Consider the following 135,177-nt stretch of genomic DNA (forward strand, 5'->3'; position numbering starts at 1 on the left):
ACCGAAATTCCTGGCAGTAATCCAGCGACGAACCTATTTCAACCTCGACGTTCTGTCACTTTCCATGACCATATTTTCTGCCATCAGTTTGCTTGACCCACTTTCCATTTGATCCTTCGATGCTTGGCTTAAAGGTCATGGGTTTGAAATTTCGCCCAACTTGCTTGGTTTCGCTCAGCTTCACCATGGGGCGCTTAGGATCAGGATATCCACTGGGATCGAAAAACCTTTTTTGCTTACCCACTTGATGATTGTGGATGGATTTATGTCCATCTTGGCGATTTACTCTCCTAACTCCTTCCAAATTCTGAGCTGCCTTTTTGTCGAAGACAACACTGCACCTGGGGCATAACATAACTTCCGACTTCTTTTTCTGACACCTTAGGAGGAAGTCCGACAGTGTTTCTTCCTCCTGAGGGAAGGCAACCTTGTTATACTCATCTTGTCGACATTCATCGTCGACCTCCATGGAGATTTCTCAAGATAACTCCACCATATTAACCTCCATGTGGATATCCTCAATAATATCCAACCTTTGGAATTGTTTTTTAAGGTCGTCAGTGGCCTTGTCCATCTGAATGAAATTATCAGCAGTTTCTTTAGTGATCATCATTAACTTTGAGCTTCCAGCACCCTCGACATCTGAGACTTCAACATTTTCTTTGTTGACATCCTTTGTATCCTTTTGGGCGAAATCACCAAAAGGCGCTTGCTCGAAGTACTCATGAACTCTAGCCATGATAGGCCCATTGACGAAATCTTCAGTGACTTTGGTTATGAAGAAATTATCAGCGACTTTAATGAGGTTCACTTCCTCTGGCTCAGTATAATAAGCCTCAGCTATCTGTAGAGGATCAGAGTCGATTTTCATCTGGCTCTGTGTCTTGTCATCGAACTTGAGTCTTCCTTCCTGGATGGCACTTTGCACAAGATCCCTGAAAAGAAAACATTGAGACGTTTTATGACCCCAAAAACTATGGTATTTATAAAACCCTCGTTTCTTTCTTTGTTCTAAAGGGGGTACTTTAGCACCCGGAGGTACTATCATCTGACTATCTTTGACTAGTAAGTCAAAAATTTCGTCACATTTTGTAACGTCGAACGTATATGTTTTCTTAGGAAACCTATCATTCTTTTCAGGTTTGACAGGGTTCTTTCCGTTCGAATGATCTAAAACTTTGCACGCATATGGTGGCCCTTGTGTCAATTCAGCAAGGTCGATCTCATTGTCGTTGAAGTCTGAAACTTCATGACATGAACCTTCATCATCTTTCCTAAAATCGACATAGGCTACCCTTTTACCCTTGTTCGTACTAGCCTTTTCTTCCTTTAAACGTTCTACTTGTCGAACTTTGTCAGCCAACTGGGCCATATCCCTTAGGTATTGAGTATCCAGTTTCTTCCTAATCGAATAATCAAGACCCCCAGCGGCCATTTCAACCAGTTCATGCTCTGGTACTTGCGTAAAACACCTGGCTTTGAGTAGTCGAAATCTGTTAAGATAGTCATCGATTGGCTCAGTGAGTTTTCGTCTAACACTAACCACTCTTTCAAACTTATCTTTGTTTTCCCCATGTAGAACTATTCATGGAACATTCTTTCCAGTTAGTTCCATGTGTGGATCGAATTTTAGGGCAAGGTTGTGAACCATGTGAAAGCATTCTCCGTAAGAGAACTTGGAAAAAAATTCATCCTAAGGCTCTCGTTATTTGACATATCTCCAGCCTCGATTAAATATCTCGCCACATGTTCAATTGTAGACTCAGTAGTATCCCTAGCAAACTTGGTGAATTTGGGGATTTTGGTCCTCAGGGATGCTTCCGTTTGTAAGATATATTCTGCTAAAGGTGACGTATAATTTGGTCTTCTAAGGCCAAAACTTATCCCATTTCGAACCATAATTCTCTCGACTATAGCTGCTAGGTTATTATCTACTGCCACATCATCATGTCGAACTTGACGTATGATATCATCAACATTTTGATTCCTATTTACCATTAACACCCTTGGTTCCCTGGGTACATGTGGTTCAATCCTAAGGGGTGCTACTACTCCCCCTTGGTTTTGTGGGATCTGGTTAATGGTGAGGTCTTCCTCAAACGTGGGATCTGAGGTATACCAAGAAACTCAGACATTATAGCCACTTGTGTTGTCATCTGTTGATTCGACTGAGTCGTATCCTGAATCAGAGGATTTAGCACAGTGGTCAAAGTCTGAGTTAACATTTGGACCATTTCATGATTGCTTTCGTCCATCTGTTGCCTCCATGTCGCTGCAGAATTATTAGTAATAGTAGGTAGTTGTGTTGGGTGTCTCAGACCTAACGATTGATTGGTTCGACCCACGTTTATGCCAGACCCTTGCACTAGTGAATTTATGTTAACCACCGGTTCTGAAAAAGTAGAACCCACATTCTGTAGATTAGCCATCACTGAATTTGGCATTCCATACGGCTGCTCTCGACCACTAAATGGTATTGAGAAACCAGGGGGTACCAACGACCTATTTGAAATATCTCTAATTAGTGAAGGAGTGTGAGGAGGTCCCATAGGCCCAATGTAAGTTAAAATTAGTTCAGAATGGGAGATCGAATGCGTAGGCATCAAACTCACCATAGACGAAACTACTTCGGACGCATGCGATGTGGCCGTGTTTGCCCCTATCAAAGAAGAAGGGGGCGCCATGTTGCTAGTTGATGGATTTTGAGAATTTTGAGTGTCTGGTGAATTCATAATCGCCATCCTCGTATGGGATTCTCTCCCTGTTTGTCGTCCATCGTTTATGGCTATTTTACCACTTCTTAAAAGCATACAATGAATATTTTCCCAAATAAAATTTAGCAACCAAAACTACACAGGATACGTAACGTTAGCACCGGTCCCACCGGGCGTGCCAATTTGTTTACCTTGAAAATTGGTAAACAACTGTTGATCTTCCAAATTTCTAAATTTGGTTGATCGTAGGATCGATCAGATTGATCCTAGGGACATGTGCTAAGTGTTTTGGAAATATGGTAGTAACAAATAATCAAGACTAAACGTCAGATCAGAATTTGAAAGAAAATTAAAAACAAAGGGTGAGTTGAACGAAAAGGATCTTAAGTCGGTGTTTAAAACTAATAAAAAAATGAAGTAAACAAAAAGAATTATAAAGGATTTAAAATGATAAAGTAAAGGTTGAAAGTACCGGAATCTTAAAACTGTAAAGTAAATGGTAAATGTAGGGAAAAGAACGAAATGATCTTAAAATTGCAAATGACAAAGTAAAAATAAGGTGTTTGAAAGGAAGAAGTAAGGAAGTATGTTTCTGGAAAGAAAGTAAAGACAAATTTATATTGCTTTGAAATAACTAACAATGGTGTAGACAACGTACATTCTGCGTTTTACAATTCTTCTTCACACGAATACTTAGTAAATTTGTAGGTTTTGTACACAATTTGACACACACTTTTCTAATACTAAGACCATATATTTATACTGGATCGAAATAACCGCTTTGATGGTCCCTCAATCACGTCAATACACGTGGCGCCCTGCTTGTGCGCATTCATTCACCCTGCTCCACGTGTGCTCTTACGGTTTCCGGCGAAGGTGAAATTCCCTCCTTTATTTAAATTTTGAATCTTTGATCGAAAACCGTTTTTAACCGCTTCTCTAAAAAACTGCTCTGAAGTTTCAGCTGTAAGATTGATCTTAATCCAATTAGCCAAGTCGACTCACCTCCAGCTGGTCGAATACTACTTCTTGGTCGAAACCAACTATGCATATTTTCGAATTTTGATAATTCAAGGTGGACGTCGAAAATATGAGCTAACAATTCGATGGCTCTCTTTCAGACGTGGGAAATAGCTAGGGATATAATATCTGAAAATGCCACCTAATTATCATGTATGAGTCTTCCAAAATATAGAATACAAGCATCTCGATCTTTTGCGGACAAGACATAGTTTAGGTCCTCAACATTCATATGATCAACCCGCTCTCCACTAATTAGAAGCCCAACATAAATGACTTTTTTAAAAATAGTTTTGTTTTCATGTACCCTAACTGTCAAGACTCGTCCGAAAAGGTATCGCTCCATATCCAATCCACATCTAACACACAAATATTTCTCATGTTTTGGAGTATACAATAAGACACAAATATTTCTCATGTTTTGGAGTATACAAACTTCATATGTCACTAAATTTAAACGTTGAAAAATGTTAACCCCACACTATGAATCAGTACGTGCATGGCTACCCCCTATAGACCACTTGAAGACAAAACCGATAGAACCTTTAAAACCCATGTGCTATTTTCCCTATATATGATCCCTCATTATTTATGCCAGAAGTCAGTGAAAACATAATATCTTAAGGGTGTGAGGAGTTAACATCAAACCTGTCCTTGTCGAACTTCCAAAAAAAGAACATAAAACCAGAAATTTCTCTTCCTTTACGTTCACTTTTTTCGACCTTATATGGTGCTAATGATGCCGACTTCCATTATTTGACCTAGTCAATGTCAATTAGTTGGACACCATAGGCCCATAGTTCAAATTTCCAGGTAATTTCCTAGTACATGTTGAAAGATATGAAGTCAGAAGCATGTTATCTACACTCAAAATCGACAAGCATATAAAATAATTCTCCAAAGTTAAGGTGATTAAGCAAAGATTTATAAATAATTTTTTTTGATGGAATCGAATACTCTCTTTGCATAATGGCAAATTGACGAAAATTATAATAAACAACAAAACTTTCATTTAAGAGAATTTAAATCTACTTCATGTTCATGTTCGAATCCAAAATTGATTAAGAGATTTATAAATAGATTTGTATTTAACATGTTTTTTCATCTAATTATTTAAGAATATAGTTAACTACTTTTTTCATGTTAGAACTCAGCCTTGTGGCGTTATCTCTCTCAAGAAAAAAAAACATATTGAATGGAGATTTTGTAAAACAATGTTGAGAATCAAGGTTATATTGAATGTTCCTCATTTTCATTTAAAAGAGATATAAGAATATACATATTTGTAGTGACAGACAAAACAAAATTAGATTGGGCCTAAGGAAAATACAAGGGAAACATATAAGTCAATCCCTATAAGTTGATTCAATTTATTGGGAAATTCTAATCTCATTCTAAGAGATATAAAAGTACCTTATAGAAATTCGAAATTTTTTCTAAAATTATGAAGATGTATTTTCGAACGCATCTTTTATATCACTCAATGATACACTAAAAGAGTGTCATCCCATTTTAAAATAAACTTTTATTTCGGAGATGCATCTCCAGACATATAAATTCAATTTATTATTTATTGAACATCCGAATGGAGTTTTCGAAAATGAATTTTCGGAATTCTGAAGCAGTCATTTGAAAATCAGTCACCTTTGCATATCAGTCATTTCTAGAGATGCATTTTTGAAAATATCAAACGTCATTTTAATAAAACAGTCATCTGCATGATCAGACATAATACTCATTTTTTTCTAAAAACCCTTCCATTATCAATCACGATTTTCACTCAAAAACTTCATTCTTGTGTTTCATCACATCAAAAGAAGCTAAAATTCAAGGTAAATATCATTTATTCCAGTCATCATTGCTCACATTAATCTTGTTTTTTAGATGAAAACTTACGTTGAATTCAAAAATGTATTTCCGGAGTCTATATGAACTCCCCCTAAAATGCATTTTCAGAGTCTGCCAGTTTTCATATTCCCGCTGTCTGTTTTCAATTTTAGTTGTTTTTTAATATTTTATGTTATTGTTTTCATTAGATATGGTACACCGTGATGTTTTTCTCAAACCTATTGTGTCTCTGGATACCAAACGTGTTGTTGTGAAAGAGGTAGAAGTTGAAAACCATTTTAAAAACGAACAAGAATTTGAATTTTGTGAACACGTGTTTCAATGGATTCGTAGAGAGGCATCCAAACTGGGTTTGGTGTTATAACTGAAAGGTTTGATAATGGTTCAGATATAAGATGTGCATTTGTGACAATGGCATACGAAAGAAGTGAGAAGAATATAACTCCTCACTGGATTTTCAAACGAGGTGGATGTAACAATTTCGAGATCGAACGAAGATATTATGAAGATGTTGAAATGTCCACCTGGATATTGAAATGTAATATTTGATTTATGTTAACATCACATATGTAATGTTAAGTTTATGTTATCAATGCTAATTTTATTTTTTCAAACTGCAACTTTCTGATTTTCTGTATGCTTTCTGCTTCAGTATGATACAGAAATACACCTTTGTAAGGTTTACAGAGATGCATTTCCAGAATCAAAATAGACACAAACCTGGGGTGTGACTCAAAGTCAGCATTAATTGTATGTGTTTGGGGTGTACCCAGAGATGCATCTCCAGAATCTGAGGTATTATTGTATCTTCACGGGATGTGCTAATAATCCATAGGGTGCATTAAGAAATTCTTAATTTATCTATCTCTTATTATAAATTTAGGGAAATGTTCTTTCCATCCTTTGTGGTGCCTTTCACACCCTTACAAATTTGAAAATGTCTTTCATGTGTTCGTAGATGCATCTACGGACGCACCTAAAGCATATTAAAATGCTCCTTTCTGAAATTCATCCCATTTTGCAAAAAACATGATCCGAAGATGTATCTCTGTATCATATTTGGATGTATCGGAGATGCATCCTCGCAATAACCCTTGCACTCAACTATTGTGTTTTTAATTTACTTAGTTAGTTAAATTAATGACTAAGTGATATTTTTGGAGATGCATATCTGGAAATGACCAGTGGAAAATTATAAAACACCACATTGCATGATCTTATTCTCTATACTCAAACAACACTCCATTTTAAAAACACTTAAAAAAATATTTCATTCTCAATCACCTCTTCAACACCAAAACATCATTTTTGTATTTTATCACATCAACGGGAGTAAAACAAGCTGGAATTGGAGGTAAATTTCATGCATTTCATCCCTTATTCCTTGCATTAATCTTATTTATGAGATGAAAAATGGACGTTGAATTCGGATATACATCTCTGGATAAAGTTTGGTGTGGTCTGGATGTGCATATCTAGATGGTCGTGTTACTTTGATTTTTAACATTGTTTTTCTATTATTAGTGGTATTAGATGTGTTGCACCCGGATATGTTTCCCAAAGTTATTGTGAGAGTGGATGTTAAATCGGTCGAAGTGAAACATGATTTTAAATTGGATGAAGTGAATGAGGATGTTCAACCGGATGAAATGAGTGATGGTGTTAAACCGGGTGCTCAATTGGTTGTTGTCAAGGTAGGTGCTCATACATAATTTACAAATAAAGAATTGTTTATTGTTCATGAACATATGTTACAATGGGTTTGTAAGGAGATCAGAAAATTGGGGTTTAGCGTTGTAATATGAAGGTATGACAATGGTTCTGATAGAAGACAAGCATTTGTGACAATGGTATGCAAAAGAAGTGACGTGTACCAACCAAGGATTAGGAAGTTAAAACGAGATGACACTAGATGAAAGAAATGTGAGTGTACATTTAAATTGCACGGATACTGCATGGCAGATGAGACATGGAAATTTAATGTGATTTCTGGTATACGTAATCATGCATTGACTGACAAACTAGTCAGTCATCCCATTGGGTGCCGCCTTATTCCAGAGGAGAGAGAACTTGTTTCAGATATGATATTAAAAATGGTGGCGCCGAAAAATATACTCGTATCTTTGAAACGAAAAAACATCTAAATGTTTCAAATATCAAACAAATATACAACATGTGTGTCGGAGACAAAAAGGGGGCAAGAGGACCAGGATTTGAGATGCAACAACTCTTGAAGCTTTGGAAGATGATGACTATGTTTCGAGGTACAAATTTTGTGAGGATAAAGTCACCGTTCGAGATATATTTTTGAGTCATCCTAATTCTGTCAAGTTGTCCATCACCTTTCTCTTCATGCTCATAATTGACTCAACATACAAAATAAACAAGTATAAACTTTCACTCCTATAACTTGTTGGTGTTACTTCTACGGAGCTGACTTATTCAGTCGATTTTTCATTTTTGGAACCCATAAAAGAGGACAATGTTAGACAGGCATTAGAAATGTGCAAGACTATGTTGAAGGACCAAGAAAACGTGCCACGGGGTTAATATCACTGATCGCGATACCACACTGATGAATTCAGTTGTAACTGTGTTTCCTACATCATCTGCATTACTTTTTAAGTATCACATAGTGAGAAGTCGAGTAAAATATGCGGTTGAAACGAAACAACTCAAACGTGAAGATTGAAAACTTATCAAACCTAGTGTGATGGTGGAAAATATAATGGATGCATGGAATTTATAATAAACTATTCCACTAAATAATTATATTCCGAATTTGTTCTACATTTCAGGAGTGTGTGTGCGATATAACTAGATTTGCTTAAATATGTTGAGGGCACTATTTTGGATTAAGTTAAAGAGAAGATTGTTTGTGCATGGACCAATCAGGATCAACACTTTGGCAATACAACAACTAATAAAGTTGAATGTGCACATGCTAGACTGAAGAAGTTGTTGGAAAATAGTAAAGGTGATTTTTGTCGAGATTGGAATGCCATGAACAAAATTCTCTGAAACTAACATAATGAGATACAAACATCTTTTGGTCGGAGCATTACTGTGTTAGAACGCCGATTCAAATACAACGTCCTTTATTCATAGTTGGTTAGCAACGTATCTCGGGCGACATTGCATTTTATTTTTCGCGAAGCCAAACGAGTGGATAAAACAAGTTCAGATAGCTCAAAGTGTGGATGTACACTTAGAAAGACTTACAGTCTTCCATGTGATTGTTTAATTTCAAAGAAGATGATGCTTGAAAACCAATACATATGGATGAAGTTTGCACTTATTGGAAAATGCTATGTTTTAATGATGATGGTGTGATGAAGGATGATGAATCAAAGATATCTCTCATGACCGAGTGAGAAGTGATCCAAGAGAGATTCATGAAATCTGGTGACATGGTGATTTTGCACATCAATGAGCAACTGAGGAAGATTCCTATCCATAAATAACGGATTTGAAACCACCGTCAGAACCGGTTAAGACAAAGGGTGCCCCTAAAAAGGTTAAATCGACACAAAGTTACAACTCCACGAGATGGTCTCCTTCATACTTTGAACATGTTGACTTGCACTTTCCGAATTCTCCGACTCTAAAATACCAAAAGAATTTTTTTAAGGGTGCTAGCATTAGCAAACTATCTCCCTCACCACCATTACCAAAAATCATCCATATTAAAGAGATCACTTTTTACGCACAAATACATTGAGCAGATTATAAATGTCGAAGATGATAGAAACTGTGGTTTTCGATCTGTTTCGAGTTTTCTCGGTAAGGGAGAGAATGACTACAATTTTTTCATCGTCATCTTATAAAAAATATGAAGACTCATAGGGAATCATGCACAAAACTATATGGGAACAAAGCAAATTACGATGCAATTCTCAATGTTCTAGTTCCTTATCTTACGGGTCCGGCTCCGTTTGAAAAATGGATGTGCTTTTCAGAAATGGGACACCTTATAACAAGTTCTTATGATAGAGTGTGTAATGCCTTAATATCATATGGTTTCTCAATATCATTCTTTCCACTTAGGAGTAACCCACCTCAAAGTCCATTTGAACGCATCATGTGTATTGGTTGACTATAAAAAAACATTTTGTTCAGGTTTATTTAAAACTGAGATGTCTTATACCAAAGACATCACTGGAGTGCACGACACATTTCACACAAGATATTGAAACTTGGATGAATCACTTTTTAGAAAGGTTGGAAGAGTTTACTAAGTTGAGTGACATTGAAAGAGAAGCAACTAAAGAAAAATTGAAGAATGAACCACCAATAGATTTAGGCACTGATATATGTTTTGATGCATTTTAGTTGTAATCTAACAATATAACACGTTTTTTGCATGTAACACGCTGCATAATGTTATAAAATTGGGTGGTATTTTTTGAATAATTTTTTTGTTTTAAAATTCTGCTATGCATAATACCTTGGTTCTGTTCTATATAAATTTTTGGTGGTTTTGGAGATGCATCTTTGGAAACACCTTATAACAAGTTCTAATTATTTTTAAAAACAATAGAGGGGATCATCTAGAGATTCATTTTTGGACATACTTTCTAATTATTAAAAACACAACACATGGGATCATCTAGAGATGCATCTCCGGATAGACTCTTATTTTTTTAAAAAAATAGTGGATCCGAAGATGCATCTCTGAATTTTGTCCTGATTATATGATAGTTTTTGTGAGGTCCGTATTGATCTATAATTTCTATAAATAAGATCTCTCATTCCATTTTCTTTACAAAAATCTGAATGAATCTTTATCCTCATCTTACATTTGTGTATTTCAATGGTGCAAATCTCCCACTTCAATTTAAGATCTTAGAGGACATACTTCTCGTTGATCTGAAATCTAAAGTGAATACTCTTCTGCGATATCCAGGAAATCGAAGAGTTTTCAAGCTCGAGTACCGTTCATCCTCGGTTAACAACGAGGGGAAGATACAGTTCAACATGTTTGGACTGAAGACGAATGATGATTTGAAGGTTATGTAGAGTATCTTTTATTGTTACTTAACAAAGCCTCAGATTGAAATGGATGTGACGATTCAAAGATAAGTCGGAGATATTATAAGGATGTTGGAACGTCCCGAACCACCTATTTTTAATGATTGTATTGTTAAATTTATAATATTTATCTATGTAATGTTTATTTTGTTGTTAATTTATGTTGATTTTTCATTCTGCCATTGTTTCTACTTGTTCCCGTTTTGAGCATATTCCTGAGATGCATATTCCAAAAGCTTACAGACTAAAGAACTAAGGGAGATTACAGAGATGCATCTCTGAAGTAATATTTTGTGCATACAGAGATGCATATTCGAATCAAATTTAAACATAATAGGGGTTTCTCACCATTTTTGTCTCAATTGTGTATTAAAAAGATGCATCTCTAGATGCTGGAAACATTTGAATCTTTTCACGGTGGTGAAGGAAAACCCCTAAGGATGAAAAGAACACTCCCCTAAATTTAAGGTTGTAATAATATCAATTATAACCTCAAACTCTAATATTATGTTGACGTGTCAAATTGATATTAATATAGACTCAACTTCATTTCTATTATAACCAATTAATTCTAACAAAATGATTTTTTTTTTATATTTTAAAATCAATTATTTCCTTGAGTTATGTTATTTATAAATTCTGTGCATCTAAATATAATTTACAATTTTCTATGCCTTTAAATATAATAATATAACTTTTTTTAAAGAAAATTCATTAAGTTTTATAAAATTCATAGATATTTAATTCCTTTTTTTCTCTTTTTTTGTGTACGTAGAATAATTATTAAATTTTTTATAAGTCCTCCATATTATTCTTAAAATTTAATTTATTTTCAAATAGATTTACAAACTCATATATAATAATTATTTTAAAAAATTATGATCAAAACCTAAAAGAATTTTTTTAAGTATTCTATAAATAAAATCAATAATTTATATATTTATAATTTCACATATAATAATATTAATATATGAAAAAATTATTATTATTTTGTAAAATTTATTATTTATTTATATTTGGAACATAGAATATCCTCCACATTATTTCTAGAATTCAATTTATTTTCAAATTGATTTACAAACTCATATATAGTAGTTACTTAAAAAAGTATTTACATTAATAATTATTTAAAATCCGTTTATAAATGCTCCATATTATTCTTAAAATTCAATTTATTTTCAAATGGATTTACAAACTCAAATATAATAATTCTTAAAAAATAACTAAAAAATATTTAATAATTTATATTTTTGTTGAATTTTTATAATTTCACATGTAATAATATTAATATATTAATATATTAATTTTTTTTGAATAAAGCAATTTATTACTAAACCAAAACACGATACAACCACAGCGATCAAATCGAACCAGCCACAGAGCAACAACATACCCACAACCTCTCTAAGGCATCATCAGAACACTAACATGCTGCCTAAGATGAGGTTTCATCTAAGTTTTATACATAAATTTTTCCACAATGCTATGTCCTATAGCACTACTACCTACATGATGCCCACCAGGATTGTTGCACACCATCTTTTATCCTTGTTGTGCTTTACCACCCACTTTAGCTCCTCATCCCAGCTTTGTGCCTTGTGGTTCACCTGCAACCGGGATAGAATAAACTCCCAAATAATCTTAGTTCCCTCACAGGCAAATAGAATATGTTGAATTGTTTCTTTCTCCATGCAAAAACAACAACAATCCTCTTTTAAGATTCCAATCCTACACAATCTTTCCTTGGTTTCTAGCCTATTATGGCAGGCTAACCAAAGCGTGCATGTTTCCTTCGATCTCGTTGGGATTAACAGAAAACCAAGTGGAACTAGTGAAACCCTTGAAAGCATGCATCATCAATTCAATGGACATTGTGTCCCCTCTAGAAAAAAATAAGTAAGTCATCAGCAAAACTCATATTGATTAGGTCCAACTTCTCACATTTATAGTGGAAGTTGAAGTTTGGATTTCTATGAAGATACTCCATCACAATAAAAAATAACAAGGGGGAGAGGGGGTCCCCTTATCTAAGACCTCTCTTAACTTTCATATTTCTAGTGGTCTCTCCATTAACTTTGAATCTATAAGACATAATGGACACTGTTAATTGATTTTGAACCTCTTTAAGATTGTCTCTATCTGCCACAATTTGCTCCTTATTGCCTTTAAAGACCCTGCTCTTCTCCCGGACAATAGCCTTTAAATTGTGGAGTTTCTTTCATGCCACTCACCTTTAGGTCCCAATTTATTATTATTATTATTATTATTATTATTATTATTATAATTATTATTATTATTATTATTATTATATTTGGCTCTTTAAAAGCAATGATATTTACTCCAAAACCAAAATAAGATAATTGAATCTTAATGGTCTGATTCATTACTCATTACTTCGTTCTCTGATTCTTAATTTCTTTTACTTTATTACTCATTTATTATTTTTCCAAGAATTACGTTTAAATTTATTATACATAAATGCTAGTTAATGACTCATTGTTTTATGACTCCTAATTCTCGAATTTATTTACTAATAACACTTGTTTACATTCAATCGTGTTGTGAACATGAATTTAATATTACTTCTTTCAATTTTTGTGTACATTTTTTAATTGTCTACAATAACATACGAATCTTTTAATATTTCTTATTAACCTTTTCTATTGAATGCAAAAAGGCATTTTATTATAAAAATATATATTATACTAATGTATACACTTCTTCAATATATTATTATAGTTTATTTCTTCTTTTTTTGTTATTACATTTTTTATAATAATATTTACAAAATTATTGCTTGTCTTTTTTTTTTATCAAATATTTTAATGATTGACATTCACTTTTTAAAAATGAACAAGTAAAATATTGTGGATTTGAATTCACGGTCTTGATGCTCATGTACGGTCATTAAGTGCTCATGTATTGCCATAAGTTGACTTAACATTCATTATTATTAAACATGTATATATCCAAAACAAAATCAATTCTTATTAAATAAAATATAATTGCGTGCATTAAAAATTGACTAAAATATTCTCAAATATCTTATATTATATACAAATATAATATACAAAATTAAAAAAAATTAAAGTGTTATTTTTTAAAATCACTTTCACTCTTTATAAACACTACTCAAACATCCACTTTTCACTCATTTGTATATTTGTATAAATGCATACAAATAAAATACTTTTCTACACTTTTGTTTGTAAAAATATAAAATTTTAGTTTCGATCATTCTCCAACTAAATTTTTGAGAATTAATAATTTTCCAACCACGTTTTTGGTCCTTCCTGCTAACATCTTAGTCTGCCATCAAATTTTATGTGATATTGTTTATATTAAAAACCAACCACAACCTAAGAAATTGTGATAAACTCAACAACACCAATTTCAAAATGTACTAAAAAATTATTATTCAAAAAAATTGATCGAACGATCGATGAAATCGACAATAATGCAAACTGAAAATAAGAGAGAGAGAGGGGGAGGGGAGTATACAAGGATTTGTTTAGACAATTCCGCAATCGACCTCGCAATTAGTACGTCTGCTCTCAATTCGAATTCGAGTTGATATAGTGTAATATATCTTACTTTGCAAATGTATAAATATAAGACAGATGTAGCAATCCAACCCTATAAATCATAAGTTTGATGTTGATTCTGACACCTTCTTTTCCCTTTATCAAAGCTTTATTAAGTAACCAATAATGCCACTTCAATTCACTATCTCACACTACTTCTTTGAAAGAAACCATTTGTTCTTCAAAGTTTTCATTCGATCAAATCTCAAACGTGCACTTGTTGAAACCCAAGATTTACCAATGTGATCCACCATCTCACGTTACTCCTTTGCAAGAACCTTATATTCTTCAAAGACTTCACTCGATTGGATCCGGATTGCATAATCATGTCCAAAACCTTCAAACCCTACAAGATCTTGAAGAAAAACCTCAGCTCGGTTTTTTGATTTGAAACCCTCAAAGTTCTCAACTCAATTTACAATACAACAAACCTAAATTGGACGTTATCAACCTTAATCTAGATGGAACCCAATCAAAAATGATTATGTGTAGTTTGATTGTGTGTATGCATAAAAAAGGGTTGAAGATGATGAGAAAACTTTGAAATCCTGATTTCATATAGGTTTTACGCTCTAGAAACCTTACTAGAAAATGATACATGTATCAAGTATATATATATATATATATATATATATATATATATATATATATATATATATATATATATATATATATATATATATATATATATATATATATATATATATATATATATATATATATACTTGATACATGTATCATTTTCTAGTAAGGTTTCTAGAGCGTAAAACCTATATGAAATCAGGATTTCAAAGTTTTCTCATCATCTTCAACCCTTTTTTATGCATACACACAATCAAACTACACATAATCATTTTTGATTGATGAGAAAACTTTGAAATCCTGATTTCATATAGGTTTTACGCTCTAGAAACCTTACTAGAAAATGATACATGTATCAAGTATATATATATATATATATATATATATATATATATATATATATATATATGTGTGTGTGTGTGTGTGTGTGTGTGTGTGTGTGTGTGTGTATGTAAATAAGTGAGAAGCAAAAGAAGTGCAAAAGGAATAGAAAGCAATGTAATTTTTAAAGATTTTTTATCTATAGGTTGACCTATACAAGTCATGTGTCGACCTGTACATGTTATGTGCCGACCTATAGAGGCGACACATGGAACATAGTTTACAGGCTTTAAAACTGTAACACGTGAGTCGACTTGTATATCGTATGTGTCAACCTATAGAAAAACCTTTCTTCTATAAGTCGACCTATGATGCGTATGTGTCGACCTATAGACAGTTTTTCACATAAAAATGGATTTTTTGATGCATAAAATCCTTTCTTGATGCATGAATCTTTTCTAAACCATTTCCAAACATGTTGTCATGCTTTCTAATGCTAAAAATGCTGCTTAATACTAAAATGCACAACTAGACTCAGATGATATCGTCCAATGTACATAAACGCTAAAGTATCCTAGTTTTGACATCATACAAAACATATCTAATGGAAAGTTGCACTCACATACTCCCCCCTTTTGATAATGACAAAAATTGAGACGATGTGTTTCGTGTCCATGAAGGATCCCCTTGAATGTATGCATCATAACTTCATATACTTCTCCCCCTTTAACAACATCAAAAAGAGACAAAACAAGTTATTAGCAGTATCATGTAGATACAACAAACCACATATACAATATACGACGTAGAGGTAATTGCAAAGATAAGAATATGCACACACATATACTCAACATACATGAAGATACATAAAATTAATAAATACAACAACATTACACATTTATCATATAAAGAAATAAACATAGTACAACCATTGTCTCATATCCAAGCAAAATAATAATATTGTCAATACATAACAAGCAGCAAAGCAAATCAATCAAAAGAACAATGCATGAAGACTCAAAGAATGACTCTAAGAAATGCACGACAAAACATGAGACTCAAAAGACACAACACGAACACAATATCACAACACTTCATCCAACAACACTTCGCCTTCTTCCACTGCCTCTAGGCATTGGTCTTACACCCCTATACCATCCTTGTCCATCATTACCATAATGATGATCCAAGAAGTCACATATTTCCCGGTAAAACCTAGCATAATTATGATGGTTTTCATTATGGGCCGAGATTATATGGTTGATCCTAGCAATCGTGGCAACATGATTTGCATCCATTTCATTCCTTATTGACACAATAATTTATGTCACGTAAAAAGCAAAAGCATTAAAATTAGCATCTTGAGTAGTCATGTGTTCGTGCACCAGACGAAACCTCTCCATTTGAGAAGCTTCAAAGGAATCTTGCCTTTGACAATCTTCTATATACCGCTCGTGTTGCCTCAATTGCATGTTCTGAAGCATTGTCATGATGAAGGATGTATCACTAAAACTAGTACCAAAAGAACTACCATGAGCATCTCCATGAGTAGCATCTTGCATAACAATATCACCCTCAGGAACATCATGAGGGGCAACCATTGGTTTCTCATTATCCATATGAGCCTCAGCAGCAGCAACACCGAATTTTGCAGGATCATCAAAATTGGAAACCATCCTACCATTCTTACATGTACGGAAGTAGTATGCTCGATGACGTACGTCCCAAAACTACCCCATGTTGATCAGGGTGCTTTGAGAAAACTCTTGAGATTGGCCTGGAGATTTGTAGGTAAGATTAGGCATGTCAATGTTGAAGTAGTTCAAAACTTTGGTAATCATATAAACATAGCAAAATGACATCCATTTGTTGCACTCCTTAATAGAAAACATTATGATACAAAGTAATGTGCCCAGTTAATTTTGATCTTGTTCAAAAAAATATACACTAGATAAATCTCAGCAAAATCAATTCTTGAGAACCCGTCATTCACATGAATGTTCCACTTAAAGTGAATATGCGTGTTGGTATCCATCACCAACAAATCGACTTCATCATCGTCGGCAACATCAACAACAGTTATACCAAATAAGGATTTTCAAAGTTCATTAGTGAATTCATAAACGATGTTACCTATGTTAAATTTGAAGCATGAACCTCTCCTATCATGCAACCCGAGGTAGAAAACACATATGAGTTCTTCATTAAAATCATGAGCAAGCTGCAAAAAATAATTAATTTGTTGATGAACAACAAGACTAGCCACTTCAGGAACATCCAAACCACCTACCATAATTGCCTTTTAAACATATTGCTTTACCACTAGTGATGTTGATGTTTTTCCTCAAATTCCTTAACACGCTTAGTAGAAACCAAAGAAAATTAAGTTTCCACAATAGCAGAAGATGTACTTGTTCTGCCTTTGCCTTTAGTATCACCTTTGGTCTTTAAAAGCTTGGGAGTCATTGAAAAATGTTCAAACACAGTTTGTACACCAACAGTTTGATGAAATGTGTGAATCGTGGGTGGACGAGTATGAGAGATAAAAGATTACACAGACACACTCAAATAAGACATACAATCACATAAATACACAAAGAGATGAAGATGAACCACAAACAAGTGCAACTTCAGAGTTTTTGTGAGTTTGATTGAAAAAGGGTTTTTGAAGTTGAAATGAGGGAAATTGATGAACAAGCAAATGATTTGTTGGAAATATGAATATTGATGATATGTAGTTGTTGGTGTAAGCCCTAGAGGCCAATACTTTTGGTACTTGTATCGAATTATTTATTAATAATAAAAGGCATTTTCTTTATTATGGTTGATTAATAAAGTCCCTAGAATAGATAGTCCGTTTAATGTATTAAGTGTGACTTAATCATGAGAACACATTAAACATAAGGACACTATTCTTAAAGTATCCGTAGTCGAGCTTTAATGTGAAGTGGGATAACATTAAAGCATTAAGACTATTATGTTTGTAGATTGATGATCACATCTCATGGATCATGGATAAAGAGTTATCAAGTCTTAAACATAGATATGAATATTAGGAGTAATATTTATACCGGATTGACCCGCTATGAGAATACTATATAGAAAGTTATGCAAAGTGTCATAAGTTATTCTCATGGTGATAATAGTGTATACCACTCTTCGACCTGAAACCACTATGGATCTTAGATGTAGAGTCGAGTGCTTTATTGCTGATCCAACGTTGTCCGTAACTGGATAACCATAAAGACAGTTGATGGGTACTCCACGAAGCATGCTGAGGGACATGAGTGTCCTAGATGGAATTTGCCAATCCTGCGTAATAGGATAAATGTCTATGGGCCCAATATTGAACTGGACGAGGATGACACGGTTTATACCTTGTGTTCAATATAGACATAAGGGCAAAGGGGTAATTATACACATAATTATTATCACAGGAGGTTTTGTCAGATCACATGACATTTTCGTGACTTGGGTAGCAGTGATGTGTTGCTAGATACCGCTCACTGTTTATTATGTTAAATGCATGATTTAATATAATTGCCAACGCCGCGAAAACCTATAGGGTCACACACAAAGGACGGATTGATGAGAGATAGAATAATTAAGGAACATCGTAAGGTACGGTGTACTTAAGAAGAATACGAAATATGGTAAAGTACCAAATACTTAAGTGATTTTGGCATATTCTGAGATATGGGCCAAAATGCACTTAAGTGGGCTTTTTGGCTTGAAGCCCACACAAGTGGTTCTATAAATAGAACCCCTTGGGTAGAAGCATACACACTCCAGACAACACAACTGAAGAGTTGGAATTTCGTATCTCTCTCTCTCTCACTCAAAGCCTTCACTCACAAACAGCTAGCACTGCGATTGAAGGAATCCGTTCGTGTGGACTGAGTAGAGACGTTGTCATCGTTCAACGTTCGTGATCGCCCCGTGGATTTGTATCAAAGGTTTTGATCATTATCAGAGATCTGCACCAAAAGGTTTGAATCGCCACAAGAGGTAACGATTCTATCACTGATCATGCCCATTCGTAAGGATCACTAAATGGAGAAATTTTTAAATTCCGCTGCGCCTTGGATGGCAATTCTCCTTCAGTAGTGAATGAATCTAATAAGCTTATCTTCCAATTAAATATGCACAATTTAAGATGAAGTGATGAGTGATAGATTTTGATGCATGTATGAGGACACAAGAGAAATGAAGTGAATTTGCCCAAAAAGACACTTATGAGTCGACTCTTGAACGCATGTGCCGACCTATGAAGGTCATGAGTAGAGAGAGAGAGTACACAATGATTTGTTTAGGAAATTTCGTAATCGATCTTGCTATGGGTACATCTGCTCTCAATTCGAATTCGAATTGAGATAGTGTAATATATCTTACTTTGCAAATGTATGAATACAAGATATGTGTAGAAATTCAACCCCATAAACCATAAGTTTGATGTTGATTCAGAGACCTTCTCTTTCCTTGATCAAAGTTTGATCGAGTAACCAACAATGTCGCTTCAATTCACCATCTCGGGCTACTTCTTTACAAGAAACCCCTTGTTCTTCAAAGTTTTCACTCGATCGAATCCCAAACACGCACTTGTTGAAACACAAGATTTGTCAATGTGATCCACCATCCCACGCTACTCCTTTGTAAGAACCTTCTATTCTTCAAAGACTTCACTCGATTAAATCCAGATTGCGTAATCTTGGCCAAAACCTTCAAACCCCAAAAGATCTTGAAGGAAAACCCCAACTCGATTTTCTTATTTGAAATCCTAAAAGTTCTCAACCCAATTTACAATACAACAAACCTAAATTGGACATTATCAATCCTGATCTAGATGTCACCCAATCAAAAAATGATTATGTATAATTTGATTGTGTGTATGCATAGAAAAATGTTAAAGATGATGAAAATGCTTTGAAACCTTACTCGAAAATGATACGTGTATCAATATATATGTAAACAAGTGAGAAGCAAAAGGAATGCAAAAGGAATAGAAAGCAATGCAATTTTTCAAGATTTTTGATCTATAGGTCGACCTATACCAATCATGTGTCGATCTGCACATGTTATGTGCCGACTTGTAGAAGCGGCACATGGAACAGAGCTTATAGGTTTTAAAGCTGCAGCACGTGAGTCGACTTGTAAAAACAGTTTCTTCTATAGATCGACCTATGATGTGTATGTGTCCATCTGTAGACAGTTTTTCACACAAAAATGAAATTTTTTATGCATAAAATCTTTTCTTGATGCATGAATCTTTTTCAAACCATTTCCAAACATGTTGTCATGCTTCCTAATGCTAAAAATGTTTCTTAATGCTAAAATATACAACTAGACTCGGATGATACCGTCCATTGTACATAAATATTAAAATATCTTAGTTTTAACATCATATAATACACATATAATAAAAAGTTACACTCACAATTCTACGGTGTATAAAGTTGTTTTATATATATATATATATATATATATATATATATATATATATATATATATATATATATATATATATATATATATATATATATGTATGATTATAAAGTTCACAATGACGTGTCACAATTTAGCAAGATTGTAGACTTGTAGTTTTCATTCTAGATGTATTGCCTTATGCTCATGCTACTCTCGAAAGAGACCAGAATGTTTGCCTTTTTTTAATATTTTAATATTTTAATAGCGGTTTTAAACCATCACAAAATTATAGTATTTATTTTATAGAGATTTAAAATAAAAAAAGATACACTAAAATTTATAAAAAATAAAACCGCAGCTAAAGATTTAAAATTTAAAAACAAACTGTGATCTTTAAGTGAGAGATCTTAATAATGTCTCCCACGGGAGACAGCGCCACAATAACGATATAGTAATGTTTAGTTTTGTTTTTGTCCTTGATTTGGAAAGTAATTTAAACTAATAGACAGTAATGACGTGTGATGACGAGGATTCAGTTGTTTTGTTCTTTCACACTCCCCATTATTTTCTCTTCAAAAAATAAATAAATAAACAAAAAAATAAATAGTAGTACTATTCATTTCATTAACAAAGAAAGCAACACATCACCCTCACGCAGCACCAATGAGTTACAACCAACAACAACCACCGATCGGAGTTCCACCGCCGCAAGGTTTCTTTTCTCTTTCTGCATGCATGCGATTCCTACATTTTCATTACTCATTTCTCATTTCTCATTCTCATTTTCGTTTAGGTTATCCGCCGGAGGGATACGGAAAGGAAGGAGGAGGATATCCACAACCAGGATACCCACCGCAAGGATACCCACCACAAGGATACCCACCACCTGGTTATCCACCGCAGGGATATCCACCACAGGGGTATCCACCACAGGGGTATCCACCACAGGGATATCCTCCGCCACCGTACCCAGCCCAGGGCTATCCTCCACAATACGCTCCTCAATACGCTCAACAACCTCCTCATCAACACAATAATAATAATTCATCTGGTTGCTTACAAGGCTGGTACGTAACGTTTCTCTTTCTCTTTCTCACCCATGCATTCCTTTTATTTGAATCCTTCACTCAGATCCGCTTGATTTACTTACGAGTCAACTCGCGCGCCATTGTATGCTATAGTGCGCATCATGCGTGTTGAGTAATTTCCCCACGCAAGCCATGCAGAATGACTACACTTCTTTAAGATTTTGTTAATATATTTTTTTCCCTAAAAAATATTGATGTGTATATTCTCTTTTAAATGATAACTCACCTTGTAAATTTTTTCACTTTTTTAATTGAATTCCATCTTAAAGTGATCTAGATAATCACGTAGGTATTTTTTTTCTAACTGAATTGGAAACTGAAACCCTTAATACCCTTTCAAGGAAGCTTTGTTTGTTTTCAATGTGATATTTTAGGGACATTCAAACCGGTTCGGATAAACTTTATATGAGATTTTGGAGGTTACTTGGAATGTGAAAGTGAAAGAAAAAAGCTGGCAGAAGAGATTGAAGGATGTCCTTTTTTACAATACTTTTTCTCTTTCAAAACTTGTCTCTTTTCAATGTTGTTTTGTTTTGCTGCTTTATATGATATAGATTTTTCATTGCGAATATTAACTTGTCTGCATATGTATATTGGTGCAGTTGTGCTGCTCTCTGTTGTTGCTGCCTATTGGATGCCTGCTTCTAAGAAACTTTTCTCTGCACAAATTTTATTGAAGTGCGTTTAGCATTGAGCTCAATGAAAATTGTCTCTAGTTTCTTTTCTGTGATGTGTTGTTGACTGTTTCTTTTTATAAATAAAGTATTTGAACTATATATTGCTTCCACTGCTCATAGGTTTTGTATAGTTAACAAGTTCAATTCCTAGTTCTGCAGTCCACTGCTCTCTATCACACTCCCTTGTGAAATGGATCCAATTGCAAAGATGTTGGAATGGTGGAGTTTGTGCTTGCTTCTTGCAACCCGGTTACAATATATACCCTTACGCTTCTACTCTTATAAAGGCACACAGCAAATAAATATATTTGGATTTCAATTTTCGGACATATCTCTCCATACATTAAAATGACAAATCAGTCTATCCTTCCCCATTCTATTACATTTAATTTGAAATCAAATCTAAAAACTCAAAATGATGTCTCAAAAATCTGGATTCTATCAATTTCCACTAATGTTCGTTCAAACTAAACACTTACACTCTTTTTCATTCAAACTAAGCATTTATATTCCTTTTTATTTAAACTAAACACTTTCATCTTTCACATTTAATAAATTTCTCATCCTTGTTTTTTCTATTTTTTTATGCATGCAATTTCTTAATAGAATAGTTAAGATATATTATATAAATAATACTTAAATCTAATTTTAATCTCCATAGTTTGATAGTTTTTAACTTTTTAGTCCCCATTTTAAAAATCATTTTTTTTCCATGAACTTCACATCACAAAGTAAGTGGTCCAATGAAGTTCCTTGTGTTTGGAATACTATTTAGTTTTATAGTTTTTAACTTTTTAGTCCCCCTTGTGTTTGGAATACTAACTGGAACCGTCGTAACCTACAAAAGAGATAGTTTTCAAGGAACCGTCACAACCTATGTGCCGTAAAACCTTATTTCTTTCTTATAGTGAATCATCACCGCCACGTCTGTAAAATTGGAGGGGAACCAACTAACTCCCAAGTGAAGTAAAGTTCACGGCTTTGGTTTTTAAAATGAAGAGACTAAAAGTTATAAATCATCAAACTAGGGGGACCAAAAGTGTATTTAAGCCTATAAATAATTAAGCTACATTTTTCATCTAATCTCTTATGCACAAAAAATATGATGTTAAAATCCAAACATTTAATTAAGATAAAAATGAGTTTAAGATTCTTTGAGTATGTTTGTTAGATTATTTGTTAATATTTTAAGTGCTCCTAATTGTGATTATTAAAGTTGCATTGTCCCTATCTTTTGGGTTTATGATTTGATTACTTTTCTTTTAGTTTTTGGTTTTGTTTATATCGTTGTTGAGTCTCCTCGTTCATTACACATCTTAGGATTGAGTTTTAAATCTGTTTTTTATGCATGCATAAATCAAAGTGTTTGGTAATAGTTTAAGCAATATGCTTCAAATAAATTTGTTGAGTTTTTGATTAAGATCTATATATGAGAACAATTCAAGTTATGACAATGTTAGAATCTCAAAAACACTTTACATTTTCCAAAAATTGAGAATTTGGAAGTGTGATTTGAATCATACTATTGCTTGACTCAAATCAGGAATACAAAATATCCATAGATTGCTTTCATGTTGCCATGATTTGAATCACAACATCCATGATTTGAATCACATCACTTTGATTCAAATCACAAACTGCGTAATTCAAATTTGATAGGACTGCATTTCCATGATTTTGCTTCTATAACTCTGATTTGAATCACATGTTTTCATGACTCGAATCATGTGATTCAAATCACATAATGCATAACTAGAATCACATAAATGAGTTCTCATATGTTATTTGCTCTTAATTCAAATCACTTGATCCTTTTACTTGAATCATACTCTTTGTTTATGACTCGAATCAAACATCATTTTCACTCATTTTTGTGCTAGCTCTAACACATATAAAAGGATTTTCACTCAAAAACTTTCACAATATTGGAAAATACACACTTCCATTATTGATTTGAAAATTCACAACACATTTGTTCTCTCATTTTCAAAAGAGTTTTGAATATGTTTTCAAGGGTTTTTGCAAATGAGTTCTTTCAACTTCTACCTTATTTTGTTTCCATTTTTTATGTGGATCTAAATCTCATCTTTTTAGGAGATTTTATTATCGTGACAAACATTTTTTTAAAGATTTCTTGATATTTCTGAGGTTTGTAAATTGCGTGTGTGGTTGTGGCTGGTTTTGTCAAGTCTAGCGGAAAAGAATAAGGTTCTTCAAGTCAAAGACGAAACATTTTTAAGAAAAACCCTCATTGTGCTAGAAGAGATATGAAGAATATTTCATCTAAAGCAACATGTCATTATTGTGGTAATAAATGTCACATTAGGTCTCTTTTCCAGGTTAGAAATGTCAAAGTTCCTAATGGTACAATGGATCAGATGCCTAAGTGTTCTTTAACTAACCCTCGAGGATCCAGTAACTGAGTACCTAAATTACTTATTTGATATTGCAGATTACATGCATTATATATGTGTGAATGGATTTGTTTGTGTTGTGATTTCTTATTATCAAATATGATATTTGTTTAAATTTTTGTTATTTTTTAGTGATGAATAAGAATGTTCTCAAAGACCGCTTTAGGAAGAACAGAGTCTCGTCGCTTGCCTCAACTATGTAAGAGCATTAGTAGAAGAACACGGTAGATGTAATTAAACCATCTGAGCCACAACCTAATGAGCCTAAGGTGCATGAGCATGAGGTGTATATAAGTCATATTCAAGATGCTCATGCACATTGTTGGTATTGAAACTTTATGGGGATCACATGGTGAGACATATATGAAAAGGATATATTATATACATATGTCAATTTAATATATTTTTTTACATTTTATTCTTATTTATTTTATTATATATTCTTTCTTTTTCATTTCCATGGTAGGCCATTTTAAATGTGTTGGTAACGAGTAACAGCAAGAAGGTCATTTTTTGACTAGTTCAAACAAAATATGGTTCATTGATGCCTTAAGAGATAATGAAGTGACTAAGCTTGCTATCACAAGTTATATTGTGGTTGATCGTGGCATGCTAACAATTTTTTTAAAAAGTTGCACGAGAAAACAAACAACTTAAATCTATATGTTGAGGAGATGGTAATGAAACTAGGTAATGGGCCATATATGCTACATCTACCCATCTATGATTGTTTTCTCAACCATACCATATTGACCAACCATAAAGTAATGTACATGATGGTTGAGCTGATTGGGTCAGACCCAGAGGACAATGGAAGAGAAGTTGAAAAAAATTAAAGGAATCTTGTACGTTTCAAATTCCTAAAAGATGTATTTCATATACATTTTGCAGTTGCAGAAGCACGCGACATAATTGATGACAATGTTGGTAGACATCTGCAAAAGAAGTACATCATAATAATGTATGTACTTTATTTGGTGAGCTCGGGCCTATTTTTAGAAAGAATGTCACCAACACTCATGAGATGTACTTTCAGTGTTTAGACGACCTTAATATAGTTGACGACTTTGCATGTGCATTACTGTTCTATCGTACTTAATTAAGGGGCTTAATGTTATCACAAAGTTTAAGGAGAAATAACTGGAAATATATATGACACTAATTTAAGTAACACATTAACATAATCGTTTAATTAATTGTTAAAAATACTAAATTCAATTTTTTTACTGATTAATATTGTTTATGCAAACATGAATCATTATACATTTTTATATTATTGAAAGGTATGATATGACCATGTCGTTCACCGGTGTTTTTGATAAATAATCACTTAGTTTTAAATTTATTTTTTAAAAGACCAAACTAGTAAATCATGGGACAAGTTGTCCTAAATTTCTAGGAAAATGAAATGTACATTTATGTTATCAGAATGCTTGCATCAAATGCTGACTACTTTAGAAAAAATTATTGAGTTTGAAAGTAAAAGTATATAAGATTTCGACTAAGTCGAAACTAGTAACTTGAATAGAAAATGAAAACAAGTAAACATATATTAAATGAAAAAGAACTTTATTTGCAAAAGTAAGAAAATGGTAGGCAAGTATATTTTCTTCAGAGACTCGTTTCTCGCTTGCAAATGGGTACTTTGAGTTTGTATTAAAGTTTTACAATGATTTTGCCACCCGAGTCCTAACAATGGAATCCCTATTTATAATACTACAAAACTAACTTTCTTCAACGTTCAATTCCCTTCCATACGACATGTAACCTCTGCATGTTTGGCTTGCCTTCTATTTGTCTCCACATGTCTTAGATGTTTTGGATAATACCAAAAGACAATTATCTAGTTCGAATTTGAATCTGCTTTAGTCAAACCTCGTTTGATCTGTTGGATTAGTGAATACCCAAAACATCTTGGAAAGTTCCCTAAGTACCAGACCAAATCCCTTATGCGTCGAATGTTGATATTTTCCTCCAAAGTATCTGGTAGAAAGGCATGTAACCTTGTCTTATTTTTGTGCAGAAGTTCCAGCTAATTCCCTTGTTGAATTTTCATATTGGTATTTCTTGGCTAACAAATTGCCCCCAAAAAATGTCATTTCCGATTCATTTTTGAGAGACAAATGGCATTTTTGAAACTTCACCATTATTTAAAGTTGTGTGCTGACGTTACTATCATCATAGTTATTACCTATAACGTCTCTCTGATACGTGCAAGTTCAGAAAGTCATCATGGCTCCGAGTTCCTAGGAGAAACGTGGGCCACACACAAATCCAACTTACCACTTTCTCATCTTTCGTAGGACACTTGTCAAAAAAATTTCTGATTTTATTTTCTTTTTAAAGAAAAAAATAAAGAAATTGAATTGTTTTCTCCCCAAAGCTACATATAGCTCTTTTCTCCTTTTCTTCTACTTTCTTCCAATTTTCTGTAGGAACTTTGTAGCTTGAAGCAACTTAAGCTAAGTCATTTGCCTCTTGAGTTTTTAACCTGGGCACAACTTTAATTTCAATTGAGTCAAACTTTTCTAAGAACGATCGTTCTATATTGGAATAAAATACCAAATTTTCTTTGGTACACTTGTATTCTTTGGTTTGTTATTTTAATAATAGTTCTGAGTCACCTCTAATCACAACTTTATTTTCCCCCAAGTAAAGTAGAATTTCAAGGCATGCTATCAATGTTTCCTATTCAGCCTCGTTGTTAGGACAGTGATCCCCAATTCTAAACTTGAACTTGATCAGGATTCCTTTGGTTGAGACTATTAAGACTCTTATCCCAATTCACTCTCTATGACTTGAACCATCGGAATATAATTCCCAAGGCTTTAAGTCTATGTAATTATGCATTGTTTCGACAACTGTGTGATCGACTATAAAGTCAACCACAATTTGTCCTTTCACGTCCCATAGAGGTGCATATGTTAGGGAATATTCAGTCAGGGCTAAAGCCCGCTTCCCAATTCGACTATGCAAGATTTGTTTAGGAATCATGTGCTTTATGATGTCTAAATGTGAACAAACATAAACATCATCTGGCTTTATATAATGCTTCAATTTGGTACAAGAAAAGTACAAGCACACACATAGCTTTTTTATTTCACTATATCTAGTTTCTGCATCATTTAGGACCCTACTAAGATAGTAAATGACCCTTTCGATGCCATTTTCGTCCTCTTGAGTAAACATGCTACCCATTGTTAATTTTGATACAAAGATGTATAGTTTCAAAGGCTTCCCTTCATATGAGGTATTAGGATTTGAGGTCTTATTAAGTAGGCCTTTATCTCGTCAAATAACCTTTGATGCTCCAACTCCCATCGAACTTCTCTTCACCTTTTAGATGGAGTAGTGCAGAGATCGCTTGAGTTTTGCCACTTAAGTAGGAAATAAACCTTCTTAGGAAATTTATTTTTCCTAGTAATGACTGCAACTACTTTTTGGTTGAGGGAAGCCTCATTTCCATTATTTCCTTTGTCTTGTTTTGATTTATTTCAATCCCTTTGTTATGGACTACGAATCAAAGATAGTCTCATGCACTAACGAAAACAGGAATATTTCAGAGGGTTCATTTTAAAATCATATTTCCTTATCCTTTCAAAGGATTGCAAAAGGTGGTCGATGTGACCATCTTTGATGAGTACTTGATGACAATGTCATCTATATAAACATGCATGAAGGTTTCTATACAGTCATAGAAAATTAAGTTCACGGCCATTTGATATGTCGCGCCAACATTTTTAAATAAGAATGGGCATTACCACTCATTTGTAAGTTCCCAAGGTGCCTGGGCACATAAACATTATCTTTAGTACATTATCATCAGCAATGAATATTTGGTTATATCCATAATAGCCATCTATCATAATTAGATATTCACGGCATGTTGCCGAGTCGACAAGCATTTTTGTGACATGCATGTGATATTCATCTTTAAGGGTAACTTAATCTCTAAAATCTATGCATACCCGCAATGTCCCATTCTTTTTAATAACAGGAGCTATATTAGCAAGTCATTTGACATACCTGGATATTCTAAAAAATTTACTTCTTAGTAGTCTTTCAATTTCTTCTTTTATCTTTGATATGACTGTTGGAGCAAACCTCTTTGGTAATTGCTTCACAGGTTTCTTTCCCGACGAAATGGGTAACTTCAACTCCACCAGTTCTAGACTGAGGCCTGGCATCTCATCATAGTCCCATGAGAAGCAATGTTTGTAGTTCTTCAACAGTTATATCACATGTTTCTTTAAGCTTGGATCTATCTTGGTGATGATATAAGTAGGCTTCTTGATTGATTCATCCCCTAAGTCGATTTCTTCTAATGAATCCTTAGCTTGGATTTTTTATTCGAAGTCATTAGGTATTTTTTCAAATTCCAAAGGCTCATCATCATAGATGTAGTCGAGCCTCTATTCGAGCGTGTAATCAACAACTATCACCAAATTGGTTTTACCAGCCAATTATTGGTGTAAATTAGCATCTTAGGCCATATTTTCTCTTTTGTCGGCCATGTAGGCTATAATTTGAGTCCATGCATTCGACTTACTTATACTTTTGGCCTTATTGGCCATTTCAATTTCTAACTTGGCCTTTTGAGCCATTTTTGTCTGATTCTCGGCTACATATGCTGTAATCTTGGTCCAAGCGCTCGATTCAGACATAATAAACATCTTCATCACCCCACCCTGCTGGGGTTATTTCCTCATCCTCTAATGGTTATTCCCCCAAGATTTCTCGTTTCCACATGAAACCATGAGTTGAGCGAAGCCTCACTGAATGAAATACATTATCCAATGGCCTAAATCCTTGGTCCTTTGGTGGGCATGAGGCAATGTTGGTTGGGTTCCTGTTAAAAGTTCTTCTATTAACATGGTTCACTTATGTCATGTAGTAGCTTTGATCTGCTTCCTCGTTCGCGATGTTGTCGTCTTCCCTCCATATTGATATTTTTTAATGGAGAGATGAAGGGGCAGCGCTGACACCATGTATTTATTCCCTCTATAGTAATAAGTTATAATTTGCCTTCAAAGGAATGACCATGAACAAGGTTGGCCAAATTGTGGTTCCAACAACCAAATCCACCTGGATTTCCCCCAGAGAGTGGCCAGTCTTGCCTTCATAATCGAAAAGTACCATGTTATGAAGCCTTAGATCGGTGTTGAATTTCCCTATCTTTATAAATAAGGAATGTGTAATTAGGTTAACTATTACGCCACTACGACTAGGACTTTGTTGACACCATGATTGTCAACCTTTGCTTTGATGAAAAGGGGTTTTAGATTTCTCTTCATACCTACATTTGGTTTCTCAAAGACATCATTATGTTATTCGACACAACCATTATTCATCATGTAATAACAATCTGGCATGTGCTCAACCATCTCCTCTACAAAATATTCCTTTTATGCATCAGTTACTTTAGTCACCACATTGTATTTGACAAGAAACACTGACGCCACGTTGCATATAAGGTCAAAATCATATTCTGACTCAGAAATTATCTCTTATCATTTCCCAATCTTCGTTTTTACACTATTCTTTATCTTGGTTTTGATTGCTACTAGAATCTATCATCTCTCAAAACACCTTCTTCTAGCGTTGATACCTTCCCCATTGTGTTCGAGTCATTGGGGGTTTCCCCTTGTAATTTGGACTATAAGCATGGTTCTTGTTGGCCTGAGGGTTGCTCACGTGTTTCCAAGATATGTTTAGAGTCATCCATTATCCATTATTTTGGATGGTGTCAACTCTATTATAGGGGTGTATCCACTTCCCAACTAACGCCTTTAATTGAGGTACATAGGTCTTGCGTCGGCCTTCTTTATAGCATGTTTCCACATTCTATGTCTTATAGAGGATACCTCTTTTGTTGAAAGCATAATTTGGCCTCGACTAGGACCATCCCCCCTAGAAGGTTGGGGCTTAGTTTTTTAAAGGACTTCAGTAGCCTTTATATCAAATATAACGATGCATCTAAGGCATAACATCACTTTCAAATTTTCAATTTCCATCTATTGAGGAAGTCCACAAGTTCATCCTCAACGTTAGGGTAAATCGCCTTGACTTTCTCAGAATATTCTGACTCATAAATTTCCATAGCCACGTCGAGGATCTCAGTAGCCTCGACCATTAAACGTTTGAGTGTTTAATCATAATTTGCGCCTTTGATTTACAGAGGATCATAATCCACCTGTATGGGGCTTTAGCCTTATCATCAAACTGTAACCTTCCATCGTTCATCGCTCCTTGCACCAAATCCATAAAAACGACACAATGAGAAGTATTATGACCTAGAAAATTATGAAACTTAAAAATTCCTCTTTACTTCTGTTGCTCCAAGGGTTGCGTCTTTAACCCCTTAAGGACTATGCTTTGGCCATCATCAACTAAGAGGTCAAAAATATCGTCGCACTTAGTTATGTCAAAGGTGTAAGTTTTGGTGACAAATTTTTCATTTTTTGGCTCGACCAGATTCTTTCCGTCTGGCGATTTTAACTGTTTACAAACATAGGGAGGTTCTGACTTAAATTTTGCCATGTTTACATCATTCTCTTCGACCTATTCGTATCCTACATCATATTATTGGTATCTCTCATTTGCCTCTCTCTCTCTATAGGAAACTTTCTCTTTTTATGGAATTTGCTTGTTCTAGCCTCAGTCTTCATGCGTTCGACCTATCGAACCCTATTAGCCAACCGAGTCATATCTCCCAAGTATTGGGTATCTATTTTCTTTATAGTAGAATAGTCTAGACAACTAGCAGTCATTTTGACCAATTCATGCTCAGGAACATAGGTAAAACATCTTGCCTTCAACAACCTGAACCTATTTAGTTAATCATCATTTGACTTAGGCGTTTTGCACCTTACACTAGCCAATTCTTTGAGACTAATCTTCAGCTGCCCCATATAAAAAATTTCATGAAACACTCTCTCCGATTAGTTCCAATTATGTATGAAGTGAGGAGGAATTATTGTGAACCATGTAAAGGAGTTTTTTGTTAGAGAATTTGGGGAAAATATCATTTTCAAATTCTCATTATTTGATATACCGCGTGCTTTAGTTTGGTATCGAGTAATATGTCTCATAGTCAACTCATTCGTGTCTTCTGCAAACTTGGTGAATTTAGGCATTTTCCATCCCCTAAGGATTTCTGCTTGCAACACCTATTTAGACAGAGGAGACATGAAATTTGTCATATGTGGTCCTACATTAAGACCATTATAAGCTAGGATGTTTTCAACTATATGGGCTAAATTATTTCCCCCCTTAGGCTGTCTTGTCAAACATTTATGACTACCTCCTTAGCATCTTGATTCCTACTCACCATAATTATTCTTGGGTTAACTCGACCTATATGCTCTTCTCCTATCCCAAGCACAGAGGGCCCGACAGGCCGAAGCCCCTCTTGTTGTTGTTGCCCTTGATTAACAAGGGTAAACCCATTGTCAAGTATTCCTATTGGCATAACTAACACAATTTGAGGAATTGGTTGTGCCTGGGCCCGAGGGGCACCGAAAAAATTAGCAATTTGACCCATTTGATTAACCGATAATTGGCAACTTTGGTTAGTGCTCTGAATTAAGAGATTGAGCATTGTACCAATTTGTTGAATAAGCATGTTAACCATCTCATGGTTACTTTCATCCATTTGTTATCTTATAGACAACATGGAATTCATTGTCAGGGATGATGTATTTGGAAGGGCAAGTCCAATCCCTCAATGTTGTATTATTCGACCACGGTTGCTAATGCAGACCCTGACACCACATATTGATTTAAAAGATACACTATTGTTGCATTATTATTTTCATACATTTACGCGTTGCTCTGTAATCCTGCCATCATTGCAGTTGGCATACCATAAGGGAAATCCCTAGAAACTAGTGGCATCATAAAACCTGGCATATAAGAAGGCTTAGGATCTCCTATAGCAACGTGTGTGGGCCTTGGAGTAGTTGAAATGCTTGTTGCCACATGCAATGAAACCATTACCCCTAGCATCGAGGTTGCACTCGTTACTGGGGTAAAGATAAGTTCATTGGTCCTTACGGGATTTGTGTTCTTTGTCATTCCAATTGTTCATGCGACATGTTATTCAGTACCAGGAGCATTATTTTTGGGAAATGACGTATTCTTAGGGAGAATCATTTCGACTAAAGTTCTACCACTCCTCAAGCGCATAAAAGTCCAGATGCATAAAACATTATTCGATGTAAGAAAAATTCATAACAAAGAAACAAAATACAACACTTTTTAAAGGAAATAATTCAAAAATTTGCACAATTTATTCATCAACGTTTTTGGTAAACAATCACTTAGTTTTATATTTATTGCTTAAAAGACCAAACTAGTAAATCATAGGGCATATTGTGCTAAATTTCGGGGGAAATAAATTGTGCATTAATATTGTCGGAATGCTTGCGTCGAATGCTGCTACTTTAGAAAAAAAATGATTGAGTTTGAAAGTAAATGTATCTAAGATTTCAACCAAGTCGAAACTAGTAACTTGAATAGAAAATGAAAACAAGTAAACGTAGATTAAATGAAAAAGAACTTTATTTGCAAAAGTAAGAAAATGGTAGGCAAATACATTTTCTTCAGAGACTCGTTTCTCGCTTGCGTATGGGTACTTTGAGATTGTATTGAAGTTTTACAATGATTTTTCCATTCCGAATTCTAACACTAGAATCCTTATTTATAGTACTACAAAACTAATTGTCTTCAATGTTCAATTGTATTCCATATGACACGTCACCTCTGCATGCTTGACTTGTCTTTGATTTGTCTCCATGTGTCTTTGGTGTTTTGGATAAGACAAAATACAGTTATCTAGTTTGAATTTGAATTTGCTTTAGTTGAACCTCGTTTGATTTGTCGGATTAGCGAATACCTAAAACATCTTGGAAATTTCCCTAAGTACCATACAAAATCCCTCGTGCGTCAAACGCTAATATTTTCCTCCGAAGTCTCTGGTCGAAAGGCATGTAACTTTGCCTTGTGTCTGTTTAGAAATTTCAGCTAATTCCTCTGTCGAATTTGCATGTTGGAATGTCTTGGCTAACACATACATACGCAGAGATCGAGTTGTGTGCTAACTACTTCTCTTTATTTAAATGAAATCATATGCCATGATCGTATAAAGAGTACTTTGATAAATTATTATTAGTACTACTACAACTACAAGAAGATGTGTTCTTATATTTCTATGTTGATCATAACATCATACACCCGTTAGATAAGTTATGCTTATATCTAAATTAGATTAGATGTGAAGTGTGTCTGGTCTGACACTTGTTTGAGTAGGTCTTGCGTCAACTAAGGTATGTACAAACTAGTCCAAGACATCCAATTGCATATAATGAGCATGTCGAGATGTATGTATCCTACACGATTGAGAGTCTTTGATGAGATACATGATGTGATAATTTTAAATACCACACCCTTAATTGATAATAAAGATTGTTAAACGAATCTGATTTGTCTGTTCTTTCTTGTATAACTTGTTATTTTTAATTGGCAAAATCAAGGTTTTAAACCATACCCTATAATTAATCAGCCCTACCTAATTTGTCTACCGACTTGCGAGTCAGAAATAATGTAAATAATAAAAAAATTTGCAGTATGGCATAAATTATTTTTATTTTTATTTTATTATGGAATCTTATTATAATATCTTTGTATAAATAAAAATAAAAATAAAAATGAAAAAAAGTTGCATGAAAATGCGTAATATGCAACACTTGTCGAACCGTGACGTGATCACAACCTTCAATTCACGGTACCATGACAAAATCATTCGCGAAACTTCGTTCCACCGTAACTTCCATGATCTCTTTTATTTCTAGTTTATATATATATATATATATATATATATATATATATATATATATATATATATATATATATATATATATATATATATATATATATAAGGTTTAACTTATTTCAAGAGTAAATTTAACTACTCCAAATCACAACCTTTAATTTGAATCTAATTAAATGATTAATATTTGTATTTAATAATAATTAGGATTTTTAGGCAATTAACCATTCGATTAAATTTAAAATAAAAATTATGATTTGAAGTAAATTAAAAAAACTTACTCTTGAAATAAGTTGAATATATATATATATATATATATATATATATAATTATTAATGATAAAAACTTATGTCTAAATAAAATTTGAGAGAATAAATTATTTTATTCAAAAGAGATATATTTTATCTTTAAAATTATATTTTACTTAAATTTTTTGACTTATTCAAATTGTGAAAGAGTTTTTAGGTATTAAATAATATTTGTTTTAAAAATTAAATCTCAAAATTTTATATTTTTTTATTGTTTATGTAAAGTAAATGTGTTAATTAAATTGATATTTTATTTAAAATTTAAAATTTTATATTTTGTGAATGACCCGTAAACACAACTCAATCGATTGATGAACAAGTTGAATACTCAATCCAAATCTAATCCTATTGAGTTTAATATTAAATTTGATCAAATTCGATCGAATTCCAATCCAACCTATGAACATCCCAATCAATTGCTACAAGAATACGTGTTCTTATATTCCTACGTCCATTGTGTCATACGCTCGCGAAATGAATATGTTTATACTAAAGTTGGATGAAATGTACAATATGGTCTGACACTATAAAGTTGGATTAAATGTAAATTGTGTATGGTCTGAGACTTGCATAAGCTGGTAATGTGCGCCAATTAGATTACGTGGAGACTAGTCCAAAATATCAAATCGTCTCTAATTTGTCAAAGACATATGTATCATACGTGATTGAGAGACTTTGATGAAATACATAATAGGATACATTTAGATGTCATACCCTTATATGAAGATAAGAATTATTAAACGGATATGACAATCCGACTCTTATTTAACTCATTATTTTTAACACAAAAAAAAAATTAAGATTTTATATAACACAAAATAATTGACCATGTATCTAAGTGGTTGACTCACTTGCAAGTTAAAAATAAAGTAAATTTTTTTTTCAATATAGCTCTAAGTATTTTTATTTTTATTTTGTTGTGGAATCTTATTAACATGAATAAAAAAAAACAAATTTTGTAGTTATTACACACCTGGGCTTGGATGACTTTTCAGCCGGATGTTTTATTAGAAAATTGAAAAAAATAAAAACAAAAAGAAGCTGCGCGAAAATGCGTAATAGTGCATCATCTTGTCGAATCGTGGCGTAGTCCCTTGGATTTTTACCATTTTCCACGCAAACCCTTTTCACGATAAACGGTATCTTCGTCGTTTCTTTCCATTGTTTTTGGTTTTTCTTTTTCCAATTCCACCAACCAAATCTTCAGGTGCATCCAATTTTCGTTTTGCTTTTCCATTTTCCGTTTTATTGATCATAATTAAGCTTTAAACCCCCTTTCATAATTATTGCTTTGATCCTTTTTGTTGTTGTTGTTGTTGTTGTTGTTGTTGATATATCGAATTTCCAGAATGGCTGAGGGTATCAATGATGAATCTTTGCTGGCTCGAATTCGAGTACTGGAACATGGTATATACCTTTCTTTAAACCTTCCATTGTTAAATGAACTCTCTTACTATGCATGCTACTATGTTTGGTTTGGTTTGTCAGAATCCCAATGGTGAATCCATTCACAATTTTGTATGTTGTTCATTTACAAATTTCTTTGACAATTTTGAGTTGAATTGCAAGTTCAAATTTATAATGTACTATACTTCAATAATGTATATTTCTGTTACTGGATTTTTAAATTAGTCTTTTAATTTATGAAGAAAGAGTTTAAATCTATTTTTCAAAGCTGAAACAAAAAGCCCCTAAAATAAGTTGTAATCTGAACTTCTGGTTTTAAGTACCATGTGTCTGAGTTTAGGTTATAATCTTTCATTTGGCTTTTAAGATTTATTATGAATATTAAACTTTTAGAGTATATGATTTGTAGAACGTGATGAATTACGCAAAGATATTGAACAGCTATGCATGCAGCAAGCTGGGCCTGCCTATCTTGCTATCGCTACCCGAATGCATTTTCAAAGGTATCTATTGATTTTCCTTTGGCTATCAGGAAATCTATGTAAAATGAGTAAGTGTTTGTTGTATATCAAGCTCAACAGAATGTATTGACTGCGTTGAAATTCATGCCCAATTAGGACAGCTGGCTTGGAACAGGAGATTGAGAGCTTGAAAAATAAGTTGGCTTCATGCACAAGAGACAGTCTAAATCTACAAGAGGAGCTTTCTGAGGCTTACAGAATTAAAGTGAGCAATTAAGCTTTTTATGTCTTTTGTTTTAAGAATTCTTTCTTTCTGTTTATCTTCGTACTGTATTGTATGCAGAGTCAACTGGCAGATCTACACAGTGCCGAGGTGTCGAAGGTATGTCCTCCCCTTTTCTTTCACTCCGCACTACTGTACTTTATTTTGCTTTACACTCTATTGTGGACACTGCATTGTGAATCTGTTATCCAGCTTTAGCAACTTGTGGAAAATTGTTGAATACAAAATTACTAGGAAGTAGCGCTTCCAATATTTATTTTTCTGAAATAGTTCAACCTTGGGTCTAGCTTGAAAATTTTGCAATGGTTATGACAAGGATATTATGGGAAGAATTCTTCCAGTTTATAAATCGATTTAGTGCAAGTGCTAGAGTTTGTTGAAAGAATTAACATTTTGTTGTGTCGTACCTTCTGAGGTTTATAGTCTTGGTATGTGCCCTGACATTATTGTACACAATTAAATGACTTGCTTTAAACCCATTTGTCAAGAATATGGAAGCCGAGAAGCAAGTTAAATTTTTCCAGGGCTGTGTAGGTGCTGCATTTGCTGAAAGGGATCATGCAATAATTGAGGTGACTATACTTGTTGCTTTTCATTAAAATAATATTTTCTTCTATATACTTTGTACTTTTTAGTTTAATGGTGGTTGATATTCTGAAGTCTAAGCGTTTTTCATGAACTAACAGGCTGAAAAGGCCAAGGAAAAGGAGGAGGCGATGTCACAACAGATAGATGGTTTCCTCAAAAGGTATACCCAATTTTTCCATCATATTAGTGCATATATATCAACTAAATACCAAAGAAATATGAAAGATAACAGTAGATGACTTGGGAGGTACCAGAAACAAATCTTGTTTTTATTTCATCTAATTAGATGCTGATGCCAGGATACAATTGTTTCCTTTTTATATTTGGCGCAAAGAAACTATGGGACAAAAATATGAAGATTCGCTCAATAATTAAAGCAACTGTCTATTGCCAATTGACGACGTGTTAGACCTTTCCTCAGAAATGATATCCCATTTGAAGTGCTTAATTTATCTTACACAGCCAATTGACAATGCTTTGCTGTGTTTTCATAGTCTGTTTTACATTTGTTTCTGTAAGAATTGATTTCCAAAACATTAACAGCTGTGTTTGTGCTCCGCTTCATAATATGAAGGACCATGCTGACTTTCTATTATAGAATTTCTTACTCTTTTGCATGGTAACTTATTAAACAAGGTTGTCCCTTATACGTATATTTTAGTACTGCTTAGAACATTGTTGCATTTTTTTCCCATTACACATGGGACATGTTTTTCCTAGAAAGTCTTTTGATTTCACTTGCAATCTAATCTATCTCTGACTCTAACATAGGATAGAAGAACTCACCTCAGTCTGTCTTAAGCAAAAGGAATTTCATGATGCTCTGCAGAGTGATCAAGCAATGTATACAGAGCAAAATGAAAAATTTAAGAAGGTAATGTTTGTCACTTTTTCCTCCATTTCCTACTCTCTTTATCACTTTCTCCCCCATTATCCTTTGTTGTTCAATTCAGAGCTTATCCTACAGTTTCTTAGAGTTAGGATACATAAAAGTAATAATCTAAAATCCACACTGTTCTACACATTTCTTATCAAGCTCTTCGATATACATTAGAGAACAGAGTGTTTGTTGTTACAACTATTCATGCATTTGAGTATACATGATATGACTTTATACTTTACTGGTCAGTAATGCTTTTTGAAAACAAGAGTATAACATTTTAGATCTGTTAAAATCTTTATTTGTATAAACCATGCCATATTTTGGAAGGTGCAGCTGGAGGCATATTTGTGCTACTCTTAGAAGGTGTATTTATTTCCATTTAAGTAGTACATCATATATATGTTTGCTGCATCTGACTGTCTGCAAAATAAAAATGTTTCCTTCTAAAATTCAAGCTTGACAACCAGAAACTTGATTTTGCAAAAAAAAAACATTTAGGGGCCCGTTTACTTTCCATGTTTCCTGTTTTCATCTTCACTTTAGCTAAGAAACATGAGAGAATATTGATAAAATATTTCCCTTACCATTCTTTTTCAGAAATTTTGAAAATGCCAAAACACCGTGTTCATTGTTTCTAAAAGTGCATTCTTTCTAGCTTGTCATCCATCTTCTCTCTATCATTTTTTTTTACTACACGAGTCTTCCATTTCCTTGTTAATAATTTAAAACGAACACAGATTTTAAAAGCTGAAAACTGAATACTTTTAGAAAGTAAATAGTCTCTTAGTTGTTTTAAATTTGAAGGGTTCAACAATGGATTAGGTCTATTATAGGCAGCCTTACCTTGAGTTTGCAAAACAATTTCAATAGGCTCATTCTAAGACTTGAATTTCTGGCCTAGTCACACAACAACTCAAACCGTTGCTTCAAGGCACTCCTTGACAAGTTGGATTTAAAGTGAAAAATTATTGTGATGTAGATTAGTTAATAATTAGTTTTACAAATCATTAGGGTTTTCAATTTGGGATTATTTTATTGTACTTTGCTATTTAGGGATTTTATGGAAGGAGAGCCTTGGCGTAACGGTTGGAGTTCTTGCCATGTCATCGGAGACAATTGTTCAAGATGTGGATTCAGCCTCTTGCAATGCAAGGTAAGGCTGTCTAAATAGATACACAGTGAGTTTGATCCTTTCCTGGATCCTGCAATGATAGGAGCTCCTTAGCATCAGGCTGCCTTTTTTAGTACCAAGGGATTTTATTCTAATTTCAAATTATCTTAGTCCAGGTTTGGATAGGAATAGTTATTAGGTTGCTTGGCATCACCGTGTTTATAAAAGATATTCGGTATAAACATTTAGAGGCCTTTGATAATTAGTTGATGATCAATTTTCTATTCGAATTGTGTCCGAGTTTGAGTCAAAAGCATGCTCCACACCTGAAGGTGTATCATAAAATATTGGTCTGGACTTAAAATTTGGGTTTTTAGATCTAACTCAACCTTGAAAACTAGTTAAAGGGATGAGGATTGGCTAAATCTTACAAGGATTAAACTTTGCCATACCTCTAGTCAATGTGAATGTGGGATCTAAACACACCATGTCCAAGACCAGACACATGGTGCGTGGACAAAAACAAATGACTCTAGTCAATAACAGATATTTTGTGGAACGCCAGAAATAACGCATATAAACACGTCTTTGCGGCCTATAGCTGGCATCCCTTCACAAATTGTCTATGGCGGTTGTCAAAAAGTCTTCCATGGCGGCCATTTAACAACATTTGATACCATCTTAGAATTTGGACTAAGACTTAACTCAACCCTAAAGCCTAGCTTAATGGGTAAGGATTGCCCAAGCTTTATAAGAACTAATTTGGCCATATCTCTAATCGGTGTAGCCTTGTAGGATCTTATCAGTTTACTCTGGGTTTATCAAGGAAGTACATGCCAAAATGGCGGCGCTCGGGTTACTTATCGTCATGCAGTTTTTGCATACAGTTGAAAATTCCGTACTCTTAATTATGAAAAAACTTGTTTTTGAACAGAAAGTTTCCAAATATTGATTACTTCACTACAAGCTCGCAATTAGCCAAATAAAGTTTGCAAAATAAAAAAAGTCTAAAATTTGCCAATGCTCACCCAGACACACTTTACAATCATATGCTAAAAGCATTTGCATTTAGGCGTGCTTATGATTTTTGTTCTCATTATTTGATAGTGTGTAATGGGCTTTGGTTTTATTTTGTCCTTTCTCTTTATACTTCTTCTTATGAATTTACAGGTAATTAATAAGTTCTTTCAGATCAGGCAATATTCCCAGAAAGAATGTGATGATACAAGTTGGGATGTTAAATGTAGATGTCTTTTGGATGACTCTGAGGAATTATGGAGTTTCAATGATGCTTCCACTTCTAAATACATTGTAAGGTTTTAGGATCCTGATATTATGTCTTTTGTGATTGTTAGACAAGGTGTTCCTTATTCTGGTTACCCAGTTTAGTGCCCGGTAAAGTACTTGCTAAAATTCTTTACAACCAAGTTTGATTAGGTATGCTCTTAACTGTTGCAATGGTAGATCAATGTCGTATGTACTTGGGAAATTATTGTGTTGAGATTCTTTATTCTGTTGCCTGTACATATTTTGAATAACAATTCCTCAGACAGAGTGCATTAGAAGAGCAGCTGGACAAAGTAAACAATTCGGTGGAATATCTTCAAAGTAAACTTAGGGTGGTACGTTTTAGACTTGTAGTTTACCTCTGTTGTTGAATGTTGACTCATCTTCATTGTTGCCTTTGCCTTGTTAACCTTAGTTTTTAATCATTTTTTATTCTTTTTTCATTTTGGATGCTTTAGGGCTTGGAAATTGAAAACCATCTAAAGAAGAGAGTCAATTTAATGGAAAAGAAGCAAGTGAGTGTTCATTTAATGTTAAAAAAAAGTCATTTTAATCCATTAGCAAATTCTGAATTCTGATGTCTCATTTTCAGATTTATATGAACAAAGTGATTGAGAATGGCATAGAAGACTTAAAACACCATCATTTTAACTATAAGGATCATATTATGAATTTACTTAAAGATGGGGAATCCACTATTAAATCCATAATCAATGAGATTGATGAAAGGATCAGGAAGTTCAATAAGAATATTGAGCCAAATTTGGTCCCTCAAAGAGACACAGAAGTAGAACAGAATGAATGTGGGGATGCAGACATAAGCCCACAAGATGAAACTGTTTCACAGTCCAAGGTTTGAAATTGCTCACTAATACTGCATTTATTTCTCAAAGAAACATCTCATGTTGTTAATAGCAATAGGGCACTTATCGATTGGTGGCTTGTGGAGCTATAATTAATAGTGCATAGTGAACTCGAAGAATATGATTTACTTTAATGTTATTTAAAATTACATAACTTACTTATCTTGAAGGTTTACACTTTACACAATTGAGAATTGAAAGTATTATGGAGTTATAAATAAATTCACGGAAGCTGAAAAGAAGATCAGTATAGGAAAAAATAACAAAAGAACATCACACGGAAATGAGTTTTTCTTGGGATATCCTAATCTTTTTCTAACTGAAATTAAGCTTGCTACTTTGACTTGGGGCCAACCCAATCATCTATATATAAGTGAATTTTGCCCAGCTTGATTACTTTCATATCCACCTGATTACTTCCAGGCTAAAATTCGGCCAGCCCGATGATGAAGAATGCAACAAGTAGTCATTGAGTCTGAGAAAAAAAAATCTCTGCAGTATTCACACTATTGATCAATACATTTGAGAAGTTTAAATTAACTTTTTTTATTTTTTTATTTTATTTTAGATATGTTAACCCTGTTGGCATAAGAATGGCATTGCTCTTCTTAATAGAAAATGTTGTGATAACTTTAAGATGCAATTAAATGTCCTAACTTGGTCTAGATTAGAGTCTGCTTTATTTCACTGATATTTGTTGTTTAGATGCAATGCTTGGAATTCATTTAAGTTTTTCCATTACTTCTTATAGAGTAGTGGCCTTGGCTCACTGGCAGTAAAAACTGATGGACAAGGTGATTCATCTGATGCTTTAGCAATGGCGTTGCAACAAAAGGTAGTTACACAATCGGTCATATTATTTTAGTGTCCATGTATTTAGTTTTTTTTTTCTTTTCCGCTCATCAAAATATATTTTGGGTTTAAATATGCTTTTTTTAGTCCTGCAAATATACTATTTTTTGGATTTTGTCCTAGTATAAAAAAATGATTTGTTTTTAGTTCTTGCAAATATACCTCTTTTTGCTCTTGGTCCTTGGTGTTTTGTTTTAGTCCCTAAAAAATATATTCATATTGAAATTGGTCCTTGTAATATTCATTTTAGTCCTTATATTGAGTGATTACAATCAGATATTTTACATATTACATGAACTATTTTCAACAAAAATAAATTTTGCAAGGGCTAAAATAAAACATTAGAGATCAAAAACAAAAGGTGGTATATTTGCAAGGACTAAAATATTTTTACAACTAAAACTAAAACTTCTAATATTTGCAGGGACTGTTTGCATATTTAAGCCATTGTGTCTCAGGTATGTAAATCTAGCTTTCTGATGCCTACCATGCTTTATATTTCAGGTTGATACATTATTGCTGTTATCACAGCAAGACGAAAGACATCTATTGGAGAGAAATGTGAATTCAGCCCTTCAAATAAAGAATGAAGAACTTAAAAGGAACTTGTTACAGGTAAAATTGTCTGTCATGTCTTTGCTTCAGACACTTGGAACATTTAGATGCTAATAGCTCTGTGGTGGTTAGAGTTTAGAAAATTGCTTATGTTATGGCTGTGTTATGTATACTATACTATGCTATACTATATAGACTATACTGGTCAGAGAAGAAACTAGGTTTTATGTTTGCAGCTTCTTGGTTTTTAGTTATCCTGTTCTTTTATTTTCGTTTTGCATTTTTTATATTCATATCCTTCAGAAGCTATGCTAAGAGTCCTCTTCGAAATATCCAAAGCAGTATGTATGTGCCTCTGATTTGTGGACTAGGAGAACCTTATTTTATACCACTCGTGCTAGGATTTTGATATCATCCAATGCTCGTGTAAATAGTATTTTAACTTGAGAGTTGTTGTGTTTTACTTCAGGTTACTAATGAAAAGGTGAAAGCTCTAATGGATTTGGCACAATTAAAGCAGGAACATCAATTACTTCTAGAGTATGATTACTTTTCTAAAGATGGTTACATATTCAATATTTTTGTATGACTGGATATTTTTATTTTTACTAGGTTCTGTGGTTTTGTAGCTAATTGTTCCTAAGCATCTAATTTTATCTATTGTTGTATAAAGGTTTAATTATGTCTAGTTGGCCTTGATTCTCTTGCCAACACCGCTACTTTTTCCTTCGGGCATTTTGTTCGTATGTCTTTTATAAAATCTTCACAAGGTTTGATAAAATCCAATCTGAAAGTATAACTTGTATTGCTTGGTAAACCAAGTAATATAGTACACTTGTGCAACAAATGAGAAGACATTTTTTCTCTTCCTGTAATCTTATGTTTTTATACTTAATTATTAATCAATAGTTAGTTTCATTTCATTTTTCTGCTTTGTGCTTTTTACTCTTGCTGGCTCAAAAGTTAACTTTCATTGATCTCAAAAGTCATTTTGATTAATAAAATATTTCATTTTATGCATGTGCAGAAAATTAGCTCATGAGAGTAAACAAGGAGTTGACGGTGGAGAAAGAAAACTTGTTATCCGTGAAAGTGATGGAACTCTAAAAAACTTGCTGAAGAAATCATATTTGAGACGATGGATTGACCCACTGGACGCTAGAGGAAAAGAGGTTGTCAGTAATTCAAATAATGAAGGGAGGTTCATCAGATCCAACAGTGTGGATTTTGCAAGGCATGTATTAATTTTTGGAGTCTGTTTCTTTTGATTTTATTATATCAATCAATGTATGCAGGATTGTTTAATCTGTCAGATTTATTTGGCCTTTTTGAAGACACCTATGACAAGCAATGTTTCTTTTCATTCTTCTTGTTTACTTAAATAGTTTTCGTATCGTTTATCAGAATGAAGATTGAAAATGCAACACTTCAAGAAAGCATGGATAGCATGGAGCGTTTAACTTCGTCAATTCATAGGCTTCGCCTCTCTCTTTGGAAGGTATCATACTTTTTTTGTTCCAAAACTATGAAATTTTGTATTTGAAAGAGTTGGGGGGAGGCCTCCTGATGATGGGATTTCATGTTTTTGGAGTAATAACTGTTCAAAATCAAGCATCTAGCATTGAAATTAAATGGAATCTTATCGTGTTTTAGATTTTGAAATTTGTAAGCTTAAATTGTTTTCTTACACGGTTGCCTGCTTGATGTGGTTCTTAGGTGAAGGAGTCTGTGACTTCCGAAGGTACAGTTTCTGGTGTTTCAGAAGCCCTAAACGGTGTTCTCAACGAGGCAAAACTTTTAAGGACTGCTCTTGGCAGCTCCTTACCAATTAGTTCGTCAGTTAAGACAGAAGTTAGTTACATTAGACATAGTGAGGGCGTCCATCAGGAATGCAGTGACGAGAAGATAGACACTGTTTCTGCTGCCGGGCTTGAAATGGTGGAGCTTTTGATTTTTGCCGCTCAGATGCTGAGGGACATGTAAACCACTCTGGTTGCTGATATAGAAGTCTCTGAAGAGCTGCTCATTATTATGGTGACTGGTGCATGTGCTGTTCTCTTTAATGGGTTTGATGCTTGTATTTTCAGATCTTCTTTTAAGGCCCGCGGTCCACACTAATCAGGCAGGGTGATGATGAAAATTCAAAGGATACGGTCATATTATATGCACATGATACTGTAAATTTATAACCCTCATCGCTAAGTTATAGAATACCACAATACACGCACTATTATCACATTCTTGGAGGCGAATACATTATTGAGATTTAACCGTGCATGTCCACAAGCATAAGAAAAATGTTTCAAGTCTTCAGGATTTAAGCTGAAGAACCCATAAACGGTTCTATTTATCTATAAATAAACGCGTACAACATAGCTGTGCGGAAATGGATATTTACGGTGTGGGAGTGGGTTATGGAAGTTAAAATTACACATCCTTATCAAAATAAAAGGGGATTGCTCTCAGGTAGTTTGGATTGATGATATGAGATGAAATGAATCGAAACGATAACTAATGAGATTCTATTGTTTGAATTTGCAAATAACAGAGGGAATTGAATGTAACATAATGGAATCCATTCCATCAAATTTCATTCGAATCTTTATTTTTTGTTCCATCCAATTTGGGATGTATGTGATGGAATTAGATATTTTAAATAAAATAATCAAACAATGAAGTGAAATTTATTTTCATTCTATGCCGTTCCACTTCGACATGTTCAATTTCGTTCTACTCCGTTATGTTCCATCAATTCAACCATAGCATAAGAGTTGCTTCTAATCCTAATGAAAAATCAAAACAATTCTTGGAATTCAAAAATGTACTTAGGTGCGCATCCAAATTCAAACACAATCCATTCATAAGTGAATTATACTCTAATTTATGACAAAAATTGATATGGAACTGCATCATAAGTGAACTATACTCTAATTTATGACAAAAATTGATATGGAACTGCATTTGCATAATTTTCAGAAGTGTATTTTTGAAAACTAATGAATTAGAAAAAATGCAGAAATGAAACAAATGCATAAACAGAAATATATTAATATCAATAATTGTTATGTCATGCATAAAAAAATAAAACATTACAAAGATAATCGTTACTGTAAATCGAATAATATATTTTATCATCAAATAAGACGTTTTAACATTTTTAAAATATCTTCGGTCTCGCAATCTTCGCATCCAGTGTGGTCAAACTTTTTGTTTCATAATAATGAAATGTACTCCACATAACATTTAAATCTTTATGCGTCTTTAGCTCAAACTCGTTGGCGATATCTTCACATCGCTTTTAATTAAGGGGGACGATAATAGAGCTTCATAACTCTTGATTGCAAATTCTCTAAATTTTTTATTTTAGATCGATGAGAGAAATGATCTCTTAGAATCTAAATTGAAGAGAGACTTCTCGCCGTTGAATTAGACAAAAGCGAGATATGCATGCTAAGACATTTTGTATGTTCTTGGTGTGTTTGTGTTAACGACAAGTTTAGCGACATCTATTTTTATACAAGTTTTAGATCAATATTGACCTTAAGACATCTTATAGTGATAAATGTGGACATATAACTTAACATAAAGACATTCAGTAGTAAAAATGTGGATCAAATGACTTAAGATCAAGACATCCGGTAATACAAAATATTTACATGGACCAGATAACTTATTTTGTAAATGTCTGTTGATAACTTTCTTCTAAGATTTCTAGTACGAAAGATATCCTCAAACGCTCTCTAGTGACATAAATTGTTTGATAGAGAAATGAGAGAAAAATGATTTTTTTTCAATTTTGACTATTTATTCATGAGTATAATGGTCAATTAAGATATATTATAGGGGTGAATGGATAATTGTTGGGATATAGGGTAATATTTAGAGGTTTCTACTTGCGACCCCACAACTTTTACTTGACACCCCCACACCCCATATGCTTTTACTATAACACCCTTTGTGATTTTGTATGCTTTTTGAAAACTTATGTGTTTTTCGGATTTTTGAAAATTTTCGAGTTTTTATCGGATATTTGAAGAATTTCACAAGCTTTTATCAGATTTGAACTACTGAATTTTTCAAAAAAAAAATGAGTTTTTACTAGTTTTTTAAAAAGTCTGGGTTTTTACCGGATTTTTTAATAAATTTTGAGTTTCTCCCAATTTTTTCGAGTTATACTACCAATTTTTGCCCTCTCTTTTTAGTTAAATTTTGAGAAGATATATTTGTCATTATGAACATATGTGGGGTGTTCGGTCAAACTTGGGGTTCGCATGGAAGAAACGTCTAAAATTTCTAGGAAGAGAGTAGTTGGGTTGGGTAGAAATTTGTTGGGCTTAACGAGGAAGAAGGAAGAAAGCATTTAACTTAACACTCCTCCAATTAAACCCGACACCCTCTAATTTCATATTGTCAAAATTGTCCTTGATTGAAATTTGAATGAAATTTACGTTTGAAATTTCCGGTACGAATAAAATTTCCGGTAGTGTATTGTAAATTTCCGATAGACAGAAAATTTTAAAATTTCCGGTATGTTCCAAATAATTTCGAAAATTTGAAATTTACTAGTTGATACCAAAAATTTCAACCAAAGTGAAATTTCAGGTAGCGTTATTTATTTGAAATTTTAAACGCTCAGGATTTTGTCTCAACATCCACCTCATCAACAACCACCCCAACAACCTCTCCAACAACCTCTCTAGCAACCTCCTCAACAACCTCTCCAGCAACCTTATCTGTCACCTCATTCGCCACCTTATCTCTGAGCTACTCAATTGATCGTACCTATCAACATCGAGTGCTACGAGGTGCGCGAAACTAACCATGCCCATCCAACCGTTTCCAGTGTGAATCGGTTGGAACCACTCGTCCAATCCGTATCTAGAAAGACTCAGTCTCAACAACCCTAATCTGGTCTGTCGCTCTATTGATAGCTCTGCCCGCAAATAATGTCGTTTTTGCCTCTATATTTCACTTCAACATAAAGAATTTTAAAATAAATAAATTAGCAATTATCGGAAATTTCAGAAAATTTTCTAAAAAATAAAGTTTTTATCCATACTGTAAATTTCAGAATTTTCGATAAAAAAGAAGGTGATTATAACTACCGAAATTCTGATATTTTTGAGAAATCCAATTATATCTTGTATTAGAAAGACTCAGTCTCAACAACCCTAATCTGGTCTGTCGCTCTATTGATAGCTCTGCCCGCAAATAATGTCGTTTTTGCCTCTATATTTCACTTCAACATAAAGAATTTTAAAATAAATAAATTAGCAATTATCGGAAATTTCAGAAAATTTTCTAAAAAATAAAGTTTTTATCCATACTGTAAATTTCAGAATTTTCGATAAAAAAGAAGGTGATTATAACTACCGAAATTCTGATATTTTTGAGAAATCCAATTATATCTTGTATTGGAATTTAGAAATTTCTGATTAAATTGTTAGGATTAATACCAGAAATTTTAGAATTTTCTTTCAAAATTTCAAAACTTTTGACATTTATAATATAAAATATATTGTTTTTGAAATTTTTGATAGTTCCTTCGAAATTTTCAATATTACCCCAAATTTTTTAAAAATGTGTGTGAATTCTATAAATATTAGAAATGAGTGAAGTGATTTTGGAAGGGTAATATTGTTTTTCCTATGTAATGGGGTGCCATGTTTAATTGGGCTGACAAATTAAATGCTCGGAGGAAGAGCCCAATATGAGAGGCCCATCAAGTTTGGCGTGAAACGGGGTTGCGCGGCAAGTCAAAGAGAGAAAGCATCACGAATCGGAGAAGAGGGCGATGGAGGGAAGCGAAGGCAATAGCGATGCTGTATCTCCTCATCCATGGCAGTCTTACAACACTGTCTACACAACCGCCAAAGCAGGTTTATTTCTACCATAACCTCACATTCATTTTCCCCTTCTTTTTCATTCTTGTGAAATATATGCTATTCTTTTTGTTTCGTAAGAATTGTATAGTAGTAGATGATATTTCTTAGTTTATTTTATTGATAATCTCTGTAACTTGTCTTATAATTGATGAAATCATAATAATAATGGTGTATTATTTAGGAATGGAAGGGGTTGACAAGGAGAAAGTACAAAGGGTAGTGTATGAAATGAGCAAAGGATCCAAATATTTCCAGAATGAGGAAAGGAAGGAAGCTTTTATCAAACAGAAAATTGACAACATGCGACTTCAATTCTCAAAGCTTTCACACTCTGATTTATCTCATTACCAGAAGGCACGTCATTATTATTTCCATTAAAGATAATTGTTTGTGTCAGTTGAAGTGAATCTATTAGTTTTCAATTTTGTTTAGTAAATTTGTAAATTGTTTGAGTTTAGTTTTTATAAACGGTGACTTACAATGTCAATAAATCACAGTCGATCATATGCATGACTTGTTATGATTAAAGTCAGGCAACACTTCTGAGAGTGTGCTTCTCTCAAGATCTCAAATTTGAATCTCGCTAGGTGCTAACAATCTCTGTGCTGGATCAGTCCATATAATGCTTTGCTCTGGCTTTAAATGGGTCCTCGCTAGTGGACGGCAGGATTGTCCCCTTGGATTAGTTGGTTGCAAGGCCAAATACCAAGCTTTAAAAAAAAGTTAAAGTGGTGTTTTAATAATCCGATAATTACTATTGATTGAAAGTGTAAACCATTTCGGCACTGATGATGTAATATCCATGTTCACGTACGAGGATATTGAATTTCAACCTTTTCTTCATGTTTACATATTAAACATCTTTTTACATGTCAATATCTTCAACCACATGTATCTTCATGAGTAGTCCTTAATATCAGCTTCTTAACTTAGTTATTTTTATTATTATTTTCCTCTTGCAAGTCTTCAAAACAATATTCATTAATTTAATATGTTAGCTTTTTTTTTCCAATGTCAGGTTGCTGAAAGAAGGATTCTTGAGCTGGAAGCTTCGCGTGACCTTTCAAGGATCTGGTTACATGTAGATATGGATGCTTTCTATGCAGCAGTTGAGACTTTAAGTAACCCTATGTTAAAGGGCAAGCCAATGGCTGTTGGTAGCATGTCTATGTTATCCACTGCCAATTATGAGGTTTATTTTGTCAATATATTATAAGCTTGAACTGATTTGATGGACGATTGAAGAATTAATCTGCTTGAACTCTACCGTTACATGGAATTTGTAACCCTCTTTTCGTCTTTATACAGGCCAGGAAATTTGGGGTTCGTTCTGCCATGCCTGGGTTCATTGCACGGAAACTATGTCCAGAGTTAATCCTTGTCCCAACAGATTTCAAAAAGTATACACATTACAGTGATTTGACCAGAAAAGGTTTTCTTTTTGTGTGATTGCTTTTTATACCGTGTATTTTCCTTTGATTACTAATGGTAGTTTAAAATGTACTTTCTTGTTAGTTTTTCAGAGGTACGATCCCAATTTCATTGCTGGTAGCCTGGATGAAGCATACCTCGATATAACTGAAGTTTGCAGAGAAAGGAATGTCAAAAGTGAAGAAGTAAGTTGGGGTCAAATTAAAATTGCAATAGAAGAACTTCAAATATATTAAACCTTTTATTTTTTCTAAAATTGGAATTCGTAGATTGCTCAAGAACTCAGAGACAGTGTTCATGAAGAGACTGGGCTCACATGTAGTGCTGGAGTGGCATCGAATCGTTTACTTGCTAAGGTTCTGTATGATTTTTGCTAAACATATTTTACATAGCAATGTTATCAGCCCAATTGAAGTGGAAGCTAGTTTTAAAGCATCTTCTTGTAACATTTAAGTATGCTAGCCTCTTTGTCTTACACCCGTGCTTGATAGTTGCCACACAGTATTGTCAATCACAGATTGCAGAAAAGTTTTTTTCAAATTCTGCTATGTTACAGTGCTATAGCGCTGTTATAGCCGCTATCTGACAACTCTTTGTTCTAAATTGTGTATTACAGAACAATAGCAGTCTCTTAAAATTCAGTTATGCTATAGTGCCACTATATCTGCAATTTGAAAACACTGTGCCACAGGCTGTTTTCTTTTTCTTTTTTAAATGAAATGCATTGAGTGAGGAAACTGCACTTGCACATTAGTAATAAGGAAGGCAAAATCTTCACGTTTTTCTGTTTTCCAAACTTTTTCATTATGTAATGAAGTTGTGCTACTTGCGCGTCTCCGCAATTCCCTCTTAATATCCCCTGAAAGTGCCAGTTACCTTTTGTTTAGTTTTTTAGCCTAAATTTTTATCTGTATATCTTAATCAACAACAGTTGGCCACTTTTGATAACTTTAAAATAAATTTATTAGATAACACTGAAAGGGGTGACTGGGTGTTAGCTTTGTATAAAAACATGTAGGTTTTGATAATTGCTTTCTTTGTTTTGCATTTTCCATGGTTTCTACTTTTAATATCGTGAACCAGACTCACATGCATCAATTCAATATTTTTCTTTCAAGCACTTGTTATTCTGTAGAAACTCAAAAGTAGTAGTGATGTAGACTGTAGTGATTGTCTGGTAATCTTGGGAAATTTCATACTGTGAATATATATTATTGACATTTTACTCTCCTATAGGTTTGCTCAGACATAAACAAGCCAAATGGACAGTATGTTTTGCCAAATGACCGCCTGGCTATTATGACTTTCATATCCTCTCTTCCTATCAGAAAGGTATGTTTGATTTAATTGTATACTAATTTCTTATCAGTTATTATGGTATTCCGATTTGCAATTATTGCTTTTGTTCCTAGTTGCGACGTTGATTTTCTTATGTTTTTGTCTTTGAAAGTAATGCTTTTCTGATTAGAAATGATTGATAGTGTTGACAGATTGGAGGCATTGGTAAGGTCACTGAACATATTTTGAAAGAAGTTTTTGGAATAAACACATGTGAGCAGATGCTGGATAAGGGTAGCTACCTATGTGCTCTTTTTTCTCAGTCGACAGCAGGTTAGCTATCTGTTTAAGTATTCCCTTTTTTCTATTAACATGCAAAACTAGTGTGCACTGTCCTATAGTGTTTCCTACATTTACATGGAAGCTCGATTAAAGTTCGCATTGTTTTTTGAACATTTTTTTTATCTTTAATCTAATGTCTATTTTGAAAATTCTCTATGTTCTGTTCACTTTCTAGTTTCAGCTTTCTACAACCATTGTTTGGGAAGTTTCTAATTTTAGCTTCATCTGGGTTTACTAACGATAATTTTTTATTTCTAATCATACATGTTTCATTCAAAATTAATCATGTAAAATCCTTACTAACATGTGATTTTTTATCAAATTGTTGCAGATTTTTTTTACTCTGTGGGTTTAGGGCTTGGAAAGACTGATTCTCCCCAAGCAAGTTTTCGGAAAAGTATCAGCAATGAAAGGACATTTTCTGCCACTGAGGACGAAGTGCTGTTGCAGAAAAAACTGGGTATATGTCTTGTCAATTATTGTTCATCTTTCAGGGAATTTTGATTTCAAATTTTAAATGTTGTCATCATAATTGTAGTTGATCAGTTTGAATTTGTGGAGATCCTCTTAAGTTTAAACTCCATTGTCATGAGATTCCTTCAGTTTAGGTTACAGTTTTGTTACACATGCAGGGTTTAGCTAATGACACTATGAGATGCTGAGTTTTTGAATTAGATAAGTGTTTAGTTATATTGAATCATAAAAAAGATGAGCCATGCAAGCTTATGTTTGCAGTGGAGCTTGCTGAAATGCTGTCCACAGACATGCAGAAAGAGGGCCTTCATGGGCGAACGTTGACTCTTAAACTGAAAACTGCTTCTTTTGAGGTACACGTGGTTTCTTGACTCTGTTTCTTTCTAAACAATTTTCTGTTTATGATAGAGGTCAATTCTCTGGTTTGGGTTCTTACCTCTGGACAAAGCTTTGTTAAAAGAAAAGTTGTTAATATTGTTCAAGTTCCTTTAAGGATATGTCATGATCACCATGCATTTTACTATCTTACTATATTTCTCTTGCAAGTACTAAAAAAATGCTCAATCTATAGGTTCGGAATAGAGCTGTGACTTTACAAAACTACATCAACTCAAGTGAGGATATTCTGAAGCATGCATCAAAATTGCTGAAAGCTGAACTTCCCGTTTCAGTAAGATTAATAGGTATATGTTTCTGTTAACATGCTTTATTGTTGACCAATTATTCAGATGGTGCTCAAGGCCAATATAAGAGGGTGCTTTCTGCTTATAGATATAGTCTATGAGCAAGTTCACATTAGTTCCTTGTATAAGTCAGTGCATAACAGATTTTTCTTCTCCTCTTAGGTCTTAGAGTATCACAGTTTAACGGAGATAAAAGTGGTGCTACCCCTGATCGTACACAGAAGACTATTACCAATTTCATTACTTCAGGAGAAGCCAATAGGAAAAAGGACTCTTTTTCAGATGTTACAGATCATGACTTTATCAGTGATATAGAAACTGATCCTTCGATTGATGTTGGGCACACAAGCCAGCTTGATAGCAGAGATCCTTTTGATGGTAATCATTCATTAGATGTAAATCACCAAAGCTGCACTCTCTGGAAAAATGATGGTGCAGAGAAGGTATATCTCCTTTTCTCTCTTTATTTTTCGAAGTAGCTGATATATATTGATATAGATCAGTTTCCGCAATCGAATAATTGCTTTGGCGGATTGAGGAGCATGTTGATGTTTTTTAGCGCTACTATTTATCATCTCTGCCGTATTTACCAGGTACAAACTTCTGGTAATGATGCTGCAAGTTCTCACCACAGTGCATGTACAGAGATGCTTGGATCAACTTCATTCCAGGGGCAGTTTGAGGGGGAAAATGTGAATGATGGGTCTAATCTTCTGGAGGAGGATAGACTTAATTCTTGTCAGGAAACAACAATGTTGTGGTTGAATGACTATAAATGTTCACTCTGTGGAATAGAACTTCCTCCAAGTTTTGTTGAGGAAAGATTAGAGCATTCTGATTTCCATTTTGCTGAAAAGCTTCAAAAGGAAGAATCAAGTATTCGCCAAACATCTATTCCGATTCAAAGGTAAATTATTGAACTAGACAGTGATTCCATATTTCTGTTTAAAGTGTTTAATGTGATAGGTCTGTGTTTTCTCAGTCAGGATCAAAAGCACCGAATCAATAGACAAAGCAAATCCAAGAAGCAAAAGTTGTCGCAGAGAGAGGGCCGATATACGCCCATTGATTATTTTTTTGTTAAGGAGTAATCAAAGCTTTAAGTTATTATTGTATAATTTGTATCTTATTTTGCCTCACATCAATAATTTCTAAGTCTCTAGGAATGTCTTTTCTCCACATAAGATAAAATATGTATAGTTGTATTATGAATCTTGTTATGATTAATAAAATAGTCTCATTCATTCACCGTGAGTTTAATTTTTTTAAAAATGATTTTCAGTGTTTAAGAAAAATACAAAGAATTTTTTTTAAAAGCTTTAAATAAAAAATTGATTAAAATAATTATCTTTAAAATGTGATTTTATGTATTTCATCTTTTTGTTATAATTTTGTTAGATATTAAAATTCTAAAATATCACATTATTTCTAAAAATTATTGAGATACGTCATTTTTAGAAGAATTGTAATTTTAATTATATTTTAATCTTCAATGATATAAGTTTTAGCTTTTTAATTTATAAAAATAATTTGATTATTTTGTAACATTTAAAACAATATTTCTTACAAAAATTATTTTTAACAATAAAAGGGATTTTTTTTATTATTTTAAAGGTAAAATAAACTGGCCAATTGTCGGATGTTTGTATATGTATATCTTACTGGTTCACACTATTATTTGAATAGTACATTGGACAAAAGGTTTTTTGGTATGTTTGTTTAAGATATGAAATAACATTTCCTTGAATTATGGTTCTATGATTATTATTTCTAAAAATAATATTCCTATATGTGTTTGAGCAAAAATTAAGTTTTTTGAGAATGTTTTCAAAATTTATTTAATTTAAAAATCATTAAAAACAATCCGAAGTAGTGATGAGAAGTTAAAGTTACCTGAACTCTATTAACATTCATTCTTTTAAACATGAGATTAACATTCATTCTTTTAAACATGAGATTAACATTGAGAAAAAATAATTAGTAACCAATATTTTCTAGGAGTAGAAAATATCAAGAACAATTTTTAAAACTTAAAACAAATGAGGGGTTCTAACATTTCCAATATATTCTCTCATTCCATCTTTCCCTCTCCTTGGACTAAAACATAAGTAATATAATAGAAAAATTTAAGAAAAAATAATAAGTAGAAAATGAGAGAGAATAGAGACAGTGTGAAGGAGATAGTTGGAGAAACCATAATGCTCTTTGCGTGCAGTATATGGTCATTCACGTGCAATATCTGGCCAGGCTTTCCACATTGCTACATTCCAAAGTGGATAAGAAAACACGTGTATGTGAGTATTGGAGTGAAGAGAAATGAAAGAATGGAATGGAAAGAAAAGAGAGATGAATAATTACATAATATATTCAATAATACTGAAAGGTTAAATGATGGTGATGAATCTAGGTATTGGTGGTGATGTTGATAATGGGATGGTGTTGAGGACAAAGGGAAAAAAATATTAAATTAATTTTCAAAAATATAGATTAATAAAATAATAAAATTAATTGCAATAATAATAGTAATATGAAAACAAAAAATTTAAAAGATTAAATGAATTGCAAGTTTGTCTAAACAATTTTGAAATTAGGTTTAATGTATTTTTTCGTCCCGTATTTTTAGGAATGAGTTCATATTGGTCTCTTAATTTTAAAAGCGATCATTTTAACCATTCAATTATTCAAATAGAGTCACATTTGTCCTTACCTTCACAGACGTTAGTCGAAGTAAATTAAATGCATAGATGACGAATACGTGGATTATTATTAGGTGACTTGTCATTGATAAAACATAAATTGAATAAACATGTTAGTCAAAGTATTCACCTCATAAATACTCATGAAAATGATGAAGAACTGTGAAGAACTATGACGAACGAAGACAACTAATTTCTCAAATGAAAAGAGAGAGAGAGAGAGACAAGTATTCTTGTAACGTTATCTCTTCTCTTCGATTTGGGTTATACTCGTTTTTCATGTTTCACCCATTTCTAATTTAAGATATTTTTGGGTTTTCATTTTTCGCCCATTTTTGTCTTAGGTTTTTAAATGTTGATGTGTGGTTGTTAACATTAAATTTGTTTTAGGGTATAAAGTTAGTTTTAGGGTTTTTTCGGTGACTTAGGACTTTGTGTTGGTTCTGATTCTAAATGTTTTATTTTTAGGTAAAATATGGATGAATTTGTTCATGTAATTATGCACTATGGAGGTTCATTTGTAGATGCCGAGTTGTCTAGTTATGAGGGATTAGTTTCAGATGTGAGATGTGATGTAGATAAGTGGAGTTTTTTTTAGGTGTTAGGGATAATTAAAGACCTAGGATATAAGGAACCTGGAACAATATTTTACAAGGATTCCACAACTGGTATGTTTACTTTGAGTGATGACATAAGTGCCCAAAAGATAGATGATTTATGTAAGGTACATATGAGTGTTCATATGTATGTATAACATTGGGTTTCTCAACCTGATTATTATGATGGTTCTATAGAGGATGAGACTACAAAACTGGATGATGTTGTTATCCTTGATGAAGAAGATGTGATTATAAAACTGGTTAATGAAGTTGTCCATGCTAAAGGAGATGGTGCTGACTTGAATGTGGTTGATAATTAGGATGAAGCTGACTGGAATGATGCTGATAATGTTAAAATAAACGAGGTTGGTCTTAATGAGGGTGAGGTTGGAGGCACAAATGTTAATGTGAATGAGACTGATAAGAGTGAGGTGAGACTGGAGACACAAACGTTGATGTAAATGGGGATGACATGAGTGCGGGTGAGGTTGGAGGCACAAATGTTGATGTGAATGAGACTGATAAGAGTGAGGTGAGACTGGAGACACAAACGTTGATGTAAATGGGGATGACATGAGTGGGGGTGAGGTTGGAGGCACAAATGTTGATGTGAATGGGTCTGACATGAGTGAGGGTGAGGTTGAAGGCACAAATATTGATATGAATGAGGCTGACATGAGTGATGGTGAGGTTGTAAGCATAAACGTTGATGTAAATGAGGCTGACATAAGTGAGGGCGAGGTTAATGATTTGGATCTTGTTGGTAGTGAAGCAAATGATAGTGATGATGTGAGTGTTCATTATGATAATGCTTTAGATGTTGCCTTTCAACACTTGGATAAAGGTAGTGACAATGATGGTCTTATTGAAGAGGATATTGGAAATCTATTGGGTTATGCAAAGGGTACTAACAAAAAAAACATAAAGGAAAAAGAGATTTTAATGAGGGTGAATGTGAAGACGATGGTGAGGAGTTAGAGAGTGGGTGTGAAACTAATGATGAAAGTAGTTGTAATAGGAAGAAGTATCATCTTTTCAAAATGCCAAAGAACATGTCAGGCTATATAAATGGGAATTAGGAACCTATTTTGCTACAAAAACTGATTTTAAGGAGGAAATTACTACATATGCAGTTCAACCAGACAAGGATCTTAAGTTCTATAAAAATGTCAAATAAAGGGTGAGGGTGATATGTAAACAAGGGTATGAGTGAAATGTCTATTATGGAAAATTACCAAATGAATATTCTTGGCAATTGAGGAAAGTGGTGGATATTCATAAGTGTAGCAGATCATACAATGTGAAGATGATGACTACAAAGTGGTTAAGTAAAAGAATTCAAAACTCCTTGAAAGATAATCCAAATATGAAAATCAAGGACGTCAAGGAAAGATCCCAAAGGAAATAGAATGTTGGTGTAAACAAGACTAAGGCAGTTAGGGCTAGATGTGCAAAAAGAGGATTGGTTGATGGTTCCTTGTTAGAATAATATGAGAGAATTTATGACTATTGTCAAGGTTAATGTTCAACCTGTTCCAGAAAATGCAGTTGATAAAAGGCCTCACTTCCAAAGGCTATATATATGTTATGCAACATGTAAGGAAAGTTCCAAACTATGCGACCTATAATTGAACTTGATGATTGTTTTTTGAAGGGTCTATGTGGAGAAGAAATATTGGCAGTCATATGAAGAGATCTAAATGACCAAATGACGCCAATAACCTTTGTAACAATCGAAGGTGAAACAAAGGACAATTGGACATGGTTTTTGGAAATACTTATTGAGGGTTCTGGAGGTAGAAATCAATGTTGTACTTATACATTTATATCATATCAACAAAACGTATTTGAATTTTCATATCATTTTATGTATGCTTATAATGCTAGGTTAATGACTATGTGTTTTCATATCATTTTGTGTTTATTCGTAGGGTATGTTGCCAACTATGGATGAGTTGTTACCGAGTGTGGAACAAAGGTTTTGTGCACGTATCTGTACAATAATTTTAGAAAGAATTTCCTAGAAATAAATTGAAAGAGATTATATGGAAAGCTGCAAAGTTAACCTATCCATAAGCTTGGGAAAGGGAAATGAGAAAAATGAAAAATGTCAACCAAGAAGCCTTTAAGGACATGATGAAAACACCACCTAGGTTATGGAGAAAATATCAGTTCAAGATAAATTCTAAGTGCGATTGCTTGATGAACAACATGTCAGAGGCCTTCAATAGTGTAATTATTGAAGCAAGTGTTAATCGAATAGCGACACTGCTAGAAGAAAAAAAAGGAATCTGGAGCAAGAAGAAGTTGATGGCTCTGATCATAAAATGAGGAAGACTGGAATACATATTAAATGCAGTAGGTGCAAGAAAAGTGTTCATAACAAGGAAACTTGCATGTATCCACCTCAGGTAAGTCAATCTCATGCAACTCAACAAGGTAAATCTCAGACAACTCAACAAGGTCAATCTAGAACAATTCATACTCAACGTCAACAAGGCCAATATCACGTAACTCATGTTCAATATCAAGCAACTCATACTCAATCTCAGGCAACTCAGGCTAGTCAAACACCAAGTATGACAGGTAGATTAAGACCTGCTAAAATAAAATCACAGGCCCAAGCAAGTGGATCAAGAACTTTAGTCAAGAAGTTGAGCATTAGAAGGCCAGCAAGAAGTGTAGGATTACCATATTCTACAACCAGGCTAAATGCAACAAAGAATGTGCAGGCCCTACAGCTAGGCCCACTTCATCTCAAACTAGCAAGAAAAAAAATAGATTTTTATGTTTTATGTTTTAGGTCTCTTTTGGAACCCTGTTATGGTGAAAGTTAAATTTAATGTTATGATGTTTTAGGTGTCATTTGGTACTCTCTTTTGGAACCCTTATAGGGGAATCATGTTGATGTATTATGTTATCTTTTGCTACTCTATTTTGGAACCCTTTGTAGTTGCATCTCCCTACTTCATTAAGGGGGGACACCTATATCCGGTTATTTTTTGCATGTCTTATCAATTTAATATTTAATTTACTTTCGATTTATTGAGTCTCCTTCATGATTGTACTTCTCGTAATCAAGTTTGAAAAGATTCGTTTTTAGAAGCATAAAGCTTTGGTTTGGTTTGATCTTGATCGTGATGTTTTTGATCAATTGCATGAGTAAGTAGAATGAAAACCATTTATGTTTTTGACTTGAGTTTGATTCAAAGTAAAATCTCAAAGTACCTTTAAAACCATGAAAATGTGAGATTTTACATGTTTTATTCAAATCATAGTGTTTACACACATTTTATGATTCTGATGAAATTGGACAAAAGCAAAATTGGGACATTTGATTTGAATCACTTTTTGCACTTTATTTTAATCATTTTCCTGATGTCCACTTTTGTTTGATTTGATTCAAATCAAATTTTGAAAATGATTCAAATCACAAACTTTTTCAAGCTTTTTCAAGTCAGGACTATTTCATTTAGTTCAAATCAATTTTTGTACATGATTCGAATCACATGACTCATGATTCGAATCACCCTTTCCTTCAATTTGAATCAACTGGCACTATTTCAAAATTCAATTTTCCTTTTATTCCACTTCTCTTGCTCATTTGATTCAAATCATATATTGCTCTTGATTCGAATCAAACTGACTTTTTCAACCATTTTTGGGCTTAATCTCAAGCACATATAAAACCTTTTTGTCATTATTTCTCATATAACATCTATCATTCTGATCATAATTTTCAGTGTGATTTTAGTGAAAAATCAATTTCCTCTTTTTTTGAGTGTTCAAAGTCTTGCAACGAAATTATTGCATCTTTAACTTCTTTTAGTTCAAATCTTGATAACAAGAGATTTGTAATTGATTGAAGGAGACGCAACATTGAAACTAATTATTATTGGAGATATTGTTGAGTTTTTTAGGTTGTTACCAAGATTGAGGTGATTGTCAAAGGTGGTGACAAATTCCATTGAAAAGAAGTATGTTATTCTCTCCATAATTGCGTTAGTAACGATTGTGTGGAAGACTATGGATAAGGCGGAGTTCTTCTCAAATCTTCGAACAATACACCGCTCAAGGAATTAGTAGGATCAAGGGGTTGATTTCTACACACGAATGTTTGGAGAAGAATTGGTGATATTGGAAGATTCAAGAAACTTAATTCGAGTAAAGATTACGTAGAAGAATTTGACAAGTGTGTTGTATACAAGTCAAAATCCAAATTGGAGATTTATTTTCTCAGTTGTATTGTGGATTGGTGATTGTTTGAAATCTTGGAAATATTTGTCAAATAACAAGGAATTATGCAAGTTCCAATGTGAAACCATTGAATAATACATGTAGGAAAAGCGAGGACGAAAGCTGAAGCACTATAAATCTCGGTGTTCTCTCTCTCTCTCTCTCTCTCTCTCTCTCTCTCTCTCTCTCTCTCTCTCTCTCACACACACACACACACACACACACACACACACACACACACACTCTTGCATTTAACTTCATAGTATTTGCATGCTTAGGTTTTTCAATTTCATCTTATTATATCCTTCATTCATTGATAGTGATTTATTACATAAGCATTAGGTTTTGTTGTAATTGGATAACTTTTTAAGCAAGGTTGGTGATTAATAATTTGAAATAAATTGACATTAGAATTCTATCCATTTAGTCATTGTGTAAACACTTCTTGTGATTTACACAATTGAATCAATCCACACCTTGTGTTTAATCACATTAATCTTTGATATTTGTGAAATAATCTGTGGTAACTTGATCAAAATTCAAACTGTGTAATTTTCATTTTCGCATCAAACCTTCTGCTCACAATTACTTTTGAAAACACTCTGATTTTGAAAAATAGCGATTGAATTTTTAATTGGGTATGTTCACCCTCTATAGACTATTTTTCTACTTCCATACTCACAACCAACAATTGGCATCAAAAACTGGTCTTTTGATTGTGTTTAATTGACATCCAAAAGTTTGTGAATATGCACAAAGATGAAAATCCTAAGGGAACATATAATAGAACACATGTTTTCAATGAAGAAAATTATACTTATTAGAAACTGACCATGTATGTACACTTGTTACCGGTTGACAAAAATTTGTGTTGTATCGTAACTGCGAGACCATATATTCCCAAGCAACCCATTACGGAATGCCAAAGTTCACAACATTAATTGGGTCTGACACGGAGGGGGGGGGGGGGGTCATGTTAAGGAACACAGTCATGTCAGGGAACACGACCAACTCATGTTCTTCTCTGGTTTTTTCTATGGGAGTGCCTTAAGGTCCAACACGACCCTATGTCAGTTGACACGGTCAGGTCGTGTTAGTCACAAATCTTTTGTACTGAGATTTTACTTGAACACATGATTTTCTGTCTTTTTCATTTTAATATTGCATGATACTTCCTTATTAACTAAAATTAACAAAAACATACGAAAGCGCATAAAATCAAACTAAAACAATACAAACACATAATAAAACAAGAATAAAATAAGCAAAAAACACCACCTATTTTTCTCGATTTTTTACCCTTTTTTATTTTGTCGGGTTTACACTTTCATTTTTATTTCAATTTACTTCCTTTTAAGCTTCTTCCTAATGAGTCCCTCCCCTTGTAACTTTATTTTTTCCTACAAAATTAAACAAAATAAAACAAAAGTTAAATAACAAAAACGTGGGTTGCCTCCTACAGAGCATTTTGTTTAACCTTGTTTGATGTCAACAGTCCCTGAGTGTCAGACACTCATGGTGGTTCTTTCTTGGGGCTCCATGCCTACTTCTCCAACCATTTTCATACTTACCGCTCCCCTTTTTCTTCCTTTTATGGGGTGGTTGGTACTTCTCAATATATTTTTTATTCATTATAATCTCATCATCCTTTTCAACCCTCTTATCTTTTCCACCCATGTTATCTTTCTCACCTGATTTATCTTCCTCAATCAAACTGGGGGGTTTTATCACAAGGCTTTACTACCTCAATTAAATGACACGAGACCTTCATGTACAATTCTTTCAGCATAATGGTCATTATATATTCTATCCTCTCCTTTCATACTTCCATGCTTAACCTACCTCTTTTCACATCAATGATTGTGTCAACAATGCATAAAAATGGCCTACCAACATTGATAGACACCTGTGGGTCTTCCTTGATATCCATGATGATGATATCAATGGGTATATGATATACCCTACCTTAATAGACACATCTTCTAATACCTTGATTGAGTACTTAACTGATCTATTTCCAAACTGCATAGACACATTACTAGGCTTCTTTTCTCCTATACACAACCTTTTACATATAGACATGGGCATCAGGCTAACGTTGGCCCCTAAATCGCAAAGTTCCCTATCAAAACTCATGGTGCCCAGTTGGCACAAAATGGAAAAACTTCTCGGATATTTCATTTTTGGAGGCATGTTTTTGGATTACCATGCTAGTGGTGGCCACCATGGCTATAGTCTCATGTTTTTTTAACTTCCTCTTTTAGGAGAGGATTTCTTAGAGGAATTTGATATACGTTGGAATTTGGGACATGACCTCGGTGAAAGGCACATTCACATAGAGCTTTTTAAGCATTTCTATGAATTTTGTGAACTGAGCCTCCACCTTGGATTTCACAATCCTTTTTAGACTTGTAGGGAGGAGGATAAATATAAGGTGCTTCCTTCTCCTCCTCTTTGACGGCCTCCCTTTCAGGTGGTGTCAGTACATCCTTTTCAATCTCTTCTTTTTTCTCACTAATACTCTTTTTTTCCTCTATCCTTTTCTCAATTGAACTCTTAGACATTTTCACATGTACCCAACCTCTCTCAAAACTTTCAACATGTTTTCCACTTTTTGTAACTACATAGTTTACGTGTTCCCTAAGATTTTGCTCGGGCTGACCCAGAAAAGAACCTTGAGAGACTGACGTTGAAGCTTGTTGTAGTGCTATTTGGAATATTTATGTCTCAATCATCTTATTGTGTGTGGACATGGACTCAATTTTTGTGGTCAGCTTCCTAAGCACCTCATTTGTATGGAGGTTGTAGTTTCTTAAATCATCATTTTGTCGAGTTTGTGTTGCCACAAAAATCTCTATTATGGACTCTAGGTTAGACTTCCTAGAAGTTGTGCCTTGTGAGAACCCAGATGAACCCACGGTGTTTTGAGTCTAATTGTTCTTATAAGAGAGGTTGGATGGTCTTTTTACCCCAGTTTATAGGTATTCGAATAAGGATTATCCCTCTAATTATTGACATAGTTAACCGTGTCATGGTTGGATCCTCCAACTAAGATCATTTGACAATCTCCAGCAGAATGTCCATTCAACCTGTAGACCTCACAATAGAGGGTATTTGGGGTGGTGGGAGCTACAAAAGCTATAGATGCGAGTGCAGATGGGGCTACTGCCAGATTTTCAAGATTTTGTTAGAGTGTATCTACCTTCGCCTTCATGTGCTCAAACTGACTAACCTCACAAAACCTACCCTTTTAAGGGGCTTTAACACTTTTCTCTCGGGTGTTTCCCCATGAATGGTGGTTCTTTGCCATGTCCTCGATCAGATTATAAGCTATATCTCTTGGGCTATTCATGAGCGTGCCACCGATGGCAGCATCAAAAGTCATCCTCATAGAAAAGAGGTGACCATTGTAAAAGATATGTATTATCAATGTAATACTTCGATCATGTTAACCCATTGTAAAACTATCCAATTGAATACACACGTTGATGATATTGATGAAGACATTAGCTTACTAACTACTTGAATATTTCTTATTCTTTAAAAAGTGAATCATCTTCCCTTTGTCCTCCCCTTTTGTTTGAAATAATTGATTTCATCTTTTTTTTTTCATTCTTGATAAGAGAAAATACTAATCTAGAAAATTCTCGAATATGTCATTTCAATTTTGCAATTGAAATTGTCTTACTAACTACTTGAATAATTCATAATTTTCCATTCCATATTACTATTTATGTAAAATTTACAAAAGAGATTTTATAACCATCAGGGGAGTATTAAATAATCAACAAAGCTACTCACATAAGTGATCTACTGTAAACTCCTGATCTAATTTATACATGGATAAAATTAATCCAGAAAACATGATCAAATCCACCTAAATTTTTTTATAAAAAGGGTTACTCTTTCCATCTATAGGGGTGTTTTTCCACCCTTGTGAAAAGTCACCATTGTCCTTATCATTCGGAGATGCATCTTCGGACACACCTAAAATCACACTAACAAAGTCGTTGCAAGTGAGAAACTTTTATTTTTATTCAAAAAAAAGTTTGGAGATGCCTCTCTGAATTCCAGAGATATATCTCTATAAAGTGTTATCATATCATCCCTACCTTCATTACTTATCATCTTTAGTACATGTCTCTTCATAAAATATCATCATTCTTTTCTACTATTATTTCATATAGTGCAAGTCTTCACCATATATTGGATTTGCTACCCCTATATCTTCTACATATATTAGTCTCATACCTATTGTGAAATTGTGAAATTAACCATCGACGACATGGTTTTTTAAACATAAAAAATTAATCAACCTTTAAAGCTTGACCTATCTACTATCGATCTCAGTTTTACAACATCCTTGTACCTTAATTTCATTCATGAATGACCTGGTTCCAAAGTTTGACCATATCTATTTTCATATGTTTGGATGACATTTTAAAGGTGACAACATTTTACGGAGATGCATCTCCGAACATTTTCTTTGAACAAAATAGGGTGGATCTCATGCATGAAGGGCATTTTCAGGTTTGTAGAGGTGTGAGACGCACCCTTAAGTGTGAAAGAGCATTCCCCTTAAAAAAATCGAATTTTGGATAAAATCGAGCTCCAACCCAAAAAACTCACTAACCCGCTAATCAAATATTTACTATTATAAATTTAATGATTTTGATAATTTTAGTCTCTTGAACATATACTATTTGAGTGAACGATGACTTTAACTAATTTTGAATATTTCCCTCTTTAGTTATTTTGATGTGATAGTATTTTATGATAATTTTTATTAGTTAATGTAATTATTTATTATTTTATAATATTAAAAAATAGTAAAAAAATGTTATCTATTTTTTTAAGAAGATAAAAATGAATAATTTTTATGAAAAACATTTTATTTTTTTGGAAAACCCACTACTTAAGGCAGCCCAATTAAAAAAATAAAGCAGCTAACTAAAATTGTTGGCTGTTTATAATTCCAATATCAAAATCCATCCATCCTCCTGATAAAATGTCTCCTTCTGATTCCAATTCTAATTCCTACCGACGTCACTCTAGATTCGATCCAGAACCCAGGTCTCTCTCTTTTCTTGCTACCTATAACCAACGTTTTATGTTGTTATGTTTTACTTTTGGTACTTGTTTTGTATGTTCACTTAACCTGATTATTAATTTCTTCATTTCTGGTTTTTGGCTTTATATCTGTCTAACCATCATGACCAATACTTGATTGGTTCTTGTTGTATTGTAGCCCCAAAAGATACAGAAAACATGTAAAACAAGAAAGAGACAGAACAAAATCCACTTCTAATGTTGAAAATCCAGGCCACAGACGTCACCAACCAGCTGATCCTACTCAAGCTCGTCCAAGTTCTGGCCAAATTAAAACTCCTGGTGAGTGTTTTTTAACCAGTTATGAATATGTTTTTAGCATTTTGGTGAGGATGATTGAAACGATTGCAATATTCCTTACATTTTATGTTGAGACAAATTGCTTTTTTTTATTTATTGCAAGCTACTTGTGGTGTTTGTTTGTCTCTGAATCATGTCAACCATATATAAGAACAATTTACTTATAGCATGTTTGGTTTGCCTTTTGAAAGAGACAAAAGCATTTCTAAAGGTGTAGAATTGATTTTAGTGATTTTGAGATGTTTGGTTCTTCTAAAATTGATTATGCTTCTAGAATTGATTTTACTTAAAATTAGAATTTATAACTTCTGAATTAAAACGTATTTTTTGTACTGAAATTTATTGTTCAACTCATTTTTACAAAAATGTATCCGAACATAAATCAATTATGTTAAAATCAATTTTGTCCACCGCCAAACATTCACTTAATGTAATTATTCATTTTCATTCAAGAGCGTGGATGGTGGAAAGATATAAAGAATCAACATGATGAAAAGGAAGAGATAAGTCAAGGAAGAAAGCAAACAGAGAAGAAATCACAAGCTAAACCTGATGATAATACATCACAGAAAAGAGTCGGGTTTTGTGAAAGAAAAGAGTGTCAATCTCCTACATCAAGGAAAAGACATGCATTCCGGGATAAGAAGATTCTAGTGGACTCAGGAGATGGTAATCCAGCTGCCACTGTGGTTAAGTCAAGCCAGATTGACCATCCTCCAAAAAGAGAGGAAAAGAGAAGCAATCCATACAACATGGACAGAGCACACTACAAGGATAAGGGTTCTGTCAAGAGAAAGACAAAGGGGCAATGATGGCTATGGCAATTCCAGCGGAAGTGAAATATTTAATGGAAGACAAGGTTATCTTCCTAGTAAGACTCAAACTAAGAACTGGAAACATGATTCATAAGATATTTCTAAGCTCTTAAAGGTTCTGTAAATCATCCCCATTAACTCGGTTACAGGACAGTGTTCAGAGATGAGTGTCCCGGTGATTTCTGATCAAGGTTCCCAACCTTTTCATCATACTAGAGATCCTGTTGAATGAAACAACTGTCAGATTCAGCAAGGTTATCTGAATTCAGTCCGCACTGACTGAGTTGAGCAGGATTTGAAATAAGAATTGCCCTTTCGCTTCATTGGAGCGCAGAGCATTATGCAGCGGATTTTATAAACAATCAAATATTTTTTCTTAACTGTGACCATATCTAAAATCAGATATTATTTCCCTGAACTCAGTACATGATGTACATTCCTGTCTAAAATTTGTATTTCGGAAATAGTGTACTCCAATGATGTTGAACTAATTTGAGTAGAGATGAGTAGTTTCTCTCTTTCTTTGAATGCTATCCGGGTTAACACCTTCGGTAGAAATTCAGAATTTTAGTAACATTTTTGGAACTGTTATACTTAGCTTATCTCTGAATTGCCCAACTTCATCAACTAAAACAACATATATAATCTATCAAGTCGGGTTTTCAAGTTTACATGCTAATTCAAGTTTTAAAACTGCTAAAAACAAACGTGTATAAAAATTGATACTGTTGTAAAAGGCTCAAGTTGCAAATATCAAGTGAGATTGTGACAAACCAAAACATAAATGTAATTGAGTATATGAACCTCCCTGTCATATCATATAATTCTAATAAAAATTACAATCAGTATCCACTTTTGCAGTTATACAGATTTTGAGCGGCAAAATTGTAAATGTTATAATATAAGAGTTGACGAAATGACAGCAAATGTGTAAGTTAGCAAGTTCAGTTGCTAGCAGTATATAAAAATTAGGAGGATCAAGGATCACTTATATTAAGGATTTTCAATGCCCACTTGCACTTCACTAAGTGCATCTTGACTTCTGCTTCTAATTTCTATAGATTTCAATTACAAACAATACATAAAACAAGGAAACGATTTTTAAGAAAAAAAATTCAGCCCTAAGAGTGAAATTAAACCTACATGAATACTTAATATCAAATTACAAGATCTTCTATGTCCGTTAAGGGATCCGCATTTCCAAGAGATTTATCAGGTGCGTTAATCACCAACTGTCCACACGCACCACTTATGTCCTCACCCATCTGCTTCCGAACTGTTGTTCTAATATCATAGGTACCTCTTAAAATTTTCTGAAAGTTGAACACTTTCTGCTCACTAGTAGGTTTGAATTGACTCAATGTACCGATGGAGTTGAAAGGTATTAAGTTCACTACCTGTTTAACAATTAAGACCATATTCAAAAGGTTAATGACTCTGTAACTGGGAAAGCCGGTCATGTTTAAGACAAATAAATAGAGAGACATGTCTGAGTAAATTTTGTCTGCTTCACAATTCCACAAACAAAATTCAAGGATTACTTAAAATTCAGATTTCAGGAATTTCTGATATGATACCAAGTAAAATTTGAGTGTTTACCACTTCAAATGTCTCCAACAGTTTTCCTAATAGGTGGGCATGCTTCTCTTCATCATTCACACCATCAAGCATTATGTATTCAATTAATATTTTCTGCAGACTGAAAATAATGAAGATTCCAAAATCACTGAGATTGTTAAAAACACTTTAAAAAAAAAGAAGTTTACTATATACTCAGAAGTAGTATAAATACATAATAATTACCTTTTCTTTTGATATTCTTGCAGTGAATTCATTAGTTTTTCCAAAGGAAAAGCACGGGCAGCGGGCATTATCTGACAACGGATGTCTTGGGCTGGTGCGTGTAGTGAGACTGCCAAGTTCAAACCAGGCAAATCATTATGAAGCTTGTTGATAGCATGAATGATGCCAACCTATTGAAGATGCAAATATAACCTTCATAAGCCGGAAATTTCTTCCATTCAAGAACTTTTCCCAAAAGAAATTACATCACAAAATAATAACAGACAATGCAAATATTTGTTTTGATAAACTTATCTAGAAAATCTTATAGGAGAAAATCTTATAGAGAAGCTGATCAAATAAGCTTCCAGCTAAGCTCTTCTTGGAGCTTTTCTAAAAGTTGGAAGCTAAGAGCATAGTTAATCAAACACCACTTCAAAATTTAAAAATGTCTTATTTTACTCATATTTTACTCAAGGAAGTCTCATATTTTACTCATATTTTACTCATATTTTACTCAAGGAAGTCTCATATTTTACTCAAATAGTAATTGCTATGCTTAATAAAGAAAATATGGTTAGGCTGGGATATTCTAAGACAAAGGAAGTATATTGTATATCTTATTCAGTTCAACCTAGAGTTTTGACATGTAGTGCAAGACCCAATTAGTGGAATAAAACCATATTCTTGGAAGTTAACTTATGTCAGAAAACATAGAAAATAACAAGGCAAGCCCATAGTGTGTATTTTACCGTTGAGATGGTAATCCTTTTCAATGACAATTGAAATGGTGACCCAGTCATGATACGAACAGATTCTACCACAGCGGAATAGTTGTTCAGAGGCTCTCCCATTCCCTGTAAAAAATAGTTGATTACACTGCAAACTTGACATTAACTTCTACTATAGTGTACATGCAGCATTCAAAACAACTTTTGAATAATAGAATAGATATTTAAAGCAACAAATAGAGACGAGGAGGAGAAAAACGAGGAAATCTTATGCCATACCATAATGGTCTCAATGCTAACTTTTAACAGAGATGCAGCTTGTTAACATTTATTAGATACCATAGGAACTCAACAACATCTATTCAGTTATTTGGTTGATAAAAGATAGTGTAATCCTTGAGCAATTGCAGAAGCTAATCAATCAGGCAGTAACAGTTTCCTTTTTCATTATTTTCTACCAATTTTCGGTTATATACAAAAACAGAAGCAAAGAAAAAGTGTCAGATTTTCTAATTATTTGTGCAAGCAGGCATCAATGCTGAGCAGTTAGATAAGATTAGTACCTACCTATCAATTAGCATCATCAATAAAATTCTAGTTTTGAAACAAAATAGAAAATCACATATTGTCGTGTTTAAACTACAGAATATCATTATCATATACTTCAACAGCAGAGAAAGAAAAGGAAAACAGAAAGAAGATCACAATCAAATACACATATCAGAAAGAAACACAACTATTTCCAAATTGTATTCAACTAACAGTTAATTCGACCAAAATCTGCACTGGTTGTTAAAGCCAATTAATTAATTATCATAACCAGGGCATAAAAAACTGGGTGAAGGCATGAAAAATCAATTACCATAAAGACAACATTACGGATTTGTGCAAAACTAGAGGCATGAACCAATTGCTCCACAATTTCTCCAGAGGATAGATTACTTTTGAATCCCATACTTCCAGTTGCGCAGAATCTGCAACCCATTTTGCACCCTACCTGCAGAAAACAAAAAAGCATTGCATTACATATTATCTGTGCAAATAGAGTGATGGTAAAAACAGAAGTGAAAAAAGTAAGAAACAAACCTGAGAAGAAATACACAGAGTAGCTCTGAGACCACCAAGACGAGGTTTACCACCATATTTACCCAAACGAGTATCATATCTCATTATCACAGCCTCCACAAATTCTCCATTCTAACAAAAAAAATGAAAATTGAAACCCTAGAATCTGAAACTGTAAAAAGAAAGCAGAAAAATAAAGCATACATGAAGCTTGATGAGGAGCTTTGAAGTGAGGTTATCAGAAGAGTGGAAAACGGAGTGAAGAGTAGAAGAGAGAGGGGTTTTGAAATTGGAACGAAGGAAGGTATAGGCTGAAGAAGGCAAAGAAGGAACGTGTTTTTCCCATTCCCAATCACATGGTGAATTGATTTCGGTGTTACTGTTTCTGAGAGTGAGAAAGAGATGCTTCCATAGGATTGGAACGAACTTTGGGTCGATTCCAATTTTCTCGAATTCAGTTCTCAGTGCGCCGCCGTCGAACACCGATCGGATTTTCATTCTGCTCTCCTAACTTCCGATCGCCGCCTTCAGGAGAGGGTGGAGGGTTCTCTTTCTTTCTCTCCCTAATATCAAATACAAATGTTTTTATTCTACTTTTTCATAACATAATCAGAATTGAAAAATAACCCTAAAAATCTCAAAATATCTTTATTTTAAAAAAAAATCTCAGAATATCCCATTTTTAGGAAGAGACATCAATCCAATTGGCGATTCTTTTTAAAAATAAAATGGAGGCGTCAATTGGATTGGCTAGTGCATATGGTGCAGTCAATCCAATTGACGCTCATGTGTATCAGTTGAAAGGATACGTCTATTGGATTGACACCTCAGTGTAATGTATTTTTTTTTGTTAAACGGTCTACGTGATACATAATTTCGAAATATGATCAATTGATATTAATAAAAATTTCCATTTACACAAAAAAGCCTAATGGTGATGACCGAGATCACCTAACCGACCTCCGGTCCCACATCCCCTAGCTACCCTAACCCGTGGCCCTAACCCGCGTTGATGATTCACCACTGGTGTTTGAGCATCTGAGGGGCCAGGAGCGTCACTACCCACTACAGGAGATGGCCTGTTGAGATAGTCAGACAAATCGGCATAGTCTTCAGTATGCATCGAAGGTGTACCGCCATAGTTGAGTTCATGACCCATGCCATAGTAGTTGGGTTGTATTTGACTCATTGGTGGGCGACCGGGACGGTTGAAGGGAGACATGGGTGTGAATGATGCGTCGAGGAAAGGTTGGAAAGATTGTTGGGGTGTTTGGTAGAGATAGGGTTGTTAGAGGTTTTGATTTTGTGAGGTTTGGGCTTCTTGGCTATGGTAGGAGGAAGGGCGATTGGTGTTGAATGATCGTTGGGTGTTCTGGCTAAGGCGGCTTTGGTAGGGTGATGTGTTTGGTGCAAAACGATGTTGGATCTCTGGTTGATGATCAATTTGTTGGTGGTGGTATGGGGTATGCTCTTGGTATTGGGGTTAGGTATATGGCATATTTTGGTTGTATGTTTGTGTGTTTGTTTAACGGAAAATTTGACGAACAGGGGGTTGTGTGTATCCGGTCTGACATTGTTGTTAGGGGTTAGATGTTGAGGTGTTTGGTGTGTAAGTTTGTTGGCGTGGGTTGTACAGGTACATATCATCGGCGATGAACTGAAAACCAACCGATCTGTACCAAGACATATAAGTACGACTTGGTTTTTCTTCATTTGGCATCACTGCGTCAGTTAAGACATGGTCATGGCGGTGCTTCCATTTGCGACACTCAGATCTTGTGAAGCTTTGTCATGGATTGAAGTTCCATTGGTCATTATCTTTGTGCAGATGTCATTCTCCTAGGCTTGCTGGGGGATCTGGGATGTTTTGGGGAATACCGAACTGCAACTTCACATGATCATTGTTGTGCATCTCCACAGTTGTGAATCTTATTATTGTGTGCATGCAGTCCATACGGCTGCGTCTTCAGCGTTGACCTCATGGTCATGATCCAAATTTAGGTATGGACACCAAATGAACTGAAATGTGAAAGTAACTTGGATTATAAACTTGGTAGAAGAAGTTAACAAATTATAATGAAATAATGAGGTTATTATCCTTACGTCTGTCGGTCGAATGTGATCCAACAGATTGCGATACTGGGTAATACAGTGTCTAGGACATCTGTTATAACTCATACCATGTGTCGACCATCTGCACCAAAATCGTAAAAATATTAGTTAGAGATAATAATCGTTAAAGAAGTAAGTAAATATATAACAATTTAAACAACTTACTTTTGTGCATACGGGAATGTGAAAGGGTTGTTGTTGACGGGTGCTAGGGACGGTAGTCTTGACCAACCCCATGCTTGGAGTAAAATAGCACATCGAGAAAAGGTAGATGTGTCTTTGTGTGAGTTTTTACACAAAGAGCTATAAAGATAGGCCAGACAAGCGGATCCCCAACTGTAACTTCCTATTTTATTTACATGTCTTAGTAAAGGTGAATACATAATATGCATACTAGAACCACTACCTTCGAGAAATAAAAAAGAACCAATTAAAAGCATAATGTAATACCTAATTTTTATTATTCGAGCATCTTTGGTAGAATGCTCATCTAAGTGTAAACTGTTATAATATGACTTAAGGCGTGAAAGGAGTATACCTTGACCTCTTGAGTTATCATCTAACAAATCAGTCTTCAAGAGGTCCATGCAAATTGAATTTGCATAATTGGTTTTTACTATTTACAACCTTACCTTTAATAGGCAGTCCCAAAAGCATGTAGACGTCTTTTAATGTCATGGTACACTCACCGGTTGGGAACCAGAATGTGTGTGTCTCGGGACGCCATCTTTCGCATAAAGCAAGAATGAATTTATTATCCACCAACCAAGACATAATTTTGCTTATATGTCCAAAACCGGCGAGTTCAACATAAGGTTGAATCATCGGGTCCATGTGGACATATTCGTGGACCCGAGTACGGAACCTTGAAACATCCTATAAAAGAAAGAACAAAAAACTTTACTAAGTTGATATGTTATTAAAAGGCACTCTATTAAAACAAATAACAAAACCATCAAACGCTTACATAAGTTGTTATGTTTGCAACTGTTCCTCTGTGCGATTCGTCCATTGTGAGGATAAACATCTTGTCGGAGATGGAAGCGGTTGGTGCAGATGAAAGAGGTTGTTGCAGATGAAAGATTTGATATTGTAGAAGAAGAAGTGAGTGATGGTGTGGATGAATTTATAGGCAAAAGTTTGGAGTATGAAAAATTGTGTTTGCATGTGGTAGTCAAATGAATTGGCACCCATGTGCATTTTGTACATGGTGTCTCCATTCAAATTGGCGCCTACATAGATACATGCATGACACGCCTAGCTTTGGTTACAAGGTCTGCATGCATGCAAGGCATGGTGTCGCCAAATGGATTGGCGCTCATGTGCAAGGATTGTAAGGAGGCGCCAATTCATTTGGGGGGTGTGCTTGCATGTGTGACACGTGGCTTCCCTCTCTCTTGCATGCTGGACATGTCACGTCAGACTAGCTTGCATGTTTGACACACCATTTTGGACTAGCTTGCATGTGTGACACATTACTTCGAACTGGCTTGCATGTGAGACAAATCACTTACCTATTTAAGTGTCTTACTATCAACATCCAACACTCAACACACATTCATCTGCAGCAAGAAAATAATTTTCATCTGCACCTGAAATATTACAATGTCATTTGCACCGAAATATAGTGTCAATATTCAATGCAATGGTGAAACATACGAGTCTGAGTTATACGGATTTTATTTTCGAAACACCGATACCATTCGACTTACGATCAGGAGAAATGCAACCTTCTTGAATTTGTAAAAAAGAATACAATCCTATATAGGATCAGGTATTATGTCAAAGATCACGTATCAAACTCCAATATTTTTTTAGAACAATCAATGCAAGTTTTTCCCGCTTAAGGTACGGGATGATGAAGATGTTGAATACATGTTTGTTAGTCATGAACATTCAGGTTGCAGTTGTATTGAGTTGTATATTACTCTTTAACCATGTATACCATCTCAGTAGTCTCAAATAACCAGTCAGGATGAATCTGATGAATTTGATCCACAATGCTCAGATGATGTCAACCCAGAAGCAGAAGCAGAAGTAAACGCCGTTGATGAAGAAGAAGAGGAGATTGAGATACAGGTCGATCATATGTTGAACAACGACATTGAAGATGATGATCAACCACCGCCAATACATCTTAGTCATGTCTATAATCCGCCTCAACATATGACAAACATGCATCTGCATGATGATGAAACATCCAACATTGTTTTCTATAACCTGTATCCACGATCAGAAGGCGAGTTAAAGGTGGGAGACATGTTCCGCACCAAAGAAGAATGTGTGTGTAGGGGTGTGCATGAATCATAAACCAAACCAAATTGAACCATATATATGGTTCGGTTTGGATCTTAAAACCAATTTATTTTCTTAAAATCGGTTTATAAGTGGATCGGTTCGGTTTTAAACCGGTTTTTAACAAAAAAAAATAGTTAGAAAAAACAGTTTTAAATCAATTTCTTTAAAATCAATTTTTTATTTTCTTAAAAAAATCAATTTCAAAACCAATTTTCTAAAAAAAATAGTTTTTAAAACTATATTTTTAAAAAATCAATTTTATATCAAAAATAATTTTATTTTATTTTAACTAAATTTTTTATTTTCACTAATTATAAAATTATTTTATATACAAAAATATTTATTTTAAAAAATTACTTTAAATTTGATTTTTATAATCACCACAAATAATATCTCGATTAAAAATAATCTCAAGTATGAAGTGTTACATAAAAATGTTCATAAAATAAAATAATTATGAATCATATCTCTATAAATCATAATTGTTCATAAAATAAATAATTCATAAAAAAATTGTTCAAACTTCTAAAATCTCTCATAATTGTTCATAAACAAATTTTATGAGGTTTTAAAATATATATTTTTAAAAAAATTAAAAACATAAAAAAAACAAAAAATTTTAGAAAAAAAAATTGAAAAAAAATAAAGTTATATTCTTAAAAAAAAATTATTTCAAAAAATAAAAATAACTGGAAAAAAATTATTTTAAAAAAATTGAAATTGAAAATAAAACAATAATTTCTATTCCGAAATTATAAAAAATTAAAAAATTTTAAAATTATTTTTATTCTGAAAATTTGAAAAATAACCTTTTTGAAAATTAAAAAAATTATCAAAAAAAATTATTTAAAAAAAAAACATTTTTTACTGAAAAAAAAATACAAAATATTTTTGATAAAAAATATCTTTTTTATTTAGTAGAAAATAATATTTTTTTTTGAAAAAAAATATCAAATATATTTTTTTTGAAAAAAAACATCCAAATATAATATTTTTCGTAAAAAGAAAAAAAAATTCTGAATTTTATTTTTAAAATAATTTTTTATGAAATTTAAAAAATTTAAAATATAAAATTGATTTATAATGTGATAAAACATAAAAACAGACAAATATAAAGATTTAACGCATCGTAAAATTTGGATACCCAATAACAAAATCAAATTTTTATAATGGGTAACGGTTTATATTTGGATAATAAAATGGATACCCAAATTTTTATTTTAGCATTTGGTTTGGTTTTTTAAAAGTAGAACCATTTGGATACCAATTTGGTTATGGATAACCGGTTTTTTTGCACACCCCTATGTGTGTGAGCTATCAAAAAATTCCACATGAACAACTCTGCTGATTTTACAATGAAACGCACTGATTCGAGAAGGTATGTCATCGAATGTCGTAACATCCTTTGTAAGTTTCGGTTGGCTGCGTCTTACAAAAAGAAAAATAACTTTTGGGAGATAGCTTCAATAAACCCACCTCACAGTTGCATTGCAACTAACGTTGAACAAGATCACCGTAAATTAAGCGTTGTATTGATATGTCAAGACATTCTGTCGTTGGTTAATAAAGACTCATCAGTGAAGGTGAGTATAATTATATCTCATATCAAAACAAGATATAATTATACTCCATCTTACAAGAAAGCCTGGATTGCAAGGAAAAGGCAGTTGAACAGGTATTCGACAACTGGGAGGATTCATACAAAGAATTGCCACGGTTTTTATGGGCACTAAAAACATATGTCCCAGGAACTGTGACAATTATGGAGACATTGTCAGCAATGATGCCAGACGAGACTTGTGTTATAGATAATAGGATCTTTCACCGTCTCTTTTGGGCGTTTGACCCATGCATTAAAGGTTTCACATTCTGCAAACCTATTATTCAAATTGATGGCACTTGGTTATACGACAAATACAAGGGTAATTTGCTTATGGCGATTGCACAAGACGACAACAACAATGTCTTTCCCATTGCCTTTACTCTAGTTGAAGGTGAAACGGCTGGTGGATGGGGTTTCTTTCTTCGACATCTCAGAATGCATGTGGCTCCACAAGCCAATCTCTGTTTAATTTCTGATAGACATGCTGTCATTGAGAGTGCCTACAACAACCATGACAACGGATGACATGATTCTCCTTCTACCCATGTCTATTGCATTAGACATATTGCACAAAACTTCATGCGTGCAATAAAAGATAAGAATCTTTGCAAGAAGGTGGTGAATATTGGGCATGCTCTAACTCAGCCGTCATTTCAATATTATCGTGACGAAGTTAGACTGTCTAATGAAGATGCGGGAAGATGACTGAATAACATACCAGTAGAGCAGTGGACAAGGGCATTTGACGGAGGTTGTCGATGGGGCCACGTGACAACAAATCTTGTGGAATGCATGAACGGGGTATTCAAAGGAATTAGAAATCTGCCAATAACGGGCTTGGTAAGATCGACCTATTATAGGTTGGCTTCTATGTTCACATCCAGAGGTGAAAGATGGAGTGCGGTGTTAATGTTTGGGCAAGTATTCAATGAGTGTTGCATGAAAGTCATGAAAGAGGTGAGCATCAAAGCTAGCACACACGTTGTAACAATCTTTGACCGTCATAGGCAAAATTTCAGCGTCCAGGAAACAATGGACCACAACGAGGGGATACCAAATTTAGCCTATGTTGTTAGACTAAACAGAAGTTGGTGCGACTGTGGAAAATTCTAGGCCTTCCGCATTCCTTGCTCCCATGTCATTGCAGCATGCGCATATACTCATCAAGACGCTTACAACCATTTATCTGATGTGTACAAGGTTGTTACTGTCATGAATGTATATAATAAAAGCTTCTCGGTGCTATCAATGGAGGAATACTGGCCTCCATACGACTGTGATATAGTTTGGCACAATGACGAGATGCGTAGAAAGAAAAAAGGAAGGCCAAACAACACACATATCAGGACAGAAATGGATTTGACAAATAAAATGATAAGATTATGTAGTATTTGTCGTTAACCAGGACACAACAAGAACAATTGTCCCAATCGAGGAGCATCATCTGGATCATAAGCTTTTTGTAACATTGTATTTTTGTAACCTTCAATTATTATATATCATAAAGTTTTTGTTACAACGAGGTTCACAACAAACATCAGTACAAAATGAGCTAACTGAAAACAGAAATATTTCTAACTGATTATAACAATCAAAATGATGTCATCTCGACCAAACATCATTTCCCTAGCATCCCTATCAGTTTTCATTCACACCCAACCAAAGATATTGTCGAGTCTCTCAATACTTCTAATTTTTTTCCCTTATGGTATTTTCCCATCTAACCAATGAACCAGCTCCCTCATTAGTTGATCGAATATAGTGATGTTCCAGAAGAGCATCAACATTTGAGGTTTGTCTCTCGTATAAATCATCTTTCCGTATCGGCAACGAACACCAAACATGATTGTCAAATGATGAAATGAGATGTGGAAAAATGATTCATACAACACATCTATTTATAACAAAAAAAATTGCGTTTTACACTGAGGTGCCAATCCAATTGGCGCCTCCTTTGTGAAAATACACATGGACGTCAATTGGATTGGCTGCACCATGTGCCCTAACCAATCCAATTGGCGCCTCCACTCTATTTTTAAGAGGAGTCGCCAATTGAATTGGCGTCTCCTCTTAAAAGTGGGTTACTTTCGATTTTTTTTTGAAATCAGGGTTATTTTGGGAATTTTCTTGAAATTTTGGGTTATTTTGGTAAAATTTCACATATTGATCTATATTTGAATATTAATCAATTCAAAGATAAATAAATTGAGATTAACTGTTACTGTCAATTAAAAGTTTCATAATTAATATTTTAGATATGACTACCAAAACTAAACAAATATAAATATTTAACTGTTATGATTAACTCATACCGTAAAATCAAATAAATTTTTGAACAAAAAGTTATTCATTTTATCAATAGTATATTTTCGTGAACTAATTATTATTCTTTAAAAATGAACACAAATATTTTAGAGAAAGACGTCAGACGAGTTAATCCTAATTATGTTGTTTCTGTCTGCGTCCTATTAAAGGTCATATTCCATCACGAATCTTTCTAAAGAGGAAACATGGTTATGTATAATTGTAAGAAATCTCAAAGCACATTTAACGGTCATCTATAAAGAACTGCAAGCAACTTATTGATTCATTATTTTCTTTCCTCTATAAAAAGATCATGCGTCAAATCAAAATAACAAATTTCAAACACGATTCCATTTGTCTCTTCTTATTCATATATTGTCTTAATCGTTGGAATGTTAACCTTATAGGTACCCCTACTCCAATGCATCGAAGGCTGCGATCCACCGTCACTTCCGTTCAAACTTCTCATTTTTTATTCTGAGACGGAACAATGGCGTCATTTGTGGGAATTGACTCTTGATTCCTACGATTTCCACAAATTCACGTCCGTTATTTAACTTTTGCAATTCATAACTAAGTTGACTCTCATATTCCATATGTTGCCCTTACTCCTCTTGCTAACTACAATCCCCCATTTTAATTTCTATTAATTCAATTATCCACCAAATTCTATTATTTCCCTTATTTTTCTACAACCACCTTATTTTTAATTATTTCACTTAACTTAAAATAAATCTAATTAATTTCTACCATTCCCTTAACTCTCTCCAATACCCTTAAAAACACATATATTCTCCAATTATCCCAATAAAACATATAAATTAATTTAAATGATTTAGATAAAATATAACTAAATTCAAATAAATAAATTAATTGAATTCAAGGTGTCAGACATACCCCCTCCTTCGAGCCAACTCGTAGAATCGCCCAATCTGAGGGATTACCAACCATGATATTGGCTTCAGTCACGGTTTTGGCGGTATCAAAAACAGAACGAGTACCAACTATTTCGGCGGACATCCAATGGTATATATTAGCATTGGCCGGATCTATTAAAAAAGACCCTTATAGGCCAATAGGTCGGCTCTATGATGGTTATCGGGACTGGACCAGGACCCGAGATCATGTTCTCCATGTCACTCCATATGAGGAGCAATTTCAGCATCACTTGGGTCATGACCAGTTACTTCCCGGTATATTTTGACAAAGTGTCTGACACATTCTCTCGTTTGACGAACAACCTCAATTTGTGTCTCGGTCAAGACAGAAGGAGGCATAGGTCTCTCGACAAGATTTTCACCCCCGTTAGACTTTTCCGTAAACTGAGTCTCTGAAGAAACCCTAGAAAGAACTTCGTCTGGAAGATATTTTGCAGAAAACCCTTCCATATTTGAATCATCACTTAAAATGATGACTTCTGATCTGAAATCCCTACTAACATACGGGAAGGAATGCGATTCAAACTCCATTCCCGTTTTCGAAGATGAAAAAACACTACCCTCTGAGTCACCCTCGATATTAATAGGGTTACTATTCATCATAATAAAAATGCGATAAATACTTGAGTAAAAGTTGGGGTGAAGAGAAGGTACCTTGAAATACGAAGGCGAAAGCGTCGAGGCATGAAAGAGGGTCTAAATGTCGAAGCTTTAATGCTTTGAGAGTATGAACGTGCAACAAAAATTAATATAGAAGAAAAATGCTCTCATGTAAGAGGGAAGAACTCAAAGAGACAATGGAAACTTTGTCTACAAGATGACTAAACAGTATCTCCATAATCTCTCTCCATTTTTATATAGACAAAGGTAATCGAACAGATCGAATCAGAATCAGGAAACAAGGGTAAATCAACGGTTAGAATTCATCTAGGGGAGACAGTTGTACTCAAATGTACTCTAGTACACGGAAAGCTACGTCACATCAACTCACACCTTTTTAGATCACATGACAAAGAAAAATAGTGAAATGTTTCAATAATGAGATTGCATGTAATGCTCACATCTCCATCACGCTTTGGCAAAACCAAAACGGCGCATGCCAGCCGACGTCAAGACAAATATCCTCAAACGCCGACCCCGGCTACTAGAAGACTCCCCCGATATTAAACATGTTCGACGAGTCTTTGGCAATTGTTTTATGTCGACCAAAGACTTGGGACTCATTGCTTCGCACCGACCAAAGGTATAAATGTTGGTGTAAGCCCTAGAGGCCAATACTTTTGGTACTTGTATCGAATTATTTATTAATAATAAAAGGAAATTTCTTTATTATGGTTGATTAATAAAGTCCCTGGAATAGATAGTCTGTTTAATGTATTAAGTGTGACTTAATCATGAGAACACATTAAACATAAGGACACTATTATTAAAGTATCCGTAGTCGAGCTTTAGTGTGAAGTGGGATAACATTAAAGCATTAAGACTATTATGTTTGTAGACTGATGATCACATCTCATGGATAAAGAGTTATCAAGTCTTAAACATAGGTATGAATATTAGGAGTAATATTTATACCGGATTGACCCGTTATGAGAATACTATATAGAAAGTTATGCAAAGTGTCATAAGTTATTCTCATGGTGATAATAGTGTATACCACTCTTCGACCTGAAACCACTATGGATCCTAGATGTATAGTCGAGTGCTTTATTGCTGATCCAACGTTGTCCGTAACTGGATAACCATAAAGACAGTTGATGGGTACTCCACGAAGCATGCTGAGGGACATGAGTGTCCTAGATGGAATTTGCCAATCCTGCGTAACAGGATAAATGTCTATGGGCCCAATATTGAACTGGGCAAGGATGACACGGTCTATACCTTGTGTTCAATATAGACATAAGGGCAAAGGGGTAATTATACACATAATTATTATCACAGGAGGTTTTGTCAGATCACATGACATTTTCGTGTCTTGGGTAGCAGTGATGTGTTGCTAGATACCGCTCACTGTTTATTATGTTAAATGCGTGATTTAATATAATTGCCAACGTCACGAAAACCTACAGGGTCACACACAAAGGACGAATTGATGAGAAATAGAGTAACTAAGGAACACCGTAAGATACGGTGCACTTAAGTGGGAGACGAAATATGGTAAGGTACCAAATACTTAAGTGATTTTGGCATATTATGAGATATGGGCCAAAATACACTTAAGTGGGCTTTTTAGCTTGAAGCCCATACAAGTGGTTCTATAAATAGAACCCCTTGGGTAGAAGCATTGTCACTCCACTCAGACTGAAATTCAAGTAGAGACTTGGAATTTCGTTTCCCTCTCTCTCTCACTCAAAGCCTTCATTCATAACAGCTAGCACTGCGATTGAAGGAATTCGTTCGTGTGGACTGAGTAGAGACGTTGTCATCATTCAACGTTCGTGATCGCCCCGTGGATTTGTATCCAAGGTTTTGATCGTTACAAGAGATCTGCACCAAAGGGTTTGAATCGCCACAAGAGGTAACGATTCTATCACTGATCATGCCCATTCGTAAGGATCACTAAATGGAGAAATTTTTAAATTCCGCTGCGCCTTGGATGGCAATTCTCCTTCAGTGGTATCAGAGCCACTTACGGGAAACCATGAATCTGATAACTGTTTTTGTTTTGTATTAATATGATTAAAGACAGAATGAATCAAAGATTAAATTGAGATCGATCAAGTTACATATATGTGATATATGTAATCCTGATGCAAAATACATTATATATGATATAGTGTTCTCGTTTCGTTCATTCAAACACTCAATGATTGTTTTCCTTTGAGCGATCAATGGTCATTTGCTTCTTGATCCGACATTAGTATGGTGAAGCAATGACGTGTTGATCAATCATACTGAATTAACAATCGAGATGTGTTTGACGGTCTGAAATTGGTGCATCAGGGTTAGTGACGGCATAAGGGTTGTGTTGTCAGAGAGTTATGCGATTGGGGTTTGACTGCACAAGAGTTGTGCTTTATAAACACTTTTTGGAACAGTGTTAACCGGTTAACGCGTATGGTTAACCGGTTAATGAAAAACGAAATAAATTTTTTTGAGTTTTTCAACAGTGTTAACCGGTTAACACATTTGGTTAACCGGTTAACGCAAGGCGGAAAACAGTTTTCTAAGACATTTTCAAACAGTGTTAACCGGTTAACGTATTTGGTTAACCGGTTAACGCAAGGCAGAAAACAATTTTTTCAGATTTCAAACAGTGTTAACCGGTTAACGCATATGGTTAACCGATTAATGCAAGGAAATTTTCACCCGTTCGGCTAACTCAGTGCTTTAAAAGTATCAAGTGTTGATAACAAAACGACATCGATTTTAATTGAATTGTTCATTAAAATGTGATGATCGGTCGTCGAGATTTAATTTGATTTTAATTTGTTGATTCTAAGTGTTGGCAGCAATTTTGGTAAAACAAAGAGTGTTCACAAGATGTCATGTGTGATGTCTTAACATGAGATATCCTATGTACCTGCTGGAGTTAAAGAACATATGCAAGCAGGATTGTTTCAGAATGCCACTTACAATGACAAGGCTTCTGATATTGGTTGTACCTGCTGGAGCTTATATGGAAGACATGTTCATGCAGGATTGTTTTAGATGACATACACAATGTCATGATATCTGAGATGGTTGTACCTGCTATAAAAGGAAATTGGATTATGCAGGATTTTTCCAGGATGTCAGACCCGATGTCATGACATCCTGTACACAGAACATTCAGTATGAATGTCTGGTGTTTTGTGATTGCACAATTAATGGCAATCATTGGATGATTGAAGATATGGCTAGCTGGCGCATTCAATCATGGATTACAACCAGATTTACATATTTTCCAAGGAGATCTCTACAGCTGTTATAAAAAGATTTGATTGGAAAATATATTTAGGGTTTTCAAGATGTACAATGCTTCTATAAAAAGGGACTTAGAAAACCTGTTTGTACACACAACCAAGACTGAGCGAAATAGAGAGAGAGAGCTAGGGTTTGTGTCTGTTTAGTCATAAGACTTGTAGGTCATTCAAGTCATCTTTTGATGATTGAATTGGACTGATTTGTGGTTGTAAGCCTCAAATAATGTAAAATTAGGGGTGCGTGTGAGGTAAACCTCCCAACCTATGGGAAGGTTACCAGGTGTTTCTCAGTGCTCAAAAGCATGAGATTATTTGTAACTCAAAGCCTGTAGGTAAGAGTTGTTATGATCTTGAACGAAACTGTGAAGCAAGTTCTAGTTGTTTAGCATTACATTGTAATTGTAGTGATAGGAATGGAAACTGGAGGTTTCTATCTAGGAGTTCCTAGGTATAGATTGCATTGGGTAGGGATTAAGTGAAGAGTTGTAAATGGGGGAGTTTAACTCTGAATTAATACTGTTGATAGTGGATCTTCTTCCTGGCTTGGTATGCCCCCAGAGTAGGTAATGTTGTACCGAACTGGGTTAACAATTACTTGTGTTTTTACCTTCTGCATGTTACATTCTGTTTGTTATAACTCAGTATGTATTTCAGTCTGTTTATCAAGGGAATAACTGACCTGGCACATAGCATATTGTCTGAATGCCAAACAGAATGTTATAACATTCATCAGTGACAGCTGATACTGAAGTATAGACTGGTTGGTCTTTTACAGGACAACAAACTGTAATGCTGGAACATGTGATGTTCAAATCAATGTTGAGACATCATGCTGATAACAATACAGGATCAATAGAAGTAAGTACTATGTTTGATCTCTGCTGTGTATTTGTACCAGATGGACATAACTGGGTGTTCTTCCTTTCTATGGTGATATAGTAGCAGATGTCATGACATCTGTGAATGTGTGCATATTAGTACTGGGTTTTAATGTGTATAACTGTCTTGCTGCATTAGTAACAATGTTGGATCAGATGTCATGACTTCGAGTAGAACATCTGAATTCTAACTACACCAGAATTTCAATTGGTATCAGAGCAGGCATCCTGTTCTGTTTCTGGATGAGATCCATGGGTGATACTTTATGGTATCTTGCAATGAGTTATGTTAGTACTGATGCTGGAACCTGTGGAAGGTTCTGTGATTTCCCTGAATAGTCCCTTGAAGTAGGTGGATGGACTATTCATGACAGGAACTGTATGTACCTGTCTTTGGAGGTTGACAATTGGCCTTTGTGTGGGACAGCTCTGCAAGTATTGAATCATATTCAATCTTGGTATGATCTTGGAGGCTGATCTGGAGAAGTGGGTGTTCATAGGTTGAGTTGTATTATGATTTCCGCTGCATAATACCTGGCAAAACTCAAACTCTGATGTAGTTTCCCCTCATGTGGATGAAAGGCTGCTGTATTCAAGATTGCATCATAATCTACTAAAGATGTCAAAGATACTTGAGTCTCCTCAAGTCCACTCATCATGACGTTCTCACTTCAGGATTGTAAGAATCACCTGATCACTGATTCTTTTACTCTCTTGGGTAGTGTATATGAAGATCTTGAAGACTTTCAAGGAGGGTTTTGTTCCAAGGAGGTGGAACTAATGTTCTATGTGATGTTAGAACATGTTGTTCAACAAGTATGCAGCTACTAGTTGAAGAGCAGACGTGTTTAGGTGTCAAACAAAGGGATACGTTTGTTTGGAACCTACTCCTGACCTGGAAGAGGAGACATCTGTGTGTGCTAAGTTGACAAGGGTAGGGTCAACTGTATGTGTGCTCAAGAAGGTCACTTTTAGTCGTCTGATCTCTATAAGTGAAGCTGGTTGAGATGTGACATGGTGAAATTTCCTGCTGTTTGTCTTATTCCTATAGATTGATCAGGATTGGATAGTTGTTCCCTGAAGTACTATGTTGTGTTGGAAGTCAAGTCCCCTGGATGTTAGAAGTCAATACTGGGGTAACCTGATTGATATTTCATTTGAGAGGATTGGGACCATGAATCTAGGTATTCAAACACCACGCTCAGAAGTGACAGTTCTTTCAAGGAGTGAGAATATGAAGATTCAGAGATTGGTTGAGGTAGTATGCTCTGGCAATGCATAGCTACTATTGATGGGTGTTGTTTTCTTTCACTAGTACTTATGGTCAGCTGGAGTCTGATTGGTGTGATTGGAGTAGGTATAGGTATAACTCATAGAGTTAGTTGCCACTGGTAGGGATGGTGTATGTCATGTTGAGACATTTGTGTACACTGCATGGATATTGGTGTGGAGTTCCCATAAGTGTTAATTTGAGGGGGAGTTTTGGTTAACCTCCTCACGTTTGGTCAGCCTAGGGTCTGGGTGGCTGTTGACCTGTGTCACATGGGTTCTGGTTGGTGTGTGACACATTTGCAAGGAAGGATTCATCTCTCTCATTCCTAAGAGTGAATCTAATCTAGAAAGATTCTCAAAACTGTTGAGGTGCTTGCAATCAGAAGATGTTGACACAAGAAGAGTATTTTCAAAGTATTCTTATGGTGGAAGTATCTGAAAGGAAAATTGGGAAAGGATTTAAGATCAATGTCTACTTGGGCCAAGTACAAGTATTTAATTGATTATCCTTGGAGCTCAAGATAACTGATGTTTTTAAAGATGATGGAACATCTCGTCTTCAAGACCCTATGCATAATCACAGGAAGGATAGTACATTGGTTTATGATCTATCACTTTGGTGGCAGCAAAAGCATATGATCTCTGAAAAGGTTTCCTGGGAAGAAACAAGTTAAGCCTTGGTGTGTACAAGAAGAAGAAAACATCAAAGTCCTGATGGTGGTTACTTGGATCAGTTTACTTCTGATCTAGGTAAGGAAGTGCATTGACTAATGCACACTGTGGAGTTAAGAATAAGTGGCAGCATTCTTGACATCATGGAAACAACCTTACCTTAGGAAGTGGAATCCTTGGTATAGATAAAGGGATAGTTTCTAATTGGTCCTTCTGAAGACTCATGCATTAGAGTGTTTGATGTCTTTGGAGAAGAAGCAGGGATTCATCAAGGTGTGAGCTTGGATGACTTAACTGCAAACCTGCAGGATGGAGGTTGTTTACTCAAACTTGGTTCCACAATCAAGTCTATGAGAGCGATGAACTCTTGTTCTGTGTAGGGAGGAAGTTCTTTCAAGTGGCAGAAGAAGGAGCTGAATTCAACAACTAGATGTTAAAACACAATGTTGTGACATTTGGTTCAACATCAGAATCTTAGTTGGTGAAGTGGCACATCAACTTAAGATAGAAGGGTCTACAGAGTTGTAGATTGGGTACTTCATAAAGATTGTTTTCATTGCAGTTCTTTGGAGTTGCTGGATGGAGAAGATGTTACATGTTAATGTCTTAGAGAATCTAAGTTTTGTTCAACATGTAGCTTGAAGTTCAAGTCTCACTTGGAAGGTCAGAATATCTTTGGGAGAAGTCTGATAAACGTGGAGAGGTCAATAAGTGGCATTTGACTTTTTCATATGAGGATTCATGAAGGAGGTAATCAACCAGTGGCATTTGGTCCATCTCAGAAGTGAGTTCGAAGAATCAAGATAATTAACATATGGCAGCTGATTATTCTTGAGGAAAGTCTGAGACAAATTACTTTTGAGCAGAAAAGTAGTAAGTTGAAGACAAAAGGAGGTGTTTTCTATTCATCTCTTGGAGCTTGTGGTAGGAGTTCTGAGCTATCTATGGAAGATTATCTCTTGTAATGGGATGAGAATGTATATGTCCCAATTTATGTCTGGGTTCTTTTGGATCAAGCTGGTGACTCAGTGATATCTGAAGATTATCAGATGGTGTTATTTGTTATGTTGTGAAGAATGTCCTAACTAATGTGAGAACATTTTGTGAAGTGGTTTTCTGTTCTGGTTAGAAGAGAGATTGACACAGAGTGTGGATGTGTTCAGCCAAGAGGGTTGAACAGAGGGTGTGCTCTTGAAGACATGAAGATGCTTCTTATGTTTTCCATTCATCAAGTGGTCTGGGTTCTCTTTGAATCAGGAAGTATGTGAAGGTCCAACTTTGGGGTGTTGGATATGTTCATGTGTGATCTTCAAGTTTCAAGAGGAGAGTTGGTTGTTCATGACAGGGGGAGTTATGTCTTTGTGCTGCAAGTAATCATCAAGCTTGTGGTCTATGTGTTCTCAAATAACAAGGTATGTCACCTTGTTAGTTATTGGGATGATGTGGTGTGTGTCAAGGCTGAGTGAACAGAAGAATGTCTGACCGGATGTCATGACATTGCCTTGGACAATATTGTTATTTCCTTCTGAAACTTACAGTCATAAGGAAATATGAATGTGGCTAATAGACATTTATTTTGTCTAATTGGTCACCTTTGGTCAATTTTGACTAAAAAAGGGGAGAAGTGCTTGATATGGAAGCTGTTGTGGAAGTTGTATGTGGCTGGACAGAATGACATCTATTATTGAAAGAAGTGCACAGGTGCTACAACAGAATGTTGTTCTGTTTACAGATGTCAAACAGGATGTCTGATATGATGCACAGGTGTTGATGTTGAAGCAGATGTCAGTATGACATTCTGGCTGCTACAGGTACTAGAGGTCAGTAGCTGTTATTTTCATGGAAGATATGTGCACATATTTAGAGGGAGAAGGAGTACCCATGTGCATTTGTGTGTCTTACTAGTTGCATCCATAACTAGTAATTCTGATTGTTGCACAAATTTAGGGGGGGGGGGGGGGAGAAGTACCCTTGTGCATGTGTGTATTACTAGTAGCCATAACTAGTAATTGTTTTTGCTTCTGCTGCTGATTAAACTACTGTTATGTGGTTTAAACTGCTGATAGTTTGACTTGTGAACAAAAAGGACAGATATATGTTTTAGCCAAAATTTGCCAAAGGGGGAGTTTGTTGATTCTAAGTGTTGGCAGCAATTTTGGTAAAACAAAGAGTGTTCACAAGATGTCATGTGTGATGTCTTTACATGAGATATCCTATGTACCTGCTGGAGTTAAAGAACATATGCAAGCAGGATTGTTTCAGAATGCCACTTACAATGACAAGGCTTCTGATATTGGTTGTACCTGTTGGAGCTTATATGGAAGACATGTTCATGCAGGATTGTTTCAGATGACATACACAATGTCATGATATCTGATATGGCTGTACCTGCTATAAAAGGAAATTGGATTATGCAGGATTTTTCCAGGATGTCAGACCCGATGTCATGACATCCTGTACACAGAACATTCAGTATGAATGTCTGGTGTTTTGTGATTGCACAATTAATGGCAATCATTGGATGATTGAAGATATGGCTAGCTGGCGCATTCAATCATGGATTACAACCAGATTTACATATTTCCCAAGGAGATCTCTACAGCTGTTATAAAAAGATTTGATTGGAAAATATATTTAGGGTTTTCAAGATGTCCAATGCTTCTATAAAAAGGGACTTAGAAAACCTGTTTGTACACACAACCAAGACTGAGCGAAATAGAGAGAGAGAGCTAGGGTTTGTGTCTGTTTAGTCGTAAGACTTGTAGGTCATTCAAGTCATCTTTTGATGATTGAATTGGACTGATTTGTGGTTGTAAGCCTCAAATAATGTAAAATTAGGGGTGCGTGTGAGGTAAACCTCCCAACCTGTGGGAAGGTTACCAGGTGTTTCTCAGTGCTCAAAAGCATGAGATTATTTGTAACTCAAAGCCTGTAGGTAAGAGTTGTTATGTTCTTGAACGAAGCTGTGAAGCAAGTTCAAGTTGTTTAGCATTACATTGTAATTGTAGTGATAGGAATGGAAACTGGAGGTTTCTATCTAGGAGTTCCTAGGTATAGATTGCATTGGGTAGGGATTAAGTGAAGAGTTGTAAACGGGGGAGTTTAACTCTGAATTAATACTGCTGATAGTGGATCTTCTTCCTGGCTTGGTATGCCCCCAGAGTAGGTAATGTTGTACCGAACTGGGTTAACAATTACTTGTGTTTTTACCTTCTGCACGTTACATTCTGTCTGTTATAACTCAGTATGTATTTCAGTCTGTTTATCAAGGGAATAACTGACCTGGCACATAGCATACTGTCTGAATGCCAAACAGAATGTTATGACATTCATCATTAACAGTTGATACTGAAGTATAGACTGGTTGGTCTTTTACAGGACATCAAACTGTAATGCTGGAACAGGTGATGTTCAAATCAATGTTGAGACATCATGCTGATAACAGTGCAGGATCAATAGAAGTAAGTACTATGTTTGATCTCTGCTATGTATTTGTACCAGATGGACAAAACTGGGCGTTCTTCCTTTCTATGGTGATATAGTAGCAGATGTCATGATATTTGTGAATGTGTGCATATTAGTACTGGGTTTTAATGTGTATAGTTGTCTTGCTGCATTAGTGACAATGTTGGATCAGATGTCATGACTTCGAGTAGAACATCTGAACTCTAACTACACCATAATTTCATAATTAATTAAAGGAATTAATAATAATAATAAAGTGTTTATTATTGTCTTGTGGTGATCGGTTATGGCCTTAGTTTTCCTTTATTCTGCTTTGGGTTTTAAAATACGACCTGCGTGTCGTGCCTCTCTCTTTATCTCCCAAATGTAACTTCTTTTCTCATCTCACTCCATCGTATGTAAAACGAGTTTCTTTTGTAATGTAATGATACGAAGAAAGCAAAGAAGTCAGTGCCAAAGGAAGACAACCTTGAAGATCTTGCTTGGAGAAGCTTAGATCGTTGTAGGTTAGCTTAGGTTCTCTCATTGGCTTGGGAGAACAATTGCGCTAGGGGCCATAACTGTTTCATTATGTATGTATGTATGTTGATGCATGTGAATGTATGTTGATGCATGTGAGAGACGGTTTATATGATAAACAAGCCGGTGAGATCAGAAAAATTGCAATTCCCTCAAATTAAATATTAAGTTTATGCTTTCCAAGTTTTAACACTCATCAAGACTAGTAATAGATAATGTAGGTTTCGTCTATGCGAGGTGCATGATCTATATATTAGTAAGGTGCGATGGGATAATTGTAATATCTAACTGTTAAAACAATGGGTCAAACTTAAGTAAACAAATTATAATAAGATTATATATATGTTTAGAAGCAAGAGTTGGGAATGATCCATATGATGGATTGGAATAAGGAGTTATTCACCCAACTGAAATTTTCGAGAGTTGTATGAGATACAATTGGAAGGAGTTCCTACCTAAATAACCTAGTTTTGTGTAATCCGCCTACGCAGACTTAGAACAAAGTGAAATATGGATCTCGACCCACTAGAAAATCTTCCAACGGGATTTTCCGAATCAGATGATGAGGGTCATTTGTTTTGAGTAAAATAGTGGGAGCATATTTAATTAAAGGCCTAATTAAATATGTCAATGATACTTATATTTTCTTAATCCTTATGTAGATAACCATGACAACAAACACCTCTAACAACATCCTGCGATCAATCCTTGATAAGGAAAAATTGTCTGGGACAAATTTTCTGGATTGGCACCGGAACCTGAGGATTGTCCTCAAACATGATAAAAAGTTGTATGTCTTGGAGACACCTGTTCCTGAAGAGGAACCTCCTAGTTCTGCACCTAAGGCAGAAAGAGATGCTTATAAGAAGCATGTCGATGATGCCAATGAAACTGCTTGTCTCATGCTGGCTACCATGAACTCAGAATTGCAGAAGCAACATGAGAACATGTCAGCGTTCGATATGATCGAACACCTGAAGTTGCTCTATCAAGAGCAAGCAAGGCATGAGAGGTTTGAAGTTTCAAAAGCCATTTTTCAAGGCAAGTTAGCTGAGGGAGTCCCTGTAGGTCCCCATGTACTCAAGATGATTGGGTATGTGGAAAACCTTGAGAGATTGGGTTTTCCCCTCGGAAAGGAACTTGCGACGGTTTTGATCTTGCAATCGTTGCCAGATGGGTTCAGTCAATTTGTCCTAAATTTCAATATGAATGATATGGACAAATCACTTCCTGAACTGCTCGACATGTTAAGAACTGCCGAGCAGAATCTGAAGTCAAAAGGGAAATCCATTCTGATGGTCGGAAATGGAAAGAGACAGAACAAAAGGCCCACCAAGCAGAGTGATAAGGTGAAAGGCAAGGAAGTTGCCAACCCCAGACCCGCTGCTGCTTTGAATCCTAGTGGAGGCATAGCAAAAGAAGGCACCTGCTTCCATTGCGGTAAGACCGGACACTGGAAGAGAAACTGCCCAAAGTACCGGGAAGATAAGAAGAATGGAGTAGAGACTTCAACTTCAGGTATTTTTGTTATTAATTTATCTACTTCTGCATCATGAGTATTAGATACTGGATGCGGTTCTCACATTTGTACAAATGTGCAGGGACTAAAAAGGAGTAGAAAATTGGCAAAAGGTGAAGTCGACCTACAAGTTGGTTATGGAGCAAAGGTTGCTGCTTTAGCCGTAGGAACTTATGTATTGACTTTACCTAGTGGTTTAATAATTCAGTTAGAGAACTGTTATTATGCACCTGCAATTAGCAGGAATATTATTTCCGTTTCTTGTTTGGACAAGTTTGGTTTTTCATTCATAATAAAGAACAATTGTTGCTCAATTTATTTGAATGATATATTCTATGCTGCTGCACAAATGAACAATGGATTGTATGTCCTTGATCTTGAAATGCCAATTTATAACATTAATACTAAAAGGATGAAATCTAATGAGTTAAATCCAACTTACCTTTGGCATTGTCGATTAGGCCACATAAATAAGAAACGCATTTCTAAACTCCATAAAGATGGACTGTTGGACTCTTTTGATTATGAATCATATGAGACATGCAGATCTTGTTTAATTGGAAAGATGACAAAGTCTCCATTCACAGGAAAAAGGTGAAAGAGATAATGATCTTTTGGCCCTCATACATACTGATGTATGTGAACCCTGTTGGACATGGTCCGATCCATGATGAGTCACGCCGATCTTCCAAACTCCTTTTGAGGACATGCACTATTGACATCAACTTACACACTTAACCGTGTTCCATCCAAAAGGTTGAGAAGACACCATATGAGATATGGAGTGGTAAGAAACCACATATACTTTACATGAAGATTTGGGGTTGCGAAGTTTATGTGAAACGACAAATTTCAACTAAGCTTGAGCCCAAATCTGAAAAATGCTTATTTGTGGGGTATCCTAAAGAAACAAGAGGATATTACTTCTATAATCCTTCTGAGGGCAAAGTGTTTGTCGCTCGAACTGGAGTTTTCCTAGAAAAGGATTTTATTTCCAAAGGAACCAGTGGGAGGAAAGTAGAGCTTGAAGAAATTCAAGAATCACAAAGTATCGATACACCTATGGAGGAATTAAAGCAGGAAACACAAGTAGTTGTGTAAGAACAACCTGCTCAAGTAGAACAAGACCAGCGTAGGTCAAGCAGGATACGTCACCTACCTGAGAGATATGGATATCTCATAACAGATCAAGGTGATGTATTACTCATGGATCAAGATGAGCTTGTGACCTACTCATGGAATCTTCGTTTTGATGAAACAATAAAATAATATGGATTCATCAAGAACGAAGATGAGCCTTGTGTCTACAAGAAGGTTAGTGGGAGCATGATCGTTTTCCTGGTACTATATGTAGATGACATATTACTCATTGGAAACGATATCCCTACCCATCAACAAGTAAAGTCTTGGTTGGGGAAATGTTTTTCTATGGATGACCTAGGTGAAGCAACCTATATATTATGAATCAGAATCTATAGAGATAGATCACAAAATGCTTGGCCTAGGTCAGAGTACATAGACAAAGTGCTGAGACACTTTAATATGAATGGTTCCAATGGTTATGTGTTTTGCTTAAATGGTGGCGCTGTGAGCTAGAAAAGTTCAAAGCAAGATACAGTTGCCGATTCTACAACCGAGGCCGAGTATATTGCTGCCTCAAGTGCAGCAAAGGAAGCTGTTTGGATCAGGAAGTTCATTAGTGAACTTGGCATAGTCCCTAGTGTTGTGGATCCCATTGGTCTCTATTGTGATAACAATGGTGCTATCGTACAAGCTAAGGAGCCTAGATCTCACCAACGATCCAAACACATACTTAGGCGTTATCATCTCATTCGAGAGATAATAGATAGACGATATGTGAAAATATGTAGAGTACCTACACTTGACAATATTGCTGACCCACTAACAAAGCCTCTTGCGCAGCAGAAGCATGATGGCTATACTAGATCGATGGGCATAAGGGTTATTGTCATACCCCAAAATTTGCCCGCTAATATTACAAGGCATTTTTCAAGGCACTCCAACTTATTGTTCAAGACATTGACCTTAAAGGAACCAAAACCCAGCTCACAAATGCCCCAATCCAGAAAATGGCCCAAACTGGCATGCTCGCTAGGCGAGCACATCCTTCGCCTAGCGAACCCTTCGCTACAATACTCGCCTAGCGAAGCTTGCGAATACCAGAAAATTCTGGGCTTCATTCTGAGCCCATTAGGTCACAACAAACCATTATAAATACCAAGGACTTCATTCAGAAAAAAGAAAAAAGGGAAAAGGGAACGAAAACGGAAGGAAAACCGGAGATAGAAAGAAGGCACAATAAACCCTGGAGGCTAACCTAGAGAATTCAGCGCAACCCTAAAGGAAACCCTGAAAGAAACTCATCCGTCACCGAGGTTACCGCCGCCCAACTCGATCCGACTTGCCAATTCAAGGTTGCAATTCAATTGCGAACAGGTTTTGCATCACTATTACCGCTTTATGTTCTTAATTTGCATGTGATATTATAATTGAATTCATAAACATATTTGAGGTTTTGCATGTGAATTTAAGTGTGCCTGAATATTGTGAATGTTGAACCATGTAATTTGTGTATTGGACGCCGTAAGGCGTGCAGCAGGCTGAGGTCATACTGTTCTGAAATTCAAAACCCGCAGCCGCTCGCTAGCACATCGCTAAGCGAGCATGTAGCGAATATTCGCTAGGCCTTCGCTAGGCGAGGCAGAGGCGAACGTGACAGTCGCTAATATTTTGGGTGTTCTGTTCTGTGCTTATTTGATCTGTTTTATGTTAATCATGCGTTATTTTGCCTGACATTCCTACTGCTGTGTTTTCCTTTGCGGTGTAATCCTCGATTGCACCCCCATTTGGTATTCTGACCTGTGTGCTGAATGTTGTAAGGGTTCACATATTCCCAGGAACAAGTCGCTTGCTAGGTATTCCACTTTATTTGTGGGATACCCTTGTGGAGATTCCTCCTAATTACTTAATTAATTTTAATGTGGAGATTCATCCTAATTACTTAATTGATTATAATATGGACCTAATTACCTAATTGATTACAACTACCTAATTGATTGTAAAATATTGCCTTTGAATATGTGATCTTGGACCTCTCTTTGTTGCCTTACGATATTACGGTATTACGGTCATGTCCCGCGAATGTGGGGATACACCTAGCAAAGACCCTTCGGTTAAATCATCACGTCCCTATAAAATAAATCATAGTCCCTCGGATGTTGCCTGCGAATATATGATTTTGTCCCTCGATGACCCTTCGTTGTAGCCTACGGTTAAATGATGATTGTCCCTTCGAATGCTAAGGTATCCTTACAAATGTTGCCTTCGATGACCAATCGATGACCCTACGATGACCCTTTTACATCCAAAGGGTAAGACTACTTACTTCTCAATAGTAAGGACAGTTTTACCCTCATAAGGATAGGAAATGCCCATAAAGGCCTTGGGTAGGTATAACCCTTAATTGCTGATTCACAACCTAAAACATTTTTCACACCTCACACCTTTCAAAACATCTTTTAGAAAATCACCACTTGGTATACATTCATACTAGAATCATTACCGAGTTATATTTTTCTAAACAACTTTCAAAACTAAACGAGATAACCACTTTGTATACATTCATACAAGAACCATTACAAAGTTAAATTCTCCTTTCAAAACATTTCCTAAGCAATTCACAAACACTTTTTCAGACAAACATAAGTGATTGAGCAATTAAGAGCCCATGGATAACCATGGATACAAAGGGTGCTAACACCTTCCCTTTGTATAATGTACCTCCCGAACCCAAAATCTAATTAAGGTCTTTCCTGTTCTTTTCCACCTTTCCTTATTGGATAAAAGAAAAGTCGGTGGCGACTCTTGCTATCCGCGACATTTGCTTTCCAAAGCAAAACACACAAAGTCAGTTCACCGTATGACAGAACTGGCGACTCTGCTGGGGATACTTAAAAAGAGAGGTTACCTTAAAAAAACAAGATCACTTATTCAAATTGTTTGATTTACTTTTAAGGGATTGCTTGGGTATTTTACGCTTGAGTGAAAGATCCTACACCCGGATCTAGTGTACCTTAGGTAAGTGGCAAAAGATCATCGCGACTATCCGGCGTATACTGGAATGGTCAAAATGATGGCTACGGTTAATGTGACACTTTGGATGTCCTGATGTTCCTCATGTTTACTTGAGGAAAAATTTGGCTTCCGCGTGGTGTCATCAAAGCATTAACCAGACCTTTAGAACCCTAATTGACTCATCCTAGCCATTAGAAAGTAGTGAGATAACTGACTTCGGTTCCGACTGGGGTTGGTTGAGACTCGATACTACACTCTTTGAGATTGGACTTTAGGGAAGCTTCGGTCAACCACTTGGTGTTGCACTGAAGTGGACTTAAAGGAAGGTCAATGATTTGAGATCCTTCTAGAACCCGGTTACTATTCTAGGACAGGTTGAACCAACCAAACTTCAGTGGGGAGGGTACTTGCCTATGGAACTCATGCAAGCCTTAAAACCTAGGAATTATTGTTGTGTGACTTGTTTGTGCTTGTTGTTTACTTAACATCATAACATCATAGCATCATAACATCGTGGCATTGTACTAACCATTTCAAGGACTTTAAACATTGAAAACATTTCATACATTGCATAGCATAACATAACATAACATTGCATAACAGGTACTGTAAAGGGATCAATGTTCTCACGATCTTCCTTGCAAACAGAAAAATGGACCTCGAACAAACTGTCAAAGATCTCCAGGCTCAGAATGCTCAATTCCAGGAGATGATCTTGAACTTATCCAAGGGGCAGGAGGAACTGAAGGATCTCTTGCTCGAGAAAAAGAAAGACAAGAAACCTGTGAGTTACATTAACCCGGGAAGAAGGCTTAAAGGACAGGCTGCAGGAGTCAAGATTAGAATTCCGAAGGATCAAGAAGAGGAGACAGAGAATGATTCGGAGGAGAAGAATGTTGATCTCTTCAACCCTGAGGACGAAGATGAAGATTATGAAAATGAACCGTACTCTCCAAAAGATGATAAGTATAAGTTGCTGGAAGAACGCATGCTAGCTATGGAGGGTCAAAAGGTGCCCGGTCTGGATTTCGAAAGCTTGGGTCTGGTCTCTGATGTGGTCATTCCTCACAAATTCAAGATCCCCACTTTCACTATATACGATGGGGCATCTTGTCCTCAGATGCATCTGAGAGCTTACGTGAGAAAGATTCATCCGTATACCACTGATAGGAAACTATGGATCCATTTCTTCCAAGAGAGTCTGTCTGGCACACAGTTAGAATGGTACTATCAGCTCGAAAGCTCTAACATCCGCACCTGGACTGATTTAGCGACAGCTTTCTACAAGCACTACCAGTATAATTCTGAATTGGCGCATACTCGGCTACAGTTGCAGAATATGACTATGGGATCTAAAGAAAGCTTCAAAGAATATGCTCAAAAATGGAGAGATTTGGCTGGCAGAGTCAAACCCCCTATGACTGATCGAGAATTAGTGGACATGTTCATGGGTACACTGACTGGTCCATTCTACAGCCATCTACTGGGAAGTTCTTCATCAGGTTTCACTGACCTTATATTGACGGGTGAACGTGCGGAACGCGACATTCGAAATGGAAAGATACAGGCGGCTACCTCTGATCCTCCGGAGACTCCTAATGACATCACTGCCCCTCTGCCTAACCATGACGAGACTGTCAATGCTGTGGAAGATGCTGATAACGATTGTGACTTGGATAGTTGGATTTTCCCAACAATTGGTGACAGACTCAATAATTGGAAGGTTGAAGACACTATCCTGATTTCCTTTAGCCAGGAGTAATTGTTATTGCTTATTTTAATGTATTAAATTTTGTTAAAGGTTTTTTCATTTTCATAAGCATATTCACATTCAATAAATCAATGGACTTTTTGCATTCAAATATTGCGCTCTTTATCTTTCCTGTCATCTTCCAAAAAAGCTATGTTTTCTTACACACACTCACGTAACGAATTGCAGATCCATACCCACTCTAGATCCTGTTGATAATAGTTCTACTACTGTTCATTATGACTTTGAAAATCCGATCTACCAAACCGAGGATGGAAGTGAGGAAGATTGTGAAGTACCTGGAGAACTTGCCAGACTGGTACTGTAAGAAGAGAAGACTATACAGCCGCATGAAGAGTCAATCGAAATGGTAAACTTGGGTACTGAAGTGGACAAGAAAGAAGTCAAAATAGGAGCAGGCTTGGGAGACAGTGTCAAGGAAAGATTGATTCAGATGTTACATGACTATATGGAGATTTTTGCTTGGTCTTATGAAGACATGCCAGGATTGGATACTGATATAGTAGTGCATCGTTTGCCAATGAAGGAAGATTGTCGTCCTGTTAAGCAAAAGGTTCGCCGCATGCGTCCTGAAATGTCTGAGAAAATCAAAGCCGAAGTTATGAAACAATTTAATGCCGGTTTTCTAGCCGTTACTTCTTATCCTCAATGGGTTGCTAATGTGGTACCAGTGCCGAAGAAGGATGGTAAGGTGCGAATGTGCGTAGATTACAGAGATCTGAATAAAGCGAGTCCCAAAGATGACTTTCCACTCCTGCACATTGATGTTCTGGTAGACAATACCGCTCAACACAAAGTATTCTCCTTCATGGATGGATTCTCGGGTTATAACCAGATTAAGATGGCACCTGAAGACATGGAGAAAACTACATTTGTGACGCAATGGGGCACTTTCTGTTACAAAGTAATGCCATTCGGTTTAAAGAACGCCGGGGCAACGTACCAACGGGCTATGGTGGTTTTGTTCCATGATATGATTCATCATGAAATAGAAGTATATGTGGATGACATGATAGCCAAATCTCATACTGAAGAAGAACATCTCGATCATTTGTACAAATTGTTTGAGAGGTTGAAGAAATACAAGCTGAGATTGAACCCGAACAAATGCACCTTTGGAGTAAGATCCGGTAAACTCTTGGGATTTATCGTCAGTGGTAAAGGAATTGAGGTTGACCCGGCTAAGGTGAGAGCTATTCAAGAAATGCCAGTGCCCCGTACAGATAAGGAAGTCAGAGGTTTCTTGGGACGTTTGAATTACATCGCCCGGTTTATCTCCCATTTGACTGCTACCTGCAAACCCATCTTCAAACTACTGAGGAAAAATCAAGAGATGATATGGAATGACGAATGTCAAGAAGCTTTTGACAAAATTAAGAAGTATCTCCAGGAACCTCCGATCCTGATGCCACCAGTTGAAGGAAGACCTCTAATCATGTATTTGACCGTGTTAGAAAATTCAATGGGGTGTGTGTTGGGGCAACATGACGAGTCTGGTCGAAAAGAGCATGCCATATACTACCTTAGCAAAAAGTTTACCGACTGTGAAACAAGATACTCATTGCTCGAGAGAACTTGCTGTGCTTTGGCCTGGGCTGCTCGCCGACTAAGACAGTATATGTTGAATCATACCACTTTGTTGATTTCTAAGATGGATCCCATCAAATACATATTTGAGAAACCTGCCCTCTCCGGAAGAATAGCGAGATGGCAGATGATTTTAACAGAGTATGATATCCAGTATACTACCCAGAAAGCAATCAAAGGAAGCGTGCTGGCCGATCATTTGGCTCATCAAGCAGTGGATGATTACCAATCTATGAATTTTGAGTTCCCAGATGAGGATGTCATGCTTGTTAGTGATTATGAAGAACCTGGACCGGATGAAGGACCCGAACCGGGATCCCGATGGACTATGGTTTTTGATGGATCTTCTAATGCATTGGGAAATGGTGTTGGTGTTGTAATTATTTCTCCCAGGGGTTGCCATACACCTTTCACTGCTAGACTATGTTTTGATTGTACCAATAATATGGCTGAGTATGAAGCATGTATTTTGGGACTCAAGGCTGCTATAGACTTAAGAATCAAGTTTTTGAGTGTGTACGGAGACTCAGCATTAGTAATCAGTCAGATCAAAGGAGAATGGGACACTAAACATCTGAATCTCATCCCTTATCGAGAGCGGGTGTTGACATTAATCCCATACTTTGAAAAGATTACATTCGAACATATTCCACGAGAAGAGAATCAGTTGGCAGACGCCTTGGCCACCATGTCATCTATGTTCAGAGTCAGATGGGACAATGAAGCTCCCAGGATCACCATTGAACGACTAGATGAACCAGCATATTGTTATGAACTTAACGCTGATGAAGTAGAAGAGAAACCTTGGTTCCACGAAGTGAAAAGATATTTAGAAACTCAGGAATACCCTGAAGGGGCATCCATCAATGACAGAAAATTCCTGAGGAAGTTCTCCACTAAATTCTTTTTGAGTAATGGAGTATTATACAAACGTAATCACGATTCGACTTTGCTTCGCTGTGTGGATAAAAAGGAAGCAGAAAAGATTATGGAAGACATGCATGACGGTATTTTTGGGACTCACTCTAGTGGACATACAATGGCCAAGAAGATTCTGAGATCAGGGTATTATTGGTCTACCATGGAAGCTGATTGCCACCATCACTCCAGAACTTGTCACAAGTGCCAGATCTATGCGGATAAAGTACATGTGCCTCCTGCTCCATTAAACGTGTTGACATCCCCTTGGCCTTTTGCAATGTGGGGCATTGATATGATTGGAGAGATTAAACCTACTGCTTCCAACGGACATCGTTTCATTCTGGTTGCTATTGATTACTTTACAAAGTGGGTAGAGGCCGCCTCATTTGCTTCTGTCACCAAGAATGTGGTAGCACGGTTCATCAAGAATAGTCTTATTTGTCGATATGGCGTCCCTGAAAGAGTTATCACTGATAATGGCACTAATTTGAACAACAAGATGATTACTGAACTCTGCACGTAGTTCAAGATAAAACACCATAACTCTTCCCCGTACCGGCCAAAGATGAACGGCGCCGTGGAGGCTGCTAATAAGAATATCAAGAAGATCATACAAAAGATGACAGTAACGTACAAAGACTGGCATGAGATGTTACCGTTTGCTCTTCATGGTTATCGCACTTCAGTACGCACTTCGACAGGGGCAACTCCCTTCTCTTTAGTCTACAGAATGGAAGTCGTCTTACCTGTGGAAGTTCAGATTCCCTCTCTAAGAATCATGAAAGAGGCAGGTTTAAACGAGGATGAATGGATTCAGACTCGACTCGATCAGATAAATTTGATTGATGAAAAGAGACTCGCGGCTGTTTGTCATGGGCAGATATATCAGAAGCGCATGACCCAGGCATTTAACAAAAGAGTCAAGAGACAGGTGTATCAAATTGGCGACTTGGTGATCAAGCGTATCATTCTACCACAAGGTGATCCCAGAGGCAAATGGACTCCCACATACGAAGGGCCATTTGTAGTTAAGAAGGTATTCTCTGGTGGAGCCATGATACTCGCTACGATGGATGGCGAAGACTTCCCGCATCCCGTGAACGCAGACATAGTCAAAAAATACTACGCATAAAAGAGACCCGCTAGATCGACGTATCTAGGCAAAAGTAAGGGCATCCCGGCGAACCAAAAGGGTTCGGGCAAAAATTAGGGATAAACATACAAAAATGTACACCCGGCAAGTCGAAAACCTGAAAAGGCGGCTTGGGCAAAAAAGGGTATCCTGGTGGACTGAAAACCTGAAAAGACGGTCCAGGCAAAAATTAGGGATTAAAAGCGTATGACTATGTCCCGTTCTCAGACAGCTTCATCCAAGTTCAAGGGACTGAACAAGCCAATCACTTCTATCCGACAGCAGGAGATGAGATGCTTGAAGACATAATGACAGTAGTAGAATTAAAATCAACAGGGCTTTTCCTTCATAGCTTTTCTTTATGTTCTCGACAATTTCCTCTTACTAGGATTTCCGTCTCCATGTACACAAATTGCCTGTTTATAGGCCCTCTTTCAAAATCAATATAATTTTATTTCCAAAAAGATGCTTTTGTTTTACTTTTTCTGTTTTGTTTGCATAAACATCCAATGATTTAATTTGAATTGATATGTGCATTTGAATATGATCGATGTGTACCAAAAATGCATGCATAAAATAGAAATAGCAATCACTACGAGACTTCAGGATCGAGGAGAAGGTCTAACCATGCTTTCCAATGAATCCGTTGCTAATTCTATTCCCCAGCAAAGCCAGTTATTCCCCAGAAGCAATTGGCATTACTAGACAAATTGGCCACCTCTTCCACCCCCAGTCAGGCTTCTGTTAAATATTTCTACCATCAGACGGAAATCAAGTATCCCTAGCTGAGAAAGGGTCATCAATACAAGTATCTCCAACCAGAAGATGGGGATTTATTTTCCCCAGGGAGTCGCCAAAAAAAAAAAAAAACTTTTCAGACGCATAATTCATTCATTACATCATTTCACAACATACGCATGCATACATTGTTCGCATTTATTTTCATAAGCATAAAACATCTCAGCATCATGACATAGCGTGAAGCTAACTTTACTTTTCAGGTTAATTATCCTCCTGATACAGTCAAAACAGAGGTCCATCCTGTAACACCCTTCTAAAATACCCCAAATATTTAATTTACAACAACAAATATACAAATCAGAGTAATTATTGCAGTTAAGGGTGTCACACAACACTTCACACATTTCACCATAAAAATCAGTCATGCTCATTATTTAATTCAACATAAACACTTCTTGCAAAATACGCAGCGGATAGAATCAACCAACCATTCAAAACATATAACGTTTTACAGGTAAAAAGGTTCAACAATCAACAATAACCAATTAAAACATCCCGTCCCGATGTTACATCTATCAGAGCACGACCCACTACGTAGACTACACTAGACTCCAGGCACTAGCTTCTACTCACTCACTGCTCGTTACCTGAAAAATAGTTGTAAGGGTGAGTTCCTCAATCGATATAATAAGCATTATAAATCATCATGTAATGCTAAGTAAATTTACACGTTAATCACCCTAATCATATCCTGCATTCAGTAACGGCACATCAACTCAAATATCATACTCAATAACAACGTAAAATGCAACTCAATAACAACATAAAATGCAACTCAAATGAGACTCGACTCGTCATGCATGTGGTACCATTCGGAGTAAAACTCCCAACTTAAAATCATTGCCATTTTAGTGGGCATCAAGGCATAAGCCTTCAACTTTCAACTTAAAATTTTGCCAATCCAGGCCAACGTGGTGTGAGCAAAGCTCCGACTTAATGCATATGAATGTACATGGCATACACGACTTTAAATTCCAACAACATAATAATAATAGCAACACAACAAGGTTTTCAACATAATCAACTTGTAATCAACTTTGGCTCATCAAGCCTACAACTCAGTATTTTCAACAAAATCAACTTATAATCAACTTTGGCTCACCAGCCTACAACTCAGTATTTTCAACAACTTTAACACAACTTATCAACATATTTATATCAACACTTCATAACATAACCCAACAGAATTACTCATCAAAATTAACGATAATAGGTTAATCACCAATTATGTTCACAACATTAAAATACCAATTTTTCTGATTTCCAACAGTGTTAACCGGTTAACGCCCTGGGTTAACCGGTTAACGCAGGACAAAATTCATTTTCTGGCAAAACGCAACAGTGTTAACCGGTTAACGCCCTGGGTTAACCGGTTAACGCAGGCAAAACAACATATTTTCACAAAATATAACAGTGTTAACCGGTTAACGCCCTGGGTTAACCGGTTAACGCAGACAAAACAGCAGTTCCTGCGCTAACACAAGGCAGAATGCAGAGTTCTCCGCATTTTCCGCCGTTGGAGGACTTCCGGACCTCCGATTCAATTTCCGTAAAAAGCTATACGTTCGGGGGAACACGACCCACACAATTACGGACTCAATTACAGCTTTAATACAACTTATTCATCACAATATTTCAGCATTCAACATCCCAATTAGGGTCACTTCAACGGCTATTACTACCCATGACATGTTAATCTATAATACCCATCAAACGACGATAAACCCCCCTTACCTGAGATAATCCGGCAATCTCTAAACTTCAAGCTTTTCCGTTCTTCAACCTTTGCTCTCTAGCTCTTCCTCTTTGCCCTTTCTCCACTTTTCACTTTTCAGCCGCTTCTCTGTTTCACGTGAAAACTCTTTACCAACAATGAAACCCTTTTTTCCTTATTCCAACTTATATATTTTCCAAATAATTATTATTCCAAATAATAATAATAATAATAATCCAATAATTCAATTTATTTAATTAAATTATTAAATATATTATTAACTTAATTTAAATAATCCTCTTATTTAATTCGGGGTGTTACAACTCTCCCCTACTAAAAGAGTTTTCGTCCTCGAAAACATACCTCAAGCAAATAACTCTGGATAAGACTCTTTCATCTGACTCTCCAGTTCCCAAGTCACATTGCCACCTGCTGGTCCTCCCCAAGCTACTTTCACTAAGGCAATCTCTTTACCCCGCAACTGCTTCAACTCTCGATCCTCAATCCTCATAGGCGATATTTCAACAGTCAGATTATCTCTCACCTGTACATCATCTACTTGGATCACATGCGACGGATCATGAATGTACCTCCTCAACTGAGACACATGAAAAACCTCATGCAAATTCGCAAGTGACGGCGGTAAAGCGATACGATAGGCGACCTCTCCTATTCTCTCCAAAATCTGATAAGGACCAATAAATCGAGGTGTCAACTTCTTTGACTTCAAAGCTCGACCAACCCCAGTTATCGGAGTAACACGAAGAAACACGTGATCTCCCTCTCGGAACTCAAGTGATTTCCTCCTCCTATCATGATAACTCTTCTGACGACTTTGAGCAATTCTCATCTTCTCCTGAATCATCTTAATCTTTTCTGTAGTCTGTTGAACAATCTCCGGTCCAACCACAACACTCTCACCGGACTCATACCAACATAACGGTGTCCGACATCTCCTACCATACAAAGCTTCAAACGGTGCCATACCAATACTCGAATGAAAACTATTGTTGTAGGTAAACTCAATCAAAGGTAAATAACAATCCCAAGCACCTCCCTTTTCCAAAACGCAAGCTCTCAAAAGATCCTCTAATGACTGAATCGTCCTCTCAGTCTGACCATCAGTCTGCGGATGATATGCAGAACTCAATCTCAGCTTAGTTCCCAAAGCCTTCTGCAAACCTTCCCAGAACTTCGATGTAAATCTAGGGTCTCTGTCCGAAACAATACTCGCAATTTCTCTTTTCATTCCCGGCCACCAAAATAACTTTTTCAAATCATGATACATCTTCGTAGCTCCAGGATGAATACTCAACCCACTACGATGTCCTTCTTCAAGAATACTCTTCTTAAGTTCGATAACATCCGGAATACACACCCGATTCCCAAACTTCAAAATACCATTCTCATCAACTCTGAATTCGCCACCTTGACCTTGATTCACTAGAGTCAACTTATCAACCAAAAGCACATCGGATTTCTGACCCTCTCTGATCTCATCCAGAATACCACTTGTTAACTTCAACATTCCCAATTTAACACTATTGTGAGTACTCTCACACACCAAACTCAAGTCTCTAAACTGCTCAATTAAATCCAATTCCTTAACCATTAGCATAGACATATGTAATGATTTCCGACTCAATGCATCAGCCACTACGTTTGCTTTACCCGGATGGTAATTCAAACCAAAGTCATAATCCTTCAGAAACTCTAACCATCTCCTCTGTCTCATATTCAGCTCTTTCTGATCAAACAAATACTTTAAACTTTTATGGTCACTGAAAACCTCAAATCTTGACCCGTACAAGTAATGCCTCCATAACTTCAGAACAAACACCACAGCCGCCAACTCTAAATCGTGCGTCGGGTAGTTCCTCTCATGAACCCTCAGCTGTCTTGAAGCATAAGCTATAACCTGCTTATTCTGCATCAACACGCCACCCAAACCCAACAATGAAGCATCACAGTAAACTTCAAATGATTCCGACGAACTCGGCAATATCAGAATAGGAGCAGTAGTTAACCTTCTCTTTAACTCTTGGAAACCTCCTTCACATTTTGAGTCCCAAACAAACGCTTGCCCCTTCCTAGTCAACATCGTCAATGGTAACGCCAACTTAGAAAATCCCTCAATGAACTTCCTATAATAACCAGCCAAACCAAGGAAACTTCGAATCTCAGCAACAGACTTCGGAGCTTCCCACTTAGATACCGCTTCTATCTTAGAAGGATCAACAGCAACACCACCTCTTGAAATCACATGACCCAGAAAACTTACCTCTCCTAACCAAAATTCACACTTGGACAGTTTAGCAAATAACTTCTTTTCTCGGAGAATTTCTAAAACCACTCTCAAATGCTCAGCATGCTCTTCTTCAGATTTCGAATACACCAAAATGTCATCAATAAACACCACAACAAACTTGTCTAGGTACGGATGGAAAATCCTATTCATATACTCCATAAATACTCCAGGCGCATTAGTCACACCAAAAGGCATTACAGAATACTCATAATGTCCATACCTTGTTCTGAAAGCAGTCTTCTGAATATCCTCGGTTTTCGCACGGATCTGATGATACCCAGATCTCAAGTCTATTTTGTTGAACACACTTGCACCAACCAACTGATCCATCAAATCATCTATCCTCGGCAAAGGATACCGATTCTTGATCGTCACTTTATTCAGTTGCCTGTAGTCCACACACAACCTCATAGTACCTTCTTTCTTCTTAACCAATAGCACTGGTGCACCCCACGGTGACACACTCGGACGAATAAATTTCTTATCCAACAGATCTTCCAACTGACTCTTCAATTCAGTTAACTCAACAGCAGACATACGGTACGGAGCCATCGATATCGGCCTAGTACCAGGTACCAAATCAATCGAGAACTCCACTTCCCGCTCTGGCGGTAATTCATTCACCTCTTCCGGAAACACATCAGGAAAATCACACACCACGGCTAGATCGCCAATCACCAGTTTATCTTTAGCCTCCAGAGTCGCTAACAGCATAAACAACTCCGCCCCATCTGCTACTTCTTCATTCACTTGCCTTGCTGATAGAAACAAACTCTTTCCCTCCTCAATCTCAAGAAAGACCACCGTCTTATCAAAACAATTGATAGAAACTCGGTTAAACACCAACCAGTTCATACCCAGAATAACATCAATCTGCACTAGTGGAAGACACACTAGGTCCATCCCAAATTCTCTACCAAAAATACTCAAAGGACAATTTAAACAAACCGAAGTAGTAGTCACTGAACCCTTCGCAGGAGTATCAATCACCATACTACCAAACATCTCAGATATCTCTAACTTAAGTTTCACAGCACAATCCAAAGATATAAAGGAATGAGTCGCACCTGTGTCAATAATAGCTACAAGAGGAAAGCCATTAATATAACACGTACCTCGGATAAGTCTGTCCTCACTGGAGGTTTGAGTTCCGGTCAATGCGAACACCCTCCCCGTCTGAGATTTCTTTGGCTTCTGACACTGACTTCCAATATGCCCTTCTTCGCCACAATTAAAACAAATCACTTCCTTGTGCTTGCAATCAGCTATTGCATGACCAATCTTACCACAGCGAAAACACCTCTTTACTTCAGCAGTGCATACATTACTCTTATGACCAGCCTGACCACATTTGAAGCAAACTATACCAGCAGGAGCACCTCCCCCACTAGCCCTCTGAGCCGGAGCAGCTCTTTGCTTCCCTTTTCCAGCTGGAGCATCATACGGCTTGCCACGATTTTGATGTTGCTTGCCTCTGCGGTCACTGACAATCTTGTAATGAGCATTATTGTCTTCTTCAAATATCCTGCAGCTATCAACCAATTCAGTAAAAATGCGTATCTTTTGATACCCAACAGCCTTCTTAATTTCAGAGCGCAGTCCATTTTCAAACTTGATGCACTTTGAAAATTCAGCACCAGCACCAGTGTAATGAGGATAAAATTTGGACAGCTCCACAAATTTCGCAGCATAATCAGTGACAGACATGTTTCCTTGCTTCAGCTCAAGGAACTCAATTTCCTTCTTACCACGGACATCTTCCGGATAGTACTTTCTCAGAAATTCCCTACGGAATACATCCCAAGTAATGGCTTCACCTGCCACGGTCAACCTCTCGTGAGTCTCTAGCCACCAGTCATCAGCTTCGACTGCTAGCATGTGAGTACCATACCGAACCTTCTGAGCTGGAGTGCAATCCATAACACGGAATATTCTCTCAATCTCTTTCAACCATCCTAAGGCTGCATCTGGATCATGCTTCCCTTTAAACACCGGCGGATTCTCTCTTTGAAAAGTCGCCAAGCTACGTGATCCAGCATCACCACCAGCATTTGGCAAGTTCTGCACAGCTTGTGCCATCGCTTGCATTGCGGCAGCCATTGCAGCGTCATTCCTTCCAGCCATTTCAACTTATCAATACAACACAACTTAAAAGTTAGATTAGTAACAATACACAATTGTTAGACAGTAACGACACGACAACTGGCCGGACAGACCGACCTGCTCTGATACCACTAATGTAACACCCTTCTAAAATACCCCAAATATTTAATTTACAACAACAAATATACAAATCAGAGTAATTATTGCAGTTAAGGGTGTCACACAACACTTCACACATTTCACCATAAAAATCAGTCATGCTCATTATTTAATTCAACATAAACACTTCTTGCAAAATACGCAGCGGATAGAATCAACCAACCATTCAAAACATATAACGTTTTACAGGTAAAAAGGTTCAACAATCAACAATAACCAATTAAAGCATCCCGTCCCGATGTTACATCTATCAGAGCACGACCCACTACGTAGACTACACTAGACTCCAGGCACTAGCTTCTATTCACTCACTGCTCGTTACCTGAAAAATAGTTGTAAGGGTGAGTTCCTCAATCGATATAATAAGCATTATAAATCATCATGTAATGCTAAGTAAATTTACACGTTAATCACCCTAATCATATCCTGCATTCAGTAACGGCACATCAACTCAAATATCATACTCAATAACAACGTAAAATGCAACTCAATAACAACATAAAATGCAACTCAAATGAGACTCGACTCGTCATGCATGTGGTACCATTCGGAGTAAAACTCCCAACTTAAAATCATTGCCATTTTAGTGGGCATCAAGGCATAAGCCTTCAACTTTCAACTTAAAATTTTGCCAATCCAGGCCAACGTGGTGTGAGCAAAGCTCCGACTTAATGCATATGAATGTACATGGCATACACGACTTTAAATTCCGACAACATAATAATAATAGCAACACAACAAGGTTTTCAACATAATCAACTTGTAATCAACTTTGGCTCATCAAGCCTACAACTCAGTATTTTCAACAAAATCAACTTATAATCAACTTTGGCTCACCAGCCTACAACTCAGTATTTTCAACAACTTTAACACAACTTATCAACATATTTATATCAACACTTCATAACATAACCCAACAGAATTACTCATCAAAATTAACGATAATAGGCTAATCACCAATTATGTTCACAACATTAAAATACCAATTTTTCTGATTTCCAACAGTGTTAACCGGTTAACGCCCTGGGTTAACCGGTTAACGCAGGACAAAATTCATTTTCTGGCAAAACGCAACAGTGTTAACCGGTTAACGCCCTGGGTTAACCGGTTAACGCAGGCAAAACAGCACATTTTCACAAAATATAACAGTGTTAACCGGTTAACGCCCTGGGTTAACCGGTTAACGCAGACAAAACAGCAGTTCCTGCGCTAACACAAGGCAGAATGCAGAGTTCTCCGCATTTTCCGCCGTTGGAGGACTTCCGGACCTCCGATTCAATTTCCGTAAAAAGCTATACGTTCGGGGGAACACGACCCACACAATTACGGACTCAATTACAGCTTTAATACAACTTATTCATCACAATATTTCAGCATTCAACATCCCAATTAGGGTCACTTCAACGGCTATTACTACCCATGACATGTTAATCTATAATACCCATCAAACGACGATAAACCCCCCTTACCTGAGATAATCCGGCAATCTCTAAACTTCAAGCTTTTCCGTTCTTCAACCTTTGCTCTCTAGCTCTTCCTCTTTGCCCTTTCTCCACTTTTCACTTTTCAGCCGCTTCTCTGTTTCACGTGAAAACTCTTTACCAACAATGAAACCCTTTTTTCCTTATTCCAACTTATATATTTTCCAAATAATTATTATTCCAAATAATAATAATAATAATAATCCAATAATTCAATTTATTTAATTAAATTATTAAATATATTATTAACTTAATTTAAATAATCCTCTTATTTAATTCGGGGTGTTACACATCCAGACGGACATCTTTATCAATAACATTCAAGATTAAACTACATCTCTCAGATATAATCCATATGAACATTCATTCTACAAGCACTCTGATATTCGCCCAATGGGGGCATCTTTAAGCCCACCCCAGATATTCATTGCAAATACAACATATACAAATACTATCAGATATAGCCTAACGTACGGTTCGTTCTGACTCAGCTCAACATATGACTCCTTCAACTCAGATACGATCTAACATACGATCCATTCTGACCTTCAACTACTCCAATACGGTCTAACATACGACCCATTTGGATCTTCAACTCAGATACGATCTAGCGTACGATCCATTCTGATCTTTCATCCTTAGATACTGCCTAGCGTGCGGTACATTCCGGGGTGTAGTCTAGCATACGACTGCTTTCTTCTTCAGATACAGCCTAACGTACGGCTCATTCTGCAACTCAGATACGATCTAACGTATGATCCATTCTGACCTTCAAATCCTCAGATACTGCCTAGCGTACGGTACATTCCGGGGTGTAGTCTAGCGTACGACTACTTTCTTCTTCAGATACAGCCTAGCGTACGGCTCATTCTGCAACTCAGATACGATCTAACGTATGATCCATTTTGACCTTCAAATCCTCAGATACGGCCTAGCGTACGGTACATTCCGGGATGTAGTCGAGCGTACGACTACTTTCTTCTTCAGATACAGCCTAACGTACGGTTCATTCTGCAACTCCAATACGGTCTAATGTACGACCCGTTTGGATCTTCAACTCAGATACGATCTAGCGTACCATCCATTCTGATCTTGCATCCCCGGCGAAGTCATCCGCCTAATGAACAACTCACTTCGCTATTCAGATACGGTCTACGTATGATCCATTCTGATCTCTTATCCCCAGCAGCGTATAACACACTCTGACTCCCCAGCGAAGTCGACAACGGAGGACTCACGATACGGTCTAGAGAATGACCCGGTGTGACACCCATGTCTTCAGATATCGTCTAATGTACGACACACTCCGAAGCTCTCATCATCAAACTTCCTGGAGGGCATCTTTAAGCCCATCTCCATCAAGACTAACTTTTAATTAACAAGTGCAAATTTTTGGGGCATTCTAAGTGTTCAATAATCTTCCACCTCCAGACCACGAATGGCATACATAGCATTCTAACTCTCTCGGTTTAAGAATATTGAACAGGGGCAGCTGTCATACCCCAAAATTTGCCCGCTAATATTACAAGGCATTTTTCAAGGCACTCCAACTTATTGTTCAAGACATTGACCTTAAAGGAACCAAAACCCAGCTCACAAATGGCCCAATCCAGAAAATGGCCCAAACTGGCAAGCTCGCTAGGCGAGCAAATCCTTCGCCTAGCGAACCCTTCGCTACAATACTCGCCTAGCGAAGCTTGCGAATACCAAAAAATTCTGGGCTTCATTCTGAGCCCATTAGGTCACAACAAACCATTATAAATACTAAGGACTTCATTCAGAAAAAAGAAAAAAGGGAAAAGGGAACGAAAACGGAAGGAAAACCGGAGATTGAAAGAAGGCACAATAAACCCTGGAGGCTAACCCAGAGAATTCAGCGCAACCCTAAAGGAAACCCTGAAAGAAACTCATCCGCACCGAGGTTACCGCCGCCCAACTCGATCCGACTTGCCAATTCAAGGTTGCAATTCAATTGCAAACACGTTTTGCTTCACTATTACCGCTTTATGTTCTTAATTTGCATGTGATATTATAATTGAATTCATAAACATATTTGAGGTTTTGCATGTGAATTTAAGTGTGCCTGAATATTGTGAATGCTGAACCATGTAATTTGTGTATTGGACGCCGTAAGGCGTGCAGCAGGCTGAGGTCATACTGTTCTTAAATTCAAAACCCGCAGCCGCTCGCTAGCACATCGCTAAGCGAGCATGTAGCGAATATTCGCTAGGCCTTCGCTAGGCGAGACAGAGGCGAACGTGACAGTCGCTAATATTTTGGGTGTTCTGTTCTGTGCTTATTTGATCTGTTCTATGTTAATCATGCGTTATTTTGCCTGACATTCCTACTGCTGTGTTTTCCTTTGCGGTGTAATCCTCGATTGCACCCCCATTTGGTATTCTGACCTGTGTGCTGAATGTTGTAAGGGTTCACATATTCCCAGGAACAAGTCGCTTGCTAGGTATTCCACTTTATTTGTGGGATACCCTTGTGGAGATTCCTCCTAATTACTTAATTAATTTTAATGTGGAGATTCATCCTAATTACTTAATTGATTATAATATGGACCTAATTACCTAATTGATTACAACTACCTAATTGATTGTAAAATATTGCCTTTGAATATGTGATCTTGGACCTCTCTTTGTTGCCTTACGATATTACGGTATTACGGTCATGTCCCGCGAATGTGGGGATACACCTAGCAAAGACCCTTCGGTTAAATCATCACGTCCCTATAAAATAAATCATAGTCCCTCGGATGTTGCCTGCGAATATATGATTTTGTCCCTCGATGACCCTTCGTTGTAGCCTACGGTTAAATGATGATTGTCCCTTCGAATGCTAAGGTATCCTTACAAATGTTGCCTTCGATGACCAATCGATGACCCTACGATGACCCTTTTACATCCAAAGGGTAAGACTACTTACTTCTCAATAGTAAGGACAGTTTTACCCTCACAAGGATAGGAAATGCCCATAAAGGCCTTGGGTAGGTATAACCCTTAATTGCTGACTCACAACCTAAAACATTTTTCACACCTCACACCTTTCAAAACATCTTTTAGAAAATCACCACTTGGTATACATTCATACTAGAATCATTACCGAGTTATATTTTTCTAAACAACTTTCAAAACTAAACGAGATAACCACTTTGTATACATTCATACAAGAACCATTACAAAGTTAAATTCTCCTTTCAAAACATTTCCTAAGCAATTCACAAACACTTTTTCAGACAAACATAAGTGATCGAGCAATTAAGAGCCCATGGATAACCATGGATACAAAGGGTGCTAACACCTTCCCTTTGTATAATGTACCTCCCGAACCCAAAATCTAATTAAGGTCTTTCCTGTTCTTTTCCACCTTTCCTTATTGGATAAAAGAAAAGTCGGTGGCGACTCTTGCTATCCGCGACATTTGCTTTCCAAAGCAAAACACACAAAGTCAGTTCACCGTATGACAGTTATGCCTGATTGGCTCTAGTGCTAGTGGGAGATTGTTGGTGTAAGCCCTAGAGGCCAATACTTTTGGTACTTGTATCGAATTATTTATTAATAATAAAAGGCATTTTCTTTATTATGGTTGATTAATAAAGTCCCTGGAATAGATAGTCCGTTTAATGTATTAAGTGTGACTTAATCATGAGAACACATTAAACATAAGGACACTATTCTTAAAGTATCCGTAGTCGAGCTTTAGTGTGAAGTGGGATAACATTAAAGCATTAAGACTATTATGTTTGTAGACTGATGATCACATCTCATGGATCATGGATAAAGAGTTATCAAGTCTTAAACATAGGTATGAATATTAGGAGTAATATTTATACCGGATTGACCCGCTATGAGAATACTATATAGAAAGTTATGCAAAGTGTCATAAGTTTTTCTCATGGTGATAATAGTGTATACCACTCTTCGACCTGAAACCACTATGGATCCTAGATGTAGAGTCGAGTGCTTTATTGCTGATCCAACGTTGTCCGTAACTGGATAACTATAAAGACAGTTGATGGGTACTCCACGAAGCATGCTGAGGGACATGAGTGTCCTAGATGGAATTTGTCAATCCTGCGTAACCGGATAAATGTCTATGGGCCCAATATTGAACTGGACAAGGATGACACGGTCTATACCTTGTGTTCAATATAGAAATAAGGGCAAAGGGGTAATTATACACATAATTATTATCACAAGAGGTTTTGTCAGATCACATGACATTTTCGTGTCTTGGGTAGCAGTGATGTGTTGCTAGATACTGCTCACTGTTTATTATGTTAAATGCGTGTATTAATATAATTGCCAACGTCACGAAAACCTACAGGGTCACACTCAAAGGACGGATTGATGAGAAATAGAGTAACTAAGGAACATCGTAAGGTACGGTGCACTTAAGTGGGACACGAAATATGATAAGGTACCAAATACTTAAGTGATTTTGGCATATTATGAGATATGAGGCAAAATATGAAGGAGAATTGCGGTCCAAAACGCAGCGGAAATTAAAATTTTCTCCTTTAGAGATCCTTACGAATGGTCATGATCAGTGATAGAATATTTACCTCTTGTGACGACTGAAACCTTTGGTGCAGATCTCTTGTGACAATCAAAACCTTTGATGCAGATCCACAGAGCGATCACGAACGTTGAACGATGACAACGTCTCTACTCAGTCCACACGAACGGGTTCCTTCAATCTCAGTGCTAGCTGGTACGAATGAAGGCTTTGAGTGAGAGAGAGAGAGAGAGAGAGTGAAAATGAAAAGAATGCAACCGCAATTAATGCTTCTGCACAAGGGTTCTATTTATAGAACCACTTGTGTGGGCTTCAAGCTAAAAAGCCCACTTAAGTGTATTTTGGCCCATATCTTATAATATGCCCAAAATCACTTAAGCCCATGGTACCTTACCATATTTCGCATTCTACTCAAGTACACCGTATCTTACGATATTCTATAATTCACTTAAGGGCACCGTACCTTACGGTATTCCTTAGTTACTCTATCTCTCATCAATCCGTCCTTTGTGTGTGACCCTGTAGGTTTTCGTGACGTTGGCAATTATATTAAATCACGCATTTAACATAATAAACAGTGAGCGGTATCTAGCAACACATCACTGCTACCCAAGACACGAAAATGTCATGTGATTTGACAATTCCTTCTGTGATAATACTTATGTGTATAATTACCCTTTTGCCCTTATGTCTATATTGAACACAAGGCATAAACCGTGTCATCCTTGTCCAGTTCAATATTGGGCCCATAGACATTTATCCTGTTATGCAGGATGGGCAAATTCCATCTAGGTCACTCATGTCCCTCAGCATGCTTCGCGGAGTACCCATCAACTGTCTTTATGATTATCCAGTTACGGACAACGTTTGATCAGCAATAAAGCACTCGACTCTACATCTAGGATCCATAGTGGTTTCAGGTCGAAGAATGGAATACACTATTATCACCATGAGAATAACTTATGACACTTTGCATAACTTTCTATATAGTATTCTCATAGCGGGTCAATCCGGTATAAATATTACTCCTAATATTCATACCTATGTTTAAGACTTGATAACTCTTTATCCATGATCCATGAGATGTGATCATCAGTCTACAAACATAATAGTCTTAATGCTTTAATGTTATCCCACTTCACACTAAAGCTCGACTATGGATACTTTAAGAATAGTGTCCTTATGTTTAATGTGATCTCATGATTAAGTCATACTTAATACATTAAACAGACTAGCTATTATAGGGACTTTATTAAACAAACGTAATAAAGAAAAAGCCTTTTATTATTAATAAATAATTCGATACAAGTACCAAAAGTATTGGCCTCTAGGGCTTACACCAACAATCTCCCACTAGCACTAGAGCCAATCAGGCATCCCCTTAATACCCATAGATCTAGTATGGCCATCATGCTTCTGCTGCGCAAGAGGCTTTGTCAGTGGGTCAGCGATATTGTCAAGTGTAGGTACTCTGCATATTTTCACATCTCCTCTATCTATTATCTCTCGAATGAGATGATAACGCCTAAGTATGTGTTTGGATCGTTGGTGAGATCTAGGCTCCTTGGCTTGTGCGATAGCACCATTGTTATCACAGTAGAGACCAATGGGATCCACAATGCTAGGAACTATGCCAAGTTCACTAATGAACTTTTTGATCCAAACAGCTTCCTTTGCTGCACTTGAGGCAACAATGTACTCGGCCTCGGTTGTAGAATCAACAACTGTATCTTGCTTTGAACTTTTCCAGCTCACAGCGCCACCGTTTAAGCAAAACACATAACCAGATTGCGATCTAAAGTCATCCTTATCTGTCTGGAAGCTAGCATCGGTGTATCCAATTACAGCCAACTCTTCCTGACCTCCATATATCAGGAATAAGTCCTTAGTCCTTCTCAAATACTTAAGGATATTCTTGACAGTTATCCAGTGAGCATCACCAGGATCAGATTGGTACCTACTCGTTGCACTTAAAGCATACGAGACATCTGGTCGAGTACATAACATGGCATACATAATAGATCCTATTGCAGATGCATATGGAATCTTATTCATGCGATCCTTTTCTTCCTTAGTTAAAGGGGATTGTGTTTTTGATAGACACAAGCCATGTTGCATAGGTATGAATCCTTTCTTGGAATCATGCATATTAAAGCGTATAAACATTTTGTCTATGTATGTACTCTGACTTAGGCCAAGCAGTTTTTGTGATCTATCTCTATAGATTCTGATTCCTAATATATAGGCTGCTTCACCTAGGTCCTTCATAGAAAAGCATTTCCCCAACCAAGACTTTACTTGTTGTAGGGTAGGGATATCGTTTCCAATGAGTAATATGTCATCTACATATAATACCAAGAAAACGATCATGCTCCCACTAACCTTCTTGTAGACACAAGGCTCATCTTCGTTCTTGATGAATCCATATTATTTTACTGTTTCATCAAAACGAAGATTCCAGCTTCCGGAAGCTTGCTTCAATCCATAGATTGATCTTTGTAACTTACATATCTTTTGGGCTTCCTCTGGTATGTCAAATCCTTCAGGCTGTGTCATGCACACATCCTCAAGAAGATTTCCATTAAGGAAAGCAGTTTTGACATCCATCTGCCATATTTCATAATCATGATATGCAACGATAGCAAGTAAAATCCGAATAGATTTAAGCATTGCAACTGGTGAAAAGGTTTCATCATAGTCAATCCCATGAATTTGTTTATATCCTTTTGCAACCAGTCTTGCCTTATAGGTATGTACCTTACCATCCATGTCAGTCTTCTTTTTGAAGACCCACTTGCATCCTATAGGGTTAACTCCTACAAGAGGCTCTACCAAGGTCCAAACTTGGTTTGTGTACATGGAATCTATTTCAGATTTCATGGCTTCTAGCCACTTCTCAGACTCGGGACCAGTTATGGCCTCTTGGTAGGTCACAGGCTCATCTTGATCCATGAGTAATACATCACCTTGATCAGTTATGAGATATCCATATCTCTCAGGTAGTTGACGTATCCTGCTTGACCTACGTTGGTCTTGTTCTACTTGAGCAGGTTGCTCTTCCACAACTTCTTGTGTTTCCTGCTATAATTCCTCCATAGGTGTATCTATGCTTTGTGATTCTTGAATTTCTTCAAGCTCTACTTTCCTCCCACTGGTTCCTTTGGAAATAAAATCCTTTTCTAGGAAAACTCCAGTTCGAGCGACAAACACTTTGCCCTCAGAAGGATTGTAGAAGTAATACCCTCTTGTTTCTTTAGGATACCCCACAAATAAGCATTTGTCAGATTTGGGCTCAAGCTTAGTTGAAATTTGCCGTTTCACATAAACCTCGCAACCCCAAATCTTCATGTAAGACATATGTGGTTTCTTACCACTCCATATCTCATATGGTGTCTTCTCAACCTTTTTGGATGGAACACGGTTAAGTGTGTAAGTTGCTATCAATAGTGCATGTCCCCAAAAGGAGTTTGGAAGATCGGCGTGACTCATCATGGATCAGACCATGTCTAACAGGGTTCGATTTCTTCTCTCAGATACACCATTCCATTGGGGTGTTCCAGGAGGAGTAAGTTGGGATAGGATCCCACACTCTTTCAGATGGTCATCAAACTCTAGGCTTAAATACTCACCACCTCGATCTGATCGAAGAGTTTTAATATTCTTACCTAGTTGGTTTTGTACTTCATTCTTGAATTCCTTGAACTTTTCAAAGGACTCTGATTTGTGTTTCATTAAATACACATAACCATATCTACTGAAATCATCAGTAAATGTGATGAAGTACTGAAAACCTCCTCTGGCTGGTATGTTCAGTGGTCCACATACATCAGTATGTATTAGGCCCAAAAGATCATTCGCTCTTTCACCTTTTCCTGTGAATGGAGACTTTGTCATCTTTCCAATTAAACAAGATCTGCATGTCTCATATGATTCATAATCAAAAGAGTCCAAGAGTCCATCTTTATGGAGTTTGGAAATGCGTTTCTCATTTATATGGCCTAATCGACAATGCCAAAGGTAAGTTGGATTTAACTCGTTAGGTTTCATCCTTTTAGTATTAATGTTATATATAGGCATTTCGAGATCAAGGACATATAGTCCATTGCTCATTTGTGCAGTAGCATAGAATATATCATTCAAATAAATTGAGCAACAATTGTTCTTTATTATAAATGAAAAACCAAACTTGTCCAAACAAGAAATGGAAATAATATTCCTGCTATGTGCATGTACATAATAACAGTTCTCTAACTGAATTATTAAACCACTAGGTAAAGTTAATACATAAGTTCCTACGGCTAAAGCAGCAACCTTTGCTCCATTGCCAACTCGTAGGTCAACTTCACCTTTTGCCAAATCTCTACTTCTTTTTAGCCCTTGCACATTTGTACAAATGTGAGAACCGCATCCAGTATCTAATACCCATGATGCAGAAGTAGATAAATTTATTTCAATAACAAAAATACCTGAAGTTGAAGTCTCTACTCCATTCTTCGTATCTTCCAGGTACTTTGGGCAGTTTCTCTTCCAGTGTCCGGTCTTACCGCAATGGAAGCAGGTGCCTGCCTTTGCTATGCCTCCACTAGGCTTCAAAGCAGCAACAGTGGGTCTGGGTTTGGCAACTTCCTTGCCTTTCCCTTTATCACCCTGCTTGGTGGGCCTTTTGTTCTGTCTCTTTCCATTTCTGATCATTAGAATGGACTTCCCTTTTGTCTTCAGATTCTGCTCAGCTGTTCTTAACATGCCTAGCAGTCCAGGAAGAGATTTATCCATATCATTCATATTGAAATTTAGGACAAATTGACTGAATCTATCTGGCAACGATTGCAAGATCAAATCAGTCGCAAGTTCCTTTCCGAGGGGAAAACCCAACCTTTCAAGGTTTTCCACATACCCAATCATCTTGAGCACATGGGGACTTACAGGGGCTCCCTCAGCTAACTTGCTTTGAAAAAGGGCTTTTGAAACTTCAAACCTCTCATGCCTTGCTTGCTCTTGATAGAGCAACTTCAGGTGTTCGATCATATCAAACGCTGACATGTTCTCATGTTGCTTTTGCAATTCTGAGTTCATGGTAGCTAGCATGAGACAAGCAGTTTCATTGGCATCATCGACATGCTTCTTATAAGCATCTCTTTCTGCCTTAGGTGCAGAACTAGGAGGTTCCTCTTCAGGAACAGGAGTCTCCAAGACATACAACTTTTTATCATGTTTGAGGACAATCCTCAGGTTTCGGTGCCAATCCAGGAAATTTGTCCCAGACAATTTTTCCTTGTCAAGGATTGATCGCAAGATGTTGTTAGAGGTGTTTGTTGTCATGGTAATCTACATAAGAATTAATGAAAATATAAGTATCATTGACATATTTAATTAGGCCTTTAATTAAATATGCTCCCACTATTTTACTCAAAACAAATGACCCTCATCATTTGATTCGGAAAATCCCGTTGGAAGATTTTCTAGTGGGTCGAGATCCATATTTCACTTCGTTCTAAGTCCGCGTAGGCGGATTACACAAAACTAGGTTATTTAGGTAGGAACTCCTTCCAATTGTATCTCATACAACTCTCGAAAATTTCAGTTGGGTGAATAACTCCTTATTCCAATCCATCATATGGATCATTCCCAACTCTTGCTTCTAAACATATATAATCTTATTATAATTTGTTTAGTTAAGTTTGACCCATTGTTTTAGCAGTTGGATATTACAATTATCCCATCGCACCTTACTAATATAGAACATGCACCTCGCGTAGGCGAAACCTACATTATCCGATACTAGTCTTGATGAGTGCTAAAACTTGGAAAGCATAAACTTAATATTTAATTTGAGGGAATTGTAATCGTTATGATCTCACCGACTTATTTATCATATAAATCGTCTCTCACATGCATCAACATACATTCACATACATTCACATGCATCAACATACATTCACAATGAAACAGTTATGACCCCTAGCGCAATTGTTCTCCCAAGCCAATGAGAGAACCTAAGCTAACCTAATGACGATCTAAGCTTCTTCAAGCAAGATCTTCAAGGTTGTCCTCCTTTAATATTGAAATCCTCTCTTTCTTCATAACATTGTCTTCTTCTCTTTCTTCATAACATTGTCTTCTTCTCTTTCTTCATAGCATTACATTCCAGAAGAAACTCGTTTTACATACGAGGGTTTGAGATGAGAAAAGAAGTTACATTAAGAGATCAAAAGGAGAGGCACGACACGCAGGTCGTATTTAAAAACCCAAAACAAAATGAAGGAAGACTAAGGCCATAACTGATCACAACAAGGCAATAATAACAATCACATTATTATTATTATTATTAATTTTTAATTCCTTTAATTAATTAAAACCAAATTAAATTTCGGCGACCGATCACACTACGCAGAGTTAGCCGGGGGTTCCGCTGCCCCGTCAGCGGACGGTGGTTCCGTTACCGATCAACGGACGGGGGTCAAGGGGGCAGCGCCCCTTGCGGGGTTGGAGGGGCAGCGCCCCTGTCCAAAATTTTAATGAACAATTCATTTGAAATGGACATTGTTTTGCATCAACAGAGAACCCTTGTGTAGTCACAAAACAGAAACCCCAAGAATTCTGATCCTGTGAGTGTGACGACCGTCACAAGCATGTTACGACCGTCACAGGTCACAAGCATGTTACGACCGTCACAGGCATATGTTACGACCGTCACGGGGCCAAAACAGAAATGCCTAAAATTTTGGATCTGTGAGTGTGACGACCGTCACAAAGCACGTGACGACCGTCACAGGCTTGTTACGACCGTCATGGGCCTGTTACGAACATCACGCGTCTTGTTACGACCGTTACGCATCCAAAATAACAGAACTTTGAAACAGTCTACAGACCTGTTCCAAAAGCCCTAAATTCACAACTCTTTGACGGCACAACCCTTGCGCCGTCACCAACCCTAATGCGCCAATTTCAGACCGTCAAACACACCTCGATTGTTGATTCAGTATGATTGATCAACAGGTCATTGCTTCACCATACTAATGTCGGATTCCGAAGCAAATGACCATTGATCGCTCAAAGGAAAACAATCATTTAGTGTTCGAATGAACGAAACAGAAACAATATATCACATATACTGTACTTTGCATTAGGATTACTTATATCATATATAAGTTGATCGGTCTCAATTGCGTAACCTATGGACGATCGATGTATCGCTGCTTCACCATACTAATGTCGGATTCCGAAGCATAGTCAACATCAATCATCCAACTCGTACACTCATGATGCCAAATTTAATTACTCGTTTAATTAATTGATTCATTCTGTCTTTTAATCATATTAATACAGAAATTAAACAACTATCCGATTCATGGTTTCGTAAGTGGCTCTGATACCACTGAAGGAGAATTGCGGTCCAAAACGCAGCGGAAATTAAAATTTTCTCCTTTAGAGATCCTTACGAATGGTCATGATCAGTGATAGAATATTTACCTCTTGTGACGACTGAAACCTTTGGTGCAGATCTCTTGTGACAATCAAAACCTTTGATGCAGATCCACGGAGCGATCACGAATGTTGAACGATGACAACGTCTCTACTCAGTCCACACGAACGGGTTCCTTCAATCTCAGTGCTAGCTGGTACGAATGAAGGCTTTGAGTGAGAGAGAGAGAGAGTGAAAACGAAAAGAATGCAACCGCAATTAATGCTTCTGCACAAGGGTTCTATTTATAGAACCACTTGTGTGGGCTTCAAGCTAAAAAGCCCACTTAAGTGTATTTTGGCCCATATCTTATAATATGCCCAAAATCACTTAAGCCCATGGTACCTTACCATATTTCACATTCTACTCAAGTACACCGTATCTTACGATGTTCTATAATTCACTTAAGGGCACCGTACCTTACGGTATTCCTTAGTTACTCTATCTCTCATCAATCCGTCCTTTGTGTGTGACCCTGTAGGTTTTCGTGACGTTGGCAATTATATTAAATCACACATTTAACATAATAAACAATGAGCGGTATCTAGCAACACATCACTGCTACCCAAGACACGAAAATGTCATGTGATCTGACAATTCCTTCTGTGATAATACTTATGTGTATAATTACCCTTTTGCCCTTATGTCTATATTGAACACAAGGCATAAACCGTGTCATCCTTGTCCAGTTCAATATTGGGCCCATAGACATTTATCCTGTTATGCAGGATGGGCAAATTCCATCTAGGTCACTCATGTCCCTCAGCATGCTTCGTGGAGTACCCATCAACTGTCTTTATGGTTATCCAGTTACGGACAATGTTTGATCAGCAATAAAGCACTCGACTCTACATCTAGGATCCATAGTGGTTTCAGGTCGAAGAGTGGAATACACTATTATCACTATGAGAATAACTTATGACACTTTGCATAACTTTCTATATAGTATTCTCATAGGGGGTCAATCCGGTATAAATATTACTCTTAATATTCATACCTATGTTTAAGACTTGATAACTCTTTATCCATGATCCATGAGATGTGATCATCAGTCTACAAACATAATAGTCTTAATGCTTTAATGTTATCCCACTTCACACTAAAGCTCGACTACGGATACTTTAAGAATAATGTCCTTATGTTTAATGTGATCTCATGATTAAGTCATACTTAATACATTAAACAGACTAGCTATTCTAAGGACTTTATTAAACAAACGTAATAAAGAAAAAGCCTTTTATTATTAATAAATAATTCGATACAAGTACCAAAAGTATTGGCCTCTAGGGCTTACACCAACAAAATACACTTAAGTGGGCTTTTTGGCTTGAAACCCACACAAGTGGTTCTATAAATAGAACCCCTTGGGTAGAAGCATTGTCACTCCACTCAGACTGAAATTCAAGTAAAGACTTGGAATTTCGTTTCCCTCTCTCTCTCTCTCACTCAAAGCCTTCATTCATAACAACTAGCAATGCGATTGAAGGAATCCGTTCGTGTGGACTGATTAGAGACGTTGTCATCATTCAACGTTTGTGATCGCCCCGTGGATTTGTATCCAAGGTTTTGATCGTTACAAGAGATCTGCACCAAAGGGTTTGAATCGCCACAAGAGGTAACGATTCTATCACTGATCATGCCCATTCGTAAGGATCACTAAATGGAGAAATTTTTAAATTCCGCTGCGCCTTGGATGGCAATTCTCCTTCAATAAATACATTAGTAAAGGGTTTTTCAAACACCCAATCTTTAATCTCCACTTTCACTACCACTATCTTGGACCCTAAACTGACTAACCATGCAGGTACCCCCTAGGTCCCTCGTAGCGTAGACAACAAACCCTGATTAGTGGCATCACATCAAGATCGATACCTCTGACTTAAGAAGCATCATGATCGCGACATTTGATTCACGATGTCGCATCCTCTTAGTGCTTCGGAAGTTTCGCTCCGCAATAATTTCCATAATCCTCTCTATTTCTGATTCCGCAAAGGAAAACACACACATACACACACACACACACTTAGTTTTTGTTTTTGCTCATATTCATCTCATTTGATTAATGAACCTAGTTCAACAAATTAGTTGTCAAATCAAATTTCGAACTATATTCGAGTTACTTCGGTTCATTTCAAACCCTACTCTTTACTACTCTCAAATATTTCAATAGTAATTACGATTTCTAGAGATTGCTGTTATTTATGAAATTAAAAGCGGGGAGTATGAGAAGAAAGAGTCATGTGATAATCTGTTAGGATGAAAATGCATATTATTTGTATGTTTGGTTACATGTTTGAAACATTTTGAATTAATTTTGAATTTGTAGAATTGATTTTGACATGTTTGATGACTTTTGAGTAGAAATAACTATGCTTTTGAAAATTGGTTCTATTTAAAAATATGATTTATAGTTTGAATTTAAACATGATTTTTACATTTAAATTTATTATTCAATTAACTCTAAATATAAATTAATTTACCTTCAACTCACTTTTAGACCCGATCAATTTTATAAAATCAATTTATTCAAAATCAAGGTAAAATTATATTAGATGTCTTTTAAATTATTTTTGTGTAATAAATTGGTCCCATTTAGATTGATTATACATCATTTTTTTGAACATTTAAAAATTTGTAATAGTCACATTTTTTGTTGTACTTTATTATTTTCATACCACTTAAAATAGTTACATCCACAATTAACACTTTCACTCGATAAAAAAAATAATGATGCAAATGTTTGATAATTTAAAGAATCAAATTGTTTAAAAAAACTTAAAGTATCAACTTGTTACACAAAAATAACTTAAAGATTTTTATCTTAATTTTGTCTAAAATCAATTATATTTATTGTAGAAACCAATTATATATATATATATATATATATATATATATATATATATATATATATATATATATATATATATATATATATATATATATATATATATATATATATATATATATATATATATATATATATATATATATATTCCCAAAATCAATTGTATTTATTGTGAACATATTATAATGAGTTGTTGCAGGCCGTATCAAGTAACATTCAAAAGTCCATAAAAAACAAAAAGTGATTTCAACTCCATCCTTATCAAACAATGGTCAGAGTTGTCAACCATGCATGCATATCTAATGTGACCGGTCAATTAATACCAACATCTGAATTCTGTGAGTTGCGGTACTAGTATAAATATGCAGCCATTCGTTGAATCCTATATCACCCAACACATTCAACAAACAAACTAGAGTTTAATTCAAAGCTTTCAATTAGGGTTAAGAAAACACTGATAAGATAAGCAAGCAAATAACAATGGAAGGTTTGATTCCATTCATTATTGGTGCCATCAGCAGAAAGCAACATTGCAATCAACAACACGTGATAAAGCATTCCGATAGCTCAAAGCGTTTGCTATTGGGATCTTCATCACCTTCTAATTCTTTCAATGGATCCTTTCGCAGAAGAACCCGCGGATCCGGATCTGATCATTTCCACCCGCTCGTCTCTGAGTTCTTCTTGGAACAACCTAAGGCTGCTCCTGTAGTCACTGCCAATAACAACCAGCTTCGCAATCGTAAGCATTAACGTTACCAACGAGGACAAAACAGAAAGTATAAATTAACTATTGTTTCGTTCATTTGTCTAAAATGGTGGTGTGAGAAGAACCATCATTTGCAATTTAATTGTATATATATATTCTTATTTTTGAATACTTATAACGCTTGGTTAATTTTGTTTTATAACATTTTCTCTAAATATTTTGAATACTTGAGTGGTTCTAGTAGCTCTATGGTTGTTCTTCTACCGTTCATGTTCATGATTATGCTTTCATTTACTTCTTAAAGTCTCATGATATGATAATTATTGAGGATGATGATGATGATATTCATGATATTAATTACAAATTTAAAATTGTGATTCATCCAACACTTTGAAATGAAGAATTTGGATCCTCTTTTTCTAACCCAAAACCAACATCTTTGAAGAGACTCGTCTCTCTTATTATAAGTGTTTTAGGACATCCGCAAGGCTAAGAAGACAAATGTCCAATAATTAAGAGTGTATATGAGTTGAGTTAATTCATAAAAATTGGATCAAATTCATCCAAACCAATCTCAAAAAGTGAGTTTGAACGGATATGTGGGTCAATATGATTTTTGAAAATAAAAAACCATTCAAAATACATAGGTTTCAGGTAAACCCATATCCAACCCTTAAAACCCACTCAATCTAAAAAACTTACCAATAATTATTATTATTATTTTTTAAATCTCTTAGTGACTTGATATATGAACTAATATTTATATATTTATCATTGAAATTTGGTTGAAGATATTAATGTTGAAGTCAATTTTTTTTGAATTGTGGAAGATATTTGAACAATATTCTTGACTCTTTTATTATAATTTAATGAATGATGAGTTTGATGTATCCATATTTGATTTCTTCAATTTTAGGCTCTTATTTTATTCCACTTTTATGTGCTTTTAGTATGCTCTTACTATTTTAAGGTAATAAGGGAGTGCCAGACTAAATTGAAATGGAAAAAAAATTAAGAATCAAGCAAAAAATAAGTCTACCATACACAAAGCCTGAGGCCAACACGATTGGGTTGTGTCAGCTGACACAAATTTCCTGAAAGCACCTCGCTCATACATCAAATTTGGCGACAACACAAGCAGGTTCTTTCCCTGACACTAGTCGTGTTGTTCCCAAACTTCCCCCCTATATTTTTAGAGAACAACACTGGTAGGCAGTGTTTCATGACATTACTCGTGTTTAGCCCAACGAAAGTTACGAATTCTTGTAGTTTTGGACGTTTTGTGGCTTTTGAAGCCTCCAAGTTGTTCCATTTTGAGTACTTAATGTCCTTAAGTACCATTTACATGAATTTAGGGTATTGAATGAGATTAATGGATATTAATAAGCCTTGAATCATTATTAGAATTCATCTTGTGTTAGCTTCATGTTACTCTAGAATTATTTTTCAGCTTTGAAACTTTTGTTCTAAGTCTTTGTGTGTTATTTTCCTGCAATTTTCACTTCCTCGTGAGAGCGCTCAAGCACTATTGGAGCTATTTCTAATAATCGAAAGCATCATCTTCATTAAGGTTTACTTTCTCCATTTCTATTGCTTTGATATTATATGCTTGCCATGTCTCTACATTGTTTAATTGCGGCAAATATCATCATGAGTGAATAGTCTATTAGGAACAAGGGGTTCTGATAACTATCTTATGGCAAAACCCATTTTAATTTTCCTTATATGTATAACGAGAAAAACAATAGTAAAAGTTATTTTAGAATCTGAACACTTAAAGATATTTGTGTTGGTTGTGAAAGCAAAGACAACTCAGATACTGATCATGTACTGAAAGGTAATGATTTAGTATCTGAGAGCGATTGCTAAGCAACCAAGTTAAGGTGCACTAACAAGGAATCCTGCTCTTGGTTGAGAAAGTCGGATTTGAGGCACCCATGTGACAAGGTATCTCGCTCTCAGTTGAGAAAGTCTTATAGTCGTGCCAAAATACGAGTTCTAAGATGAATAATCCGAGTTAGCGAAAATAGACGAATTACTCATCTGAGAGAGTACACATGCTACGAAAGTATGTGTTGTGCAAATGTTTGTCTAATTTCTATAACTTGTTATGTTTTTCTCGTATTCGATTCAGATAGTCGATTGGGTGTGTTGAGATAGATAATCATATACACCATGTCTTGCTTTTTATTCTGTTAATTTTATTCATCTTCACTTAATCCGCAATATTTCAATCACTTTAGATACACATCGCTAGAGTAAAAATCGGTAATCAAACATATCTCTTTGTGGTTCAATATCTTTTACTACTCTGCATTTTCGTGCACTTGCAGCTTGCGTCAAGTTTTTGACGTTGTTGTCGAGGAGAATGATAAAGAGGTTAATGAGAGTTCTGGTAAGAAAAATGTAGAGATTAAGGAAAACCCACCGAAACCATCCAAAAAGGAGGTTATTAAAGAGGTCGAGAATGAAACACCTTATGTTGCTCCTCCTCCCTATAAGCCACTAATCCATTTCGGCAAAGATTTGTGAAGGCTAAGGTAGAGGTCCAGTTCAAAAAATTTGTTAAATCATTGGAAAAGACCCATACCAATGTACCTTTCATTAAGGCCATGTCTAAAAAGAGAAAACTAGAGGACCATGAAATTGGAGAAATTATTGACAATAAGAGGAGAAGGATGGCTTTTGAGGTGTGTGTGTGTGTGTGGTGGGAGGGGGGGGGGAGGGGTGAAAGGATTTAATTCATAATGACAAGTCTCCTAAAAGACCCTTATATAATGGTTTCTCGATGCTTAGTCGACGTGATTAATACTTGTGTTGAAGCCAAACCTGAACAATAGATACTTAGGATAAAACCAAAATCACCCCCACATTTTCAGAAGTGTGAACCACCCCACATAAAGAAGAAAAAGAATAGTAATGGATATGAGAGATGGTCAGATAGATGGACATAGATCCCTAAGACCGCTAAGCTTAAGGTTGAAGGACCAACTTTGAGGGAACCACCATGAGTGCTTGCCCTCATGGTGGTTCCCTCTGTGAAGTAAAACAAAGCGCTACGTAGGAGGAAACCCACAAAATTGTATGTTTTATCCTTCGTTTGTTTGATTAGTTTTGCAGGAAAAAAAATAAAGTCACAAAAAGTGCACCTCATCCTATTAGACGAGATGCATCAACAAAGGGATAATAAGGAAAATGTTAAGCAAATGGTACATCAGCTTATGCTGTATTTTTGCCTCCTCTGGGAGGTGCTATGTGAGTTTTCTCTTCAACCTTCCTTCACTTTTACAAGAACATCGGGGATAATGTTCAGTTTAAGTTTGGGGGTTATTCCTTTTTTTTACATTTACTTTTATCGCATTATGTGTGTTTGTTCGTTTGTGTTTCTAGCTGTATATAGACTACTTTGAAAATTTCTCAAATTTTGAATCGTTTTAAATTTTTTTAGTAAATTTTGTATTTGATTGAGTAAGAAAGTATATAGATATTTAGGGATGAAAGCACAAAATACTCTCATATCTGCATTAGGTGTTGATGAGTATTATCGTGTCGCTCATTATGAGATTGCCGAGGTTATGTGGGACGCATTAGAAGTTGCCCACGAGGGAACAAATGAAGTCAAATAAGCTAGGATCAATACTTTGAACCAAGAGTTTGAACTCTTTCGTATGAAGCATGGTGAAACCATTACCGATATGCAAAAGAGATTCACACATATTATTAATAAATTAAATGCTCTAGGTAATCCTATCTCCAATGTTATTGCTGCTAACAAGGTTTTAAGATGTCTTAACAGGGAGTGGCAACCCAAGGTCACCACCATCAAAGAAGTGAATGATCTTAAAGCACTTGATCTTACTACTTTGTTTGGTAAATTAGAAGGACATGAGCAAGAACTCACTTTCTTGGAAAAACATGAAAAAGAATATGAAAAGATGATGAAGAAAGACAAAGGTAAAGACAAGGTGGAAGAGAAGAAGCTCATTGCTCTAAAAACTTATAGTTTCAAGTCCTCAAAGAATGAGCCTAGTGAGTATCAAGAAAGGGATGACAAGATCTCCGATGATGATGATGTTCGGTTATTTGTCAATAGATACTAAAGGTATATTCATAAGAACAAGGTTAAGCACTCCGAAAGCAACTTAGCAAAATTTAGAAGGGAGTCCAAGTCTTCAAAAGATGGTGATAATAGGAAAGGTAAACTTAGAAGCTCTTCTTATAATTATGGCGAAATTGGTCACTATAGACCGGAATGTCCCATGATTAAAAAAGACAAAGAAAAAGGGCATCACAAGAAGCCTAGTAAACCTAGAAGAGCTTATGTAGCTTGTGAGAATGCAAGTGACTCCTCAAGCAATGAAAGTTCCACTTCAAGTGTAGAATCATCTTGAATTTATCTTATGACTAATGGAAGAAAGAAGAAACAAGTAAGTCCTTCTAAACTTGAGCTTACTAGTCATTCATTTTATTCTCAATTACAATACGCTTTTGATAATCTTCATAGAGAAACATTAAATGCTTTTAAGAAATTATCTTTACACAAAAAGATCTTTTTGCAATTAGAAGCTAAAGTATTAAAATCTGATAGGAAGTTGGAATCTATTAAGAGATCTATGATACATATTCAAAGTGACAAGAATATGTGTGAAGAACCTTATAGGTTTGGTTGTGAATTTTATCATAATTGGCAAAAAGAGATAAATGTTCTTCAAGTTAAATTAGACACAACTTTACAATTTAAAAGTGCATTTGATATTGATCCTTCTAAGTATGAAATATCTTTAAATCATTCATACAAAAATCATAAAATTTTAAAAAGGGACTCGAATGGTAAAAGCATAACTCATCATAATATATCTTGTCATTATTGTTGCAAAAAGGGTCATACCATTGAAAAATGAAAATTTAGGAACATGTTAGTTCCTAAAGGAGTCTCTCAATGGTTGCCTAAATGCAACCTTGATTTCACTCACTTCCAAGGATCCAATGAAAATTGAGTACCTATTTCCTTTGTTTAATTCTACAGGTTGAATATCTTGAATCTACCGAAAAGATGTGGTATTTTGATAGTGGATGTTCAAGGCATATGACGGGTGACATATCGTTTTTCGTTGATTTTGTGCCAAAGAAAAAGGGATTTGTCACTTATGGAGATAACAACAAAAGAGCTATTCTTGGAAAAGGAAGTGTAGGTAATTCATCACTTACTACTATCTCCGATGTAATGCTTGTTGATGGCCTTAAACATAACCTTAGTAGCATTAGTCAACTTTGTTACAAGGGTTTTAACGTCACTTTCACTAATACTTGTTGTTTATTTGAGCATAATGAGAAGAAGGATTGTGTGTTTAAGGGATTAAAAGTTAATAATACTTATATGCTAAATTTAGATGATATGTCACTGGTTGGTACTAAGTGCTTTGCTACCATGAGTGAAAACTCTTGGTTGTGGTATAGGCGCTTAACTTATATTAATTTTGAATTACTAAACAAGGTAACCTCAAAGGATCTAGTCATTGGTCTTCCTAAAATTAAGTTAACAAAAGATCACTTATGTGAAGCATGTCAAATAGGGAGGCAAACGAAAGTCTCTTTTAAATCAAAAAATGTTGTTTCAACATCTAGACCTCTCGAACTTCTTCATATGGACCTCTTTGGTCCTTCTAGGACCAAAATCTTAGGTGGAAACTATTATGGCTTTGTTATAGTTGATGACTATTCTAGATTTTGTTGGGTTATGTTTTTGTCTAGTAAAGATGAGACCTACTCGACTTTCAAATAATTTGCTAGATTGTTCCAAAATAAAATGAATTTGAAATTTTTTTCCATTCGAAGTGATCATGGTGGAGAGCTTGAAAACTTCTTTTTGAAAAATATTGTGAGAAACATGGTATTGAACATAACTTCTCGACTCCTTAAACTCCACAACAAAATAGGGTCGTGGAGCGTAAAAACCGAGTTTTAGAGTAGTTAGTGAGGATGGTGCTTAATGAAGGAAATTTACCAAAGTACTTATGGGCCGATGTTATTAGCACGGTGTGTTATGTTTTGAATAGGATATTGATACGTCATATTCTAAACAAAACTCCATGTGAACTACTTAGAGGTAGAAAACCTAATTTTTCTCACCTTCATGTCTTTGGATGTAAATGTTTTATTTTAAACAATAGAAAGCATAATCTAGGTAAATTTGATACTAAAGCCGATTAGAGTATCTTCCTCAGATACTCACAATCTAGCAAGGCATATAAGGTCTATAACAAGAGGCTAGTTATTGTTGAAGAGTCTGTTCATGTTTCTTTTACCGAGTCTTTTCCAAAATATGTTGGGAAGGGTATGTATTTTCATGATATAGGTGTATCTTCGCATGACATTTCAATGAAGCTGATGAATGGATTGATTAGCCTCAAACAGATGAAAATGAGAAAGTTGAAGATGATGATCACGAAGAGGAAAATTTGAAATTGTTTCCCACCTTTCCTACCTTCTCTCTCTCTCTCTCTCTCTCTCTCTCTCTCTCTCTCTCTCTCTCTCTCTCTCTCTCTCTCTCTCTCTCTTTTATTTTTCAATTCTCAAATCGTTAATTACTTTAATCTCTTGATCAACATTGTTTGGATAATAACTTTTGAAATCTTTGATAAATTGTGTTGGTATAGTAATCAGTTACCATTTGGTAATGATTGGTTGTTAAAAACTACAAATACTACACTAATATCCAAACTTTGTTGATTGCACGCAAAGTATTTGATGAATTATGTTAACTAGTCTTTAGTGTGTTGTTAACATTGGAGATAGATAGTTATTATAGAGTATTCAATTTAGTGCTTGAAATAGTGATAAACCAACTTATGAATTATTATCATACCGTGGGTACTCATACGCATATCCGAGTTTTTTAATAGATGGTTCGGTTAGACGATTTTGGACCCGGAAAATATTTTACACTTGCTTCTGCAAAATTTTCAAATAATTTTTAAATTTGGGATCTATTCACCCCCTCTAAATCTATGCATATCTTCTAACAATATAGTGTAACTAATTTGTAATTAACTTGCAACTAATAACTAACTCTTAACTAACTTGCAATTTATTTTTAACTAATACTAATATTTAGCACCCCTCTCAAGTTGGAAGAAGTTGGAAGGTGTCCATAACACTTTCAACTTTGGAAGAACAACACAAATGTCATCAACAATCGACAAAATACAATTGAAAAAGAGTAAAAAATATTAAACTTCAAATTAGTAGCACTTGCATCTTATCAATCTTCTCTCAGTGTCTCTTGGAACATTCACGCCAAAAGAAAAAGTAGAAGAAACTCCACTCTTGAAAACACCCTTCCAAAATTCCAAATAAGGAAACACAAACTTTACCATCCAATAGAAACCTTGATTAAAGTTTTAACTACTTGAAGGAAGCAAAAACCAAACACTTAACCATCAAGTATACGTTACAATTTAAGACTTAAACACTTGAAGAAATAACAAATAAAGTCAATTAAGGCTCATCATCATCAAGACAATAAAGGAGTATATCAAAGAATTCAAATGAGTCTTGAATCTTCAAAAATGTCAATAAATCAGTGGCAAGAACAAGCCACACAATGTCTTCAAATATTATTAAGCTCTAATACTTTTAACAACACAATAATTGTTTATACTTTTTCCAAAAACCAAAACAAAAGTGCTTTTAAGTTTGAAAGAATTCTTTATCCCACATAAACCCGAACGAGCTTGTTGTAGTTCTTCATCCCACATAAACAAACTGAATAAGTGTGGAAAGCCAAGTAGACCACCAAATTATAGTAAATTGTGATATGATTAAAATGATTAACCTCCGAAAATCAACAACTGTGAATGTTATTTACATATCATCAACCATGAAGCTTCATTTTAAATTGCTAAGTAATGCTCCAAATTAAATTTCTCTCAAATCAAAAAACTTATAAAAAAAAACAAAATTGGAAGAGATGATTGTGTCTGCGCTTATGGAATTGAAAACAACTCTGCGGACTACCTACAAGATCTTATAATATAATGGAATCAAAATTCTGAAATATGAAACCGAAAAATAACTGAAATAGAATATACAATTAGATTGGAAATGATAGTTGCTCATGACCATAATGAATGAAACAATAATATCAAATAATTAATTTATACTTTTGGTTCTTCATTGTAATGCTAGTGTTTGCGATTGCGAAGCTGGTTATTGTTGGCGGTGACTACAGGAGGAGCAGTGTCTTGGAGATGGTGAGATCCAGATCCGCGAACTCTTGTACGAAAGGATCCATTGAAGGAGTTATTAGCGGATCCTAATAGCAAACACTTTGAACTATCTGAATGCTTCATCACTACGCGGTCATTACAATTTTGCTTTCTGCTGATAGCGCCAATAATATAAGGAATCAAACCTTCCATGGCTATTTGTTTGCTTAATTTCTTCACAGATGTTGTTAACCGTATTGATGATATAGGATATCCAACGAATGACTGCATATTTATACTAGTGCCCGCAGCTCATAGAATTCAGATGTTGGTATTAATTGGCGGCTAACATGCAAAATGACATCAACACCCTTCTAATATAGATATGCACGGGTGACAATTCTGACTGTATGGATGGAGGTGAAAAAGTTGAAGGTGTGTTATTTGTTTCTTTACGAGTAATTCAATTCTATATACTTTGACGATTTTTACTCAGGCCCACGCGGTATTGATCATGCGCAACAGCTCTTGTCTGCCACTACCAAAAAATACAGCACATAATAGGACAGGACAGCAGCCTGCAACAAAAGTTTATCAACAATCATAAAAATATAATTACTTTATAAAAACTTACTATATTCTTCATTCATAACCATAAGAAATTGACTCATAAGTTGGTATTCACAACTTGATATTTACAATTTAGATCATATTATTTTAGTGATTTTGTTTGATTCTCATTTTATGTTTTATTGAATAAACCATCAAATTAGTCGATGATTCTTTAGAGCACTCTCAAATTAATTAGTTCTTGAGTGTATAAATATTTTAAAAGGTATTTGACTTTGTATTTAAAGTCTTTGTCTTTATCTTATTACCAATTACTAACAATTTGGTCTTTGTATACATGTATTAATATAATTAAACTGTATAGATTCATAGACTTTTTTAAAAAATATTTAGTTTTGGTTGAGATTATGTTATCAATCAATTTGTAGTAGTGGATTGATATTCAATTAATCATAATTAATCATAAGTATAAATTATATTATTATCAATCGAGTATATTTCTTTTACATATAAATATCTAATGTGTTTAATCATATTTGACCCGCAGAAATACAATTACAATATGGTATTTAAAGTTGGTTGACCTACTGTCTTCCACAATTTTTTTCTCTGTTTTTCCACAAATTTTTGGCCATCTACGGAAAAGATTAAGAAAGTCTTCTCTAATGATGTCCATAACAATTAATCTCCAAGCACAGTACCAAGCCTTTACCACTTGCTATGATGTTTGGGAAACGATTAAGAAAG

The 135,177-nt window shown here is 35.6% G+C and overlaps 5 protein-coding genes across 8 annotated transcripts; 4 read left to right on the forward strand and 1 right to left on the reverse strand.

Annotated features, from left to right (window-relative positions):
• The first annotated feature begins 21,116 nt into the window (after positions 1–21,116).
• LOC127076853 (cysteine-rich and transmembrane domain-containing protein WIH2) lies at positions 21,117–22,388 on the forward strand. The gene is made up of 3 exons (XM_051018642.1): positions 21,117–21,236; positions 21,318–21,591; positions 22,215–22,388. Exons 1-3 carry the CDS (start codon positions 21,188–21,190, stop codon positions 22,258–22,260), a joined length of 369 nt encoding a protein of 122 aa, XP_050874599.1. The 5' UTR covers positions 21,117–21,187; the 3' UTR covers positions 22,261–22,388.
• Positions 22,389–35,827: 13,439 nt separating this feature from the next.
• Positions 35,828–45,400, forward strand: LOC127076854 (MAR-binding filament-like protein 1). Of its 4 annotated transcripts, none has more exons than XM_051018646.1 (18): positions 35,828–36,047; positions 36,189–36,247; positions 36,657–36,750; positions 36,870–36,973; positions 37,052–37,090; positions 37,480–37,563; positions 37,678–37,739; positions 38,351–38,453; positions 40,744–40,884; positions 41,127–41,195; positions 41,319–41,375; positions 41,453–41,713; positions 42,475–42,558; positions 43,080–43,190; positions 43,600–43,670; positions 44,158–44,364; positions 44,535–44,628; positions 44,847–45,400. In XM_051018646.1, exons 2-18 carry the CDS (start codon positions 36,206–36,208, stop codon positions 45,111–45,113), a joined length of 1,890 nt encoding a protein of 629 aa, XP_050874603.1. In that variant the 5' UTR covers positions 35,828–36,047; positions 36,189–36,205; the 3' UTR covers positions 45,114–45,400. The 4 variants fall into 4 exon arrangements, with proteins under 4 accessions (XP_050874603.1, XP_050874604.1, XP_050874601.1 ...); XM_051018647.1 differs by having other exon boundaries at positions 35,828–35,979; XM_051018644.1 differs by having other exon boundaries at positions 35,829–36,047; positions 36,865–36,973.
• A 3,440-nt stretch (positions 45,401–48,840) lies between these two features.
• On the forward strand, positions 48,841–54,471 carry LOC127076855 (DNA polymerase kappa). The gene is made up of 14 exons (XM_051018648.1): positions 48,841–49,009; positions 49,197–49,369; positions 50,034–50,207; positions 50,324–50,447; positions 50,531–50,631; positions 50,716–50,802; positions 51,683–51,778; positions 51,937–52,057; positions 52,398–52,526; positions 52,802–52,893; positions 53,112–53,223; positions 53,386–53,666; positions 53,817–54,130; positions 54,206–54,471. The coding sequence occupies exons 1-14, from the start codon at positions 48,925–48,927 to the stop codon at positions 54,312–54,314; spliced, it is 1,998 nt and encodes a 665-aa protein (XP_050874605.1). The 5' UTR covers positions 48,841–48,924; the 3' UTR covers positions 54,315–54,471.
• An 11,199-nt stretch (positions 54,472–65,670) lies between these two features.
• LOC127076857 (uncharacterized) lies at positions 65,671–67,569 on the forward strand. The gene is made up of 3 exons (XM_051018650.1): positions 65,671–65,827; positions 66,003–66,145; positions 66,617–67,569. Exons 1-3 carry the CDS (start codon positions 65,763–65,765, stop codon positions 66,973–66,975), a joined length of 567 nt encoding a protein of 188 aa, XP_050874607.1. The 5' UTR covers positions 65,671–65,762; the 3' UTR covers positions 66,976–67,569.
• A 336-nt stretch (positions 67,570–67,905) lies between these two features.
• On the reverse strand, positions 67,906–71,158 carry LOC127076856 (uncharacterized). The gene is made up of 7 exons (XM_051018649.1): positions 70,761–71,158; positions 70,578–70,688; positions 70,354–70,488; positions 69,513–69,617; positions 68,782–68,951; positions 68,578–68,677; positions 67,906–68,375 (listed from the first exon to the last, which is right to left on the reverse strand). The coding sequence occupies exons 1-7, from the start codon at positions 71,052–71,054 to the stop codon at positions 68,136–68,138; spliced, it is 1,155 nt and encodes a 384-aa protein (XP_050874606.1). The 5' UTR covers positions 71,055–71,158; the 3' UTR covers positions 67,906–68,135.
• Positions 71,159–135,177: the final 64,019 nt, after the last annotated feature.

This window comes from Lathyrus oleraceus, chromosome 4, assembly GCF_024323335.1.
Source record: "Lathyrus oleraceus cultivar Zhongwan6 chromosome 4, CAAS_Psat_ZW6_1.0, whole genome shotgun sequence".
NCBI classification, from domain to species: Eukaryota; Viridiplantae; Streptophyta; class Magnoliopsida; order Fabales; family Fabaceae; genus Lathyrus; species Lathyrus oleraceus.

Bases quoted from the DNA above. Each gene is read 5' to 3' on its own strand.
- LOC127076853 (XM_051018642.1), top strand. From the start codon at position 21,188: ATGAGTTACAACCAACAACAACCACCGATCGGAGTTCCACCGCCGCAA. The intron at 21,237-21,317 runs GTTTCTTTTCTC...ATTTTCGTTTAG, and splicing joins CGGAGTTCCACCGCCGCAAG to GTTATCCGCCGGAGGGATAC. The intron at 21,592-22,214 runs GTACGTAACGTT...ATATTGGTGCAG, and splicing joins TCTGGTTGCTTACAAGGCTG to TTGTGCTGCTCTCTGTTGTT.
- LOC127076857 (XM_051018650.1), top strand. From the start codon at position 65,763: ATGTCTCCTTCTGATTCCAATTCTAATTCCTACCGACGTCACTCTAGA. The intron at 65,828-66,002 runs GTCTCTCTCTTT...GTTGTATTGTAG, and splicing joins AGATTCGATCCAGAACCCAG to CCCCAAAAGATACAGAAAAC. The intron at 66,146-66,616 runs GTGAGTGTTTTT...TTTTCATTCAAG, and splicing joins TGGCCAAATTAAAACTCCTG to AGCGTGGATGGTGGAAAGAT.
- LOC127076856 (XM_051018649.1), bottom strand. From the start codon at position 71,054: ATGAAAATCCGATCGGTGTTCGACGGCGGCGCACTGAGAACTGAATTC. The intron at 69,618-70,353 runs GTAATTGATTTT...TATTTTTTACAG, and splicing joins TCCGTAATGTTGTCTTTATG to GGAATGGGAGAGCCTCTGAA. The intron at 68,376-68,577 runs GTAAACACTCAA...ATTGTTAAACAG, and splicing joins TGTTGGAGACATTTGAAGTG to GTAGTGAACTTAATACCTTT.
- LOC127076855 (XM_051018648.1), top strand. From the start codon at position 48,925: ATGGAGGGAAGCGAAGGCAATAGCGATGCTGTATCTCCTCATCCATGG. The intron at 50,803-51,682 runs GTTCTGTATGAT...ACTCTCCTATAG, and splicing joins CGAATCGTTTACTTGCTAAG to GTTTGCTCAGACATAAACAA. The intron at 51,779-51,936 runs GTATGTTTGATT...TAGTGTTGACAG, and splicing joins CCTCTCTTCCTATCAGAAAG to ATTGGAGGCATTGGTAAGGT.
- LOC127076854 (XM_051018644.1), top strand. From the start codon at position 36,190: ATGGCTGAGGGTATCAATGATGAATCTTTGCTGGCTCGAATTCGAGTA. The intron at 36,248-36,656 runs GTATATACCTTT...TATGATTTGTAG, and splicing joins AATTCGAGTACTGGAACATG to AACGTGATGAATTACGCAAA. The intron at 42,559-43,079 runs GTAGTTACACAA...TTTATATTTCAG, and splicing joins CAATGGCGTTGCAACAAAAG to GTTGATACATTATTGCTGTT.